Here is a 144,179-nt window from a genome sequence, read left to right on the forward strand (position 1 = left end):
TTGTGCACTAATTGCTCTGAGATCATGTAATAAGCACCATCTGACAGATATTTTCTTAATCACAAAAATGGGTGCCATGGAGACAACTACTCTTGGCACTGAGGGCAGAGTCTCATCAACTGCCCCCCTTTTGTTTTATAAATTAAGACTTGAGTGTATGCTTGGCATACTCCACAATGCCTTGTCCTTGAGGATTATAAGGAAGGCCAGTCAGGTGAGTGACATCCATTTGATGACAAAATTGTTGAAATTTTGCAGAAGTATATGCTGGCCCATTATCCGTTTTTAGGATTGTGGGCTTGCCCCAAGCACTCCAGGCTTCTAGGCAGTGCTGTATAACATGAGAGGCTTTTTCAACCTGTTAAAGGTGTGGCAAACATTACACCAGAGCTGGTGTCAATAGAAACATGTAAATATTGATTTCTCCCAAAGGAGGAAATATGCGTGACATTCATTTTCCAGCTCAAAGAACGGGAGCTAATAGTGGAGCAGGACTGATAGCCTAGCCCTTGTAAAGAGTGTGATGACTGAGTTACTGGCCAGGTTTTTGGCCATCAGTGTGAAGAAATAATACTCTTGTCTGCTCCTGTATCTAAAATTCCCTTAAATTGTTTCCCTTCTATAACTAACTCCAAGGATGGCCTGGAATCTAAAGGCATTATTAAGTAAGCAGAATCATTTCCAGTAGAACCAATCCCTCTGAGAACTCGAGGAATACCAGAGGAGGGAAAACAGCCATGTAGGCTTGGCAAATTTATTAGTTGAGCTATTCTGTCCCCTTGTGATATAGAAAAGACACCTTGAGGGCAGGAACAGAGAACCTGAAATTCCCCTTTATAATCCTGATCTACAACACCAGGGTGGACAATAAGGCCTTGTAGGGTAAGGGTAAGGTGAGGGAAGCCTGGCCCAAAATTAGGGCGACACTTTCAGATGACAGAGGACCCCCATAATCAGTAGGAACTGGCTGTACTCCCAGCTGAGGCATCAGGATGAATCAGGTGGAGGCACGCAGGTCCAATCCAGCCAAGCCTTCTGTTGCCCTGCGGACCGTGGTGTCCACCTGTTGCCCATCAGAGTCCTGTATGTTTTGGGGCCCTGGGACTTGAGGGCCCGAAACTCGTTTTTGAAATGCTTTGTCTCATTTTTTACCATTTGAGGGGGCCCTGGGTGCAAAAGCCTGCCTCGTACATCTCTAATTGAACGGCAGTCCTTAGCCCAATGATATCCTTTCCTACATTTAGTACACAATCCTGGTGCTGTCCTTTTTACAGGGGCTCTGCAGTCCTTTTTTAAATGCCCTGGTTTGCCACAATTAAAGCAAAGTTTGACCTCCACTGAATCCGAGCGCCTCCGCCCCTGCAGAATAGTGGCTGCCAATCCAGCATTAGTAAGTGGCCCTCCAAGCTGACAGCAAACCTTTAACCAGTCCTGTAACCTCTTACTCTTTCTAGGTGTGGTTGCTGATCTGCATTCCTGCGTAGCTTGTTCATAAACCAATTGTTCAATTAAAGGCATAGCTGCTTCTGGGTCTCCAAATATCCTCCCTGCTGCCTCCATCATTCTGGCCACAAAATCTGAGAATGACTCCTGTGCACCCTGGGTGATTTTTGTCAAATGTCCACTTGCCTCCCCCTTCCTAGAGAGTGCCTTCCATGCCTTAACAGCGGCAGCTGAGATCTGAGCGTACGCTCCCCAATGATAAATTGGTTAGCAGCATGCTGTCCCTGACCTGTAAGCAATTCAAACGTCCACGTTCTTTGGTCCCCTTCCATGGTGGCATTGGCCCTTGCCTGCGTCTGGCAGGAGTCCTGCCACAAGGCTTTCCACTCAAGATACTTTCCCATAATGGGGGCTGCAGCTTTTACTACAGTCTGCCAATCACCAGGAGTCATAGCGTGATTTGCAAGCCTTTTGACTTGTGCTATAGTGAAATTAGCGCTGACTCCATAATTGCAGACTGCTTCTGCAAGCTCCTTAATCTGTATATAGTCTACCGGAGCATGAACATGCCCACCCTCATCTCCCTCAAAAACTGGAAATGCCTGTTGCATTTTCCTCTGTTCCTCTTTTGGAATGAACGAGTCTGAATGGTATCTCTGCACATAAGGTTCTGAATGGTACCTCTGCACAAAAGATTCGGAATGCACATAGGGTGGAGGTACACTAGGACCCTGAAGCCGACAGTCCGGAGGCCAAGCAGCAAGCTGGCTTTCACCAGTTGCTTTTTGCCTTTTTCTGGACTAAGTAGCTTGCATTTTTATCTTGCTGGTACCTTTCTCCCTTATAACGAACTGCTTCCTCCTCCAAGTCTGTTTCTTCAGAGGAGCTAAGTCCATCCTCTGATTCTGAGCTACTAAGAGCTAGCTGCTTAAACTCATCTAGTGGCGGGTATAGGCTCCTTCTCCTAGAAACCTCCGCTGATTGATCTTTTTTCTTCTCTTTTTCCTTCTCTTTCCTTCCAAACTCTCCCCAGATATTCTTCCCTGACATGATCTTTTCCTCGGGTTTGAGACCCGAGGAAAGGCCTGTATGCTTAATTGGTGCACCATGTTTCCTTTTTGCTCCTGCTCTCTCTCCCCGCTTTACCTCTGATAGACTGTTTTGAATTTCATCCAGAATTCTCTGCCCTGCCTTAACTACTTGTTGACATGTGAAAAGAAACAGAAAGGCTTCTAACGCTGGAGTAAGTTCAAGGCCAGACATAACTCGTAAAGCTGTAATGTGTCCCACAGTTCTGGTTCCGCCCTGCGAACGAGGGATCTCCCTTGTGTGGGTGTGATGGTAGTTTCCCGGGTCTTCGGCGCCACTTATCTCGAGCTTTTGTCTCCACCAGCAAGAACACACTCAGGACAACCGGAATCTTCTGTGGCAAAAGCTTTATTGCTTACTTCTCAGGAGGAAGACCCCGAACACAGAAAATGGCACTGCTTATATAGCCCGCAGCATGACGTTTCAGCACCTGATGTGGCGTGACAGCTCCTGATTCGTTGCTCACCCATCACCCCATTACTATGCCCCAAGATGGGCAGTGACTAGGCGTGAGTTCACTCTTGCACTTGCGCATAAGGCTTGTTTACTAGTTAGGCGCAGTGGAAGCCAGCACCATCTTATAATGGTGATTGCTCACGGCACTGCTCTCCACAGATCCCATTTATAGTGTGTTCTATACTCTTCTTGTAACTTTATTTCCATCTCTTTTTCATCAGGTTGGGGAAGTTTTCTTCTATGATTTTGTTGAAGGCGTGTTCAGGTCCTTTGAGATGGGAATCTTCATTTTCCTCTACTCTGATTACTCTTAGATTTGGTCTTTATATTGTGTCCTGAATTTCCTGGATGTTTGGGCTAGGAGTTTTTTTTTTTTTTTTTTTTTTTTTTGTTTTGTTTTGTTTTGTTTTGTTTTTACATTTTGAATTTTCTTTGACAGTTGTGTCAATCTCTTCTATTGTATCTTCTATACCTGAAATTCTATCTTCCATCTCTTGTATTTTGTTGGTAATACTTACATCTGTGATTCCTGACCTCTTTCCTAGGTTTTCCATTTCCAGGCTTGCCTGCATTTGTATTTTCTTTATTGGTTCTACTTCCACTTTCAGGTCTTGGATCACTTTATTCAATTCCTTCACCTGTTTATCTCTGTTTTCCTGTATTTCTCTCAGTGTGTTATTGATATGCTCCTTAAAGGACTATGTTATCTTCATGAGATAGGATTTTAGGACAGATTCCTTATATTTAGGTGTGTTGGAGTATTCAGGGCTTGTTGTAGTGGGAGAACTGGGTTCTGATTATTCCCAAGTATTTTGGCTTCTGTTGCTTAAAGTTTTGCACTTGCCCTTCACCATCTGGATATCCCTGTCATTTGTTGATTTGGGTGACTGTATGGAAAATGCTTCTTTTTTCTCTGGGTTGCTTCAGGTCTCCTGGTAGGTTTGTGTCCCTGGCTGTATCAGATCATCTGTGAGGCCTTCCTACTGGGGCCTCCTGACAGGGGCAGAAAAGCTGCCGATCTATTGCCCTGGCTGCAATAGATATCTTGGGAGGCCTTAAGATTGTTGATTCTTCCTTGGAGCAGACAAGCTATTGAACAACTGTGCAGAGTGCATCCAATCCTCAACTTCTCTGAGAGCAGCAGATCCTCGTCTGCTCTGAGTGCAGAGAGTCCTCAACTTCTCAACAGCTCTGAGTGCAGTGGGTCCTCAACTGCTCTGAGTATAGTCAGGCCTCTGGGATGTATCAGGATATCCAGTCTTCAGAGGATGAGACCAACAGGTCTTCCCCAGCAGCAAGGACCAAGCAGAAGGGGTGAGAGGGATGGAAAGGAGGGGAGTGGTATTTTGGAAAACGAGGGGGGAGGGGAGGTGTTGGTAGGTGATGGGTCCTGAGTCCACCAGGCTCCTAGGAACAGCTCTGGGACTCAGAGCAGGGGTGAGGTACTCTTACCAACTGATCTTGAGTGCAGCGGGTCCTCTGAGATGTATCAGGATATGGGGTCTTCAGGGGAGCAGACCAACTAGGGGTCTGCCACAGCAAGAAGGACCAAGAGAAAGGGCTTAAGTTTATTTCTTAAGTCAATTTGCTTGGAGTATCTTTTTCTAACCCTTTACCCTCAGGAAACAACCATTGTTGATGTTGAGTTTTGTTTATTTCATGGAGCAGAATGGTGGATTCTGTTTTACCCATCCATTCTTTAGTCTGTAACTTTTTGTTGGGGAAGTGAATCTGTTAATATTGAGAGATATTAATGACTAATGATTGTTAATTCCTCTATCTTTTGGTGTTAGTGGTGTTGGTGATGTGTGTGCTTCCCTTCTTTGCATTTTGCTACTCTAAGATTACTTAGTTCCTGTGTTTTCATGACTGTGACTAACTTCCTTAGGTTTCAGTTTTTCTTGTAGTTGCACATTCTGCAACAGGATTCATAGATACATATTATTTAAACTTGGCTTTGTCATAGAATTTCTTATTTTGTTTGGGAGATTTAGAAAATAATAGGATATACTTCCACCAGTGAATAAAACCTGGTCAAACCAGATTAGATTATACTAAAGGCAGGTTTATTGGGAAACTGATCCTGGGCTAGTTCACAGGCCTGAAGTATTCAGGCTACTGAAGTGATATTCAGGAGTGGGGCAGAAGAGAAGAGAGAAAGGGCACAGAGTTAGAAAAAGAAGAGATTTTGAGAGTGAAAGACAAAAATTTTCTGATTGTACAGGGAGGATCCTATAAGAAAAGGGCTCTCCAGCCTCTGGGTTGGAAAGGTCAAGGTGGGGCCAGGTTATACCAGATAGAAACAGAGGGACGCTGGGAAAACCTGGAGCCAGATCTGTCTTGTTATGTAAAATATGCACTTCAGTCCCCTCAGTATAGTAGTCTGGGGTAGCCTCTGTTCTGTCATGTAATCTGCAGCATATTGGTCCAAGTTCTCTGGGTTTTAGTGTTTCTATTGAAAAGTCATGTGGAATCAAACTAGGTCTGTTTCTGTTTCTCAATATTTTCAGTTGCAGATTCTAGTATTATTTTTGGTTGTGTACATTTAATATTTTGATTATTATGTGCCAGGCACTTTATTTTTCAGTTTAATCTCTTGAGTCCTCTGGACTATTTTTTATATATATATGGGCATCTCTTTCTTTAGGTTAGGGAAATTTTCTTTTATGGTTTTGTTGAAAGTATTTTCTGGGCCTTTAAGCTAATACTCTTCTCCTTTCTTTACTCATATTATTTATAGGTTTGGTCTATTCACAGGCTCCAAGTTTTCCTGGATTGTGTGTGTGTGTGTGTGTGTGTGTGTGTGTGTGTGTGTGTGTGGTTTGTTTCTTTATTTAATGAGAAATTCCCAGGGAAATGATTCATACATTCTACTGTGCTCATAGATCAATGCCTAATGAAATTGTCATCAGAGAGGCTTCATCCATCAAGTTATGGAAAGAGGTGCAGAGACCCATGGCTAAACCTAAGCTACAATTTGGAAAGTCCTGTGGAAAGGAGGAAGGAATATAAGAGCAAGAACAGTGAAAGACACCACAAGAAAATTTACAGAATCAACCAACCTGTGCCCATAAAAGTTTGTAGAGACTAAACCACCAACAAGAAAGCATGCAGAGATGTGACCTATATGCCCTGTACACATATGTAATTGTTGTACAGAAAATGGTCAGTGGAGATAGAAATTTACCTAAGTAAAGAACCTGTCTTTCCCTTTTTCTATCTTTCCCTTTTTCTATGAACAGAAGCCTTCAGACTGTGGGATTTTCAGAGGAGCAGACATGCTAATGTTCTGCCCAGGCAGAAGGTGCAGGCCAAAAATTAAGAGTACTTTTCAAAAGTTCTCACCTGATTATTTGACATCCAAAAATAAGGCTCATCATGTAGAGCTATTTGAAGAAAAGGGATTCCTGAAATATGTCCAATACCATGCATTTTCGTTTCTGCTCCTCTAAAGACCCAACATTCTGAAGACTTCCCACGAGGTCGGCTACAGCCAGGGACAAGGCTAAGAGACCACTCTGTAAATCAATCTCAGAAATCAATCCACAGAAAATTGGAAATAGATCTACCTAAAGACTCAGCTATACCACTTCTGGAAATATAACCAAAAGATATTCCATGATGCCACAAGAGTATAAGTTCTAGTATGTGCATTGTAGCCTCACTTGTGAAAGCTAGAAACTGGAAACAACCCAGATGTCCCACAATGAAAGAATGTATACAGAACATTTGGGTTGCTTACACAACAGAATACTACTTAGCTATTAAGGATGGGGGCACCATGAGTTTTGCAGGCAAATGGATGGAACTAGAAAATACCATACTGACTGAGGTAACTCAATTGCAAAGGAACACACATGGTATGTACTCACTGCTAAGTGGATATTAGCAAAAAAGCTCAAAAAAACTAGGATACAATTCACAGACTGCATGAAGCTCAATAAGAAGGAAGACCAAAGTGTGGGTGCTTTGGTTCTTCTTAGAAGGAGAAAAAATACTCACGGGGGCAAACATGGGTATAAACTGTTGAGCACAGAATGAAGAAAAAGCCACACAGAGACTTTCCCACCTGAGGATTCATCCCATATACAGTTACCCAATCCAGATACTATATTGCATGCCAAGAAGTGCATGCAGAAAGGAGCCTGATATGGTTGTCTCTTGAGAGGCATTCCCAGAGTGTTACTAATACAGAGGTAGATATTTCCAGCCAACCATTGGGCTGAGCACAGGGTACCCAATAGAGGAGTTAGAGAAAGGACTGAAGGAGTTGAATGGGTTTGCAACCCCATAGAAAGAACAACAATATCAATCAACCAGACCCCCAGACCTACCAGGGACTAAACCATCGACCAAGGAGTATACATAGCTCCAGCTGCATATGTAGCAGAGGATGGCCTTGTCAGGCATCAATGGGAGGAGTCATCCTTGGTCCTATGAAGGCTTAATAGATACCTCAGTATAGGGGAATTGAGGGAAGAAAGGTGGGAGTAAGTGGGTAGAGGAACACCCTCATAGAAATAGGGGGAGGGAGGATGCCATAGGGTGTTTCCAGGAGGGAAGGAAACCAGAAAAAGGCATAACATTTGAAATGTAAATAAAGAAATTATCCAATTAAAGAAATCCTGTTAACTGGTCTGGCCTGAAGTCATGCTGGTGTCACCAGAAATTCCCAGATCACAGAGATCATATTGAGGTGAGTGACCTATGCTTTCTCCCTAATCCCACATCAGTGTCTGTGATTCTGGGAGCCTCTGAGAATCCTGTTTCCATAATCCTATTGTTTCTGGGGATCATGTTTGTGGTGTGCATTCACAAGAAACACTGTGAAAACCCATAATCCGTTCTTTCACTGATGTGAAGGGCAAGAAGGGTACAATTGCTGTTATATTATGACTGCAGAATCATGGTCAGTAGGAAGGGATGTGGAAGATTTCTCTTATAACAACTTTTCATATGTAAACTCACTCCATCTCCCAAGAAAGTAAAATACTAGTCATGGAGGCATTGAAGAGAACTTTTGAATGGGATGGGATGCTGAAGTGTAACACTCCACAGTTGATGGCTAATGGAAGGGGTGCAGCAGGGGAAGTGCTATATTCTATTTATAAGGCAGTCCATGAAAAGTATAACCCCATGCTCCAGCGAGAATATGGATAATACTAAGTCATCTGTTTTATTTTTCTTTTTAATTTTTCCACTATTTGGGGTAAAGGAGGTCACAAAGTTTGGTGGACATGGCAGGACAAGGAAGTGCATGTGATCGGGTGATATCTGAAGAAAAAAAATGAGAGAATCAATATAAATGTTATGTTGTACAAATTGCTGTACATTTTGGATGTATTGAAAATATATAATAATAGATTACTGGACATTTTCACAAAATCTTCCTTGAAAAATTTCTACCTCACATATTCAGACTATCAGTCTCCACATTTAATCCATGAACTTTGATAAATGGAGACAGGAGTGTCCAGACCTTCTCAATCAACAGTTCTTAAATGACATCCAGGAGTGAGAAATACTCAGTGAAATAGTCAGGCAGTGTCCCCTGGTCTAAGGCAGCATCTAAGTCACTGAGCTGTTCAAGGAAGAGCTGGTCTTGCATGGCAGTCTGGTCTCGAACATCTTCTGTGAGTGTAAGTGTGTTGAAAAATGAAGTCTCCCTGGGATTCCCAGAAGCCAAAGCTCTGCTGGAATGTGGAGTTTGGGCTATTGCTGGATCTTGGGCTGCAGTGGGTTCTGCAGATATCACACAAACTGATGACAGACCAAGGATACTCCCTCTTGTTCCTGGGTCTTGGTCAGTCTGTACAAAAAATCAGGGCATCATGTAAAAGATTCGCATTGGTCTGATCAATGGACGAGGTCGACTACTGGTCTGAGAACATATGTTGTGCTGAAATGAGGAGAAGAGATACATGAGATGTTTCCTCCCGTGTGGAAAATATATGTTCTGAATCTGAGGATGTAATTGATGGGCTGCACAGAAGAGAACTGAACACAAACTGTCTCTCACACAAGGTATCCTCACAGGCAGACCTTGGTATAGAGACAGTACCTTTAGGGTTTTGAGGCTTATCACAGAAATACTGGTCTTGCCTCCAAATTTGAACTATGGCCTTCTTCGCTCTGCTTCCTTTACTTCTTAGACTTTGTATTCTTTTGGTAGATTTTACATGCCCAATCAGTGTTGGAGAAGATGGCCTAGGGAATTACTCAAGGGGCTGAATTCAGGAAAGGGGCTCAAAACTGATGGTGTCTGGCACATGGAGAAGGTGGATTCTGTGTTTTGGGTAATATTTGAAGGACTGAGTAGAGGATAAAAGCTTAATTCTGAGGATTTTTCACACATAGAATCAGCACTGGCTGACACATCAGGGTAAGAAGGAACATTGGAAAGATCAAACCTATCACTAGATAGGTGTCCTGGTTACCTGGAAACTTCTCTACACTTCTGCTTCTGATGCTCCCCAATAACATGGCTCTTGATGAAACACATCTCTTCCAAGGACTGATCAATGAGGGATAGATTGGATTCCTGGTGAAGGGAGTTACTCAATACTTTAGACCGAGGAGAACATCCAAATGTCTCTGGCACATGGAATCTGGACTGGCAACACAGTCAGGAACTTCACCACCACTGGGGTAGGTAAGCCTATTGTGAGGTCCGCTTCTAATTCTAGTTGTTGACCCTTCTGATATTCTCTAGCTCGTCTATTCTTGAACCAGGTGTGGAGAAACAAAGGAAAGGACAGCTCATAAATGGTCAGTTGCACCCTCTGGGCCCCTGTTTGGAACTAAAAAATGGGCCCTGGGGAAGAGAGGGGAGGGGCAAGGCCTACGCCTCGCCAGAGTTCTACATATACTCTGGTCATGTGGACATTGGAGTGCTGCCATATACTCTCCACTCAGCCCCAGTTGGGAATTCAAGCCTTTGACTCACTTTTGGGGGGTGAATAAGGGGCAGCCCAACCTGGGAGCCTCGGGGATACTTTCCTAAAGCCCAGGGGTTATGGGAGAGAGGGATGTGGGATGAGAGGTTCCCACACCAGTGAGAGTGAGCACAGCGGATCTTGACTGGAGCACAGGAAGGCCTTCCATCAGGAGATTAGAAAGGGCTCATTAGAAAAAAGCCTATCCCATCCTCCAAGGACAGTGGGCCTTGATGAGCAGAGACATTCTATGTTTATAGTGCTTTATTATAGACGACAGGGAGAAAGAGAGAAGGTAGAAAAGACAGAGAGAGGGGGTGAAAGACTAGAAAGAAAGCGAATAAGGGGGAGAGAGGAATGGAGGGGAGGGGAAAGGAAGGGAGGGGAGAGGAGGGGAGAGGAGAGGAGAGGAGAGGAGAGGAGAGGAGAGGAGAGGAGAGAGCAGTGAGAGAGGAGAGAAGACAAAGGGAGAAGAGAGAGGAGTGAGAAAGGAGAGAAGAAAGAGAGGGGTGAGTGGGTGAGAGTGAGAATTAAGAGAGAGACGAGTAAGAAGTGAGGTGGAGATGAACAGCCATTTTTATGGTCTTTACTTTTGCTAGATAACAGGGGAAGAGTTTAGCCTGAAGGTCAGAAGCTTGGGACATTGTCTACGTGACTTCTATCAATGCTTCTCTTGTGGGGGGGTTGTGGGGGTTGGTAACTTAGGCAGGAGATAGAGTTCGTGTAGCATGAGGAAAAGCCTACCATGTCATGTAGGTGAATTGTCACCCTCTCAGAGTTCAGGCCTCAGCTCAACTGGAGACCAACCTGTCTGTGCACAGCCCAATGCCCCAAAGGCCCCTAATATGAAAATGCTGAGTAAAAAACCTGGGCCTGGGTCTCCATCACAGAACTCTAAGGATACTAGACAGGCAAAATGACCTGGGCACAAAACCCACAGACTAAGAAAGATTCAATTTGGAGTCATACATTTTGAGGATGACCCTGATCACTAAGATTCGCTGACACTGTGGAATACCAGTATCCCTCTCCAGTATAACAGAGTTCTGAATTGATATAAGTACAGCCTTGCATATATATTTATCACCCTTTTACATCAAGGTACTGTGTCAAGGAATCCAAATCTATTGACAGACACCAAAATGCAAAAGTCAGGAAGTGTATAGGTGACTCATGGGGGAGTGGCTATTTGAAACAAAAAAGTGCCATATCTTTATCTGTGTCCCCATCATGCCCCGAGGTGGGTTTCCCATAAGCAGCAAAAAGTTGGGTCCTGTTTAGGTAGACAATCTGTTAGTCTACGTCTTTTTATTGGGAAATTAAGTCCATTGATATTAAGAGATATTAAGGAAAAGTAAATGTTCCTTCCTGTTATTTTTGTTGTTAGTGTTGGGATTCTGTTCTTGCGGCTGTCTTCTTTTAGGGTTGTGGAAGGATTCCTTTTTTGCTTTTTCTAGGGCATAATTTCCATCCTTGTGTTTGTATTTTCCCTTTATTATCCTTTGAAAGGCTGGACTTGTGGAAAGACATTGTGTAAATTTGGTTTTGTCATGGAATACTTTGATTTCTCCATCTATGGTAATTGAGAGTTTTGCTGGGTATAGTAGTCTTGGATGGCATTTGTGTTCTCTTAGGGTCTGTATAACTTCTGTGCAGGATCTTCTGGCTTTCATGATCTCTGGTGAGAAGACTGGTGTAATTCTATTAGGTCTGCCTTTTTATGTTATTTGAACTTTTACCCTTACTGCTTTTAAATTCTATCTTTATTTACTGCATTTGTTGTTCTGATTATTATATGTCAGGAGGAATTCCTTTTCTGGTCCAGTCTATTTGGAGTTCTGTAGGCTTCTTGTATGTTCCTGGGCATCTCTTTCTTTAGTTTAGGGAAGTTTTCTTCTATAATTTCATTGAAGATATTTAGTAGCTTTTAAGTTGAAAATCTTCATTCTCATCTACACCTATTATTACCCTTAGATTTAGTCTTCTCATTGTGTCCTGCCTTTTTCTTTGACCCTGTTGCTACTAGCACAAGACCCTCTGGGTTTTTTGTTTGTTTTTGTTTGTTTGTTTGTTTGTTTGTTTGTTTAGAACAGATGTTGAATTCCACTCACCAGTGATCTCAAGGTCCTGGGTTTGCTATGGTGCCTGCAGTATGTAGAATCCTCTGGGGACCTTGGGAGATAGCGCCCAGGATGTGTTGTAAATTTCTATTTCAATTTATGATTTGATTTGTGTGTGTGTGTGTGTGTGTGTGTGTCTGTGTGTGTGTGAACCCAATGTCTGGGTTTGGTGGCTGTTTATTGGATGGATCCCCAACCAGGTGGGGCTGTCTCTGGATGGCCTTTCCTTCAGTGTCTACTCCACACTTTATCTTCTATTTTCTCCTGTGAGTATTTTTTATAACCACTTTTCTAAGTGCCCCCTTTCTCTCTTATTGACTTCCAATTAGCCTGTTGAAAGTTAGAGCTGCTCTCCTGTGAGACTATGTCGGGGCCTAGCAAACACAGAAGTGGATGATCACAGTCAGCTATTGGATGGGTCACAGGGCCCCCAATGGAGGAGCTAGAGAAATTACCCAAGGAGCTAAAGGGAACTGCAACCCTATAGGTGGAACAACAATATGAACTAACCAGTACCCCGGAGCTCTTGTCTCTAGCTGCATATGTATCAAAAGATGGCCTAGTCGGCCATCACTGTAAAGAGAGGCCCATTGGACTTGCAAACTTTATATGCCCCAGTACAGGGGAACGCCAGGGCCAAAAAGGGGGAGTGGGTGGGTAGGGGATTGGGGGGGTGGGTATGGGGGACCTTTGGGATAGCATTGAAAATGTAAACGAGGAAAATACCTAAAAAATTAATTAATTAATTAATTAATTAATTAATTAATTAATTAAAAAAAGAAAGTTAGAGCTGTGCAGCTCCTGCTGAGATAGTACAAAATACTTACTTTGTACTTAATACTTTGGGTTTAGAGGAGGAAGTGCTAAGTGTCAGAAACTGCAGTTTCTGGCCTCAGGGGATCACAGAAAGCAGGTCAGCTACAGTAGCATAGTAACTTATACTTAGATAAGTAAACTTTTTAATATATAGCAACGTGAAATATCTTGTAAGACAAGTTCTTATCCCTGAATCATTAGACCAAGTGTTACCCTTGCCTGATGCTCTTCCCCATCTGCTGCCTTAAGAAGAACTAAGGAAAAAGTAGACTCCCACGCTGGGGCTGGCCTGCAGCAATATCACAAACTTAATTTCTGCTCCGCTCTGCATTGATGGTCATTAAGCATGGGGTGGGCTTCTAACCTGAGAGTGCAGGTTTGTTGAGGGAATGACCTGAAGATGTTGGCCTTGTTAGGAATTAGCCTAGGGACTAGAGCTATGCTCTGGTTTTTTTTAGGTAGTGGGGGGAAACTTGGAAACTAATGTTAAGTACCAGCCTGTTAGTTTACCTGAGTTCAAACTTAGCTCAGGTTCTCTGAAATGGAGTCTGAACTTAAAAGAATTAGAATATCACCCCTCCCCAAGCTTGCTCATGTGACTAGAAGTCCCAACCTTGGGACTTCATGAAGCTTCATGAAAACAGTTAGTAGCAGGGCTATGACTTTTTGGTGTCTCTTGGGGAGAGGTACCATCAGTGGGAAACAGGAGGGAGTCTTGAGGATTAATTCTTCTGCTGTCTAGCATCTTCTTTAACTATGAACAGATGTTTAGTGGATCTATATTGTAACTGTGTAGCACAGATACCCTTTTAGTAATGCTGTAGTGACCTCTAGCAGTGTCTTTTGATTTGGGCCCAATCTCCCAAGGCTAAAGTTGGTGGAGTCCAGAGGTGGATCTGCTTTATGGAAAGAAAGAAGTTTAAGCCAAACACATTTGTATACCCATTGGACACCCTCAAGATTGTATAATAATTAACAATTATCTGCTTATGGAATAACTTCGATCAATAGGTTAACCAAACATATTCTGTAAATAATGAAGGAAAGAAGCATCACCTTGTTACCATCAGTCTCCAAGGTCAATTTAGTTATGGGTCCTGTTTATGGGTTTTTTAAGGTTCTGTTTATCTTTTCTACCTATCCTGGACTCTGGTGTCTGTAAGAACAATGAAGTTGCTAATCAATCCCTAGAATATTAGTTAATCTCTAACTTACCAGGGCCACAAATGAGGGTCAACTGTTGAACTCTTTAAGTGTAGAAAAACTGTACCTTGGAAATTTTTCTTTCCGTAGTTTATTTATTACTGTCTCTACATCTCAGGCTTAGTTGGGAAAGTCTTAGTCCATCCTGAAAGATATGTATAAATACCAGCAAATATTTGTAGACTCCTGGCTTGGTGCTCTGGTATTGAGTACAGGGGTCCTTCTAATTGGCAAATGCATTAGTCGGTTGACAGGCCTTACAGTTTTTAACAATTTCAGCTATTTTTAAATTGCCATCTCTTACTTTTTTTTGGGGGGGGGAGCAGTTTTTGAAAATTATTTTCTTTTTTTAAATTAGGTGTTTATTTCATTTACATTTCCAATGCTATCCCAAAAGTCCCCCACATACTCCCCGACCCACTCCCCCACCCACCCAATCCCACCTCTTGGCCCTGGTGTTCCCCTGTACTGAGGCATATAAACTTTGAATGACCAATGGGCCTCTCTTTCCACTGATGGCCGACTAGGCTATCTTCTGGTACATATGCAGCTAGAGACACAAGATCCAGGGGGGCTGTACTGGCTAGTTTTGTGTCAACTTGACACAGCTGGAGTTATCACAGAGAAAGGAGCTTCAGTTGAGGAAATGCCTCCATGAGATCCAACTGTAAGGCATTTTCTCAATTAGTGATCAAGGGGGAAAGGCCCCTTGTGGGTGGGACCATCTCTGGGCTGGTAGTCTTGGGTTCTATAAGAGAGCAGGCTGAGCAAGCCAGGTGAAGCAAGCCAGTAAAGAACATCCCTCCATGGCCTCTGCATCAGCTCCTGCTTCCTGACCTGCTTGAGTTCCAGTCCTGACTTCCTTTGGTGATGAACAGCAGTATGGAAGCATAAGCCAAATAAATCTTTTCCTTCCCAACTTGTTTCTTGGTCATAATGTTTGTGTAGGAATAGAAACCCTGACTAACACAGGGGCACTGGTTAGTTCATATTGTTGTTCCACATATAGGGTTGCAGATCCCCCGAGCTCCTTGGGTACTTTCTCTACCTCCTCCATTGGGGTCCCTCTGATCCATCTAATAGCTGACTGTGAGCATTCACTTCTGTGTTTGCTAGGCCCCGGCATAGCCTCACAAGAGACAGCTATATCAGGGTCCTTTTAGCAAAATCTTGCTAGTGTATGCAATGGTGTCAGTGTTTAGAGGCTGATTATGGGATGGATCCCCAGGTATGGCAGTCTCTAGATGGTCCATCCTTTTGTCTCAGCTCCAAACTTTGTCTCTGTAACTCCTTCCATGGGTGTTTTGTTCCCAATTCTAAGAAGGGGCAAACTATCCACACTTTGGTCTTCATTCTTCTTGAGTTTCATGTGTTTTGCAAATTGTATCTTATATCTTGGGTATTCTAAGTTTCTGGGCTAATATCAACTTATCAGTGAGTACATATCATGTGAGTTCTTTTGTGATTGGGTTACCTCACTCAGGATGATGCCCTCCAGGTCCATCCATTTGCCTAGGAATTTCATAAATTCATTCTTTTTAATAGCTGAGTAGTACTCCATTGTGTAAATATACCACATTTTCTGTATCCATTCCTCTGTTGAGGGGCATCTGGGTTCTTTCCAGCTTCTGGCTGTTATAAGTAAAGCTGCTATGAACATAGTAGAACATGTCTCCTTCTTACCAGTTGGAACACCTTCTGGATATATGCCCAGGAGAGGTATTGCTGGATACTCTGGTAGTGGACTGGTAGACTAAGTCTTGCATTCCGCAGCGTCCCATGTGTGACAATACTTTTCAGTATATTTGGACTAATTTTTCCCAGGTACAATTAATTTGTAGTCAGTTGTGCTTTATCTTCACTGATGATACCGAGACATAGACAGGATTTTGGTCCAGATCACATCTTCTGTCTGATCAGAGATTATGGATTCTCCTGGGTCTAGGGCAATCAAGGGCATGATGGGCCCATTTTTAGGGCCATCCACTGTGCTGTCTTGTTGCCCCCTGGGATGGAGTTTAGTTCTTCCTTCTGCCATCAAAAGGCCACTCTCCCTATAAATAACTCCACAGATATAAGCAGTTGCAAAGGTACACCAGCCATGTGTGTCTCTCAGCTTTTCTCAAGTATGATGCCTTGGTCAGAGCTTCTAGTTCAGCTTTCTGGAGTGATATTCCTGCCAGGAGTGGCTCTGTCCATATGATCTCAGTGTCTGAGACCTCCACTGCCCAGCATACCTCTGTCCATCCTGAATGAAGCTGTTGCCACTGATGAACTACATTACCTCTGTATCAATCTGATCAGTCATGTAGAGGCCCATAGATAGAGGTCAAGGTCGGGAGCAAGGGAAGTTGAAAAGCTATCCTGGGGACATTCAAGAAGAGAGGCTGGTATTGAGTCATTCTGGCATCATCTCTAACCAGGAGGTCATTGCTGCATGGATGTGTAAACAGGGCAGGGGCAAGTTCTATCAATTGTTGACACATTGTCAATTGGCTAATGCCAGGGCCACAATTTTGAGTATGTATCCACCTCTAATGAGGTGACCTGTGGTTGACAGAGTAACACCTTCTTGGCAGAAGTTCAATAGTCTGAATGTGTCAGGTTATCTAAGAGGTCCTGGGGTTTTGTTTTGCTTCTGTTGCCACTGGGAAGTCATTTATAAACTGATGAAGGGACTTTATATTTAGGTTTTATCAAGACAGACTATTGAACTTTATTATTTTTTATTATTTCTTAGGTTACCCTAGGCTTGGGGAGGGTACACTTTTGAGCTTTAGGGCCCTCTTATCTCCTTTTGAGGCTATCTGTTTTAGGCTTCTCTCACAGTCTTTTGGTTTGGCCATATCTGAAAACAGGATCTTTGCTAGATCTCAAATCTGTTGCTTCTCTTCTCTCATAATTTAGGGTCTGTGGAGGTGTATTGTTGAAATGTCTCCATGACCTACTCTAAAAAAGCTGTAGGGCTTTCATTTTCTCTCTGCCTAATGTCATATACTCTAGCCAAATTTCTGGACCATCTTATGGACTCCATGACAACTGCCAGCAGAGCCTGATGTTAGACAAAGAGCCTCATCTTACTTTTAATGGTGTTAAGATCTCAGTCTGGGCAAGTTAGGGGGAAACAAGTATCACTTGCTGCTTAATCACTGGTAGGCTCCCATGTAGAGCCAGGAACCAGCTTCCTGGCCACTTCTAGGGTGAAAGGAACCTGAAGAATGTAATAGACATAGCCTGTCTTTTGTTATTAAGTCTGCCAAAGTCAAAGTCACTTGTGAAATTTGTCTCGTTAAAGTCATCTTGTCAAAGTCATCTCATAACAAGAAACAAACACAATGTACTGGCTGGTTTTGTGTGTCAACTTGAAACAGGCTGTAGTTATCACAGAGAAAGGAGATTTAGTTGGTGAAGTGCCTCCATGAGATCCAGCTGTGGGGCATTTCCTCAATTAGTGATCAAGGAAGGGGGCAGGGCCTCTTGTGGGTGGTACCATCTCTGGTCTGGTAGTCTTGGGTTCTATAAGAAAGCAAGCTGAGCAAGCAAGGGGAAGCAAGCCAGTAAGTAACATCCCTCCATGGCCTCTGCATCAGATTCTGCTTCCTGGCCTGCTTAAGTTCTAGTCCTGACTTCCTTTGGTGTTGAACAGCAATGTGGAAGTGTAAGTTGAATAAATATTTTCCTCCCCAACTTGCTTCTTGGTCATGATGTTTTGTGTGGGAATAGAAACTGTGACTAAGACAGTGACCCCCACAACCATCACATTGCATAAACTGTAATATAAAAGTTGAAATAAGTCTGCTTGGACTGGGTGTATTCCTGACTCTAAGAGTCCTACTTGCAAGCAAAGATGAGGCCTGACAGTTCCTCTCCACACATACTAGACATTTACTCTCTCTTGATTTTTTGCTAGGCCTTCCTCACAAAATTTAGTCATTTTAATTTTCCTTCCTACTTTTCCTTCTCTTCTGAAAAACAAAACAAACAAACAAACAAACAAACAAAAAACAGAGATTGAATCAGGGTTCAGTTCATAAAAAGACAGAAGGAAATGTCTCATTGAATTAAATTTCTAGTCTCTACTCCTTTGTGTCTTCAAATGAAAAGTTCTGGTCACATAACCCTGGTTAACCTCAAAGTCATTCTGATACCCAGGCTGTCACTGAACTTGCAGTTCTCTAGCAGATTCCTAAGTAGCTGGGATTACAATTCTGTGCCCCTATTCTGATTTTCTTGTAGTCTATGATAACTTCAAGAGTGTATGACTATTCCTCTCTTTGAAGTCCTCCAGTCTCATTGAGAGTTTCAGCCTGTTTTTACTTGGTGTATTTTTTTTTCCTTTTCCAAGCAGGGACATCTGTAGCCCAGGCAAGTGTGGTGCTACTGTATGGTGAATGCTGGCCTTCAAGTCCTCATCCTTCTTTCTCCACATCAAAGGCAAACTTGGCTTCTTCAAACAACTTGGCATGGAGAGGCATTAATGGGCCTTACTTCTGAAATGTTTCATAGATCTGGTAATGAATTATAAGGCCACCATCTTGTAAAGCTCCAATTTCTCAGGCATTCAGACCCAGGAGGACAGAAACAATGTTCTCTTTTCCATATAAAGTTCACCATTTTCCATACAATCCTGTCACTCAGTAAATGTTCTGTAAAAGATGATTAAACCTTGCATGATCCTGGTTATCCACACCTTTAGTGCTAGCAGTCTAGGAAGGTGAGACAAAGCAATGTCTGTGAGTGTGAGACCAGGCTGGTCTATATAGTACATTTTATAACACTTTGGTCTTCATGAAGAGATCTTGAGTCAAAATCAAACAAATGAACAAACAAACAAGAAAACAATTATAATTCAATCAATAAGACTAGGACTCTCTTGGTTAGGGCAGGAATTTGAGTGGTTCCTGTGTGTATATCTAAAAGATTTATGGGTCTGCAGGGTCAGAGGATCCAAAGAATGGGTGGAACTCTGAGTTTCCTGCCTAGAAAATACATGTAAGTCCTGTTGCAGAGGAAATTTAATCCAGCAACATGACTGCTCTGGTCACATCCAAAGATATTCTAGGTCTGTGATATCTGGCTGGGTCATAGACTTGCCACATATATTAATCCCTCTGACTGGAATCCTTAATGTAGTTCAATTTTTCACTTCTTCCCTTAGAGTATCATGATGCTGCTGTTTACCATGCAGGGAAGGATGGAACACATTTGATTTTTACTGTGTTCTTCTTCTCTTGGGATGTCTGTGAACTAATTCACACCAGGTGGAAAAAGATGAAACAAAGTTCAGAATGATTGGGCCAGCAGGATTTTATTACATTTTTTTTGGGTTGTAAATTGGCTCTTGGGCTCCCTAGATCAGATAGAAAAGATTGAACCTTGACAAGAATAATAATTCTCCATTTGATCCTGAGCTTAGAAAAGCTGTCTGGACAAATTAGACTACAGCCTTACTAAAGTGTGAGGTACAACACTTTAGTATACACCTTTAATTGCAAACAATGGGATCTAATTGAAGAGCAGACAAAGTGATCAATTACAAAAAGATTTGACAGAATGACAGGATGTTCCAAACTCTCAGGAGAACAGCTACTTGAGAGTATAGTAGAGAGGGGCAGGTGAGTGAGTTGAGAATTGAGTTGCTTAGCTGAGTGTCAGTGAAGTGAGTGCAGTGCAGGTCAGTGGAGTTGAGTTTTTCTGTGAATTCATTCAGTGCATGTCAGCACAGGCAATTGAATCCATAGAATAAGAAAGAGGCAGAAGATTACCACTAATTTGCAGAGTTAGCTTGTTACCAAGCAGAGAAATTTAATGAGAAACTGACAGAAATCAGATTCAATAAGCAAATTCATAAGACTTTTATGCCAAAATAATTGAACCAATCATGCAGAGTTCAGACTGTGCTATAAAGTATGAGTTATTCAGCAGTACACCTCCAAGATGACAATTATGTGAAATGAAATAAAAGTTACATTTACATTCTGATCCTAGAAATAGTGCTCAAATACAGTGATGTATGCAAGCAAGGTACAATAACTTACTGAATGGCTGGTGAGTTGGTGTTGTGAATAAATTTTGTGTTTGATGTGTACACTTGTGTGTGGGGTTAGCTTCAACAAACAGAGAAGGACCTAATGGAAGAGATCCTTTGGCAGCGTTCTGGAGATGGTGTGTGTCTTTTGAGTTAGAAGTTACACAAAAGCCCAGCTTGATGGATATAGGTCTTGAGAAAAATTCAGGAGAATTTTGCAAGTTTTCATCATAGATGTCCACACTAATATCCATAGGATTTCAAGAATCAGAAGACATGGGGAAAGTGCTGCTAAGACCTCAGGGTGCTGCTCCAGTTACTATGCTTTTGTGCACTGTTCATCAGTTCAACATGAGGTATTAGTTTCATGTTCTGTAAGAAATCTAGAGGAATTAATGTGGAGTCCTGAGGATAGAAGTTAGAGTCTGTGGGGCTCCTTGGATCTATTTTTCTTCTATTCTCAGGTTCCTTCACCTCTATCACCTTTGCCAGAAGTCATCAATTGTGGAGGGCTATACTTTAGCAACCTATCACATTTTAAGAGTTTTTTAAATGACTTCCTGTGCAATTTGTTATTTTTTAAGGGGTGTATTGGGTTGAAGAAGGTGGATTCTGAATTTTGGCTAATATTTGAAGGTCTAAGTAGAGGAAAAAAACTTAAGCCCAAGGATCTCTCACACATAGAGTCAACACTGGATGATGAATTAAGAGGGGAACAAACATTGGGAAGACAAGACCTATCACTAGAGAGTTTCCCTGCTTTCCTGAGAAGTTCTCTAAATTTTTTGCCTCTGATGTACCCAACTAATATGGTTCTTGCTGAAACAAATATATTTCAAGTGCTGATCAATGAGGGAGAAGATAAATTTCTGATCATGGGAGTTCCTCAGTGCTCTAAACTGAGGAGAACAGCTGACATCCAAATGTCTCTGGCACACAGAATCTGCACTGGTAGCAGAAACAGAAACTTCATCACCTTTGGGGTAGTTAGACCTATAGTGATCTCTACTTTCAATCTTCACAGAGAGGTTTGTGTGCTTAAGCTCTCCTCCTCTACTCAGACCTTCAAATATTAACTAACACCCAGAATCCACTTCTCCATGTGTCAGACACCATCAGTTTTGAGCCCTCCTCCTGAACTCAGTCCCTTTTGTAATTCTCTACAGGAGATGGCCATCTTCTCCAACATTGATCAGGCCTGTAAGATTTACCTAAAGAATACAAGGTCTTGGAAGCAAAGGAAGCAGAGGAGGAAGTGTATTGTATAAGTTACAATCCAAGGCCAGGATTCCTGTACTAAGCCTCCCAGTCTTAAAGGCACTGTCTTTTTTAGCTAGCCTCTGCCTTTGAGGATATCTTGTCCAAGGGACAGTCTATTCTCAGCTTTCATTTTCTATGCAGTTGAAGCCCATCAAGTACATCCTCAGACTCAGAATCCATATTTTCCACATGGTAGGGAACATCACATGTCAGCTTTCCCCCTCCTCTCAGCCCAAGTATGTTCTCAGACCTGGAATCGACCTTCTCTACTGCTCAGAACAATGAGATTTCCTTATGTGGAGCCCTGATGTGTATACAAAATTTACAAGGCCCAGTAGCAGGAGATAGTATCATAGATTAATCACCAGTTTCTTTTAATATTTACACAACCAGCTGCAGCACAAGTTCCAGCCTTAGCCCAAATTCCACAGTCCATCACAGCTTTGGCAGCTGGGAATCCAACAGAGATTTCAATATTCATCACACTTACACTCACAGTAGATGTTGAAGGCCAGACTGCCATATAAGACAAGCTCTTTCTTGAACATCTCAGTGACTTGGATGCTGCCTTAGACATTTTCACTGCCTGACTTCACTGAGCATTTCTCACTCCTGGATGTCATTTATGAAGTATTGATCCTGAGGGTTGGGACAATCCTGTCTCCATTTTCCAAAATGTATGGATTAAATTTGGAGACAGATTGTTTAAATACCTGAAATAGAAAATTTGAAGAAAGATTTTGGGAATATTTTTCATTTAATGCAATATACATATATATATATATATAAATTTATATATATAAATATATATAAATTTATATATATATAATTTTTTTCAACATAACATTTGTACTGATTCTCTCATATTTTTATGCCAGATACCACCTGATCACACACACTTCCTTGTCCTTTCATGTGTATTCATTCTTGTTACCACCCTGTACCCCAAAGAGGAAAAAAAGATTAAAAGAGCAGACCATTTTGCATTACCTATATTTTCAGTGGAGCATGGGGACATTCTCCTCATGGACTGCTCCACAAATAGAATAGACCTCTTCCCCTCCTGCACACCTTCCACTAGCCAGCAACTGTGAAGATGTACATTTCACTATCCCACCCCTTTTAAAATTTTTCTACAGTGCCTCCCTGTCTAGTATGTTAATTTCTTTGGAGGTGGGGTGAGTTGGCATATGAATCGCAGTTATCACAGAAGCCTGCCCTGTCCCTCCCTCTCAACAGTGAGTCTGTAGCCATCATATCACAGCAATAACATTGTTCTTGCTTTTTACATTCATGGAAATCATGGATTATGGATGTTTCCAGTGTTTCCTGTGAAAGCACACCATGAACCTGACCACCAGGATCAGTAAGATCCTGGTCTCAGACAAGGTTCTCAGAGGTCTCCAAAATCATAACACTGACATGGAATAGGGGAAAAGCATGGGCTACTCCCCCTCAATATAGCCTCTGTAGTCCAGCAAGGTCAGGTGACACCAGCATGGCTTCAGGCTGCAATCCAGACCAGTCACCAGAGTTTAAATACAGGAGATCATCATGTCATCTAGTATGTCCTTAACATTCTGGCCTATGTCTTGCTTCTTCTGAGTGTTGAGTTTCTAGGTGAGTTAATATACCAGTCTTTACTATGACCTTCTCTTATCAATTCATGAGTTGTTCCAATCCCCAATGCAAGACTTATATTTTATCTTTAAATTAATAAAGTGATCTAATCAAATTACAAATGCCCTTCTTACTATTTTACAATGCTCCACAACATCAAGAAAATTAAGATCTTGGGTTCATGATAGCTCAGATGAAGTGGGCTCTTGATGAAGCACCCTGTTCAATTCCCAGTTTCCCTGTTATGTGTTTCCTAACATCCTTGACCTCCAATGAAGGGATTAATCTCCTGATCTCTTCTGAACTTCATGGGCATATAGATTTGCAAGTCACAGATGATTTCATATACTCAATGAAAAGTTAGAAAGCTGAGCATACCTTTGGCCAAGCTAAATAGTGAATGAAGCCCGTTATGTTTTCCTACACCTAAATCCAAGCACTTTGGAGAAAAAGGCAAGGAGATATTTCTAAGTTGCAAGACAGTTGGGTCTATAACGGTGAGAGAGTGTTAAGCTTATGTGGAGAGACAATGTTTGGATTAGAAAAAAGGAAAGAATAGCAAAGAAGCTGCATTTTTCTTTATGGAGCACAAAACAACAGTTCTAATACTCTGTTAGTTTTTCCACTCCTCAAAAAATTGTCACTAGGTATCTGTGCTCAATAAAGAAAGATGTACTCTATGTGGCCATGATTCTGTATGGTTTGTGCAGCAGACTCTATGGGGCTACATGGTGTGAAGGTAATCTGGATATGAAGGGATAAAGGGTGGGAAGGCTTGGAAGTATAATTATGGAGAAGAAATTTAACACCAGATTGTTTGGAGTAGATTTTAACCCCCAGGAAAGATATGGGAAACATGGGATAGCCTGCTGATGAACAGGTTGAATTGATGCTACTATGCTTTATTTATTTATTTTTATTTATTTATTTACTTATTTATTTATTTATTTTGTTTTTTTTTTGTTTTTTTTTTGTTTTTGTTTTTTTTTTGACACAGGGTTTCTCTGTGTATAGTCATGGCTGTCTGGAACTCACTCTGTACACCAGGCTGGCCTCGAACTCAGAAATCTGCCTGCCTCTGCCTCCCAAGTGCTGGGATTAAAGACGTGATCCACCACCACCTGGCAAACAGGATGAATTGAACATGAATTTTCTTTTGTCGATCATGTGGGTATGCTGGAAGGTTAGTCGTCTTGTTTTCTTGAAAGTACCATCCTTTCTTACTAAGTCATGGAAGTAACCAGTGGAAGTAGAAAGGACATTGAAATGGTAAATCAAGAGTGAGGTTCTCCTCAAATGCCAGTATGTTGGAAACACCCCACATTAAGCTCAAAATGCCTGGAGCACCTGATGACAAGGAAAAAAAACCTGCCGGGGGGTACCATGTTTTAAGGCACAAGACTATGGCCCCTTGTGGGCCCCAGTATGAGTACTTAGAGGCCCCAAGGCCTGCTTCTTTGGGGCAAGCACCTTGTGATGTCATTTCTGCAATTATTCTTAGCACTTATCATTCTTTCTATCTATTTTCTCTTCCTTCTCTTTCTTCCTTCCTTGATTAAATTGGTATTTGGTAACCTGGCAAGATCTCTTAGGAGTCCAATTGATATCCATCAATTAGATATCACCAATAATATTAAAGTGATTGCTGTTCAATAATTTAAGAGAAATGTATGTTACAGCCACTTGCTCTAGGTGGAAATAAAAGGAACCTAGAGAGCCGCAGGCAAAGATGAGTAATTATGAAGATGTTCCCCTTTCTTAGTTTCAATCTGTATAATAAAAATAGAATATTGGTATCATAAAATTGAGGATGGACAGATATTCCCCCAGAAAGTTAACAATGGATTCCTTGTGTTTAGGGACAATGGCAGCAGCCTGCTAGGAATTCTCCATACAGGTTAAATGAGGATGTTTTTGTAGATAGACAGATGGGGTCCAAAAACTATAAAGACTGCAGAGTCAGTAGTATGACCTTATGTTTGCCTTTTTTTTTAACTGTATTGTTTTTTATATGTCTGGAAGATACTGACTTTGTAACCACAGTACTGCTGCCCCTGACCTCACTGGAGAGTGGTGGTTGGGAGATATAAAAAAATTGTGCTTGCTGTAAAATTTTTATGTCTCTGATTGTATAGTTCCTTTTTCTGTTCTAAATCTGTACTTCTCTGTGTCACAAGAAAATGTTGGCACAGGAAAATAGAGAAGCATTTTCCTATCTCCCCTATGAATTTTGTAAACCAATTTCCTTGTATGATTTCAATAAAAGACTGGGGTTGAGTCAAGTCTAGGAGAGCACCGGGCCTCCTGAGTTCAAGGGCTCACATGTCAAGAAAACAGCCTGTCAGTATTATATCTCAATTGTGTTTTTTCTTATTTGTCGATGAGGTATCCCTAGTCCTTGATGATCCCCGACTCTTGTGTCCAGAGGCTTGGCCCAGACACCAGTGTCCCTGGGCTGATAGTCATGTATTAACACAAGAGCTTTTTGTATATTTACTCTATGGTAGAGTAGTGTTAGTGCTTTGAAAGCCAAACTGGAGATAAAAGATGAAGATGCTTAGTAGTCCCTGCACAATAGGAAGCCTGCAACAACTGCTGGGAAGACTTCATGTGTAAGGCATAGATAGTGGAGGGTTACTGTGGGTCTGTTTCACTCTTACCATGTATTTCTGTTTGAGTATATCCTTACAATCTTCCATGCTTTCCAGTTACTGGTGCTTTGCCAATAGATCTGTCCTACCCCAGAAACTTTGTTTTTAAATGATACAGTGCCCCCATTTCCTTGCACGTTAGAAAATGTTTTCATATGCATATATAAAAACATTGGTCCAAATGCCACAAGATCCTAAAAGAAACCATAGTCTCCACGTGTCTCAAATTCACCCAGACCTCCCAGGAATATCAATGCAATCAAATCTCTAATGACAACTAGACCCTTAAATGACCCCAGATCCCAATGTCCCCCAGGAGGACAAGTGTAACACTTTTCAATTGCCAGGGTGTCTCCTTATATATCCAGGTCTCCAAATCTGAGGAACACACTGAGTGCCCCAAAACATCTAGATATCCTCATATTTCCCAGTGAGTTTTGCTTCTATGGTATCCTGTGCCTTTTAATTCCCACAGATAAATATTGCTTATGGGAAGTTTGTTCCAAGGCTCTCACGGAAAATGGGGTAGTGGGGAACAAGACTCACTATACATACCAAGGAAGAAAAGCTTGTCCTCCAAAAGATTTTGATCAGTGCATATACCCCTGTGTAGAGCAAGGCATAGAACTGGCATGAAGAATTCAGGGGACTGAGTACCAGAACAAGGTCTGAAGTTCTGACCTTCTCTTTTACTTGTTTGCTGCTGTTAAAATAGTGACTTTCCATTCAGGCAACAATTCTCTGATCAGAAATCTGCATCTTGGTGCTTCTCTGCTTAAAATGTCTGGGCACAATTGGGAAGATGGACATATGTGTACCTGAGGCTGGACCTTGATTTCTGCTTTAACTGGGTTACTATTGTGGAGGCACATTATATACCCAGGGATTCTGGGACTTAGACACCAGGGCTTCTAGTTAAACACTGCCACCAACTTGTAGCTTAGTGATTCTCAGTGTTCAGACTGCTTCAGTACCTCACAGTATGTTGACACACAGTCATGATATAGTTTTATTGTTACTCTATGACTCTAATTTTGTAACTGTTATGGGTCATAAATATGAACAGCTGATATTTTCATTCTTAGATGTGAAAGGGACATCAGATTCCAAAAGGGACCACTACTCACACGTTGATAACTGTTGTCCTACATAAACATTCCCTCGAATTTGGGAGTCTATTTTTGCTAATCCTACTTTCCTGTTTCAGTCTTAATATCAAGATATGTAGATATTTCTGTCTTGGTCTTTCTGTATCTTTATCCCTGCTGTGTCTAAGGTTTTTCTTCTTTTTCAGGCCACAAGCTTTTCATCCAGGATCTATAAATTGCTGCTCTGGCAGTGGCAAGCATGTTTTCCTCTGAGACTTACTTAGACTCACATATCCTAATCAAGAACTTCCAAGATATGTTGACATGGAAGATTCCCCAGAATATTCCAGAATGACTCAAATACATACTTGAAAACTCTAAATCTGTTTCTGGTTAAACATGTTCTCCTGGGACTTAGCTGTTGTTGCATCTGCTGTTGTAGAGGCCATGGTTCGCAGCATATCTACTTCATAGCAACTCCCCTTCTGTTGCCATGAAAAAAAACAAAAAACAAAAATACCAGAGCTGACCATCATGAGATAGTCAAAGTCCATGGCCTAAGAAGATTACTAAATTGGACAGAAACACTCATATCACTGCTGGATCCAGCAATGCAAGGGAAATATGGTCTGAAGCAGACAAATGAGTCAAAGTAACTCTTCCTCCCACGCTTAGGATGTAGAGTTGTTTTGGTCCATGTCTGCTTAGTTGGCATGGTCGCATGGGGAGAAGGGTCACTGGGTGTGTGACTGAACTTATTCCACTCAGCCGCGGGGGCAGGTGCTGGGCTGTAGTAAAGTGCTGTGGCACTGTTCAGGGGGTGATAAAGCACAGTCTGAGGTGTGGAAAAGCCGGAGCTGGATCAGGGTTCCCTCACCTGTGATGAGGCTGGGGATGGAGAGATAGCTCAGTGAGTCAGAGCATTTGTTGCTTTATCAGGAAAGCCTGCTTTACTTCCCAGCTTCCACTAGGTGGCTCACAACCATCCCTTTGGAATTCTAGTCCTTTAGCATCTGAGTCTTTTTGGCTCTAGGACCCCAGGTGTGGTTATGGTGTCCATAAACATGGTCATGTAAACTTTCACACACACCACAAAAGAAAAGATGGCTTGTTGATCTTGAATTTGGTTCTTGTCACGTTGGTCTGGAACACCAATATATGCTGTAACTCCAGATCCAGGGCCTTTGAATCACCTTTCTAGGCTTGCCCACCACCCTCAGCTTGAGGCATGTACACTCACATAAAATTGAATAAAATAGAAATGAACTTGTAAACAATGAATTAAGCTGGGTGTAGTAGATGCCAGGGTTTATGTCTGAATCAGACTATTCTTCAGGGTAGCCTCATCTTTATTCCCAAAGCCTGTTTTGGTGTGGTGGATCCTCAGCACATGGGAGGCAGAGGCAAGAGTATCTATGTGAGTTTTAGACTGCTCCAGAATTGCCAGTGATACGAAGAGTGATAATGTAACACAAAGCATATATTTGTTAGGTAGTATTGAATCAGATTTTTAGGTAAACAAAAAGTATAAATTATTTTCTGATAGGATTTTTTCCAATTTACTCTTAGAAGAACTGCTTTGTTTTTATTTCCAATGATTTATTCATATTTATTTATTTATTCATAAAGAGAGGGTCATTGTATATATTACGGACTCTCCTGGGACTGGTTATATAAACCAGATTGCCCTCCACAAATGAAGTTCCTCCCCTTTCTGCCTCCTAACTGATAGGATTAAAGGCCTGTTTTGTTTGTTTGTTTGTTTTTTTACCATGCTCAGCCTTATTTTATTAGTACTGTGAATGCCTCAATCAATGAATGAAGATGCCAGGTGCTTTAGAGGTCAGAGGAGTGTAGGCTTCCACAGGAAGATGTTAGGCAGTTGTGAGCCACTGTTGGTGCATCTGGAACTGAAGTCAGTTCCTCTCCAAAGGCAGAAAGACAGCTTAAGGACTCCCTAAGTGTTATAATAGTCTTATATCATGTGTGGGAATCCTGTACACTCCTCCTAGATGTGCAGTTTCTATATAAATCAAATGTTACATTGTTGTGTTCAGGCCATAGCAGCTGTTTTTAATGAGCTCCATTTTGTGTGTGTGTCCATTAATTGAAACATTTATTTACTCATATAATTTATGAAAATCAAAGAACCTGATGTGTTACTATAGATATTGAGAAGAGGTGGGAAAAGTGAATAAGTTTTTTTTTTACATATTCCTATCTACAAATGCTTGTTTGTTATTATTTTGCAGAAGGGTCTTCTGTAGATGCACCTATTCTAAAAAGTGTTATGCAGACCAATTTAGTCTGGAAATCACAGAGGTTATCTTGCCACTCCCTTCTAAGTCCTTAAATTAAAGTTTAACCTTATGTTAACAAGATAAAACATTAATTTTTTTTTCTAAAATGTCCAATCAATTTTTTTGGATCCTCTACGATGGCTCGTTATGTAGAGGTATTTGAAGAAAAAAAAAAAAAAAACAAACTTCTGAAACATGTCCACTGCCATTGAGTTGTGGCTCCATAACTTGAAAATAACAATTGAAATTTTTGTAAAACGTACTTTTACAAAAATGTAAAGACACCTCCTTGGACTAAGTGTACTGCTGAAGCTTAGGTATGCTGGCATTGGAGGAAGGATGAGACCTGAATGTCCATTTCCACATATACTAGATATTTCCTCTCATTTGTGTATAGGCATGCCTTCCTCTCAAAATTTAATAATTTTCTGTATTCTCTTGTTTTTGTCCTTCTGTTCTCAAGACTGGAGATTGAATCAGGTTTCTGTTCATAGAAAGAAAATAACACACTAGAACGGAGTTAAAACCATCCAGTGGAAAAAAGACAGCATTTTAAACAAATGGTGCTGGCACAACTGGCAGTTACTGTGTAGAAGAATGTGAATAGATCCATTCTTATCTCCTTGTAAAAATCTCAAGTCTAAGTGGATCAAAGAACTCCACATAAAACCAGACACACTGAAATTTATAGAGGAGAAAGTGGGGAAAAGCCTCGAAGATATGGGCACAGGGAAAAATTCCTAAAGAGAACAGCAATGTCTTGTGCTGTAAGATCAAGAATTGACAAATGGGACCTCATAAAATTGCAAAGCTCTGTAAAGCAAAGGACACTGTCAATAAGACAAAAAGTCCACCAACAGATTGGGAAAGGATTTTTACCAATCCTAGTCTGATAGGGGGCTAATATCCAATACATACAAAGAGCTCTAGAAGCTGGACCCCAGAAATTCAAATAACCCCATTAAAAATGGGGTACAGAGCTAAACAAAGAATTCTCTGCTGAGGAATACCAAATGGCTGAAAAGCACCTGAAAAAAATTTCAACATCCTTAATCATCAGGGAAATGCAAATCAAAACAACCCTGAGATTCCACCTCACACCAGTCAGAATAGCTAAGATCAAAAATTCAGGTGACAGCAGATGCTGACAAGGATGTGGAAAGAGGAACACTCCTCCATGCTTGTGCAATTGCAAGCTTGTACAACCACTCTGGAAGTCATTCTGGTGGTTCTTCACAAAATTTGACATAGTACTACCAAAAGATCCAGCAATACCTCTCCTGGGCATACACCCAGAAGATGTTCCAGCTGGTAATAAGAACACATGTTCCACTATGTGAATAGCAGCCTTATTTATGATAGCCAGAAGCTGGAAAGAACCCAGATGTCCCTCAACAGAGGAATGGATACAGAAAATGTGGTACATTTACAAAATGGAGTACTACTCAGCTATTAAAAACAATGAATTGATGAAATTTTTGGGCAAATAGATGTATTTGGAGGATATCATCCATGAGTGAGGTAACCCAATCACAAAAGAACACACATGATATGTACTCACTGATAAGTGGATATTAGCGCAGAACTTAGAATACACAGCATACAATTTGAAAATCACTAGAAAATCAAGAAGAAGGAAGACCAATGTGTGGATACTTAATTTCTCCTCAGAATAGGTAGCAAAACACCTATGGAAGGAGTTGCAGAGACAAAGTTTGGAGCTGAGATGAAATGATGGACCATCCAGAGACTACCCCACCCAGGGATCCTTCCCATAATCAACAACCAAAAGCAGACAGTACTGCATATTCTAGCAAGATTTTGCTGAAAGGACACTGATATAGCTGTCTCGTGTGAGGCTATGTCATTGCCTGGCAAATACAGAAGTGGATGCTCACAGTCATCTATTGGATGGAACACAGGGTCCCCAATGGAGGAGCTAGAGAAAGTACCCAAGGAGCTGAAGGGGTCTGCAACCCTATATGTGGAAGAACAATATGAACTAATCAGTACCCCCAGAGCTTGTGTCTCTAGCTGCATATGTAGCAGAAGATAGCCTAGTTGGCCATCATTGGGAAGAGAGGCCCCTTGGTCCTGCAAACTTTATTTGACCCAGTACAGGGGAACTCCAGGGCCAAGAAGTGGGAGTGGGTGGGTAGCAGAGCAGGGCAGCGGTAGGTACAGGGAATTTTTGGTATAGCATTTGAAATGTAAATAAAGAAAATACCTAATAAAATTTTTAAAAAAAGAAAGAAAAGAAAGAAAGAAAGAATTCTGAGTGGCACTGCATCTGTCTCCTGTGAGCACCACCTTCTGGTTGCTTCTTGTTACTACAGGCTGTAAGTTTTTTTAGGTTTGGATAGCTTTATTTCTGGCTGTGCCTTCTTCGTTTCACTGATTCTAAATGGTGCCACATCTTTTTGGGAACAAGGCCTTAAATTTGTTCCATGGCCGATTTGTGGTTAGGAAATATGTGTCTGGGAGTCTTGGCAATGGTGAGGCCAGGAGTCGTCCTGAGCCTCCGTTTGGGTGGGCATGGCTCAGGGAGCTGAGGATGCCATCTGTTGCTAAACAAGGCCCTGAATTTGTACCCTGGATGTTTGCAGTCAGGCATAGTTGTATCTGAGAACTGTGGCTATGGCAGGACCAGGAGACATCCTGAGTCACAGGTGAGCATTGGCTTAGGGGAACTGAGAAGTGCACACCAATCTGGTTCTTTTCTTTTGTGCATGTGCATCACTTTCTGGTTGTTTCTCATTTCTGCCTTACAGAGAGAAAAGGTTTGACTTATGTTTTGAATGTCACAGAGAGGTCTTTTACATGAGCACTACTGTCTGGTTGTTTCTGCTACAAACAGGGAAGGTTTTATCTGTGTTTTTTTGTATGTTCTGTGTCTTAGTCAGTGTTTCTATTCCTGCACAAACATCATGACCAAGAAGCAAGTTGGGGAGGAAAGGGTTTATTCAGCTTACACTTCCATGTTGCTATTCATCACTAAAGGAACATGGACTAGAACTCAAGCAGATCAGAAGGCAGGAGCTGATGCAGAGGCCATGGAGGGATGTTCCTTACTGGCTTGCTTCCCCTGGCTTGCTCAGCTTGCTTTCTTATTGAACCTAAGACTACCAGCCCAGCAATGGTACCACCTACAAGGGGCCCTCTCCACATGATCACTAATTGAAAAAATACCCCAAAGTTGGATCTCAGGGAGGCACTTCCCCAACTAAAGCTCCTTTATTTGTGATAACTTCAGCCTATGTCAAGCTGACACACAAAACCAGCCAGTACATTGTGTTTATGTTTCTTGTTATGAGATAACTTTGACAAGATGACTTCGATGAGACGAATTTCACAAGTGACTTTGACTTTGGCTGACTTAATAACAAAAGACAGGCTTTGTCTATTATATCCTACAGGTTCCCTTCACCACAGAAGTGGCCAGGAAGCTGGTTCCTGGCCCCACATGAGAGTTCATCACTAATCAAGCAGCTAGTGATACTTGTTTCCTCCTAATGCATGTCCATTAGGAGTAATTATCTGGCTAAACATCCATCACCTCTCACAGCTCTACAAGTTTATAGATGCTTAGCTCGTACAGATAAACCTAGTCAATATTTTATCTTCTGTCCTAGCACCCATAATAAATCATTAGTTCCCTTTTTATGACCTTTGGTTAATTGTTTTACAACCTCTTAGAATGTGCTCTGAGTAAGACAAAGTCTGGACACTATCCAAGAGCAATTAACTGGCGACACTTGGGAGACTGGCAGAGTTCTCATTACAGTTTTGACTATCAGAAAGGGATCTAATAGCAGTCCCACTATAAAAGAGCTTAATAATCACTGATATGATTTTTGGAATTCTTATACGATCATCATTAAGACTTAACTCATCTATTTGTCTGTATAGCATCACTACAAGACTGTACATCTTTGTGGGCCTGCAGAGATCTGTTCCAAAGGGGTGTGGTATTACTTAGTGATTGCTATATATGTTTAATAATAACAGGCAAGGCATATTAATAGCAGTAATATTTTCTAAAATGAATCCCTTACAGCCTTGCTTAATAAGGGTGAACCTGTCGCAGATTATGTATTGCTAATCCAAAGCAGGCCATCTTGGGACAATCACCTGCTTGTTATTAGCTTGTTCCATTATGACTGCCAGCACTAGAGGATTGTGTTAAAGGCCACATATTTACACATGTACTCCCTGCTTATTGCTTACTATAAAGCCTTGCCCTCATAGATATTTGAGGCTCCTCCACCACCAAAACCTTCCTGTATGATGGTGGTGCATTAGGGGGTGGGGAGTGGGCAAGCCAACTAAGATTCAATAAAGACCCTGCTGTGTGAGTTGCTTCAGATAGGCTCTTGTCTGGGTTTTGGGGTATCACTAACATTTCCCTGGCACTACACTTAAACATATGTGTGGAATTTGACATTTTCCATATCCTATGGAGTTTGACTCACACTGTGAAAATATGCAGATAAATTTTCTGCCAAATAATTTAAACATATTCAGGGAAATCTTTGTAACCAAAATACCTTGGACATCTCAGGACTCTTGAAAATTCCCTAGCCTTGCAGTTTTTTTTGGACTATATAAACCCTATCCTTTCCTGTCTTTGATTCTATATTTTCAAATCCCGCTTTAAGGAGATAGCCCTGTCTTTCAGAAAGTAAAGCTTGCTTAATTTAGATGAAGTGTATGGGTGATGGTCATCACTCTTGTTCAATGGGAATAAAAGCACATTTATACAACAGAGTATTACTCAGCTGATAAAAAGTGTCATCATGAAATTTTTATCTCAATGGCTGGAAAAAGAATAATCATTCTGGTGAGGTAATACAGACCCAGAAAGATAACCATGCTATGTATTTTCACTTATATGTGTATTTATTTCTGTCTATCTCTCTACCTTCCTGTATCTTTACCATATGCATATGATATATATATGAGATACACAGGCATACAACACATATATGTAAATATTTGGAATATAGCTGGTATGCAGGGAGGAATGGGAATGGAAAGTTCAGGTGTAAATGGGGAGTAGAAATGGGACTGAAGGAGAGATTGAAAGCTCACCACTGATCAACAGTCCATTCTCCCAGATTTCCTAATACTTTCTTGTTTCTATGGCTTATAACAAGAGCAACTGCAGGACTAATGTCTTTTCAGAGGCCAAAGAAGCTGGATAAAACCTAGGTACTGGTAGGTCAGCACTTTATTTCCAGAATAAGGAGGTAGAAATACTTCTGTCTCTGTGAGTTTGAGGCCAGCTTGATCTATAGAGAAAGTTCTAGCACAGCCAGGATTAAACAGAGGAATTCTTCCTCAAATAATTCCACACTGTGGAAAGGCAAAACTAGTTTATACATGTTCCTTTCTAATATATACATGTGGACCCTGGTAAGATAATGACCAAATTCATACATAAATAAAACATGTCATAACATTTTTTAACTTATTTCCTTTTTTTTTCAATAAATATTGTGTTTTGTTCCCAGGATCTCACACAAATGTAAACCCATAATCTGAAAATGAAACTTACCAGGTTCTATTTTGATGAATTTGATTTTGCTTTTGTGATAAATTTTAACCCTCTGATGATGTGAAGAAAGCTTCCCAAGATTTGGCTCAGTAATCTAAGTTCTTCCCTAACACAGTTTTGGAGAACAGGCAAGAGACCACTTTGAGATTCTGTATTTCTGCAGTTGAGAGTGGTTGGATTCCTTCTTAGTGATTAAAAACTGTTCATTCCCCCACAAAAATACATCAGCATTTTCTTTTTCTTTCTTTAAAATTTATTTGTTTTAACTCATTCACTTTAAATCCTGCCTACTGCATTCCTCTGGATCACTCTCTCCCAAAATCTTATTTCCATTCTCCTCCCCTTCCCTGCTGAACTGGCTGGGTATCCACTCATTCTGGCACTTCAAGTCTCTAGAAAGCTATTCCCTTCTTATCCCATTGAAACCAGAGAAGGCAGCCTGGGTAGAATATCTTATTCCATATACAGGCAACAATTTTGGGGGGATAGCCTCTGGTCCAGTTGTTAGGGATCATAATGAATTGATTAAAACCAGTTTATTCCCTCAAAAAGTTATCAGCATTTTCTTCTTAATACCATTTAGCTTAGGACCAACTTAGGAGCAGAAACTCGGGCACCAACATGCCAAAAACTTGAGCCCTCTTTTCAGGAGCCTTGAGAAATCTGGATAGATAACATCAAGTCTGCAGAGAGTTTGAGAAAATTTAGAAAATTGTGGATGGCCCAGGAAGAGGAGAGTGTTCTAATAAGGGAGCACACAGGTGGTTGAACTGAACAGACTGATTGCTTCTAAGAATGGGTACTTAGTAATATGGAGGAATTGATAGGAACCAAGGAAGCAGACTAAGTAGAAATCCATTTCCTGAGATAATGACTCGCAGGTGCAACCCCATTTTCTTCTGGATGGGAATTTCATGAGGGAAAGGCCAATTTTCCCTTAATTTTCAGTTTTCACAAACAGTAGTCCCTTTCTAAATGCTCTGAAAACAATGATTAAATCTTGAAGATTCTTGGTTACTTACACCTTTAATCCGGTGCTCAGAAGGCTCAGCCAAGGTCATATCTACACAGCATGGCCTAATGGAAAGTTCCTGCCTAAAAAGCAAAACAAAAGACAATAGGACTCTTACGTGCGTTCGCAACCGGCCAGGAAAGACGCAACAAACTGGAATCTTCTGCGGCAAAAGCTTTATTGCTTACATCTTCAGGAGCAAGAGAGAGAATGGTGAAACCCCGTCCCTTTTAAGGAGAATTATCCTCCGCCTAGGATGTGTCGCTCCCTGATTGGCTGCAGCCCATCGGCCCAGTTGTCATCACGAGAAAGGCAGAACACGTGGCGGGAAAACTGCCCCTGCACATGTGCAGATTATTTACTACTTAAAACACAGCTGTCAGCGCCATCTTATAATGGCAAATGTGATGGCGGCTCCCCACATAGAACAATCGTAATTAAATCCAAATGTCTAGGTCTCCACAGGATAAGTTTGAAACCTGAGCAGCACCAAAGTATTGGTGAGCATAATGGACTTGAGGGTCTACAGAGTGGGAGGAGCCAAAGATTGGGAAGCAGAGTTTCAATTTTTAAAAATTATTTATTTATTTAATTCTATGAGTACACTGTCACTATCTTCAGACACACCTGAAGAGGCCAGGAGATCCCATTACAGATTGTTTTGAACCACCATGTGATTGCTGGGAATTGAACTCAGGACCTCTGGAAGAGCAGTCAGTGCTCTTAACCACTGAGCCATCTCTCCAGCCCCCTGAGTTTCAGGGTTTTTGTTGTTGTTGTTGTTGTTGTTGTTGTTGTTGTTGTTGTTGTTGTTGTTGTTGTTGGCGGTGGTGTTAATACTCTATTTAATGTAATCTAAAGAAATCACCTGTAAGAAACACTGGGGAGTATATGGTAGTTGTTTACCTAAGCGGGTGGAGAATAGATTTTTTTCTTTTTTTTATTTTCTTATTAGGTATTTTCTTCATTTACATTTCCAGTGCTATCCCAAAAGTCCCCCATACCCTCCCCCCCCACTCCCCTACCCACCCACTCCCACTTTTTGGCCCTGGCGTTCCCCTGTACTGAGGCATATAAAGTCTGCATGACCAATGGGCCTCTCTTTCCAGTGATAGCCGACTAGGCCATCTTTTGATACATATGCAGCTAGAGACACGAGTTCCAGGGGGCACTGGTTAGTTCATATTGTTGTTCCACCTATAGGGTTGCAGATCCATTTAGCTCCTTGGTTACTTTCTCTAGCTCCTCCATTGGGGGCCCTGTGATCCATCCAATAGCTGACTGTGAGCATCCACTTCTGTATTTGCTAGACCCCAGCATAGTCTCACAAGAGACAGCTATTATCAGGGTCCTTTCAGCAATATCTTGCTAATGTATGCAATGGTGTCAGCATTTGGAGGCTGATTATGGGATGGATCCCTGGATATGGCAGTCTCTAGATGGTCCATCCTTTCATCTCAGCTCCAATCTTTGTCTCTGTAACTCCTTCCATGGGTGTTTTGTTCCCAATTCAAGGGGCAAAGTGTCCACACTTTGGTCGTCATTCATCTTGAGTTTCATGTGTTTTGCAAATTGTATCTTATATTTTGTTATTCTAATTCTAATTATAATATCTGAGTTTCAGTTTTAAAGAGTCATTCAAGTGCAGATCCTTTGAGTAGAGGTTAAACAGACACATGATTGGTCCTGGTGAGTTGTTGGCTGCATGAATTGTTTAAGAAGAGAGGGAACAACTAGTAGGTGACACCAGTAGATAGGAATGAGAAGGGCCCCTGCAGAATAGGCTGAGAAGATTTGGTATGAGAAGACCTTGATATGATCACTGACTAGGAAAAGTCAAATTTGTACTGAACTGGAGTCTCAAAGTACAGGAGACCCCAAGTGATGGGGCAAAGGCCATGATAGTTTCTCAGACTCTAAGTGAATCTTAAGTGAGTATCTCTGCTCAATTAAGAAAGGTGTCCTCAAAATCAGCTGTGGTGGTACATGCCTTTAATCCAAGCACTGGAGAGGCAGAGGAAGTGGCAGATATATTGCTATGAGCTCTTACAGCCTTGTCTACCAATTGAGTTACAGAACAGCTAAGATGTTTATACAGATAAATCTGTGTCAACAAATAAACTCATAAATTGAAAATCAATCCAACAAAGAAACAAAAAGATAAATATCTTCACCATAGCCATATTGAGTGGGGTCACAGAATGGAACAGGGAGGGAGGGTCTACTGGATATGGGGTATAAAAGGTGGATCTGCAGAGATCATTTTATTTGGAGAGTCAATTAAGGCCAGGTCCTTGAAGAAGTGGTTCAATACAAGTGGGTATCTGCTTTAGATTCCCCGCTGCAAATATAGACATTGCATCAGTATAATGAAAGAAAACATGTTTTCTAAACCAAAAGGACCCAAGAAAAACCTGGAGTCTCCATTCTAATATCTAATAATATAGACTTTTAGTCAAAAGTAGTTAAAAGAGGTGTGGGGGACATTTAAGACACTTTAAGGAAAAAATGCACCACAATGACATCTCCATTATGAACATCTATGGCCCAAATGCAAAGGCACTCATATTCATAAAAATTTTTGAAGCTTTTGAAGAAAAGAGCTCCCTGTAATGACAGACCCTTACTCAAAAATAAACTGAAGAAAACTAAACAATTGTAATTCAATCAATAGGACAAGGACTATCTAGATGGGGCTGAAATCTGAGTGTTAGGAATTGTAGGTTCTGCAGTGAGGGAGGAGACAAAGAGTGGGTGGAGCTTTGAGTGTCCTGCTTGGAGAAGATATTTAAGACCTTATCTCTGGAGAACTGGTCAAATGCAGAGAGGAAACCAAGCAAGGCAAAACAAACAGGTGAGTGGATGTCCTGCATATCTTTTGTATATGAGCGGTCTGTTCGGTGTGGTTATCCTTACAGAGGAGATAAAGAGCTAGTGGATGAAAGATGAAAATCTTTGGTATCATTCTGAAGCTGATGATGTATGTGTGTGGAGATAGAGGTCCAGCAAATCCCCAGAGAGTGGGGTCAGTGCTCCTGAGAAAAAGAAGAAGCAGTTGTGGAGTTTCCCCATAGATATGAACACTAGGAACCATAGGTATACAGTGCTCACAGAAGACAGAGTAGGAGGGATGGTAAGACCCCCACATTGATGGCCCAGCCACTATGCCTTTGTGTACCACACAATGCAGATGCATGAGATCTTTGTTTTTCAGTCTAGAGGAATCAATTGGGGGGTGGTGAGTGAAGGAGATAACACTACAGAGTTTTCTGATATCTCTCTCTGTCTCTCTGTCTCTCTCTGTCTCTCTCTGTCTCTCTCTGTCTCTCTCTGTCTCTCTCTCTCTCTCTCTCTCTCTCTCTCTCTCTCTCTCTCTCTCTCTCTCTCTGTTCCAGGTTCTCTTGTTCAACAAGGTTTCACAAAGGGAACAAATTTTCAGGAAATTTAATGATCTCTATTTCTCCAAGGTTTCCAATTACCTTTCAGTCTACAGATCATGGGAGGACACTCTCAAGAACACAGTTGAAGAAACAAAATGTGCTCTCCAAAAAGCAAATGCTAGTCCTGGAAGAGAATTTTGAAAAGTGCAAGTATGTGAACAAGAAACAATGCATGTCACTGACTCGGAGGCTTGGCATGATGGAGAAACAGATAAAGGTGGGGGGCTTTTGTGTTTCAAATACCCACTCCCCCATGAGTCACCTATACACTTCCTGACTTTTGAATTTTGGTGTCTGTATATAGATTTGGGTTCCTTGACACAGTACCATGATGTAGAAGGGTGGTAAATGTATATGCAAGGCTGGAGTTATATCCCCCTTAGCCTCTCAATGCAGAATTCTGTTGTACTGTAGAGGGATAATGGTATGCCATAGTGTCAGTCAATCTTAATGATCAGGGCCATTCTCAAAATGTATGACTCCAAATTGAATCTTTTCCTTAATTTGTGGGTTTTGTGTCCAGGTCATTCTGCCTTTATGCTTTTTGTGTCCAAGTTCCTTAAAGATCTGTGATGGAGGCCAAAGCCCAGGCTTTTTACTCAGAATCTTTATATTAGGGGCCAAGATGGTGCAACTGACCATTTATGAGCTGTCCTTTCCTTCATTTCTCCAGACCTTGTTCAAGAATAGATGAGCTAGAGAATGTCAGAAGGGTCAACAACTACCTGGGTGAACTATTGAGTAACTCCCCTCACCAAGAATCCAATCTATCCTTCATTGATCAGTCCTTGGAAGAGATGTGTTTCAAGAGCCATGTTATTGGGGAACATCAGAAGCAGAAGTGTAAAGAATGTCACAGGAAACCAGGGCACCTATCTAGTGATAGATTTACCTTTCCAATGTTCCTTCTTATCTTGATGTGTCACCCAGGGCTGGTTCTATGTGTCAAAGACCCTCAGGATCAAGCTTTCACATCTACTCAGTCCTTCAAATGTTACCCAAAACACAGAATCCACCTTCTCCATGTGCCAGACAACACTAGTTTTGAGCCCTCTTCCTGAACTCAGCCCCTTGAGTAATTCCCTAGATCAGATGGCCATCTTCTCCAAAGATGATTGGGCATGTGAAATCTACCAAAAGAATACAAGGTCTAAGAAGCATAGGAAGGAGAGTGAGAAGGCCATATAACAAACTTGGAAGCAAGATCAGGATTCCTGTGCTAAACCTCAAAGCACTAAAGTTATTGTCTCTATACCAAGCTCTGAGTGTGAGTATACCTGTGTGAGAGACAGTCTGTTTTCAGGTCTACTCCACGCAGCCCATCAAGTACATCCCCAGACTCACAACCTATATTTTCCACATGGGAAGGGAACATCTCATGCCAGCTCTCCTCCTCATTTCAGCCCACATATGTTCTCAGACCCGGAGTCGATCTTCTATCTTGATCACACCAATGAGAATCTCTTAAGTGATCCCCTGATGTCTGTACAGGATGACCAAGACCCAGCAACAGGAAAGAGTATCCTTGGTCTGTCATCAGTTTGTGTGATATCTGCACAACCCACTGCAGCCCAAGATCCAGCAATAGCCTAAACTCCACATTCCAGCAGAGCTTTGGCTGCTGGGAGTCCCAGGGAGACTTCATGTCTCAACACACTTACACTCAGAAGATGTTCGAGACCAGACTGTCTTGCAAGACCAGCTCTTTCTTGAACAGCTCAGTGACTTAAATGCTGCCTTAGACCAAAGGCTACTGCCTGACTATTTCACTGAGTATTTCACACTTCTGGATGCCATTTAAGAATGGTTGATCCAGAAGTTCAGGACACTCCTGTATCCATTTACCAAAGTGCATGGATTAAATTTGGAGACTGATAGTCTGAACACATGAGGTAGAAATTTTTCAAGGAAGATTTTGTGAAAATGTCTATTAATCTATTATATATTTTCAACATATCCAATATGTACAGCTATTTGTTCAACGTAACATTTGTATTGATTCTCTCATTTTTTCATCAGATACCATCTGACCACATGCACTTCCTTGTCCTGCCATGTCCACCAACCCTGTGACCTCCCCTCCACCAAAGACTTGAAAAAATAACAATAAAAATAAAACAGATGAATTAGTGTTATCTATAGTCTCACTGGAGCATGGGGTTATACTTTTCATGGGCAGCCCTATAAGTAGAATATACCTCTTCCCCAACTCCTCTACCCCTTCTATTAACTACACTTCAGCATCCCATCCCATTTAAGAGTTCTCTTCAGTGCCTCCATGACTAGTATGATACTTTCTTGCCAGCCACAGTGAGTTTACATATGAATAGTTGTCATAAGGAACCTTCCACAAAGAGAGGCCCCTTGGTCTTGCAAACTTCATATGCCTCAGTATGGGGGAAAGCCAGGGCCAAGAAGTAGGAGGGGGGCGGTGTCTGGGGGACTTTTGGGATATCATTTGAAATGTAAATGAAGAAAATACCTAATTGAAAAAATAAAAAAGTAAAGAAAAATGAAAAAAAGAAACCTTCAACATCCCTCCCTACTGGTCATGATTCTGCAGTCATTAATATAACAGCAATAGAACCTTCCTGCTCTTCACATCAGTGAAATAAGGGATTATGGGTTTTCACAATGTTTCCTGTGAAAGCACACCACGAACATGATCCCCACAAACATTAGGATCATGGAACAAGATAGTATTCTCAGTGGCCCCCAGAATCACAGACACTGATGTGGAATAAGGGAGAAAGCATAGGCCACTCACCTCAATATGGTCTCTGTGCTCCAGGAAGTTCAGCTGACACCAGCATGACTTCAGGCCAGACCTGTCAACAGGACTTTTTTATTGGATATTTTATTTACATTTCAAATGTTATGCCATTTCCTGGTTTCCCTTCCTCCTGGAAACACCCTATAACATCCTCCCTTCCCCTGATTCTATGAGGGTGTTCCTCCACCCACCCACCCACTCCCACCACCCTTCCCTTGATTCCCCTACACTGGAGCATCTATTGAGCCTTCATAGGACCTTTCACCCCATTGATGCCTGACAAGGCCATTCTCTGCTACATATGCATCTGGAGCCATGTGTACTATTTGGTTGATGGCTTAGTCCATGGGAGTTCTGTGGGGGGGGGGGGTCTGGTTGATTGATATTGTTGTTTTTCCTATGGGGTTGCAAACCCATTCAACTCCTTCCATCCTTTCTCTAACTCCTCTATTGGGGACCCCATGTTCAGTCCAATGGTTGGCTGTGAACATCTGCCTCTGTATTTGTAAGGCTCTGGAAGAGCCTCTCAAGAGACAGCCAAATCAGGCTCCTTTCAGCATGCACTTCTTGGCATGCAATATAGTATTTGGTTTTGGTAACTGTGTGGGATGAATCCACAGGTGGGACATTTTCTGGGTGGCTTTTCCTTCAGTCTCTGATAAACACTTTATATCCATATTTGCTCCTGTGAGTGTTTTTTTCTCCTTCTAAGAAAGACCAAAGCACCCACACTTTGGTCTTCCTTCTTGTTGAGCTTCATATAGTCTGTGAATTGAATTCTGGTTATTTGGAGCTTTTGGGCTAATATCCACTTATCAGTGAGAGCATACCATGTTTGTTCCTTTGCACTTGGGATACCTCATTCAGGATTATAATTTCTAGCTCTATCCATTTGCCTAATAATATCATGAATTCATCATTTTTAATGGCTGAGTAGTATTCCATTGTGTAAATGTACCACATTTTCTGTATCCATTCCTCTCTTGAGGAACATCTGGGTTCTTTCCAGCTTCTGACTATTATGAATAAGGCTGCTATGAACATAGTGGAGCATGTATCCTTATTACCAGTTGTAAGATCTTCTGGGTGTATGCCCAAGACAGGTATTTTGGTAGTACTATGTCCAATTTTCTGAGGAACCTCCAGACTGATTTCCAGAGTGGATGTACCAGCTTGCAATCCCATCAACAATGGAGGAGTGTTCCTCTTTCTCCACATCCTTGACAGCATCTGCTATCTCCTGAGTTTTTTATTTTAGCCATTCTGACTGGTGTGAGGTGTCATCTCAGGGTTGTTTTGATTTGCATTTCCCTGATGACAAACGATGTTGCACATTTCTCTAGGTGCTTTTTCGTCATCCAATGTTCCTTACTTGACAATTCTTCGTTTAGCTTTTAACCCATTTTTTAATATGGTTATTTGATTCTCAAAAGTCTAATTTCTTGAGTTCTTTTCATATATTGGATATTAGCCCTCTATCAGATGAAGGATTTGTAAAGATCTTTTCCCAATCTGTCGGTTGCTGTTTTGTCTTATTGACAGTGTCCTTTGCCTTACGAAGCTTTGTAATGTTATGAAGTCTAATTTTTCAATTTAATCTTAGAGCATAAGTCATTGGTGTTCTGTTCAGGAAATTTTCCACTGTGCCCTTGAGGCTCTTCTCCACTTTCTCCTCTATAAGTTTCAGTGTATCTGGTTTTATGTGGAGGCACTTGATCCACTTGGACTTGACCCTTTTACAGGGAGATAAGAATCTATCTTATTGATTTTCTCAAAGATCCAGCTCCTGGTTTGGTTGAAAGATCTTTTTGTTTCCACTTGGTTGATTTCAGCCCTGAGTTTGATTATTTCCTGCTGTCTAATCCTCTTAGGTAAATTTGCTTCCTTTTGTACTAGAGCTTTCAGGTCTGCTTTAAGCTGCTAGTGTAGGTTCTCTCCAGTTTTTTTGTTTTTGTTTTTTGTTTTTTTTTTTTGTTTTTTGTTTTTTTTTTTTGTTCTTTTTGTTTTTTGTTTTTTGTTTTTTTTTGTTTTTTGTTTTTTGTTTTTTTTGTTTTTTGTTTTTTTTTTTTTTTTGAGGCACTTAGAGCTAGGTGTCTCTTTCCATTGCTTTCATTGTGTCCCATAAATTTTGGTATTATGCATTTTCAGTTTCATTAAACTTTAAAAAAGTCTTTAATTTCTTTCTTTATTTCTTTTTTGACCAAGTAAAGCATTGTTCAGTTTCCATGTGTATATACATGTTCCATTCTTGTTGTTGGAATTCAAGAGCAGCCTTAGTCAGTAGTGATGTGATAGGACAGATGGGATTATTTCAATATTCTTGTATCTGTTGAGTCCTGTTTTGTGGTCAATTATGTGATCAGTTTTGGATAAGTTATCATGATGTCCTGGGAAGAAAGTATATATATTTTTGCTTTAGGATGACATGTTATATAAATATCTGTTAGATCCATTTGGTTCATAACTTATGTTATTTTCACTGTGTCTCTTTTTAGTTTCTGTTTCCATGATCTGTCCATTGCTGAGAGTGAGGTGTTAAAGTCTCCCACTCTTATTGTGTGGGGTTCAATGTATGCTTTGAGCTTTACTAAAATTTCTTTTATGAATGTGGGTGCCCTTGCATTCGGGGCATTAGATGTTCAGAATTAAGAGTTCATGTTGGCGCATTTTTCATTTGATGAATATGAATGTCTTTCCTTTCCATTTTTTGATAACTTTTGGTGAAAGTCCATTTTATTCAGTTTAGAATGGCTACTCCAGCTTGTTTCTTAGGTCCATTTGCTTGGAAAATTGTATCCCAAACGTTTACTCTGAGAAAGTGTCTGTGACACTGAGGTGCATTTCTTGTATGCAGAAAAATGTTGGGTCCTGTTTACATAGTCAGTCTATTAGTCTCTGTCTTTTTATTGGGGAACTGAGTCTATTCGTGTTAAAGGGTATTAAGGAAAAGTGATTGGTACTTCATGTTATTTTTGTTGTTAGAGGTGGAATTGTTTGTTTGCCTATCTTCTTTTGGGTTTGTTGAAAGCTTACTTTCTTACTTTTTCTAGGGTGTAGGTTCCCTCCTTGTGTTGGTGTTTTCCATTTATTATCCTCTATAGAGCTGGGTTTGTAACAAGATATTGTGTAAATTTGGTTTTGTCATGAAATATCTTGTTTTCTCTGTCTATGGTAATTGAGAATTTTGCTGGGTATACAAGTCTGGGCTGGAATTTATGTTCTCTTAGGGTCTGTATGACATCTGCTAAGGATCTTCTAGATTTCATAATCTCTGGAGAGAAGTCTAGTGTCATTTTGATAGGCCTGCCTTTATATATTACTTTTCCCCTTGCTGTTTTTAAAATTCTTTATTTAATGCATTTGGTGTTTTGATTATTACGTAAAGGAAGGAGTTTCTTCTCTGGTCCAGTCTATTTGGAGTTCTGTAAGATTCTTGTATGTCCACATGGGTATGTCTTTCTTTAGGTTAGGGAAGTTTTCTTCTATAATTTTGTTGAAGATATTTACTAGCCCTTTATATTGGGAATCTTTGCTGTGTTCTATAGCTGTTATCCTTAGGTTTGGTCTTCACAATGTGTCCTGTATTTCCTAAATGTTTTGGGTTAGCACCTTTTTGCATTTTGAATTTTCCTTGTTGTGTCAAGGCTTTATAAGGTATCTTCTGCCCCTGAGGTTTTCTCTTCTATCTATATTATTCTGTTGGTGATGCTTACATCTATGACTTGTGATCTCTTTCCTAGGGTTTCTTGATTCAAGGTTCTCTCACTTTGTGATTTCGTTATGGTTTCTAGTTCCACTTTTAGAACTTGGATGGTTTTGTTCATTTGCTTTGCCTTTTTGATTGTGTTTTCCTGTAATTTACAGAATTTTTGTGTTTACTCTTCAAAAGATTCTAGTAGTTTACCTGTGGTCCCTGTATTTCTTTCTTTCTTTTTTTTTAAGATTTTTTTTTATTCAATATTATTTCTTTACATTTCAAATGCTATCCTGAAAGATCCCTATACAATCCACTTGTACTGCTCCCCTACCCACCCACTCCCACTTCTTGGCCCTGGAGTTCCCCTGTACTGGGGCATATAAAGTTTGCAAGACCTAGGGGCCTATCTTACCAATGATGGCCAACTAGGTCATCTTCTGCTACATATGCAGCTAGAGACACGAGCTCTGGGGGGGGGGGTTACTGGTTAGTTCATATTTTTATTCCACCTATAGGGTTGCAGACCCCTTCAGCTCCTTGAGTACTTTCTCTAGATCCTCCACTTTGGGCCCTGTGTTCCATCCTATAGATAACTGTGAGCATCCACTTCTGTATTTGCCACCACTGGCATAGCCTCACACGACACAGCTATATCAGTGTCCTTTCAGCAAAATCTTGCTGGAATATGCAAGATTGTCTGGGTTTGCTGGCTGATTATGGGGTAGATCCCTGCGTGGAGTAGTCTCTAGATGGTCCATCGTCATGTCTTAGCTTTAAACTTTGTCTCTATAACTACTTCCATGGGTATTTTGTTCCCCATTCTAAGGAGAAATGAAGTATCCACATGTGGGTCTTCCTTCTTTATTTTCTTGTGTTTTGCAAATTTTACCTTGGGTATTCTAAGTTTCTGGGATAAAAATCCACTTATCAGTGAGTGCATATCTACTGACTTCTTTTGTTACTGGGTTACCTTACTAAGAATGATTTCCTCCAGATCCATCCATTGACCCAAGAATTTCATGAATTCATTGTTTTTAATGGCTGAGTAGTACTCCATTGTGTAAATGTACCACATTTTCTGTACACATTCCTCTGTTGAGTGACATCTGGGTTCTATCCACTTTCTGGCTATTATAAATAAGGCTGTTGTGAGCATAGTGGAGCATGTGCATTTATTACCAGTTGGAACATCTTCTGGGTATATGCCCAGGACAGGTATTGCTGGATCTTCCGGTAGTACTACATCCAATTTTCTGAGGAACCGCCGGACTGACTTCCAGAGTGGTTGTACAAGCTTGCAATCCCACCAGCAATGGAAGATTGTTCCTATTTCTCTCCAGTATCTGCTGTCACCTAAATTTTTAATCTTAGCCGCATCAGGTGCCCTAAATCTGCAGTTATAGATATTTGTAAGCTATCAAGAAGGAGCTTATAGATTGGTCATGTAACTTGGTCCTTCTGCATGAACAAAAATTGGTCTTAACTATTAAATTATTTTCCAAGTAATTTATATCAAGGCTATATGAGGTAATAATCTCTTTCTTCCCCAGGGTTCTCTGATCATTACCTAATGTTGCCTCTGTGTCTGTGCCTCTGCACACATCATCAGTTGGTGTAAACTCATCTAATGATGACTTGGCTAGGCACCAATCTACGAATATGGCAGAATATCATTAGGAATGATTTCAATAAGGCTTTGCTAGCAGTGTCTATATCTCTGGACTATCTGCTATCCCTTTCATGGTCACACAGGCAGTGTGAGACATGGGATGCTTCTTGTGTGAGCATCAAATTAGACCAGTCATTGGATGTGATAGCTGTAAGCTGTGAGCCACCATTGCCCCCAGCAAACCTTGAAGCAAGGCAGATTGTAGATGGAAAGTTTTGGGACTGGGTTGGTGATACAGTTCCACTACTGGAAGACTTGCCTGGTTACAAAAGAAGGAGAGAATCCTTCATCACCTGGAGTCCTAACTAGGGACACCCTCACAAATTCAGAAAGTTACCACTGCACTACATTTCCACCCCACACTTCAAATGCCCCCAAATCCTGCCATCTCTTTAACACACTTTCTCTCTCTCTCCATCCCACCCTACCTTGCTTGATAATTTACTCTTCCCTTCCCTACTAATGCCTAGTTCACATCTGAAATCTATTCCATGTCCCTATCTACCCTAAGGTACATTTGTGCATCCCTGGTAAAACCATTCTTGTTTCTTAGCCTGTTTGGGTTTCTGCACTGTAGCATGATTATCTGTTACTAAACAGCTAATAACCACTTATAAGTGAACACATACAGTGCTTATCATTCTGAGTCTTGGTTACCTCCTTCAAGTTAATTTTTTCTAGTATAACCTTTTTCTGAACATTTTAGATATTTTCTTTCTTTGCATTTCAAATTTCATCCCCATTCCAGGTTTCCCCTCTGAAAACCCCTTATCCTCTCCCTCCAGCCGCCCCCCCCCCATCACAAACACAGCCACTTCCACTTCCTGGCCCTGTCATTCCCCTACACTGGGGCACAGAGCCTTAACAGGACTAAGGTTCTCTCCTCCCATGGATGACTGATTACACCATCTTCTGCTTTATATGCAGCTGGAACCATGAGTCCTACCGTGTGTACTCTATGGTTAGTGGTTTAGGCCCTGGGAACTCTAGGAGTACTGGTTGGTTTATATTGTTGTTCCTCATATGGGGCTCCAAACCCCTTCAGCTCCTTTGGTCCTTTCTCTAGATCCTTCACTGGGAATCATGTGTTTTGTCCAATGGATAGAAGTGAGTATCCAGTTCTGTATTTGTCAGGTACTGGCAGAGCCTCTCATGAGACAGCTATATCAGGCTCCTGACAACAAGAACTTGTTGGCATCTGCAATAGTGTCTGGGTTTGGTGATTGTATATGAGATGGATGCCCAGGTGGAGCAATCTGTGGATGGCCTTTCCTTCAGTCTCTACTCCACACTTTGTCTCTGTAACTCCTTCCATGGGTATTTTGTTCCCCCTTCTAAGAAGGATCAAAGAATCCACATTTTGGTCTTCCTTCATCTTGAGTTTCATATGGTGTATGAATTGCATCTTGGGTATTGCAATTTTCTGGGCTAATATCCTCTTATCAGTGAGTGCATTTCATGTGTGTTCTTTTGTGATTGGGTTACCTCACTTAGGATGATATCCTGTAGATCCATCCATTTGCCTAAGAATTTCATAAATTCATTGTCTTTAATATGTGAGTAGTACTCCATGCTTTGTAGCATGATTATATTTTACTTAGCATCTAATAACCACTTATAAGTGAACACATACCATGCTTAACTTTCTGGGTCTGGGTTACCTCCTTCAGGTTGCTTTATTTTTGCTTATAACCTTGTTCTGAAATTTTATTTTTTATTAGATATTTTCTTTATTTACATTTCAAATGTTATCATCATTCCTGGTTTCACCTTTGAAACACCACTTTCCCCTCCCCTTAACCCTCCCCCTGATCACCAACCCACCCACTGGCCCTTGAATTCCCTTACACTGGGAAACAGAGCCTTCACAAGACCAAGGGCCTCTCCCAACATTGATGACTGACAAGGCCATCATCTGCTACATATGCATCTGGAGCCATGAGTCCCACCATGTGTACTCTATGGTTGGTGGTTTAGTCCCTGGGAGCTCTGGGGCTTACTGGTTAGTTCATATGGTTGTCCCTTCTATGGGACTGCAAATCCTTCTGCTCCTTAGGTCCTTTCTCTAGCTCCTTCATTGAGGATCCTGTGCTCTGTCCAATGGATGGCTGTGAGCATACTATATATTTCTAATGCTATCCTGAAAGCTCCCTATACCCTCCCCATGCCCTGCTCCCCTACCTACCCACTCACACTTCTTGGCCCTGGCACTCCCCTTACTGGGACATATAAAGTTTGCAAGATCAAGGGTCCTCTCTTCCCAACGAGTACATACACTTCTGCATTTGTCAGAAACTGAAAGAGCTTCTTTGGAGACTATATAAGGCTCCTGTCAGAAAGCACTTTTGGGCATCCAAAATAGCGTCTGGGTTTGGTGATTGTATATGGGACAGATCCTCAGGTGGATCAATCTCTGAATGGTCATTCCCTCAGTCTCTAGTCCACACTTTGTCTTGTAACTCCTTCCATGGATATTTTGTTCCCCCTTCTAAGAAGTATCAAAGTATCCAGTTTTGTCTTCCTTCATCTTGAGTTTCATGTGGTTTGTGAATTGTATCTTGGGTATTCCAAGCTACTGGGCTAATATTCTATTATCAGTGAGTGCATATCATGTGTGCTCTTTTGTGAATGGGTTACATCACTCAGGATGTTATCATACAGATCCATCAATTTGCCTAAGAATTTCATATAGTCATTGTTTTTAATAGGTGAGTAGTACTCCATTGTGTAAATGTACCACATTTTCTGTATCCAGTCCTCAGTTGAGGTACATCTGGGTTTTTTTCCAGCTTCTGGCTATTATAAAAAAGGCTGATATTAACATAATGGAGCATGTGTCCTTATAAAATGTTGAAGCATCTTCTGGGTATATGCACATATTGCTGTATCCTCAGGTAGTACCATGTCCAATTTTCTGGGGAACTACCAAACTGGTTTCCAGAGTGGTTGTACCAGCTTGCAATCCCACCTACAGAGCAATTGTGATAAAAACTGCATGACATTGTTACACTGACAGGCAGGTAGATCAATGGAATAGATTTGAAGACCCAGAAATGAACCAACACACCTGTGGTCACTTGATCTTTGAAAAAAAAACTAAAACCATCCAGTGGAAAAAAAGACAGCATTTGCAACAAGTGCTGCTGGCTCAACTGGTGGTAAGCATGTAGAAGAATGCAAATTGATCCATTTTTATCTCCGTGTACAAAGCTCAAGTCCAAGTGAATCAAGGATCTCCATATAAAACCAGATTCACTGAAACCAATAGAAAAGAAAGTAGGGAAGAGCCTCAAACACATAGGTATAGGGGAAATTTTCCTAAAGAGAACACCAATAGCCTATGCTCTAAGATCAAGAATTGGCAAATGGGACCTCATAAAATTACAAAGCTTCTCTAAGGCAAAGGACACTGACAATAGGACAAATGGGCAACTAACAGATGTGGAAAATATCTTTACCAATCCTACATCCAATTGAGGGCTAATATCCAGAGAACCAAATAGCCCTATTAAAAATGGGGTACAGCACTAAACAATGAATTCTCAACTGTGGAATACTGAATGAATGAGAAGCACCTAAAGAAATGTTCAACATCTTTAGTTATCAGTAAAATGCAAATCAAAACAACCCTGAGATGACACCTCACACCAGTCAGAATGGCTAAGATCAAAAACTAAGGTGACATCAGATGCTGTCGAGGGTGTGGAGAAAGAGAAACACTCCTCCATTGCTAGTGGGATTGCAAGCTGGTAAAAACACTTTGGAAATCAGATTGGTAGTTGTTCAGAAAAATGAAAATTTCATTATGTCTTCTTGTAACAGCTGAGTAATACTCTATTGTGTATATGTACCATATTGTCTTCATCCATTCTTCAACTGAGGGATATAGGAAAATGTGGTGCATTGGAAAATTCATGGCATTTATGAGGGATATTAGGGATATTGTCTCCAGCTTCTGGTAGTGTGACTAAAGCCACTGAAAGCATACTTGAGCAGGTGATTGGATAGAACTTTCACAAGAGTTGTACAGCTGAGTTTTAGTACATCTTTTCACATTTCTCTTTGGAAATACCCCATTAATTTCCATTATGACTGTACATGCTTGAAATTCTACCAACAATAGACTACTTACCTTCTCCACATTCCTGGCACAATGAACTCTTCTTTAGTTATTGATCTTAACCAGTTTTACAGATGCAAGATAGAATATCATAGTAATTTTGGTTTATATTTTTCTGATGGTTAAAGATGTCAAACATTTCTTAGAGTGTTTCTCAGCCATTTAACATTCCTATATTGAGAATTTTCAGCGTATATTCCCATATGTAATTGGGTTGTTTGCTTTAAAACCTAGTTTTATATTTATTTATGTATTTTGGAAATGATCCCTCTATCAGATGTAGTATTGGTGAAAATTTTCACATTCTCTCACTGCCTACTTATCTATAAAACATCTTAATTACCATTCATCAGAAAAATTTTCTTAAGCTGTTCAAAGAAAGTCATCAGTTTGAATGAGAAATAATACACTGTAATATATTTTTTCTTGATCAGCATAACAGGATTTAGGATGAATGAAACTAGACCAAAGAAGAGGTAAAAAGATACTTTTTTGCTTTGGTATTGCATATTGGTCTATGTGAAGTATAAATGCACTTTTCTACAATAAAATTCAGATTAGAAATATGACAATTGTGTGCTAATACATCTGCATTGTTATACTCACACAGAGGAGATAAAATGTATAGAAACAAGTCAAATAATAACAAACATGGTTTTGTTTAGACAGCTCAGAAGGTACTGACCAGAGTTTATTAGGAGAGTAGAACCCATTCAGCATATTTGCTTCATATATCAAAGTAAGAAATTGACTTTATAAGATAATTGTGAATATTCTTTGGCTGGTGTAAGAGGAGAGGTCAGGGTCAAGGGCTCTGTGTCACAGGTTGGACTTAAACTCCCTCTTTACTCAGTGCTATTATTGATTACATAGCAATTGTACTACCCCAGCTTACATAGTGCTGGACTTATAGCAGTGAGACACCATACCTGGTTCATAAAGACATGTTAAACATATATTTATTCAGTAGAAATTTTCAACAGTGTTAATAAGCTGTCTTAAGTGCTTGGTATTTTAAATGACTGGCTTTCTATAGTTGAATATCAGAGAACAAGGATAACTAGGATCCCTAAAGATCAACAGCAAGGGAGAAATAGTGGGGAAGCTTGAAGTTAAAACTTCACCTACATGCCTCAGCCACAGACGAGAGTCTACAAAAACAATGTGAAGAATAAAACAAATACAGTGTAGAAGATAAAAGCTTACAAATGTGACCACAAGCATAGCAATGCTATGGGCTGCTCTGATCTCAGCATAGCCCCTGGTGCCTTGATGGGGAGGGAAAATGTACTGCAGTCTCTGGTAGTGTCTATACAAGAGAAGTACCATGGAGACACTGGTCCAGATCATGATGCTGATAAATATGGCATCATGGGCAAACCACAAGAACATAATGCCTACACTGAAGCCAGATGTAACACAGAACCACTTACTTTTAATGTCAGTTTTATTATGTGTGTTCTGTGGACCACTGACTTTCATTGGAATGTAGACATTATATAAGACACCAAACAACCAACAACTACAACAGGAATAGCTTATGACCTTGGACCTTCTTCCTCTGACCATCATCTCACCAAAATTGCCAGGAAGAAGAGTGACAAACTGATAGGTGCTCAAGACACAGGTGGAACACAAGTTTATGCTTCTTGCTACCATGCGTAGGAAGTATTCAAGTTTACATTGAAGGTCATTCATTAGATTCCTTTGAACAACAAACACATTGTTTGGGAACACAGTCATGAATAGAATTAAGATGCTGGACACAGCCATGTTAGTACAAATCACTTGTTTGGGTCTCAGTTGACATCCAGTCAAAAGTGGAGAGAAATTATGGATAAACAGAAGGATGTTAGCCATAGTCCCTATTCCAAACTGACAAAGCAACACGATCTGAAGTGCCACTTCCTCAGTGGTTTTCATGGCTTCATTCTGAGAAGACATTGAAAGACTTCTGTGCCAATAGGAGGGGTGACCATGAAGGACAGTACTGTCCTCAGGACTCTGGTCTACTGTCCACACTTATTAGTTGATCTGGGATTATTTATTCTAGTCAGGAGGGAGACACTATTACATTCCATTAGAGAATCTTTGCTTGAAAATACTGCATGATTTTGTGCCACTGAATTCCTCTTATTTTGAGAAGAAATGTATACATATGTTGTAACTATTTCTCTATTGATCAACAAAATAATGACATTTTGACACAATGCATACTTTGAAGGTGAATTCGTGAAAAGTAAAAAATTAAAGTACACTGTTCAATCATTAGACTCCAATCATTCCTCATAATATGATTATATATGAAAAAATATTTATATGCTACCAATAAAAAGTTGCATAAATGAATAAAATAGCAAGAAAACAAAGTATCAAATTTTCAGAAAATCAAACTGGGAAAATATAAAATATTTCACAAGAGTCACTAGTATTCTTACCCCATACATAAGTCTCAATTTATACATAGAGTCTGTATATTGAAAACATTGCTGAGGACTAAATAATGTTATTTATTCATAACTTCATGCATCTTGCCTCTTTTACTATGGAATCAGATGCTGGAGATGTGTGTGAATCATTCTCAGCTTCCCTCAGCTACTCTGAAATACATTAACACTGTCACACTTTAACCCATGTACACACAGATTATTTTGAAACTCAGATTTGAAAGGTTGTGTTTGTTTTCCATAGGAGGAATCAGTTTCAATCCATCCACTGAAGTCTACAAACACAATTATAGCCATCACATTGAATGCTGTTTCACCTGAGCATTAAGACATGAAACACATTTTGGAAGAAAACAAAGGGCTGACCTATTCGAATTGAACTGTGGAGTTCCAAAAGAAAAAAAGGATTAGTGTTGGCTTTAGATGACAGTGAACAATGTGGAACAGAAAAGAGACTTTTAAACAGAAGTCATTGGTTCCCACTTGCCCAGTCACATCAACAGTGTGGATACTCAAAGAAAGAAGTCCAGCCCCTGATCTCAGTTAGGTAGAAGCATACATTAAATACCTATCTATATATCTCTTTGTCTGATGAAATAATGCAAGGAAATGCTTACCTGTCCCTTAGTTTCTTCTTAATGCTATGAAGGTTAATGCAGGTGAGCCCAAGTTGCCAGACCTTATAAAATGACAATACAGATGAATTTAACAGCCTACAGAGAGACAATTACTTTGCCATTTGTGGTGTCACTAGAATTGTTTGCATAGAGACTTTGGGATACCTAAGATGAAGGGATAAACATTTATCCCCAAGACAATTCATCACTTTCACCTTCTAATGGTTAATGATGATATTTTCCAGTTGGCTAGATACTAATAAGTAGCTGAGCAGAAGATAGGAAAAGTTTTCCAAGTTTCCTAGGGGAGAACTTTTGTAAGTTCTGTACTCTGTTGCAGTCAGAAATTGAAGAATGTACTCCAGGGTACAATCAATGTATTTGTTTATTGCATTTTCATCAGGTACATTCTACAGCACTGTGGCACTCTTCTAAAATCCCCCTGACAACAAGTAATTTCATAACGACTATCAACACCTCATCTAGAGTGTGGTGTTTGCTATGGAGTTATTTCACTCCACCTATTCCCTCATGTTGCACAAGAATGTTTAATATGTCAAATTACCCCCTGACACCAAGGTTTCCCTCATGAATCCTAGGGTTATGGCAGTATGCTTTTGTCTGGAGGTAGATTGTGGCTTGTTTTCTGATAAACCAAACTATAGAGCCTTGGGTACATGCAAAGCCTACTAGCTGCTGCTGATTTCTAGAAAATCTGCTGTCTAAGAAGCAATTCTGATCACAGAGGACAGGTGATGGATAGAACAAGTCATTAAGAGGTAAGTATAACCATCAATACTTATTGCAACTCTAGTTAGAATAGACAAGAAGTAAAAATATCCCAGGTGCTTATCAACTGATGAACTATCAATGAAATGTGGGACACTTACAAATCAGAATAGCATTCAGCTGTAAAGAATAATGTACAAAATCAGGAGGTAAATAGTAGGGCAAGAAATAACCAGTGTGTGAAATTTTCCAGAAACAGAAAGATAATTATCTTTTCCAGAGAAGGGATAAGGACATCAACACACCCACAAAATTTTGACAAAAATTTACCCTCTCTACAAGAAATGCACAGACAATGTTGGAACAGTGGCTGAGGTAAAGGCCAACCAACAACTGGCCCAACTTGAGATCTATCCCATGGGCAAGCACCAACCCCTGACACTATCAATGATACTGTTATGCTTGTAGAAAGCAGTCTTGCATAACTGTATTCTGAAAGACTCCACCCTGCAGGTGATTGAAACAGAATCAGGAAACTGGAGTGAAACATTGGATGAGGCTTGGGGAGCTTATGGAGGAGTTGACAAGAGATTGAGGGACCCAGAATGAATCGGAAGTCCACAGGAAGACCAACTGTATCAATTAACCTGGACACTTAGGGGCTCTCAGATGCTGAGCCACCAAAAAGAAAAAGAGTATTTCTTCATGGGATGACCTAGTATCACCGCATATATGTAGCATATATGCAGCTTGGTCTTCACTTGGGTCCTGAACAAGTGGAGCAGAGGCTATCTGTAAAGCTGCTGCCTGTCTATGGAATACATTTTTCTAGATGGGATGCATTATTAGGAGGGGTAGGGAGGGACTGAAGAGAGGTAACTGGGAGGCAGGACAATGATCAGGATGTAAAGTAAATACATAAATGAAAATAAAATAATTTAAGAAAATAGACACCAAAAAAAAAAAAAAACAAAAAAGAGATTTCTCAACAGAGGAATCTCTAATGGCCAAAACGCACTTAAGGGGTTCAACATCCTTAGTCATCAAGGAAATACAAGTCAAAATAACTCTGAGATTTTATACTCTGCTTGTCAGAATGGCTTACATTAAGAAGCTCAAGGAACAGCTTGTGCTGTGAGGTTCAGGAGCAAAGAGAACGAACACTCATTTCCTGCTAAAGGGTGTGAAAACTTGGGTAACTGTGAATATCATTAGCAAAGTTCCTTAGAAAAATTGAAAGCAATCTACCTAAAATCCCACTTCCACCTGGTTGTATTCACAAAGGACCCTCAGTCCTACCAGAATGATGCTTAATCAGCTATGTTCAGTGCACCCTATTCATAAAAGCCAGAATCTTAAACTAAGCAGGTGTCCCGAACAGAAGAATGGATAAATAAAATGTGGTACATTCATACTCAGAACACTATTCACCCATTAAATCCATGGATTTTTCTGGCAAATGGATGGAAATAGAAAGTATCCTGTTTGATGTAACCCAAGCACCAAAAGACACACATAGTATGTTTTTCTCATAAGTACATAGAAGCCATAAAGTAGAGAATGTCCATGCTACAATCCACAGACCGAAAGAGGCTGAGTAACAAGGAAGACCTAAGGGAAGATGTTTGAATCTCATTGAGGAGGAAAAGTAAAATAGATATTGGAAGTTAATGGCGAGGGGAACTGTGTGGGAGAGAGTGTGGGAGGGGAGCATACGTAACCAAGTTTGGGGAGGAGAGAAGCAGAGAGAATTGGGACTGGTGAGGAGGGGCATCTCTGGATTAAACCAGGACAAAGGAAACACCTAAGAACTTATAAGGGTGACCACAGATAAGGCTCTCATCAATAGGAAATGTGAAACCTGAAACAGACACCTGCAGTAACCAGGACAGGTTGTCATTGTTGGATACAAACTTACCCACAAAAATCCTCTACCCACTCTTTGTTCAGTCTCCAGCTGTCCAGACCAAGACTCCTATACTGTAGTTTTCCATGGTGGTGTTGGGGTAGGGACAGCCCACCTTAGTTTGTAATATTAACTGTGTGGTTGGACTCAAATGCCTTGATAGAGGTGCTAGCACACCTCCCAAGCTGATATCCCACCCTCTTTGTCCAACTTGTTTCTACTTTTCTATTTCCCACCCTGCAGTAACAATTATCCAAATGTGACTCCATTACTTCCTTGCCTGCAGGCCTGGCCCTCCAATCCTGATTGGGTTTCAGGTGCCATTTGTGTTGTGCTTCTCCTCGCACCCCTAACTTTGACCCTCTATATCTTTGGTCGGTAGGCCTTCATGAGAGCCTGCTAGCCTTAGGCATTGGTCTGTAGGTCCAGAGAAAGGCTGGCAGAGACAACACCCACTCGGAAGGAGAACAAGTATTAGGGAAATGGGTTATGAACACAGAAATACTTGAAATGCCTTGAATGGTTGGTGTTCCATGGGATAAGGTGTTCTAGGTATGCATTGGTACAACCCAGCAGTCCCCAGGTTGGAGGAACTCTGAAAGGATGAGCTGCCTGGGCCCCTCACTAAGCTGGAATCCATTGGCAGCCTGTGCATGGATGTTCCCTGTGGGTTTGCCACCTCTGACTTGCCTCCTCCTTCCCTCTTGCTTTGCAGTGGACATCCTCATCATGGATGACGACAATGTTCCCAACTGCCCCCCCCCCCCCATCAAGCTGTCCCCAACCCAGTCTGCACCTCCTCCTTGGCCCCTGCCCCAATCATAGCCACCAGCACCCTACATCTGCACTGACTGTGGGAAAAGGCTCAGATTCAAAGGTTATAGCACCAATGCATGCACACAGACAAGTGGCCCAACTCCTATACCAACTGCATCAAGACCTTCTTGCAGAGTTCGCACCTGGTGCAGCACGTGAGCATCCACACAGGCAAGAAGTCAAACGCCTGTTCAGAGTGCTGCAAGCGTTTTAGCTGGAGCTCCAAACTCGCACAGCACCAGTACATCCATGAGGGCAAGAAGCCTTATACTTAACCCAACTGAGGTCTCAGCTTCACACAGAGCAACAGCCTGGCCAAGCGCCATCACTTACATGGTGGTCTAAAGCTCTTCATGTGCCTGAGTTGCAGCTATGACTTTAGCCAGCCCAAGAGCCTGGCACTGTGGGAACAAAATAAAGGGGGGGCTAGGGAGAAGTGGGGGAGGAAAAGGGGCCCACGTCCGGCCAGAGTTCCTGTGCTCTGGGCAGGCAGACGCAGGCAGAGATGCCTGCACTTTCCCCTAGACCCCAGGTGAGCATCTAAGGTTGACCACACTCGGCAGGGGGTGGAAAAGGGGCAGCCCCTGACCAGGACCCAGAGCTACCTTGCTAAAGCCCTGGGGTTGTAGGAGAGAGGGATGAGGGAAGGAGTTCCCAACACTGACCAGAGTGGCACAGCAGATCTTGATGGAGCAGAGACTCACTATGATTTAAGAACTTTATTGTAGAAATGCAGGGGAAAGAGAGAAGGTGAGGGGGCGAGAAGAAGGAGAGAGAGAGAGAGAGAGAGAGAGAAGGAAGGAGGAGGAGGAGGAGGAGGAGGAGGAGGAGAGGAGACAAAGAGAAAGGGAAGAAGAGAAAGAAGTGAGAGGTAAAGGGACAAAAGACACAAGAAGATTCATGCAGTTGGGTTTCCTTCAGTTTGCAGCAACTGCAGACAGAGGACCAGGTGGCTGATGTGCTGTGTGCAGAGAGTCAGGGTGGGGAGACCTGTTAGGGATGGAGATATCCAGGGAGGAGGATGGACAGGGCTCCTCGGGTTTGCTGGAGACTACCAGTGAGCAAGACCACAAGTGAGGCCCAGAAAGAACCAGACCGAAAGGAGCAGTGGTCTTGTCACTCTTTCTGTCATTCATGCTGTTCTGGTTGTAAGGGGACCCAAAGCTATCAGGTTCTCAGGACTGCCTTACTGCCAGGGGGACCTGCCTTTTGTAGGTTCCTAGTCTGAGAGCCAGAGACTGAGAGAACTGCAAGATCAATTGGCACTAGATGCTTAAGGGAAAGTCTACCCCTACGACAGGTGTCAGGCTGCTGTGTCCTAAGGAATGTAGGGAATCCTGGCTTTATGCATCAAGAGGGTCTTCTTTCCCTTCTAGAATTTTCTTTTAATCATACTGTTTTGTCCCCTCTCATTTAATATATCTTTTCTGCCCCATGGGTCCTTATTGATTTTCTAGCCCAAGTCTTTGCTCTTTCTCCTGGATTTGCAGTAGCAGAGATGTGAAGTAGCCTCCTCTTCCTAGCATGGTCTTATTGGGAGGATGGGGTCCTTTTTTCCCTGTCCTGTCAGTGGAAGAAGGGATGTTTGGCAATAAATAACATTATTCAGCTGTCCCAACACTGCCTGTTTCTTGAGTTTGGGATGGAGAAAAAAAGAATGGTTAAATGAGCCGTCTTCACTTTGGTGCACACAAGTGACAAATGCCAGATGAGGGGTGAACATGTTGGGCCCAGGATATCCCAAACCAGTTCCAGAAAGAGACATGTTTACCAAGGAGTCCCTTGCTGACCTGGTAAAAGGTCACTGTTGAGAAGGTTGTCTGTTCCTGCTGGAAAAGGGATGGCTTATAGAGGACATAGAAATAGCACACCTTGCCATCTAGTAGCACCCACCATCTGTTACCTGGCATCCACATATGAACTGTATGTCTCCATTAATGAGGATCCAACCCAGGACCTGAGGTAAGCACACTACCTCTGAGCCACATCCTTAGTCTCCATTTTCCTTCTATTTACCATCATCTAAGTTTCCACAAACTGCATTTATATGTTATTATCTAGAGAGTACACATCTCTTAATCTCTCTTCCTCTCTCCTTCCCCCCTCTCCTTTTCCTTTCCCCACTCCAGCCCTCAAACTTGCTACATAGCAGTGGGTAACCTTGAACTTCTGATCATCCTGCCTCCCGCTGCTGAGTGCTGGGATCACAAAATGTGCCACTATGCTGGGTTTTAAGTGATGTTAGGGATAATATCCACAGCTTTCCACTTGCTAGGCATGTACTCTACCAACTAAGCTACAAGCTCTGCTCTCATCAGTTCCTTTTAATAGCACCCAAACATCTGTGTGGATTTAAGAAGTTCAGTTCTTATTTGTTTCTGACTCTCTGCTGCTTATCAATGCCACTGCAGGAACCCATCCCCATGAAAGGAACATGTGCATGCATGTTCTGCTCCCAGAAACAAGCTTTTCATTCTCACTAGGAGACTTGTTGGGGAGTCAGGCCAGTCTTTAAGGCCTTCTTCTTTTCAAAACAGGGTCTCATTATGCAGGCTCTCCTGTTTTGGAACCCACTTTATGTGCCACCAAGTTGTACTGCCACCCAAGTGCTTGGAATAAAGATGTGTTCCTCTACACCTGGAAACTTTTGTGCTTCCACAAGTAACAAGCCTAGAACATTCTCTGGCTTCAGAAATGTAATTTGCATTATGAGGCTCAAAAAAAAAAAAAAAAGCAGTCTGAGTCCCATGGGAACAGCTGAATCTTTTCCTGGTGCTCCAGGCATAACAATGGTATCCAGAGTAGATTTCCTGGTTTTTAATGGTGATGGCTCTTCTATCTACTCTATGGGAATTCTCTGGTACCCCATGCCTCAAAATCCTTGTAAAATGGGCAGAAGCTACCCACATCTTAGGTGTCATGAAGGTCTATACATGCATGCATCTCAGGAGCAGAGCAAGGAGATGGTCCAGAGGGGTGAAGAGTTCATTTTTCATGTGTAGTGTCTATGTGTGTATATGCATATTTTTGGAGACGTGTATACATGTGTGTGGGGCTCCATGCTTCTGTGTGAATGTGCACATGTAATCATTTCTCCCTTCAGTTGATTCTATGAGAATATTTTCTTTCTCAATCGCCCAGCACTGGGATTACAAGCATATACCTACTCCTGGCTTTTTATATGGGTTGTGTGTATCAAGTTCAGATGCTCATGCTTCCATGATAAGTCCTTTACCAACTGAGTCACTGCACCCCATCTCATCTCTGCCCTTACACCACACCTACACGGATTGATATGACCCCGATGCTTTTCTAAATGCTGTGTTTATTTCATTCTTGCTACATCCTCCAAGGTGAGACAAACATTTCACAGATATTGCAGTCCTAGGACGTGAAGGAGAGGGAACTCATGTCTTCAGTTTTTCCACCAGTTTCGGTCATCTTCATCAATAGCATACCAATCACCATCAATCACCACATGGGGCTTGACAAACTGAACTTCCTCCAGCTGTCTTCTCACTCAGGCATAGTACTCCTGCTTCCACAGGCTGGGAAGAAAGGGATTTCATGCTAGGACATAATGCCCTGGAAGCCATATCAAGACTACAACCCTTTTTGAGAACTCTCAATGAGCATAGTACATCACTCCACCCCCGTAGATTAAAAAAGTCTAGGGAAAGGACTTCCAAGGCCCCAGCCCTAATGGGAGAGGGAGAATCACTTTAATTTCTTTGAAGATCTGGTAGGTTTCTAATGCTCCAGTGAATGACACCACACCCCTGTGCCTATGAACTTCAATAGTTGAAGGCAGGGGGTTACTAAACTAATTAAAAAAAATAAAGTTGGGAGAGAGACATATTGGAGTACCATAAGAAGATCTTGAGGAAGTAGTGGCAGGTGTATATCATCAAAAGATGTTATATGGATGTATAAAAGTTTCAAAGAGTAAGCACATTATTTAACAAAATATAAGGACTGGGGAGATAAGCTCAGTTTATGAAGTACTTTCCATGAAAGCATGAGAAACTGCATTTAAACCACATTGAAAAGCCAGGCTTCCATGCTGGAGAGACAGCACAGTCAGAGGTCAAGAGGCTGCCCTACTTGGGGAACTGGGTTCTATTCCCAGCACCTACACAGCAGTTCATAACTACCTGCAATTCTAAGCCCAGAAGATTTGCTGGCCTCCATGGGCTTTGCATACAAGTTGTATATAAACATTCATTCAGGCAACCATTCACACTCATAAATTTAAAATATCTAAAATATAAAAACAAAACATAGGGGAGGACTCTGCCAGAGCAGGGGGAGGAGCAATCTTGGGTTCCAGATCCCTCAGAGACTAGTCTGAACAGGCGAGAGTGTGGACTATAGAAGTGACACAGCTTCTGGGACAGGCAGAAGCTACACAGCTTCTGGGACAGAGCCCGCTTCAGGCTCCAGACCTCCAGGCAACTTTCCTGCCAGAGGAGAGCTGTCCACCCAGGAGGGCTCTGCCGGAGCAGGTCAGGGAGCCATCTTGGGTCCCAGATTCCTCAGACTAGTCTGTGCAGGTGAGAGTGCGGACTACAGAAGCTACACAGCTTCTGGGACAGGCAGAAGTGACACAGCTTCTGGGACAGACCCCGTTTTGGGCCCCAGAAATCTGGGTACCTTCCCCACCAAAGGAGAGGTGCCCCCCAACCCCCAACCCTGAGAGGGCTCTGCCAGAGCAGGTGGGGGAGCCATCTTGGGACCCGGATCCCTTAGAGACTAGTCTGCACAGGTGAGAGTGCAGACTACAGAAGCTACACAGCTTCTGGGACAGGCCCTTTTTTGGGCCTTCATCTTCAGCCAGGAGGCAGGTCCAAATGCCAGATATCTGTGCACCTTGCCTGCAAGAGGAGAGCTTGCCTGCATGAGTACTCTGACCACTGAGAATCAGGAGAAATCTAGACTCCCAGGTCTGCTGACAGAGGCTAAAAGAATCACAGGAGGAACAAACTCCAACTGGAGACAACTATAAAAACTAACTCCAGAGATTACAAGATGGCGAAAGGCAAACTTAAGAATCTTACTAACAGAAACCAAGACCATTCACCATCATCAGAACCCAGCACTCCCACCTGAGTCAGTCCTGGATCCCCCAACACACCTGAAAAGCAAGACTCGGATTTAAAATCATGTCCCATGATGCTGATAGAAGACAACAAGAAGGACTTTAAGAACTCACTTAAAGAAATACAGAAGAACACTGCTAAAGAGTTTTTACCCTTACTGCTTTTAATATTCTATCTTCATCTAGTGCATTTGTTGTTCTGATTATTTTGTGTCAGGAAGAATTTCTTTTCTGGTCCCATCTATTTTGAGTTCTGTAGGCTTCTTGTATGTTCACGGGCATCTCTTTCTTTAGATTTGGGAAGTTTTCTTCTATAATTTTGTTGAAAGAAATACAGGAATTTCCGGTATTTTTTCAATTAACATAGATGGAGAAACCAAAGTATTCCATGACAAAACCAAATTCACAAAATATCTTTCCACGAATCCAGCCCTTCAAAGGATAATAAAGGGAAAACACCAACACAAGGACAGAAACTACACCCTAGAAAAAACAAGAAAGTAATCCTTCAACAAACCTAAAAGAAGACAGCCTCAAGAACAGAATCCCAACTTTAACAACAAAAGTAACAGCAAGCAACAATTACTTTTCTTTAATTTCTCTTATCATCAATGGACTCAATTCCCCAATAAAAAGACATAGACTAATAGACTGGCTACACAAACAGGACCCAACATTTTGTTGCTTACAGGAAACCCACCTCAGGGAAAATGACAGACACTACCTCAGAGTAAAAGGCTGGAAAACAATTTTCCAAGCAAACGGTCCAAAGAAACAAGCTGGAGTAGTGATTCTAATAATGAATAAAATTGACTTCCAACCCAAAGTTATCAAAAAAGAGGAGGGGCACTTCATACTGAAAGTTAAAATCTACCAAGATGAACTCTCAATTCTGAATATATATGCTGCAAATACAAGGGCAACAACATTCATTAAAGAAACTTTAGAGGAGACATAACAGAACCTGAGAAAATCCTAAACACCATCAGATCCTACTACAAAAGACTATACTCAACAAAACTAGAAAACCTGGATGAAATGGACAACTTCCTAGACAGATGTCAGGTACCAAATTTAAGTCAGGATCAGATTAAGGATCTAAACAGTCCCATTTCCCCTAAAGAAATAGAAGCTGTCATAAATAGTCTACCAACCCCCCCCCCCCCCAAATGCTCAGGACCAGATGGGTTTAGTGCAGAGTTCTATCAGACCTTCAAAGAAGACCTAATTACAACTCTCCCCAAACTATTCGACAAAATAGAAACAGAAGGTACTCTACCCAATTCATTCTATGAAGCAACTGGAAGCAATCCCACTAAAATCAGGGACTAGACAAGGCTGCCCACTTTCTCCCTACCGATTCAAGCCAGAACAATTATATAACAAAAGGACATCAAGGAGATACAAATTGGAAAGGAAGAAATCAAACCATCACTATTTGCAGATGATATGATAGTATATATAAGTGACCCCAAAAATTTCACCAGAGAACTCCTAAACCTGATAAATAGCATTGTGAAATATTTGGATATAAAATTAACTCAAATAAATCAATGGCCTTTCTCTACACAAATAATAAACGGACTTAGAAAGAAATTAGGGAAAGAATACAATAGTCACAAATAATATAAAATACCTTGGCGTGACTCTAACTAAGGAAGTGAAAGATCTGTATGATAACAACTTCAAGTCTCTGAAGAAAGAAATTGAAGATCTCAGAAGATAAAAAGATCTCCCATGCTCATGCACTGGCAGGATTAATATAGTCAAAATGGCTATCCTGCCGAAAGCAATCTACAGATTTCATCGCAATCCCCATCAAGATTCCAACTCAGTTCTTCACTGAGATAGGAAGGGCAATTTGCAAATTCATCTGGAAAAATAAAAAACCTATGATAGCAAAAACTATTCTCAACAATAGAACCACCTCTGGTGGAATCACTATGCCTGACATTAAGCTGTACTACAGAGCAATTGTGATAAAAACTGCATGGTACTGATACAGAGACAGACAGGTAGATCAATGGAATAGAATTGAAGACCCAAAAATGAATCCACACACCTATGGTCACTTGGTCTTTGACAAGGGAGCAAAAGCCATCCAGTGGAAAAAAGACAGCATTTTCAACAAATGGTGCTGGCACAACTGGCAGTTATCTTGTAGAAGAATTCAAATTGAACCATTCTTATCGCCTTGTACAAAGCTCAAGTCTAAGTGGATCAAGGACCTCCACATAAGACCTGAGACACTGAAATTAATACAGGAGAAAGAGGGGAAAAGCCTCGAAGATATGGGCACAGGGGAAAATTCCTAAACAGAATAACAATGGCATATACTGTAAGATCAAGAATTGACAAATGGGACCTCATAAGATTGCAAAGCTTCTGTAAGTCAAAACACACTGCCAATCAGACAAAAAGGCCACCAACAGATTGTGAAAAGATTTTTACCAATCCTAAATCTAATAGGGGACTAATATTCAATATATACAAAGAGCTCAAGAAGCTGGACTCCAGAAATTCAAATAAGCCCATTAAAAATGGGGTTCAGAACTAAACAAAGACTTCTCAACTGAAGAATATGGAATGGCCAAGAAGCACCTGAAAAAATGTTCAACATCCTTAATCATCAGGGAAATGCAAATCAAACAACCCTGAGATTCCACCTCATACCAGTCAGAATGGCTATGATCAAAAATTCAGGTGACAGCAGATGCTGGCCAGAATGTGGAGAAAGAGAAACACTCCTCCATTTTTGGTGGGATTGTAAGCTTGTACAACTACTCTGCAAATCAGTCTGGAGGTTCCTCAGAAAACTGGCCATAATACTACTGGAAGATCCAGCAATACCTCTCCTGGACATATACCCAGAAATTGTTCCAACCGGTAATAAGAACACATGCTCCACCATGTTCATAGCAACCTTATTTATAACAGAAGCTGGAAAGAACCCAGATGTCCCTCAACAGAAGAATGAATACAGAAACTGTGGTACATTTACATAATGGTGTGCTACTCAGCTATTAAAAAGAATGAATTTATGAAATTCTTGGTCAAATGGATGTATCTGGAGGATGTCATTCTTAGTGAGGTAACCCAATCACAAAAGAAGTCATTAGATATGTACTCACTGATAAGTGGATATTAACCTAGAAACATAGAACACCCAAGATACAATTTGCAAAACAAAAGAAAATCAAGAAGAGGGAAGACCAATGGGTGGATACTTCGTTCCTCCTTAGAATAGGGAACCTAATACTCATGAAAGAAGTTACAGAGACAAAATTTGGAGCTAAGACAAAAGGGTGGAGTATTCAGAGACTACCCCACCTGGGGATCTATTCCATAATCAGCCACCAAACCCAGACACTATTGCATATGCCAGCAAGGTTTTGCTGAAGGGACCCTGTTATAGCTGTCTCGTATGAGGCTATGCCAGTGACTGGCAAATACAGAAGTGGATGCTCACAGTCTTCTATCAGATGGAACACAGGGCCCCCAATGGAGAAGCTAGAGAAAGCAGCCAAGTAGCTGAAGGTGTCTGCAACCCTATAGGTGGAACAACAATATGAATTAACCAGTACCCCAGAGCTTGTGTCTCTAGCTGCATATGTAGCAGAAGATGGCCTAGTCGGCCATCACTGGGAAGAGAGGCCCCTTGGTATTTGCAAACTTTTTATGCTCCAGTACATGAAATGCCAGGGCCAAGAAGAGGGAGTGGGTGAGTAGGGGAGCAGGGCAGAGGGGGAGGTATAGGGAACTTTCAGGATAGCATTTGAAATGTATATAAAGAAAATAATAAAAATAAATAAATTAATGTAAAAAAAGAGGAGTGAGGGACTGTGTGGGAAGGAAAACAATGGTGGGGTTTTATATGAGCTAAGAATATGAGATAACAATGAATTCTTCATAAAACAGCCATTGTTTTGCATGATAACATTCTAATTAAAAATAAAACAAACAAACAAAAAAACATAACCTAAGATGGGCCAGGTGTTGTTGCACCCAGGTTTAATCCCTCAGGAAGATCTCTGCGAGTCTGAGGCTAGCCTGATGCCAGGGAAGACAGGACTATACAGTGAGATCCTGTCTTAGACAAAACATAAAACAAACCCACCTTGCAAAGTCCAAGATGGATAGCTACTCTGAGACCTCTGAGGTTAACCCTTCGGCCTTCATATATACAGGCACACATATTCATGTGAGCCACAGAATCCACACATATAATAGTAAGTCCTAAATGCACAGGGATCTACTCTGTGTTGGGCCTTGGCCCCAGATTTGAGGCACAGTGATGGGTAACGGCAAGGACAAGGGTAAGGCAAAGCCCCACCCATTCTAGTCAAGGAAAAGGGTATGCAAGAATTTAAATTGCTGCAAAGTAACCCATTTTGCCTGTAACAGATAAGTTGGTAAAAATCCAGGTCTCAGTGTGTGTGTGTGTGTGTGTGTGTGTGTGTGTGTGTGTGTGTGTGTGTGTGTGTGTATGTGTTCCAGGTGAAAGGTGTGTGTGTGGGGGGGGTTCAGGGGCACAGAGAGGAGGAAGGGGGAAGGAGGAGAGAAGGTGACACATGTGTGGGGTTAAGGAGTGGAAGGGGGAAGAAGGGAGGGAAAGGGAGAGGAAAGGGAGAGAAGGAGAGAAAGAAGGAGAGGGAGAGAGAAAGAGAGAGAAGGGGGGAGAGGAAAACGGGGAGAGGGAGAACAAGCACAAGCAAGCAGGCAGAGAACAGAGGCCAGCATTGGGTGCCTTTTCCCCATCGCTCTTCACTTTGACACAAACTCACCAAATCCAAGGCTTGCAGATAGGCTAGGCAGGCTGGTTAACCTACAAACTCCAGCATCTTCTGGTCTCCGCCTCCCTAGTGCTAGGACTGCAGGTATGTGCACCACCATAGCTGGCTTTTATATGGGTTCTAGAGACCAGCACTCAGGTCCTTGAGCCTGTGTGGGAAGCACTTTACAGGAGGAGCAATCCCCCCAAGACTGTACCAATTGCTAAGCCCATTCTCACCACTGTGCCTTGTAGCTCATTGTTACAGCTGGCTCTTTTAAACAACATTCTGCCTTTTGGTCTTGTTTGTGCATGTACCTTGTAATGTACTTATGTAAAGATTGCCAACCTCACTCAGACAGAATTCCCAACCCTCCATTCCCTCCTGCCTGTCTTCAATGACACCCCATCCTTAAAAGTCACTCCTGGGCCTTTTGCACTTATATCCATGTGCTGAAAATTCCACTTTGGATAAATCATGGCTATTATCTGGAGAACTTACTCACCAGAGTCATTTAACCTCAGCCTCACCTGGGCTGCTCACCCAATCTTCTCCAACCAAATTCTTTGTTTTTATTTTTTTGAAACTGACTCTTGTTACACAGGAATACCTGGCCCAGAATGTACTAGGTATGCCTGACCTTAAATTTGAAGCAATTTTCCTGCCTCTGCTTCCTTAGAGGTGGGACTAAAGACATGCACCACCTTGCTCAGCACTTCACCCAAGTTAATTTCTTGGATTATAAGTATACTTGGAAATGTGAAACGGTTGCCAAGCCTTACAACCTGAGTTTTATCCCCAGAATCAACATAATGGAAAGAGAAAACTGACTTTTGCAAGTTGCTCTGACTCCACAAACGCACATAAATAAATGTTAGTATTTTTAAATGTATGTGTATGTGTCTGTATGTGCCTATTTCTACTATGCACTTGCAGTGCCCAGAGGCCTGGAGAGGGTATTAAAATACGAAAACTCTGATATAGGCTGTTATGAGCCACCAAGTGTGCTCTGGGAACTGAACTCAGTTCCCCTGCAAGATCAGCAAATCTTTAAAGTTATCTAGCCATTTTTCCAACCCCATTTTAACCCACTCCATTTAATAATGAGTGGGAGGCACTATTTATCAGGACACAGGGACTCATCAGTGGCTACTTTCAATATTTAACATACATGACAAACTTGTCTATTTTTTGATTGAGGTGGGGTCTGAGACTTATGCTGTCATAGAACTCACTATATGTAGTCAAAGATGACCCCTTATTTGTGGCCATCCTCTTGCTTAAGAGCCTGACAACAACTACAGTTGTAGGTGTGAGTCACAACACTTGGCAAAATTAACCATCTTAACCATTTGGATGTATTAGTGGCATTACACACATGTAGTGCAACCACTGCTACCACCTTCTTTATAACTCTCCCATCATCCCAAACTGAAAAGCCTGTAGATGATGTCTACTCTAAATTTTCCTTTCCCTTTTAAATTTTTTTGGCAGTGCTACAGATGGAACCCAGTACTTTACATATGCAAAAAAGGGGGGGGTCTCTTCTCTGGAGTTTTAAGCCTCTTTCTTTGTTGTATCTTTTAGCTACTTCCAGTCTTTCTATCATGATGAGTCTACCACCACCTAGGAATTTCATATGAATAGTGTCACACAATATTTGCCTTTTGTGACTACTGACTTCACTTAAAGTCATTGTGTCTTATTCATGTAGAAGCATGCATCAAACTCCCTTTCTTGAAAACTGCTACTAAGAACATGGATGTACACATGTCTCTTTTTTTGAGATAGAGTCTCACTGTGTAACCTTGGCTGTCCTGGAACTTTCTCTGACAGTGGTTATCAACCTGTGGATCCAGAGCCTCCCACCTTCGGGGCTCACATATCATAATAGTAGCAAAATAACAATGATGAAGTAGCAACAAAATAATTTTATGGTTGGGGGTCATCACAACACAAGGAGGTGTATTAAAGGGTCACAGCATTAGGAAGGTTGAAAGCCACTGCTCTGGATAAAGATAGTTGCCAAGCCATGGTCTCAACTACTTTCAATTGCTTCTGTTTCTCAAATTAACTTGTCAGAGTGTCTGGGTTTATATCTCAGGAGACAATTTGGAACTTACCCAATTATCCCCAGGTTAGAGACAGGGCATTGGAACGCAGAGCACAGCTTCAACTTCCCCGATGTACTGAAGTCATTCTTCATCAGGTTTAGGCTGTTCAGGTGAGGGTTGCAAGAGATGGCCAATGACAATGACTCACAGCAATTGGAAGTCAACTCACATGCCCCCAACCTACCAGAAGACCAAGAAGAACCCATTAATAACGGACCCTCCACTTGCCTGACCTGTAAGAGTTCAACCCAATGCTTATAGGTGAGAGGGACTCCATGCAGAGCCTGACTTAATTGCCCTTGGAGAGAGCCCAAACATTCTCATTTCTAAGTTCTGGGTCTGGCTCTGATTGCTGCTGGGTACCTCAAAGTGCCTTTGTGAAACAATCCAGCTACACTGAAATCGGGAATATGACAAGAAATACAGAAATACTTGCTGATTAATAAGTGATACTGTGCCAAATACTCAGTAGGGTGGGGAGCTGCATGAAGGAGGCAGGAAGTCTGGACATGCTCATGGTACAAAGTTGCATGGGTAATGCTCTTGTTGAGGGTGCTTTTAAGAGATTATCATGCCTAGGAGGTCAGAGCTTAGTTAGAGACCATGAAATAGGAGATAAAGCTGAAGACTTTAAAGGTTTAGGGTTTTAGGAAAATGGATGAAACTGGAGGTTAGCATAGTAAGTGAAGTCAGTCAGATCTGGAAAGTCAAATATTGCATTGTTTTCTCTTATTTATGGAACCCAAATTGTAAGTAGATACATAAAGTCATATGTAGATGTGATGTATGTATATAGATAAATATACGCCACTAAAGAAGATGTGAAGCTGATTCTAGGGGAATGAAAGCAAACTAATAGGGTGGGAGGGGAGGGGAAGGTCAGAGGGGTGAGAGAGAGGGGGGAAGGGAGGGAGGGAGGGAGGGAGGGAGGGAGGGAGGGAGGAAAGAAGGAAGGAAGGAAGAAACAAAAATAACTTGATCAATGTACATTTTATACTTGTGTGAAAGTGTACCTGTGAAACTCAATACTATGTAGGATGAATGTATGTAGTAAAAATTTAGGACTTTATCCTAAGAACAGCATGCCAGAGAGAATATCATTAACAAGGGGCACCAGAACAATTAATCAGGGACTAAAAGCATCTGCTGCTCTTGCACAGGACTTGGTTTGGCTCTCAGCCCCACACCAGATGGCTTACAGTCACCCATAACTCTGGCTCCAGGAGACCTGATGCCTTCTCCTGACCTCTCCTGTGGGTACAAGCATGCATGTGATGCAACTAGAGATGCAGGCATGCACGCACACACACACATATACAATAAACTTTAAATGAAAAGATCAAGTGACCATGGAGCTGGGCACGGCAGCACACTCCCATAATCCTTACACTGAAGAGGCTGGGACACAAGGATCGTAAGCTTGGCCTGCATAGAGAGACCCCCACCTCAAAGGGGCAAGGGCAAATCAGTTGCTAATGGTATTTTCAGATACTTTAAAAGTTATGATTATTTGTTCTGTGTATATATGCATGTGTGTGTGTGGGGGGGGTCAGATGAGAACTTATTATAGCTTGTTCTCTCCTTCATCCATTTGAATCCTAGTGATAGAATTCACATTGTTGGATGCCTGCTGAGCCATCTCACTGGCCCATAGTGTAGTAATTAGATAAGTTAGTTTTATTTCTATTTATGTGTGTTGTGTGTATGTGTGGGAGTGTATGAGTGCATATGTGATTGTGCATGCATGCACACTCACAAATTAGATCTCACAGAACTCAATGTAGCCCAGGCATCAGACCCAAGATGATCCTCCTTCATCCTCTTGTGTGCTGGAATGACAGGTGTGAGCCACCATACCTGGGTAGGACTCTGGTCTAACAGACTCCCAGGTGGATGACATGATGACTAAAGTCTTAAGAAACACCACTGTTCCTAGTTGTTCTGTATTCATTCTTCCTGCTCAATTAAATGTGCTGGACCACCAAAGTATTAGTTTCTGTATTTCCAGCACCAAGGGGGAAGTTCAATGAGCATCTATCTGAAGGTTCTCCACTTGAAGATCCGGGACACCCAGACCCATGACTCCGAGGTAAATACTGTATGACTTTATGGAGTCATTAACATGACAGCAGCACCCTGGTTTCATGTTCAGGTCCTCTCACCTCCACTGAACTCAGCCCCTCAAAGAGGTTACCCCAGGAAGTTACCCAAGTCTCCTCAGGGAGCTGCTACTTTGCTTCAGTCCCTCGCACAGGGTTATGACTCCTTTGTCACCCAGGGCGTTGTTACCAAGATCCAAACTTTTTAAGTGCTTGGTTGTTGTGATCATACAGGCCAGGTCCTCACAGCAGTTCTGCATAAGTTGGCAGTCCACTAGTCTGCAAGAGACACAGAAGACCCACATACTATATCAGGAGTAACAACTATAGCAGGAGTAAGATTTACAAACACTCAGAACATATGCCTTTATTTCCTTTTAATGGAATGTCTTGGGGTCAGTGAGATGGCTCAGTGGATAGAGGTACTTGCCACCAATACTGCTGACTCTAGTTTGATACCCTGGTTCCACATATGGTCGAAGGGGAGAACTGTTTCCTGCAAACTGTCCTCTGACCCTGTTGCAATAAAAGTTCTCACCCAATATTAAACAAATATAATTTAAATAGAGATGGTCTTTATTCCCTCTGTGGTGTACACATGGGTGCATATGTGTATGGGAGTGTAGGGGTAATCACATCTGTGCACATGTGTTTGGAGGCCTGAGATTGGCATCAATACAATCAACAGAAACACTTCATTTTCTAGCACCTTAAGCTTGCCATTTTAAAGAGACTTGCTGGCCAGTGAGCCACTGGGATCATTTTGACCATCCTTTCCTAATACTGGGTTTACAGGCACATGTTGGAGGCTTTTACAGGGATTCTGTGACTCTAAATGCAGGTCTTCATGCTTATTCAGCAAGTTCTGTATCCATGAAGCTAACTCTGCAGCCCCAAGCGGCAGCCTTTCTAACCTATTCTCACGAATGGTACAGAGTAGATGTTATGTTATCCTGGGAGAGGGATAGCAGTGGGGAAAAAAATGCAGTGGTTGAACGGAGGCATCTTTGGAAAAATAACTTGTATACCAATTGAGTCTCAGCTACAGAAGGGGCCAAAGTTGTCCACAGGCTGAGAGACAGGCAAGGACTGAAGAAATTGCTAACAGAATGCCAGGACAGAGAGGAAAGGACACAGAAGCTCATTTTATTATACCAACAGAAGCTGGGATTTCCCAAAGGAGTAGAACCTTGTGCTTCTGTTGCAGAGTGGGGTGAATGGGGAGTGACCCCACAAGAACAGCTGGATGGTTTGGGGGGGATGGGTCGGAGTCTATTTTATATAGCCCTGCCTGTCCTGGAACTTACCATGTAGAAATCATGCTGGCCTCTTAACTCACAGAGGTCCTCCTGCCTCTGCCTCCTGAGTGCTAGGATTAAAGGCATGTGCTAACATGCCTGGCTACTTACTTGAGTTTGATAATTCAAAGATTCTCAAAAATTTTGTACATCTGAAACCCAGACACCCATGAATATGAAATTTAGTATCACAATAATGCCCACAAGGGAAAAGTCTCACATCTAACTTCATGTGACAGTTCATGGCTATAACACATTTGCACCTAAAGCTCTGTGTGAAACCACTTTTACACTCTATGTTTAAGGAATGCATGAAATATAAATCCACTTTACATTTAGGTTTTGGGGCTAACCCTAGGGTTGGGGTGTGACTCAGTAATAGAGCCCCTGCCTAGAATCCCTCAGTGAGGGCCTGGGGAGTGTGGCTCAGTGGTAGAGCCCCTGCCTAGAATCCCCCAGTGAGGGGCTGGGGGCGTGGCTCAGTGGTAGAGCTCCTGCCTAGAATCCCCCAGTGAGGGGCTGGGGGTGTGGCTCAGTGGTAGTATATATGCATTGATCTTGGTTCCACTCTTGGAGTACCTCAAACAGCACCCCACTCAAAAAAAGAAAAATCTCTGAAGACATGAACAGATTTTAGGGATCAAGGATGACAACTCATAATTTTGCCTTGGGGTTCCTGTTCATAGTAATTCCTTCTTTTCTTCAACCTTGTGAACTCAGCTCCTCACTTTATCTATCTACTGTGATTGCCAGGAAGATGAGTACTTGACCCTAGGGTTGGTTTTCAATTCTCACATCTCTTTATCCATCTCTTGCTCTCCAAACACCTGGCAGCAGAGATGGCCCTTAACCCCCACTGTTCACTCACTTCAGTTCTTTAAGGTAACAAGTAGGTTCCTTTAAAGCTTCACACAGTAGCTTCATTGCACCATCCCCTACGGGGTTCATGGTCAGGCTCAGGTGGGTCAGCTTTGTGTTGTTTGCAAGTCTCAATGCCAGGAAGCCATAAGCATCATCTACAATGTTGCAATGATTCAGTCTGTGGAGACAAATGGAAGAGAAAGGTGACCACTGTTCTTTCCCATGGCCTTGGATAAGAGACTCCTCTTGGCCTCAGTTTACCCTTCTGTAGGATGGGACTTCTATTTATATTGCCCATTGCTGTCAGCCTCAAGTGGAGGATGATTAAAGAAGTTGGTAGTTACTGGGATAGTTACTAGCCTTAGGCCATACTGGAAGAGTCTCAAACTGACCAGGCTGGCAAGATGGCTTAGCAGGTAAGAATGCTTGCTGTCAAGCCTGAGAATGTCAGCCTGAGTTTGTTCTCTGGGAACTACATGGTGGAAGAAAATAACTGACTCCTACCATCTTTGCCACCCATATGCATGCTGTGCAGGCACACACACAGGCACATGCACATGCATGTACACACCCTCTGACCCTCTAGTCCTCCTGTATTTTTAATAGGATGAAAATATTATTATTTTATTGTGTATATGTGGGATGTCAGAGGATAATTGGTTCGAGTTGGTTCTCTCCGTCCACTGTGCAGTCACAGGGATCACATTCAGACTGTCAACCTTGGCAGCAATTGCCTTTACCTACTGACCCATCTTGCCAGCTCATATATATATTAAGACAGGATCTTCGGTAGGCTAGGCTGCCTGGGAACTCATTTTGTTGATGAGGATAACCTAGAATTCCTACCTCCACGTCCTGAATATTGTCATTACAAGTAAACATGACCCCATGCAGCTAAGCTTATATCCTTTAACAGACTTCCTGGATTACTTGGACACCTATCTGTATTTTCAAATGAAGGTATGTGCATCAGCAAGGATGTACCACAGGACCACTTGTGAGACCCAGCTCTCCTTCCATCATATGGGTCCTGGGGATTGAACTCAGGTCATCAAGCTTGGCTGTAACTTCCTTCACCAGCTGCCTCATAGCATATTTTTTATTCACAAGAAGTTATTAGTGGGCTAATTGTTCAAAGGGAATGAACAAGAAGAAGCACCCCATGCCCCCAACCAGAATAAGCAGCTTGCGTTAATCAGAGTTAACAAGAATTTCGTTCTTTATCAGACTGAAGATTTATGGTTGAAGATAACTTAGTTTTTTAAAACATTTACATGGGACAATTGTTACACAGCAGCTGAGGAGAATGTCTTCCCACTGTGGCCAGCATGAGTGGTGCTTCTAGGAGCCTCCAACACCATGTCTCTGTGGTCTTAGCCCTGAGTCAACTGCTGCCTCCTAAAAAAATCTTTTCCTAGGTTCATGTGTGCATGTGTGTGTAGGCCCTTGACAGTTGTTCCTCGAATGAGATCACAAGTATCATGAGACTACGTAAGATCCTGCTCTCAGAAATCTCAGGCTGGAAGGATGGCTCAGTGGGTAGACTGCCTTAGACAGTTGTCTAACCTGTGTCTGGATCCCTAGAGTCCAGCACACATCTGCATCCCTGTACCACTAATGGCAGATGGGAGTGCCTTAAAGTTAGAAGGTTGGCTGCTGGTGTCTTCCTTGATGGATCTCCACCACCTGATTACACTGAGGAAGAGTATCTTCCTTGAACATAGCTACAGCTTGCCAATCTAGTCTGGCATATGCAGTGGCTAACAACAGAGATCCCCAACTCAAGAAGGTGGAAGGCAAGACTCAGTGGCTGAGGCTGTCCTCAGTGTGGCATGCACATGTCTGTGCTCACATGGATGGGTGTCCCACATGTGAATGTTCACCCCCTCCTTGATACACCAATACCCCAACTAGAAAGTGACTGCAGTATTGCTAAGCACCAGGAGGATAGGACATCCCTTGTGATGTTCTAGATAACACTTGTCAGGCACAAGCCACTGTAGCTGGATCCACAGTAGATATGAAGGAAAGCATTGTTCCATGGAAAATACAAAGTCAGAGTTGAGTGGCTGATGAAAAAAACAAAGATCCCAGGAAGAAAAGCCTGTGTCACCAGGAATAACAGCTTCGGACTGGGCAGTCAAGGATACTTAGGGAATACAGCTCCACTGTATTTGAAGGAAACCTTTTCTGCTACAAGAAAACAAAGATAGATAGAATTTACAAGGATAGAGCAAAGCAAAGAAACAGAGAGGGACAGGACTCAGTCCAGATGGCTACCCACAGGCACAGGCTATACGCCCATGCATTCAACAATATCTGTGTCAAACATTACAAAAAATGTTGTGCCTGAAATGAACATATAAAGCAGTTTTTGGGTCCATATTCAGTAATATGACTACATACCATATATTCTTCACTATGTCATTAGAAGACATAGTGTGTGCAGAGAAATGTGTACAGGATATTGCAAATATACCATCTTATATTTTTGAAAAACACCATAGAACTTGAGATCACTGGGTAAAGTTGTTTGCAGGAGGACCTGAGTTCACATCCTAGGAATCCATAGACATGCAGGTCAGACTTAATGACGTCCTATAATCTCAGTGGTTCTGAGGCAGTGATAGGTCCACTGAGCTAGCTAGCTGGTGTAGATGATTAACAAGCTGGGTTCAAGCTAGACTCTAGACAGAAAGTGAATGAAAACAACAGCAAACATTCAGCCTCCACATGCACACACATACACATCCTCTTAACCACCTCTCCCCATAAACATACACAAGCAAATTATAAAACAAAGGTTGTGTTTGGAAAGAATCTTGAGGGCTAGTAAAATGACATAGTGGGTAAAGAGGCTTGCAGCCAAGCCCAATGATTTGAGTTTGACCCCAGAGACCTACATGGTAGGAAGAAGAGAACCAACTCCTGCAAGTTGTCCTCCCAACCTACATGTGAGTGCTGTGGCATTTGTACTCATCCCCATATATAATCATGTAATAAAAGCCCAGAATCATCTTCAAAACATATACACAAGTAGCAATATCAAAAAGGTTTCATACTAATGAGGGTCAAAGAACCAGAGCCCTAAACATACTGGGAGTGCTGAGAGGAATATGAGCCTACAAACCGCCCCCAACACTCACATACTTGAACAATTGGTTCCCTGTTGGTAGTGCCCCCTAGAGAGACTGTGGAACCATTAAGAGGTGGAGCCTTACTGGAGGAAGCACACAGCTGGAGGTGGGCTCTGAGGGTTAGAGCCTCATCTCACTTCCTGTTCTGCTTCCTACATGTGTTTAAAAAAACGGCTCAGCAGGTTTCTGCTCCTGCCATTTTGTTTTTCCTGACTGTCGCCAAGCCATCCCCATGGAGCTGGAATCACTCTCTCTGGAACCAGGACCTAAAACAAACCACAACCCCCTTTCTTCTTTAACTTACTTTTTGTCAGGGTGTTGCATCACAGCAATAGAAAAGTATCCGATACACTGGGGGAAGCTGCTCCCACTGCACAGCATACCTCACTCTAACTCCCACACACCAACCTCCCATGCACAGCTTTCCCTTATGGAACACACACACCTATTAGTCTGAAAGCTGTGATGGCCTCCCAAAGAAACTAAGCAGACTCACATCAGCCGCTGGAGAGCACATTCTGGATTCCTCAGGAACTGACACAGCTGTTGCACTCCTTCAGTCCCCAGGCTGTTGTTTGACAGGCACAGGTGTGTCAAGTTCTGGTTGCTGAAAAGGGCTGAGACCAGAAGGTGGCAGCTGGCAGGTGTGAGGCCACAGCTGTCCAGTCTGCAAAGAGAACCCCATACCCCCAACAGAGAAAACAATGAGGTCCATTCTTAAATGTCCCTCCTCCAAACTTGCATTCCAACATTTATTATGGTACTATTCACAACAGTTAAACTATGGAGCCAACCGAAGTGTCCAGCAACAGAAGAATTGATATGGAAAATGTATATACAGTTAATGGAATATTAATGGAATATTTTTCCAGCCATCACAAGTATGATCGTTGCCATTTGTAGAGAAATGGAGGCAACAAGAGACAAGCATATTAAGGGAATCAAGCCAATTTCATTTGTGGTTCCTAGACTTAATTTTTTATTATTTAAAAATGTTTACATGTATTTGTGCATGTCTGTATGTATCTATGTGCATGTTATGTGGGTAGCCAAAGGGGGCGCTAAATTCTCTGGAGGTGGAGTTACAGGTGATTGGGAGATGACCGATGTGAGTATTCAGAACTCTGGAAGAGCATGAAGTGTTCATAACTGCTGAGCCATCTCTCCAGCCTCACACTTTTTAAAAGTGAATTTATTATATGCCTGCATGGGGCACACTGTGAGTGTGAGTGCAGGAGTACATAAGCATGTACACGCACATGTGCATGTAGAGAACTGAAATGAGTCACTTTTCACTATGTGGGTTCAAGTACTAGGCTAAGATTGCCAAGGCCTGGTACTGGTCCTGCCAGCCAGCCCATGGTTTTATGTGCACATACAATTGTATACATATAAACATCAGGAAAATAGAAAAGAATGTGTCCAGAGAATAAAAGGAGATAGTGGGTGGGTATATGGGTGAGAGAAAGGAGAATATCTGTGCATGAGTGTTATGTTAACATACAGGATGTGCATGTATAGGGGCTGGATGGATAGCTCAATGGTTGAGAGAGCTTGCTGTTCTTCCAAAAGGCTTGAGAGTTAAGTCTCCATAACCTATACTGAGTGGCTCACAACTACCTGTAACTCCAGCTCATAAGGATCTTATGTCCTCTTCTGTCCTCCCCAAGTACTGCACTAACACGCAGACACCCACAAAATAGAGTAGATCTTAGTAAGAACACACAAAAATGCCCTCAGCAGCAGGCATCTTTACCTGCTGAGCCATCTCACTGGCCTAGGATTTCTTTGTTCCTGTCCATCTCACTAAACACCACTATGAATCTATGGGAGGAAACTCCTCTATGTGTGACAATAGATTATGTAAACTGTTTGATTACATATTTGAAGTAATTGACATATTTGCTAATGTGAAATCTATTTGATTACCTCATACTTAGCCATTCAAAGGAAAGCTGCCAGACTAGAAAACAAAGCTTTATAGACCCCTTCTCATAGGGCTGTGGCCAAACTAACCACTCAAACAAACCTAAATTCTTAAGATGGCCTGTTGCATGTACCTGATATTCAGTATCACTAATGATAGTGATTAAAGAAATCAGCTACATTCGTCCAATGTCCAGAAACCACGTTGACACTGTCATTTCTTCTGTTTCTGGCCTGTAAGATTTTTATTTATGTGTGTATGTGTATGCAGGTTCAGTGCCTGCAGAGGCCAGAGGAGGCCACTGGAGCCCCTTGAAGCTGGAGTAACAGGTAGTTGTGAGCCATCTAATATGGGTGCTTGGAATCCAATCCAGTGGCAAGTGCCCTTAAGTCAGAGCCATCTTTCCAGCCTTGCCTCTGACCTCTAAAGGGTGACTAGTACTGTGTGTTTTCAGTGGCTATAATTAGAGCTATGACAGGTGCCAGCACACAGCTCTGAATGGTGACTGTGGATCAGAGTTTCTGTTTTGCCCATTGATAGTTCATCCATGAATGAGTGACTTAGCCTAAACCTGCCTCCTTGCTTACCTTTGAGACTGAAGATAGTGGCCACTCCATAGCTGTTTGGAGAAGGAAGGCAGGCAGGCACTGATGAGAGCTGGTAAATCTCATTTCAATTTAAATAGTGGTTTCTACAATTATTACCTCTTCACTCTCCTCTCTGCACACAGGACAAATGGACAGTAACAACTGCCCCAAGTTTCCATGTAGAAGCATGTCTATAAAACAACATTCTTAGACTTGTCTCTTCTCTGTTGGCTCCTTTGTCTCCCCAGGTCAGAATTATCTGGCATTCAAGATGATCCCTCTGTTAGGACCCCTCCTCCTCTTTTGGGCATGTGTAGTGTGTGCATGTATGTATATTTGTGTGTCTGTGATTGCACATGTATGCAAATGTGCAAATGTCTCTGCACGCATGCTTGAAGCCCAAGGTTGACATTGGGTATCTTCCTTGCTCAATCTCCATCATTTTTTTCTAGGCAGGTCTCTCTGACTGAACCCAAGGCTCATCAGTTTGTCTAGTCTGATAAGCCAGATTGCGCTGAAGATCCCCTCTTCCTCATCAGTGCTGTATGTAACCCACCAAGCCCATCGAGCATTTACAGGGGTTCTGGTGATCTGAACTCTGGGCCTCATGCTTGTATAGGTGTTCTTCAACAGTCACCTCTCCAACACTTCTTTCTGGTTTGTGTTATGTGTAATAGAGAGGGAGGGGAAGAGTGAGGGAGAGTGTGAGAGAGCGTGAGAGTGAGAGAGATCTTATTGTGTAGCCCAGGCTGACCTCAGACATGCTATGATCCTTATTTTTTAGACTCTTGGGTTCTAGTCATATACAACTATACCATGTTGGGTATTCTAACTATATAACTGTGCCAACCATGTACATGCTCTGCATTGGGCTTGAGCAACCAAGAAGAAAGTCATTGGTCACTGAACAAGTGGGTAACTATAACTGTGGAGTCAAGTGTGAACTAACCCACTTGACTCACATAGGTGGCACACTCTAAAAGCTTTGTTAAGACATAGGTCTTTGACTGACACCCACTAGGCTCCCTTTCAACAGAAGGGCTGCTATGATTGAGTGAATGGGGTTTCTTGTATGTCCCAACACCAGGGCATTCCCATGAGGCCATAGCTGCCATCCTCATTCTGGAGAACACTCCCCAGTCCCATCCACCTCTGGGGCATCTCAGATGCAATAGAGTCATGGGATGAGAGGAAGGGAGACTCACATCAACTTTTGCAGTAGACACATTGAGCTACTCAAGGCATTCCCAAAGGATATCATGCTTTTTACTCCCACTCTATTTTTGGCCAGGCTGAGACACTTTAGGTTGGTGGTTGAAATAAGAAGCGTGGAGATCATCTCATAACCAATGAGGGTTAACTCATAGGAATCCAACTTGTAGAGAGAGGCAGAACAAAATTATTTTCTTGTTCCTCTTTGGTAACCCTCTCTCTACTTGTTCTCCTTAGGAACTGGAAGAGACTGCTCACACAAATAGTTTTACTTCTTTCTCTCTTCCTTATAGCAGCCCGTCATCACTGTCAACCAGCATACCACTTCCCCATAGATGCAATACGCCATCTATATTTGCCAAATGGAAAAGAAAAGCACGAGTTCTCAGTGGATAAAGGGGTCTCATCACACATACTGAAAACCTGAGTATGAACCAGGACCCATACGGTACAAGGAGAGAACACATTGCTCAGAGTTGTTCTCTAACCACACATGCTACATGCATACGCGTGCACACACACACACACACATCTAATTTAAAAAATAAGCAAACCAAAGTGTCAGCTCCTTAATGTGTCTTGATAGGGAACACTTCACAAGATGGCCTGTGTCAGCTCTCATTGAGAAAGTTCACCGTAATTACATAACCATTCAAAAAAATGGCTACGGTTACCTGTGACCTTCTTTTTGAGACAAGGCCTTGTGTTAGCCCAGGTTAGCCTCCATATTGCTAAAAAGCTGAGGCTGACCCACTCCTTCTGCCCTAACCTCTGGAGCACTGGGATTACAGGTTTAAGAACTATGCTTGGGTTTGTACACCTATGGGGACCGAACCCTGTGCTTCTTGTATGCTCTATGAGCCTGTTACCAACTGAGCCTTTCTACCCCTACCACTTTACCACCCTCCACCACTTTTTCTAAAAACAGGCTATCTAGCTAGACAAAGTAGATTGGCCTCAAACTTGCCATCCCCATGACTCAGCAACAACAGTGTTAGGTTACAGGTATATACCCTGTTTTTTTGTTTGTTTTTTGTTTTGTTGTTTTTGTTTTTGTTTTGTTTTGTTTTTTGTTTTTTGTTTTTTGTTTGTTTTTCGAGACACAGTTTCTCTGTGGAGCCCTGGCTGTCCTGGAACTCACTTTGTAGACCAGGCTGGCCTTCAACTCAGAAATCTGCCTGCCTCTTCCTCTGCCTCCCTAGTGCTGGGATTAAAGGTGTGTGCCACCACACCCAGCTTTATATTTTTTAATGTGTATGTGTGCACACACATGTGCCATAAAGGGCATGCAGTCAAAGGAAAACTTTTAGGAGTTCGTGTTTTCTCTTTCCTCCCTCCCTCCCCCCTCTCTCCCTCCATCGTGGGGGGTCTGGGATGACACAGGTCATCAGGCTTGGTGGCAAAATCCTTTACCCCCTGGTCCTGTTTTAAATGCTCGCAAAACACCGGATTTTTATAAACATGGATACAATATTTATACCTTAAAATGTGTTTGAAATGTTCAATTTGCTTGCATGTAGCCCATTCTTTTGTCCTGTCTCCCAACCCTAACTATAGCATTGCCAAATCACTATTGCCCCTGCCTCCAGAACATCTCCATTTCTAACTCCCTAGAGCAGTGGTTTTCAACCTTCCTAATGCTGTGACTCTGTAATAAAGTTCATGCTGTGATGATCCCCAACCATAGTTATTTTGTCACTACTTCATAACTGTAAATTTTCTACTGTTATGAACCATAATGTAAGTATCTGATACACATGGTATCTGATAAATGAGCCCCAAAGGGTTCACTGTGGGACCATGAAAGGCAGTCTGGTTTCTGGTTGAGATAGGTTTGAAAGATAGGTTCCCACAGGTGACCCCTCAGGGGATAACCCTGGAGGGAACAGTAGGCATTTTGGCACGCTCCTGACATGAGGCTGCAGCTCTCTGTAATAATTCTGTGGCCATCAGTTACATAAGGTCAACACCCCAAGCCAATCCACAGGTAGAGGACATGACCACAGACCACCTAGGCTCCAGACAGATCTCCATTTTGATGAGGCACCTAAAGGTCTGAGGGCTTAGACAATAAACTCCCTTCCCAGACACTCCTCCCTGCAAAAGCTATTTAACCTCAAGCCTGCCCCAAGAAAGTGGGGTACAGTTTTTACTCATTACCACTCTCCACCATGACAATAAATGTCTTTAAAATATGGACTGTCTCTTTTCATTGGAATCCACTGTGAGAAGCAATGGTGCAGGTCTTCGTCTAAAGTGCCAGCCACCTAGTCTCTTGCACAAAGCCTCTCGTACTTCCAGCCATGACTTCTACCAAGCAAAGCCCCCATTGAGCAAGCCAAGGACACTCCTCCCCACAGGACTCAGCCAGAGCTCTTCTTTCGTTTCCTCTTTGGCCCTGGGCTAGATCCAGCCCATGAGTCCCCAACTCCATTTTCAGCTCTTCTGCAGCTCCCAGCGGTGTCTGGGTGCCCAAGAGTCCGAGAACCTGTTGTCTCCAGCCTCTGTGCAGGCCTTGGGACCCCCTAACCACCTCCAGCAGTCCCCAAGGCTTCAGACTGCACTCCCCCACCTTTGGAGCAGTGTCCAGCGTCTTCACATAGCCAACACCAGCCCAGCACCAGCAAGGGGTAAGCGTAGCTAAGACTCTTGCCTCCCACTTCCAATAGTAGCCAGAGCCCTGGGGCAGAGTGGATGCAGGCCACCTTTTAACCCACAGTTCACCACCCACAAATTGCTGTATTTTTCAACTTCCTGGAAGTCATTCCAAATTTCAAAGTAAAAAGTCACACCCTCACCTCAGAGCCTCCAGGGCGCACTTTGGATGTTCCAGCGCTTCGCAGGCTAACTTCATGTCATCATCCTTCATGGGGGTGTTCCCTAGATTGAGGTACTTTAAGTTTTGATTGCTAAAAAGGAGCTTCCAGAGATGTTTCAGGCCAGACACTACCTCTGCACTCTTAAACCTACAGAAGTGGAAGGGGGGTGAGAGAGAATAGTCATATTTAATTGTTCATTTAGTTATTAATCACATTTAATCAATAACACTCTTCTGTTAATAACACCCATCTTGCCAGCTCTCAAAGTTGTAGCTCTTTGCATACAGTTTGTTTCTGAGAAAGAGTCTCTGAGACATAGCCTACACTGTGTGAAACTCTGTTACTCAAGTGCTGGGACTGCGTTCCTGTGTGAACACTCCTGTCAGTTAAGGAGTTCTACATTTCTGAGGTGGGCTCTAATTTATCCTAAGCTGGTCTCGTACTCACTATGTAGCGGTGGACGATGCTGAACAGCTTTTTAACTATCTTAAAGGTTTTTTTGCGCATGTGCATCCGGTGCCCATGGAGGCCAGCAGAGGGCGCTAGCTCACCAGAGCTGGATTTACAGGATAGGAACCCAACTCTGGTCTTCTGCAAGATGCTACTGACCTTGGACTTCAGGTCCACCTGCCAGCACTGTCCAAGTGCTATGATTATAGGCTTGTGCCCTCATGTATACTTTACGTGTTTCTGGTGGTTGAAGTCTGCCTTATTGCATGCCAGACAAGAATTCTACTTACTAAGTCACTCCCCTCAGCTCTATTTGCTTTTCATTGTACAGCACTCCACAAAGTGCCAGAGGTCCCAGGAACAGAACATTAAGCAATCCTGTTTTTGGAGAACTCTCTCCAGAATGGTGGTTTTCACCGTTCCTAGTGCTGTGACCCTTTTATAATTCCTCATGTTGTAGTGACCCCCAACCATAATATTATTTTCATTGTTACTCATTGCTGCAATGTTACTATTGTTATGAACCGTAATTTAACTATCTGATATGCAGGGTACCTGATATGTGACCCCTATGAATGGGCCATTTGATCCCCAAAGGATCACAACCCACAGGTTGAGAACAATTTGTCTACAGGGATACCATATAGCATCAAACACAAGACTTTGCTTCATTACTGAGCATGGCCACACCTACCTGCTGTATCCATTTTTGTTTTTGTTTGTTTGTTTGTTTGTTTGTTTGTGTTTTGTCAACATGATAAAGCTAGACTATGGGGAGGATGGCCCTCAATTGAGAAAATGCCTTAATCAAACTGTCCTCTAGGCACACCTGAAGGGCATTTTTGGGTAATTAATGATTGATGTAGGAGGGACCAGAGCACTGTGGGCAGTGCCACCCCTGGACATGTAGTCCTGTGTGCATAAGAACACAGGCTGAGCAAGCCAGTTAAGTAGCATTCCTCCATGACTTCTGTACTTTGTGCTCTGACTTACCTCAAAGACACAATATGACCTGAGAGTTATGGAAGAAAACTTTCTCCCCATGTAGCTTTTAGTCATTATCTCAGATGGGGTTTCTATTGCTGTGATCAAACTCCATCCCTGCAGCTTGTAGTCTATCATCAGGGCAGGAACCCAGTGCGCATTAGCAACTGAGAACTTGACCAGCCCCAAGCTGGATGCCATGTGGATTTTCCCTGGCTTTGGAGGACTTATTGTCTAAAAGAGAGCTGGGGATTTATCCTCCTTTTACAAGATACCTGGTATCTGTAGCAGGCTCAGATTTGTTTTAGTGTTACAGTGTGAGGCTGACTCTCAAGGGTAGTGTTTCTTACAACAGGTTAGATCCCATAGCCTGAGGCAAACAGGCCATGCAACTTCCTGTAGCTCTCACTGGGACAGAGGTAAGTGGTCTATGCTGTGACTTGACAGCTCTCAATTGGGTCCTTCATACTCCTTGTCACATATGCTAACTGAACTAAATCACGTGATGGGAAACTTCTTACTACTCCTAAAAGCCAAACTTTTCCTTTGTTTGGGGGGATTTGGTCCAGAGGGACTCCTCTGTGCGATTTGCTGAGATGTGTTAATGAAGGGATGCCTATGGAGAGGCTCCTTTGACTCAAGCCCAACATCCTTCGTGTGATGACTTGAGCATACTCTCTCATTAATGTGTATGTGTGTGCATGACTGTACATGCATCACATATGTGCCAGGGCCCATGGAGGTGGCAAGAGGAAACTGGATTGCCTGGAGTTGGAGTTAGAGAGGCTGTGAGCTACCATGTGGGTGCTGGGAAGAGTGTGTGAGTCCTCTGCAAAAGCAGCTGATGCACTAACCACCTAGCTATCACCTCCCACCCCTCTACCTTCTCCTCTCTCTTAATAAAGCTGCTCTCCAGTGTTTAAAGGAAAAGCTATCCATTTTAAAGGCCTCTGCAACATGCTCTGGTCGAGTCAGCTTAAGCTGAGAAGCTTAAAAGTAACTCATGAGGCAAAGAGCTTCAAGGAAGCTCTCCTCCTAGAGTCTAGCATTTTCTCTAACCCATACATTAATTTTCGATTTTTGCATTAATCTAGTGTATGGATCCATGTGCTCTCTTTCAGTATTTTTCTATTATAAGTGCCTTTTAAGATTGAATTCTGACATAGCTAAAGCCTTTCACCAGTGTTCCAACAGTCCTAGAAAGTCCTTGAGCAAGACCATGGACTTGAAATTCAGTAAGAATGTTGCTAATCAGAATAGCCTCTGGTACTACACTATCACTTTGAATAAAAGCTAGGTCACTCCCTTACACAGGAATTTACCATCACTAAGGAAGAAGGAAGTTTCAGACCAAAGGAGAAACCAGAATAGATACTTAGAACTATAGCAAAGTTATACCCATACACACATATTTACAATGGCCTAAGGGGAAGGTGACTATGCAATAGACTAAAATAGGAACTATGGCAAGGGCTCGAAGCCCTTGACCCTGGCTTCTAAGATTTGTGAATCTTAGGTGGAGCCCTTGTTGATCCTAGTTGTTATCAATGAATTCTATCCCAGGTGGTTTCCGGTAGACCTTTTGTGTTTACATTCCTCTGTTTTATGTAAGATTCCGGTTACCTCATTTGTACCTTGAGAATATGTCACCCAACTTCCTTATTGTCTTCTGCATAAAAAGTCTGATGCTTGATTTGAAAAATACATTCAGATTCCACACGGCCTCTCCTGTGTGCATCTGTCTGTCAATTCATCCTATGCTTTGTCCACCCGCAACTAGAGACCCGTTCCATGCAGACAAAGGGGCCCAGAGAGTCTGCGGCAGTTGGCGCCTGAACAGGGACACCAGAGCAGGTTAGTCTTTCTTTCTTTCTTTTTTCTTTCTCTTCTTTATTTTCTCAGGCAAAGACAGTATCTCGTCGTGACCGTGCTACAGACGGGCTAATTCGTAGATCAGTTAAGAGACGAGTAAGTTTTATCATGGGGCAGTCAGAATCGAAAGGGAAGAAGTTGTTTCTGTCGGTCTTCAAGCACATGTTGTCTGGAAGAGGCCTAAAGGTCTCGGATAGATCTTTACAAGAATTTTATGATTTCGTGCAAAAAATCAGTCCCTGGTTTCCAGAGGAGGGAAGCTTAACATTAGAAGATTGGAAGTGAGTAGGTAAAGATATGAGAAAGTTCCATGAGGAAAATTCATCTAGGGACATCTCCACCAATGCCCTTATTCTGTGGCAACAAATGAGGGATCTTTTGACTGAGAAAATAGATTTAGAATTCCTTACAGAGGAAGCTCCTTCAGAGCCCTCTGATAATCAGAAAACGAAACCATATGCTAGTAATAAGAAATTGTACCATACAGGCAAAAAGGGAAAAGGCTAGAGAAAAGAGAATCAGAGACTACTGACAATGAAGGTGATGATGAATGGGATATTACTGAGGGAATGAAAAAAGCATAAATTTAAGGGAAGAAGAGATCATTTTCACAGCTACCAAGACAGCAGTGAGGAGGAGTCTTTAACTATGGCACCAGCCACCCGTAGACTGGCACCAAAGCCTCGTCGGCTCTTGCCTCTGATTGGTTTTGATGCTGCCGTGGCAAAAACAAAAAGACTAGGAGATTTCACACTCACTTACCTGGTAATTTGCAAAGAAGGAAGTGAGCCACGATGGGAACCTTTGCCGTTAAAAACTCTTAGGGAATTACAGTCAACAGTAAAAACGCTGGGCCCTACTGCACCCAGATTCTGGATGTGGTAGCAAGCCAGTGGCTTGCCCCTTATGATTGGCACCAAACGGCAAAGGCTACTCTCGCTCCTGGCCACTTTGTTGGTGTTTGGTGTAGTGGATGTGTGGTTTACCTATGTGCTTGGTGCATACAATAGCTTCATTGGCATCTGGATTGGCTGTAGGGGGCATAATTTTGCCAACATGGGACAATTCACTGGTCAATGAATTTATGGACTGGGGTTTCCTTCCATTGGGTGGTAAAGGTGATATTGGGGAGGACCACTGACACTCTCCCAAGAGTCTTTCTGGATGTGTACGTTAGGGCTCACAGTGGGGGCATCATTGATGATGGGTAATTCAACAAGTAACAGTAGAGTTATTTTATAATTTCTAGGTAGTGATTGTGGTAATGTGAGTGGAGATGATTTTTTCCTTTTTGTTTTTGTTTTTGTGGGGAAGGGTGTAGCTGAAGGAAGAACCCTGAAACTTACACACACAGGCCAGAGTTTCTCTATCACTAGGCTACACCCCCAGAAGAACGTCATTGGTGGACTCTAGGCAGGCGCTCTATCTCTGAACCATTTCCTGCCCCTCTTTGTGGGCTCGAAGCCCTTGACCCTGGCTTCTAAGATTTGTGAATCTTAGGTGGAGCCCTTGTTGATCCTAGTTGTTATCAATGAATTCTATCCCAGGTGGTTTCCGGTAGACCTTTTGTGTTTACATTCCTCTGTTTTATGTACGATTCCAGTTAACTCATTTGTACCTTGAGAATATGTCACCCAACTTCCTTATTGTCTTCTGCATAAAAAGTCTGATGCTTGATTTGAAAAATACATTCAGATTCCACACAACCTCTCCTGTGTGCATCTGTCTGTCAATTCATCCTATGCTTTGTCCACCCGCAACTAGAGACCCGTTCCACGCAGACAAAGGGGCCCAGAGGGTCTGTGGCAGGCCTCATCATGTTTGGATCTCTCTCCATTGTATTGTTCCTGTAAACTCTGCTCTTACTTCCATCAAACTGCCTCTTCTGAAGAGAATTATGTCAGCTTCTTCCCAGACTGACTGCTGTTACCCTTGTTGTATTTAACCGTTAGCTGGTCACACATTTGTACAGTTTTAGAGTTATTAAAGAGTGATCAAAGAACAATATAAATCATATACCTTGACCAATTACCTCATGTTATATTATTGGCGCCAAAGTCCTTCTCTCCTGTTCTTCCTTACTAACCAATTTCTACTTATATTTCAAAATCCACAATAATTAAACTCGCCTCAAACCCATGTACCTCTTTTTATAAGGTCTTTTGCCCAGCTCCCATTTCATGCTTCTGGAGACTTGGTTCATGCAAGAGATCCTTTATAGCATTTATCCTCTCAGAATAAATCTCAGGGTTTATAGAAAAACCTTGTCTTGGCAGGATAAGCTCCGGCAAAGACTGCTTACCCCAGGCTGGGTGGCAATTACGTCATCCTCTGTATTCTGCAGGACTGATTCCCCAGCTCAAGGCACAGTATCCTCATGGCCCATTGACTCAGGATGCTGCCACCCAAGTCCAGCTCCTTCAAGGTCCGGTGGCTGCCAAGCACAGAGCAGAAGTTTCCCCACCACTCCATGAGTGTCCTGTGTCAGTGAGGGGAAGAAGTGAGAGAAAATATGATTGAACAGGTAGATTTGAACATGAGTGACTGCCACAGCAAGGCCAGCCACAGGAGGGAGACTAGACTGTAAGGGAGCACGGGACAGTTGAGGAAATAAAGCCAGCTCAGTGCATACTACCTGGTATGTGCTCTATAGGATCAGCCCTACTACAGTCAGCCTCCTTTGATACTTCAATATTCCCTGGGGATATGCTAGACCAATTAGAGGAGCCTCCAGTCCTCCCAGTCACCTGTTGACTTAAATTCTAGCTCACTAATGGTAAAATGGTATGACTGTGTTATATGGCACTAAAAAAAATGATTGTATTTTTACAATTGTGTAACCATGTGCATCTGTGCATGAGTCTGTGCATGTATGTGTCTATATGTATATGTGTCTGTATGTGTGTGTGTCTGTGTGTTGTCTTCATGTCTCTGTATCTCTATATATGTGTTCATGGAGGCCAGAGAAAGGCATCAAATCTCCCTGGAGCTGGAGTTATTTGCTACTATGAGCCACCCAAAGTGATGCTAGGAACCAAATCCACATCCTCTGGAAGAACAGTAAGTGCTCTTAACTACTGAGCCACCTCTTTAGCTTGGATTTTATTTTTACTCTGGAGATATGATCATTCCATTTCCATCTTGGAGTAGAGATTACCACTTCCTGTTAGTTATGGCAACTACCTGGACAAAAAACAGTACAGGAAAAGCCAAGTATATTGTAAGGGAAGTGTGTCTAATAGGATACAGGACCCTTGACATGAGACTCCAACTCTGACTCCTTGCCCTCCCTCAGCTGCAAGTGATCTTGGAGGAATTAATATGGCTTAAAACATCTCAAAACAGATGGGAGGAAATCTGAATGGATTTATCATAAAGAGATGGTGGTAGTTTAAGGTGATTAATATGCTAATTGCTTTTAATTGACCACTACTATATTTATAATGAATCAAAATATGTTGTACTGAATACATACAAATATGAGTTGACACACACTCTCCTTGGTTTTAAGTCAGATAGCTATATACAATGTTCTTGCTACTTCATTACCTATTTTGAAAGAAGAGGCTCATAACTCAAGTTGGCCTCAACTTTGCTACGTAGACAACAATGGCTTTGAACTTCTGATCCTCCTGTTTATGTCCCAACTCCAAGGATTAAGGGTGAGACCACCATGATTAGTTATATATTACACTGAGGACTGAACCCCATGGCTTTATGCATGTTAACTCCACCAACTTAGTTATATCCATAATTCAGTCTAGGTTCTTCTGATCCAGTTTTTTTTATGAGATCCGTGTAGACTGGGCTCTCTTTGGCTAGTGAGCTGTAGCGATTTGCCTTTCTCTCCATCTCATCTGTGACTATAAGTACACTGCCATCATACCCAAATTTTTATGTTACTCTGGGGTCCTAAACTCAGTACCTCATGCATGCAAGTTCTTAATCTCTATTTGCTGAATTAGACCAATGAATTATCTTTATATTGAACATTAGCCATGCTAACAGATTTAGGTTTGCATGGAGTGTCAGAAGGCAGCCTGCAGTTGAACCTAAGATTACCTGGCTTTGCCCCCACTCCACCTACATACTTAACTATTACACCAGACTGCCAAATAAATCCTTTCCTCCCCAACTTATTTTTAGTTATGGTGTTTTGTTGTAGCAATAACAGCCCTGATGATGACAGATATAAATTTCTTTAACAAGGTAGTTATTGAACAAGTGATATGACAATGATACTATGTGCACCACAGTGCCTGGCCCATAGTGAATGACTCAAAATGTCATCAATATTTATATTTAGTAGTATGGATTCCAGTCAGGTAGAGGTGGTGCACAACTGTAATCCTAGCACTCAGGAGGTAGAGATAGGTGGATCTTTGCAAGTTTGAGGACAGCTTGGTCTACAGAGCTGGTTCCAGTACAGAAACACTGTCTTGAAGCCTTACTCGAACAAAATAGCATGGATTCAAAATATTAGTTCCTCAACATGGCTGAATACAGGCCCCACCTGCAGGCTAGACCAGTGGTTCTCGACCTTTCCAAAGCTGTGATTCTTTAATCATGTTGTAGTAGCCCTCAACCAGTTATTGCTACCTCATAACTATACTTTTGCTACTCTTGTAAGGCACAATATAAACATCTGATATCTGATGTGTGACCCTTGTGAAAGGGTTGTCTGACCCCCAAAGGGGTCGTGACTTACAGGCCTAGAGTCATGGCTCCCATCATTGCCTCCCATCACGCTCTTGAAGCAAAGTGGGATGCAGCTTAGACTCTTGTCCAAGGTGGTCAGATCCTCAGTTCTACTAAGCAAGCATACAATGTAAATATCTCATCCAAGTCCCATCACTGCTTTTAATCACTGCCTCAGTGGACATCATATGCTTAGGGCTAGATTAACCACTAATGAGAAGAAAGAGCAAAGAAAAAAAATCCCACCAGTGAGGGAATAGAGAAAGAGCAGCTTGCTCATGCAATGCATTAGGGTTTCTTGGTATTGCAAAGATCATATGCCTCAGTAGAGGGGAATGCGAGGGCCAGGAACCACGGGTGGGTAGGTTGGGGAGCAGGGAGGGGGGAGGGTAGAGGGGGCTTTGGGATAGCATTTGAAATGTAAATGAAGAAAATATCTAATAGAAAATAAATTGAGAAAAATGTTAGGGGTAGGGAGCATTTTCCATGTATGTATGTATGTATGTATGTATGTATGTATGTATGTTTGTATGTATGTATGTATGTATGTACAGGATATGCATGCCTGGTGTCTGAAAAGGTCAGAGGTAGACTCAAATTTCTAAGAACTGGAGCTATAGATAGTTGCAAGCTTCCCAATGAGTGCTATTAATTGCACCCCAGACCTCTACAAGAGCAGCAAGTACTCTAACCATTGTACTATCTCTCCAGCTCTACAATGGAATGTATATACTTATTTTTTGTTATGTAGACTTGGATGGCCTGGAACTTACATAGATCCACTTTCCTTTGCCTCTTGAGAGCTGTGATTAACAATAGAATATTGCAAGGCAACACAAGGAATGAAAAGATAATGATATTTATAATGGATTTTTTTTTCTGAGACAGGGTTTCTCCATGTAGCTCTGGCTGTCCTGGAAGTTGCTCTGTAGACCAGGCTGGCTTCAAACTCACAGAGTTCAAACCTGTCTCTGCCTCCTGAGTGCCAATATTGAAGGAGTGAGCCACTGCTATCTGGCTATACTAATGGAATTCTATTTATTCAGTAAAATGGATGGAACTGGCAATTGCCATTAGACAAAATGTGCCAAATTCAGAAAGACAAATAATGCTTATTTTCTCCTCAATTTTGTTTACCAACACACACAAAAATACACACCATATAAAAGTTGAAAGAGACCTTGGAGAAGGGGAGAAGAGATCTTAAGGAGTGGAGAAGAAAGGGGAAAAGAGGGTATCAATGCATGTGACATGAGAGCAGAAGGTGAGCTATGGGGTGGAGGGCAGAGGCTGGAAGTGGAAGATGATGACAAATTAGAAGAAACTACATGAGTGATGACACAGTGGGTCTGGGGAGGTGGCTCAGTGGATAGAGTCACTTGCCTTGTTGTTAAACTCTTACCACAATATAAACTGGATGTGTTCACACACACACACACACACACACACACACACTCACACACACCCTGTAATTCTAGAACTCAGGAGGATTAATTGTTCAAGATCATCCTAAACTACATAAAGAGTTTGAGACCAGCCTGGAATACATGAGGTCCTGCCACTGCCTGAGTATCTATTTACTGGTTGCTGGGAAATGAGACTTTCTTCTGAGGTGTATCCACTGGTAAGGTGCCTATGCCTCTGTAATTAACCTTTCTCCCAGACTCGGGTAAGCAACCCAATCAACACATTGGGTGACCACAAATCAAAGTGGAGGTAGGGATGGCTGTACAAAAATATCAAATGGGAACTCATTATATATAATCTATGATAATAAAACCACTAAGAAAAAGAACCAAATTCACATTGAATGCTAATTTTAAACCTAATAAAATCCCTTTAGCTCCTTGGGTACTTTCTCTAGCTCCTCCATTGGGGGCCCTGTGATCCATCCAATAGCTGACTGTGAGCATCCACTTCTGTGTTTGTACCCCCAGAGCTCCTGACTCTAGCTGCATATGTATCAAAAGATGACCTAGTCGGCCATCACTGGAAAGAGAGGCCCATTGGACTTGCAAACTTTATATGCCCCAGTACAGGGGAATGCCAGGGCCAAAAAGTGGGAGTGGGTGGGTAGGGGAGTGGGGGGAGGGTATGGGGGACTTTTGGGATAGCAGTGGAAACATAAATGAGGAAAATACCTAATAAAAATATTTTAAAAAATAATAAAATCTCTAAATTTTATCAGTGTGGTTAACTACTCTTAGCTGTGTTAAGAACTAGTCAACCTTGGGCTTGTGTTGTCAGTTTGCTGGATTTATGGGTTATTTGAAATTTCCATAAGCTGCAACCCAACAGAATTTGCAGTGAGCCACATGGCTCTGTCTGTGATGTTCATCCCCATGACTCACAGGTAAGGTTCAGGCAGAGACACTAGTGAAACCAGGACCCTAATCTCCTATCTAAATTCCACATGTTGTTTTCACCCAGCCCCTCTATAGACTGACCACGAATAAGAATATTAGTCACCTTCTTTACCTGCCTCTGTCACTTCATCTTCTTCCTTAGATTGTAAGGTTTCTAAAAAAGGGAAGAAAAAACCCAACCAACATGATTTTGCTTCATGTACAAAACAGAGATACAATATTATGAACTACCTCCATTCTTAGGGAACAGGGGATGGGGAGGAAAGCAATGAATTGCTGTCTGCTGCACATGATACAGCTGTTGGCCAGATGAAAGCATGCAGCTGAAGCTATCTGTGCAATATCAAGACACTTAAATGTTGCATCAGAGAGGAAGGGTCAACATCTGGAGTCACTTCTCTGTAGAAGCATGTCCTCTACTTGGCTGTCAAGGCTCTGTGTGTACATGGGAGTAGACCAGTCCATGTGCATATTTCTGTGTACAAGTATGGGCTAGAGTTTGACATTTCATGTCGTTCTCAGTCACTCTCAAATCTTAATGTTTAAAGATGTGATGAATAACCATGCATGATCTCAAGCTGTACTAGAGAGAAATTGTGATTAAAAAAAAAAAAGAACTGAATGGTACTGGTACAGAGACAGACAGGTAGATCAATGGAATAGAATTGAAGACCCAGAAATGAACCCACAAACCTATGGTCACTTGATCTTTGACAAGGGAGCTAAAACCATCCAGTGGAAAAAAGAGCATTTTCAAAAAATGGTGCTGGCACAACTGGTGGTTATCATGTAGAAGAATGCAAATTGATCCATCCTTATCTCCTTATACAAAGCTCAAGTCTAAGTGGATCAAAGACCTTCACATAAAACCAGAGACAGTGAAATTTATAGAGGAGAAAGTAGGGGAAAGCCTCGAAGATATGGGTACAGGAGGAAAATTCCTGAACAGAACAGCAATGGCTTCTGCTGTAAGATCAAGAATCAGCAAATGGTACCTCATAAAATTGCAAAGCTTCTGTAAGGCAAAAGATAGTGTAAAGAAGAAAAAAAGGCCACCAATAAATTGGGAAAGGATTTTTACAAATCCTAAATCTGATTGGGGACTAATATCCAATAAATACAAAGAGCTCAAGAAGCTGGACTCCAGAAATTCAAGTAACCCCATTAAAAATGGGGTACAAAGCTTATCAAAGAATTCTCTAAACAAAGAATTCTCAACTGAGGAATATGGAAGGGCTGAGAAGCAATTGAAAAAATGTTCAACATCCTTAATTATCAGATAAATGCAAATCAAAAAAACCCTGAGATTCCACCTCACACCCGTCAAAATGGCAAAGATCAAAAATTTGGATGACAGCAGATGCTAGCGACGATGTGAAGAAAGAAGAAGACTCCTCCATTGTTGGTGGGCTTGCAAGCTTGTACAACAACTCTGGAAATCAGTCTGGTGGTTCCTCAGTAAATTGGACATAGTACTACTGGAAGATCCAGCAATATCTCTCCTGGGCATATACCCAGAAGAAGTTCCAACTGGTAATAAGGACACATGTTCCACTATGTTCATAGCAGCCTTATTTATAATAGCCAAAAGCTGGAAAGAACCCAGATGTCCCTCAACTGAGGAATGGATAAAGAAAATGTGTTACATTTACACAATGGAGTACTACTCAGCAATTAAAAACAATGAATTTAGGAAATTCTTAGATAAATGGATGCATCTGGAGGATATCATCCTGAGTGAGGTAACCCAATCACAAAAGAAGTTACTTAATATGCAATCACTGATAAGCGGATATTAGCCCAGAAACTTTGAATACACAAGATCCAATTTGCAAAACACATTAAACTCAAGAAGGAAGACCAAAGTGTGGCTACTTCGTCCCTCCTTAGAATGAGGAACAAAATACCGATGGAATGAATTACAGAGAAAAATTTTGGAGCCAAGATGAAAGGATGGACCATCCAGAGACTACCCCTCCCGGGGATATATCCATAATCAGCCACCAAACCCAGACACTATTGCATATGCCAGCAAGATTTTGCTGAAAGAACCCTGAAATAGAAGTCTCTTGTGAGGCTATGCCAGTGTCTGGCCAATACAGAAGTTAACGCTTGCAGTCCTCTATTGGATGGAACACAGGATCCCCAATGGAGGAGCTAGAGAATGTACCCAAGGAGCTGAAGGGTTGTGCAACCCTATACGTGGAACAAAAATATGAACTAACCAGTATCCCCAGAGCTTGTGTCTCTAGCTGCATATGTAGCAGAAGATGGCCTAGCTGGCCATCATTAGGAAGAGAGCCCCCTTGGTCTTACAAACTTTATATGACCCAGTACAGGAGGATACCAGGGCCAAGAAGTGGGAGTGGGTGGGTAGGGAAGCAGCGTGGGAGTAGGGTATAGGAGAGGTTTGGGATAGCATTTGAAATGTAAATGAAGAAAATATCCAATAAAAAATTGAAAAAAATGCTTTGACTGTATGTATATCCTTGTATCCTGTGTAGGCTGGGCCTGCTGAGACCATAAGAGGACAGCATACTCTGGAACTAGACTTACAGATATCAGTTGTCATGTGGAAGCTGAAAACTGAACCTGGATTCTCCAGAAAAGTTACCAAGTGATCTTACCCTCTGAGCTACCTCTCTGGTCTCCAATCTTAGTTATGGAGAGTCTCACTAAACCTGGATCTCACCATGGTTTAATGGGCTGGCCAGACATCACCAGGGATAATCCTGTTTCTACCTCCTAGGTAGTGGTATTATAGGCACATGCTCCTCTCACCAGAATATTTTGAGGGTTGAACTTTGGATCTAGTGCAGGAAACATTTCTTTGACTATTTTATTGTCTTTTCAATATTCAACCTTATTTATAACAGCAATGTACCCAAACACAGTTGCAATTTAATGCAGTCAATATCAAGAGCCTTGCTGATAATTCCTCAAAAAGAAATTGTCAAGGTGCTATTAAATTCATGATAGAATCAATGAAACCAAGAAATCCCTCACCCCCAATCTTGTAGACCAATATAAAGAGTCATATACCCTGAAAGAAACAACATTAAAGCCAGTGGGGATAGTGGTAAGAGGATAGACACAGATAACATTCAACTGGGGCTGAAGCACTTAAAATTACTATCTAGTAAATTTGAAAGGATTGTTTGTGCATATACTGTATGAGATACGTCATAGGTGTCAAGCATATGTGTGCATATTGATATGGATATGAGAGATAAACCTTTGGTTTCCCTCCTCAAAAAAAATCACTATTAATGACTTATTTTTAACTTGTAATTACATGTCTATGTGTGGGAATTAATGAGAGCCTTGTGCCAGCAGAGGACAGAGGTGTTGGATTTTTTTGGATCCAGAGTTACACATAGTTCTGAGAACTTGATGGGGATGCTGGTAACCAAACTCCAAACTTGCATGCACATACATAAGAATTCAAAGGTCTAATTCTTAAGATCAAAACCTATAGAGCATGTGGCTTTAAATGTGCCCATCTTTACACCCCACCCTGTTGGCAAACCTGATGTCTGCTCCTGCCCTGATCCTTTGTCTTTCAGGATGATTTAGTGTCATATTCTGAAGGAGACATTGTGCTTTCTGCAACAAGGAGAGTGAATAAGTCAGTCTAATTGTCACAGCTTGGTATGAGAATACTTCATGTCCAAACTACATAAAGAGTTAAGGCAAGTAAGTCCCTGCTCAGATTGTGTTCCATGTAGTCTGTGATGTCAGGTCCTTTGTATCACAAGTTCATTAAAACAGCCGACATAGGCAGGCAAAGATGCTCCCATTTGCAACCTATAACATGTGCATTCTACACTAGTTATTCTGAGTGCCTTAGGATAGGTGTGAATATGAGGTGCTGGGTTATAGGCATTAAGAGTTATTCTTACTCATCCTCAATGCCTTCAAATTTCAGACCTGTGCTAGCATCTTGCTATTATAATGTAATGAGCTTGTAAATAAAACTTATAACTGCAGGTGTCTTCGGTTTTGTGTGTGCCAACAGAGGACAGATGTGTGGGATTTCTTGGAGCCTGAATTATATGTAGCTCTGAAAACCCTATGTGGATAACCAAACTCCAATCCTGCATGCACACATATTAGAATTATTGGGTCTAATTTCTCAAATCAAAACCAATAAAATGTATATTTAAGTATACCCATATGTACAACCCTACCCAGCCTGCAAACCTAAAGTCTGTTCCACTTCTTCTGATCCATGGTCTTTCAGGATTGCTCTACTGTCATTTTCTGAAGGATACATTGTGCTTTCTGCAACAGAGAGGAAGAGTTAATAAGGCAGTCAGTCTAATTACTCAATTTGTCTAATCTACAGAGGGGTTTAAAGCAAGCCTCTACTTAGTTTATGCCCCTAGTTGTCTGTGATGTCAAGCCCTTGCCTCAGAAGTACAAATAAGCAGCAGACATAGGCAAAGATAAACACCATTTGGAACATAACATGTACATTCTGCACTAGTTTTCTGTGTTGCATAGCTTAGGTGACACAATGGGGTATTGGTCACAGGATTTAAGGGTTAGTTCATCTTCATTAGTCTACCTCAATGCCATCAAATTTCAGAACTGTGTACATACCTATCTACTTAATTCTTGTAATTAGAGCTGTCTTCAACTTTCTGTGTGTTCATGTGCATGCACATGGTCTCTTTCCTCTGTAGGCACCTACTTGTTTTTGTTTTGTTTTGTTTTGTTTTGTTTTGTTGAAAAAAATTTGTACATGTCTATGTATGTATGCATGTGCCCTTTCAGGCCAGAAGAGGACAGCAAACTATGTGGAACCATTTTTAAGGGAAGTTCTGAGCCACGTGAATATGGGTTCCTTGAAGGAACATGACTTTGCTTTTTGTTCAAAGCTGAGATACCATTTTATCAACTCCCCTACCCTTAGGGAACAGAGGATGGGAAGAAAAGCTGTGAACTGCTGTTCCCTGGACATAATACCGCTGTTGGGCACATGAAGATACTCAGCTATGGCTACCTGTGCAATATCAAGACACTAAAAAATTGAATCAGAAATTGGGTAGTGGCTCCTAAGGAAGTGTTAGCATTTGGAGTCACTTTTCTGTTGGAGCTTTTCCTCTGCTTGGTTATCAGAGCTCTCTCTGTGTAGACAAGCAAGTCCATGTGCACAATTGTGTGCACACATATGGACCAGAGTTTGACTTTCCATGTCTTTCTTGCTCACAAACAATCTTAATTTTTAAAGATGTCTATATCTTTAAAATGCCTTGCCTGTATGCATGTCCCTATAACCTGTGTAGGCTGTGCCCTCTGAGACCACAAGAGAGCAGATTCCCTGAAACTAGATTTAAAGATATAATCTGGCAAATAGTAGCTTAAACCTGAACCTGGGTTCTTCAGAAAAGTGGCCAAGTGATCTTCTTCCCGTCTCTGTTTTCTTGGTGGTGGTATTATTGTCACAACTCCTTTAGCAGGCATAGTTAGATAGCCTGGCAATTGAACTCTTGTTGGTTCTAGAATACAGGAAACCTTTCTATGACTGAACAAGACAAGCCTCAGGATACAACCTTATTAATAACAGCTTAATACCCAAACACAGATGCAACTTTATGCAGTCAATATAAAGAGCATAGATGATCATTTACCTCCAAGAAATTTATAAGGCTATTTTAAAATTCATTTTGGAATCATTTGAAGAACTTCCACCTGCCAAAACTTGCTGACAAATACAGTAATGTACCCTGAAAGAAAACATTTAGGCAAGTAGGGATAGCTGTATAAGAACAGGCACAAAGAACAGTCCACTAGGGCTCAGAAACCCAAATAACTCTTCCAGACCTCTATCTCGACAATGTAGAAGTATTCATGTACATATTTGTGTAGTATGCAATCAGTCTTAAATGTGTGTGTACATGTAAAGTGAGTGCCAGAGGTCAATTTAGGTTTCTTTCCTCATGAAATATCCACTATTAAAACAAAGACTTATTTTTAACTTGTAATTACATGTCTATGTGTGGGTATTTATGAGCCATGTGCCTGCAGAAGGCAGAGATGTTGGAATTTTTGGGTCCACACTTACATGTAGCTCTGAGAACTTGATGTGGGTGCTGGTAACCAAACTCCAAAACTGCATGCACATACATAAGAATTCAAAGTTCTAATTCTTCAGATAAAAAACTATAGAGCATGTGGCTTCATGTGTACCCATCTTTCCACCCGACCCTGCCAGCAAACCTGATATCTGCTCCTGCTCTGGTCCTTGGTCTTTCCAGATTGATTTACTGTTGTTTTCTGCAGGAGTCATTTTTCTTTCTGCAAGAGGGAGGAAGAGTTAATAAGTCAGTCTCATTGTCCTCGGCTTAGTATGAGAATACTTCATGTCCAAACTACATAAAGGATTAAGGCAAGTAAGTCCCTGCTCAAATTATGTTCCATGTAGTCTGTGATATCAAGTCCTTTGCCTCACAAGTTCAGTAAAACAACCGAAATAGGTGGGCAAAGGTACTCCCATTTGCAATCTAACATGTGCACTCTATACTAGTTCTTCTGAGTGTCTTAGGATGGGTGTGTCTATGAGGTGCTGGGTTATAGGCATTAAGGGTCCTCCTTGGTTAGTCATCTCAATGCCTTCAAATTTCAGACCTGTTCTAGCAGCTTACTATTAGAATGTAATGAGCTTGTAAGTAAAACTTGTAATTACAGGTGTCTTCAGTTTTGTGTGTGCCAGCAGAGGACAGATGTAAGGGATTTCTTGGTGGCTGAATTACATGTAGCTCTGACACACTGATGTGGGTAACCAAACTCAAATCATGCATGGACACCCATTAGGATTCAGGGTTATAATTCCTCAAATCAAAGCCTATAAAACATGTGGTTTTAAGTGTACACATCTTGGCTAGAGCACCTGGGGGAGACATCTTGGTTCCCAGATGCCTCCAAGACTAGTCTACGAAGGTGGAGAGTGTGGACTACAGAAGCTAACAGCTTCTGGGACTGGCAGATGCCACACAACTACTGAGGAAGACCCCATTTTGGGCTCCAGACATCCGGGCACCTTCCCTGTCAGAGAAGACGTGTCTGCCCCGCCAAGGAGGGCTTTGTTGGAGCACCTGGGGGAGCCATCTTGGTTCTCAGATCACTCTAAGACTAGTCAGCACAGGTGGGAGTGTGGACTACAGAAGCTAACAGCTTCTGGGACAGGCCAAAGTGACACAACTTCTGGAACAGGCCCTGTTTCGGGCCTTCATCTTCTGCCAGGAGGCAGGTCCGAATGCCAGATATCTGTGCACTTTCCCTGCAAGATGAGAGCTTGCCTGCAGAAAGTGCTCTGCCCACTGAAACTCAGGAGAGTGCTAAGCTCCCAGGTCTGCTGATAGAGGCTAACAGAATCAAGAGAGGAATAAGCACTAAAACAACTATAACAACTAACTCCAGAGATTACCAGATGGTGAAAGGCAAACGTAAGAATCTTACTAAAAGAAACAAAGACCACTCACCATCACCAGAATGCAGCACTCCCACCTAGGCAAGTCCTGGTCACCCAACACACCCAAAAAGCTAGACCCAGATTTAAAAACATAACTCATGATGATGGTATAGGACATCAAGAAGGACTTTAGTAACTCACGTAAAGAAATACAGGAGAATACTGCTAAATAGTTATAAGTCCTTAAAGAAAAACAGGAAAACACAACCAAACAGGTAGAAGTCCTTAGAGAAAAACAGGAAAACACATCCAAACAGGTGATGAAAATGAACAAAACCGGGCTGGTGAGATGACTCAGTGGTTAAGAGCGCGGAATACTCTTCCAAAGGTCCTGAGTTCAAATCCCAGCAACCACTTGGTGGCTCACAACCATCCTTAACAAGATCTAACGCTCTCCTCCGGAGTGTTTGAAGATAGCTACAGTGTACTCACATATAATAAATAAATAAATCTTTAAAAAGAAAGAAAATGAGCAAAACCATACTAGACCTAAAAAGGGAAGTAGACACAATAAAGAAAACCCAAAGTGAGGCAACTCTTGAGATAGGAAACCTAGGAAAGAAATCTGGAACTGTAGATTCGAGCATCAACAAAAGAATACAATAGATGGAAGAGAGAATCTCGGGTACAGAAGATTCCATAGAGAATATCAGCACAACAATCAAAGAAAATACAAAATCAAAAAGATCCTAACTCAAAACATCAAGGAAATCCAGGACACAATGAGAAGATCAACCCTATGGATAAAAGGAGTAGATGAGAATGAAGATTTTCAACTTAAAGGGCCAGCAAATATCTTTAACTAAATTATAGACGAAAACTTCCCAAACCTAAAGAAAGAGATGCCCATGAACATATAAGATGCCTACAGAACTCCAAATAGACAGAAAAAGAAAAGAAATTCCCACCGACACATAATGCACTAAATAAAGATAGAATATTTAAAGCAATAAGGGAAAAAGTGTAAGTAACATATAAAGGCAGGTCTATCAGAATTACACCAGACTTTTCACCAAAGACTATGAAAGCCAGAAGATCCTGGACAGATGTTATACAGACACTAAGAGGACACAAATGCCAGCCCAGCCTAGTATACCCAGCAAAACTCACAATTACCATAGATGGAGAAACCAAAATATTCCACGACAAAGCCAGATCCACACATTATTTTTCCAGGAATCCAGCCCTTCAAAGGATAATAACAGAAAAAAATAAAATAAAACAATGGACTCAATTCCCCAATAAAATGACATAGACTAACAGACTGGCTACAAGAACAGGACCCAACATTTTGCTACTTACAAGAAACACATCTCAGGGAAAAAGACAGACTCTAATTCAGAATGAAAGACTGGAAAACAATTTTCCAAGCAAATGGTCTGAAGAAAAAAGCTGGAGTAGCCATTCTAATATCAAATAAAATCGACTTCCAACCCAAAGTTATCAAAAAAGACAAGGAGGGGCACTTTATACTCAAAGGTAAAATCTCCCGAGAGGAACTCTCAATTCTGAATATCTATGCTCCAAATGCAAGGGCAGCCACATTCATTAAAGACACTTTAGTAAATCTCAGAGCAGACATTGCACCTCACACAATAATAGTGGGAGATTTCAATACACCACTTTCATCAATGGACAGATCCTGCAAACAGAAACTAAACTGGGACACAGTGAAACTAACAGAAGTTATGAAACAAATGGATCTGACAGATACCTACAGAACCTTTTATCCTAAAACAAAAGGATATACCTTCTTCTCAGTACTTTGTGGTACCTTCTCCAAAACTGACCACATAACTGGTCACAAAACAAGCCTCAACATATACAAAAATATTGAAATTGTCCCATGCATCCTATCAGATCACCATGGACTAAGGCTGATCTTCAGTAACAACATAAATAATAGAAAGCCAACATTCATGTGGAAACTGAACAACACTCTTCTCAATGATACCTTGGTCAAGGAAGAAATGAAGAAAGAAATTAAAGACTTTTTACAGTTTAATGAAAATGAAGCCACAACATACCCAAACCTATTGGACACAATGAAAGCATTTTTAAGAGGGAAACTCATAGCTCTGAGTGCCTCCAAAAAGAAACCTGAGAGAGTACACACTAGCAGATTTGCAACACACCTAAAAGCTCTGGAACAAAAGGGAAGCAAATTCACCCAAGAGGATTAGACAACAGGAAATTATCAAACTCGGGGGGTGGGGTGGGGATCAACCAAGTGGAAACAAAAATAACTATTCAAAGACTCAACCAAATGAGGAGCTGGTTCTTTGAGAAAATTAACAAGATAGATAAACCCTTAGCCAGACACATTAGAGGGCATAGGGACAGCATCCTAATTAACAAAATCAGAAATGAAAAGGGAGACATAACAACAGATCCTGAAGAAATCTAAAACACCATAAGATCCTTCTACAAAAGGCTATACTCAACAAAACTGAAAAACCTGGATGAAATGGACAAATTTCTAGACAGATACCAGGTACCAAAGTTAAATCAGGATCAGGTTAATGATCTAAACAGTCCTACATCCCCTAAAGAACTAGAAGCAGCCATTAATAGTCTCCCAACCAAAAAAAAAAAGCCCAGGACCAGATGGGTTTAGTGCAGAGTTCTATCAGACCTTCAAAGAAAATCTAATTCCATTTCTTTATAAACTATTCCACAAAATAGAAGCAGAAGGTACTCTACCAAATTCATTCTGTGAAGCCACAATTACTCTGAAACCTAAACCACAGGAAGACCCAACAAAGATTGAGAACTTCAGACCAATTTCCCTTATGACTATCGATGCAAAAATACTCAATAAAATTTTCACTAATCCAATCCAGTCCGAATCCAAGAACACATGAAAACAATCATCCATCCTGATCAAGTCGGATTCATTCCAGGGATGAAGGGATGGTTTAATATATGGAAATCCATCAATGTAATCCACTATATAAACAAACTCAAAGACAAAAACCACATGGTAATCTCTGTAGATGCAGAGAAAGCAGTTGACAAAATCCAACACCCATTTGTGATAAAAGTCTTGGAAAGATCAGGAATTCGAGTTCCATACCTAAACATGATGAAAGCAATCTACAGCAAACCAGTAGCCAAAATCAAAGTAAATGGTGAGAAACTGTAAGCAATCCCACTAAAATCACGGACTTGACAAGGCTGCCCACTTTCTCCCTAACTATTCAACATAGTACTTAAAGTCCTAGCCAGAGCAATTCGAGAACTAAAGGAGATCAAGGGGATACAAATTGGAAAGGAAGTATCAAAATATCACTTTTTGCAGATGATATGATAGTATATATAAGTGACCCTAAAATTCCACCAGAGAACTCCTAAACCTGATAAAGAGCTTCAGTGAAGTAGCTGGATATAAAATTAACTCGAACATGTCAATGGTCTTTCTGTACACAAAGGATAAAAAGGCTGAGAAAGAAATTAGGGAAACAACACCCTTCACAATAGTCACAAAAAATATAAAATACCTTGGTGTGACTCTAATTAAGGAAGTGAAAGATCTGTATGATAACAACTTCAAGTATTATTTTTTTATTTTTTAAAATATTTTTAATTAGGTATTTTCCTCAATTACATTTCCAATGTTATCCCAAAAGTCCCCCATACCCTCCCCCCCCACTTCCCTACCCACCCATTCCCACTGTTTGAACCTGGTGTTCCCCTGTACTGGGGCATATAAAGTTTGCATGTCCAATGGGCCTCTTTTTCAGTGATGACCGTCTAGGCCATCTTTTGATACATATGCAGCTAGAGTCAAGAGTCCCGGGTTACTGGTTAGTTCATAATGTTGTTGCACCTACAGGGTTGCAGATCTCTTTAGCTCCTTTGATACTTTCTCTAGCTCCTCCATTGGGGACCCAAATTCAAGGCAATTTGCAAATTCATCTGGAATAACAAAAAAACCTAGGATAACAAAAACTATTCTCAACAATTAAAGAACCTCTGGTGGAATCACTATGCCTGACCCCAAGCTGTCCTACAGAGCAACTATGGTAAAAACTGCATGGTACTGGTAGAAAGACACACAGGTAGATCAGTGGAATAGAACTGAAAACCCAGAAATGAACCCACACACCTATGGTCACTTGATCTTTGACAAAGGAGCTAAAACCATCAAATGGAAAAAGACAGTATTTTCAATGAATGGTGCTGGAGTAACTGACTATTATCATGTAACACAATGTGAATTTAGCCATTCTTATTGCCTTGCAAAAAGCTCAAGTCTAAGTGGATCAAGGAAATCCACCTAAAACCAGAGACCGCAAAACTTATAGAGGACAAATCAGGAGGAAAGCCTTGAAGATATGGGCACAGAGGAAAAAATTCCTGAAAAGAAGAACAGCTGTGGCTGGTGCAGTAAGATGGAAAATTGGCAAATGGGATCTCATAAAATTGCAAACCTTCTATAAGGGAAAAGGCAGTGTGAATAAGACAAAAAGGCCACCAACAGATTAGGAAAGGATTTTTACCAATCCTAAATCTGATAGGATTATCCAATATCCAATATATACAAAGAACTCAAGAAGCTGAACTCCAGAAAAATCAAATAACTCCATTTAAAAATGGGGCAGAGAGCTAAACAGAGAATTCTCAACTGAGGAATACCGATTGCCTGAGAAGCACCTGAAAAAATGTTCAACATCCTTAATCATCAGGGAAATGCAAATCAAGACAACCCTGAGATTCTACCTCCCACCAGTCAGAATGGCTAAGATCAAAAATTCAGGTGAAAGCAGATGCAGGCAAGAATGTGGAGAAAGAGGAACACTCCTCCATTGCTGGTGGGATTGTAAGCTTGTACAAACAATCTTGAAATCAATCTGGCGGTTCCTCAGAAAATTGGATATAGTACTACTGGAAGATCCAGCAATACCTTCCTGGGCATGTACCCAGAAGATTTTTCCAACTGGTAATAAGGACACATGCTCCACTATGTTCCTAGCAGCCTTATTTATAATAGCCAGAAGCTGGAAACAATCCAGATGTCCCTCGACAGAGGAATGGATACAGAAAATGTGGTACCTTTACACAGTGGAGTACTACTCAGCTATTAAAAACAATGAATTTAGGAAATTCTTTAGCAAATGGATGGGTCTGCAGGATATCATCCTGAGTGAGGTAACCCAATAACAAAAGAACTCACATAATATGCACTCACTGTTAAATGGATATTAGCCCATAAAATTAGACCACCCAAGATACAATTTGCAAAACACATGAAACTCAAGAAGAAGGAAGAAGAAGTTTTGGATACTTCATTCCTTCTTAGAATGGGGAACAAAATATAAATGGAAGGAGTTAGAGAGACAACGTTCAGAGCTGAAATGAAAGGAAGGACCATGCAGAGGCTGCCCTGACCCGGGAATCAATCTGATAAATAACCACAAATCCTAGACACTATTGCATATGCCAGAAAGATTTTGCTGACAGGACCCTGATATAGCTGTCTCTTGTGATGCTATTTCACTGCCTGGAAAATACAGAAGTGGATGCTCACACACATCTATTGGTTAGAACAGAGGGCCCCCAATGAAGGAGCTAGAGAAAGTACCCAAGGAGTAAAGGGTCTGCAATGCTATAGGTCGAACATCAATATGAACTCACCAGGAGCCCCCAGAGCTTGTGTCTCTAGTTGGGTATGTAGCAGAGGATGGCCTAATTGACCATCAATGGGAGAAGAGGGCCTTGGTATTGAGAAGATTATATGCCCCAGGAAAGCGGGATGCCAGGACCAGGAAGTGGTAGTGAATAAGTTGAGGAGCAGGGTGGGGGGAGGGTATAGAGGACTTTAGGGATGGCATTTGAAATGTAAATTAAGAAAATATCTAATAAAAGATGCCCCTGTCTCTTCAGAGACAAGCAGGTCTCCAAAGAGTGGATTTGAAGGCTTATTCACCAAAAAGGATGGAGAGTGGAAGTGTGCTGTTTATTCTGTACAATATGAGAGCTCTTTCCGAAATGTGTAGCTTGTGAAGCCTCCAAGCCAACTCATAAGCCACATGAAGCTCCTTCAGCTTTTACAGAGGGCTCAAAGACACAGTCAAGTGAATCTGCAGGAAGTCAAGTGTTAAAAGAATTAAAAAGTAACTTTCCAGAAAAGAATGTTAAAATTGGCATTTCAGAGAAGAAATTTAAATTTGGTCATTGTGGATCCAGAAAAAAAAAAAAAAAAAAAAAAAACACCTTCCTTTGCCTTTCAGGGTGGCTCTAATACAGAATTTAAGTCAATCAAGGATGGATTTATTGGAGAGATCAGGAATTTAATTCCCATTCCTAAACATCCTAGAAGCAAATTACTGCAAACAAACATCTAATATCAAATTAAATGTAGAGATACTTGAAGCACTCCCACTTAAATCAGGGACAAGACAAGGATACACACTCTCCCCATAAATATTCAATATAGTACTCAAAGTTCTAACTAGAGCATTAAGACAATAAAAAGGGATCAAGGGGATGGCAAAGAGGAATTAAAGGTATCACTGATTGCAGATGACATAAGACTGTCCATGAGTGACCCCCAAAATACTACCAGAGAACTTCTACATCTGATAAACAGCAAAGTGACTGAATGTGAAATTAATTCAAATAAATCATTAACTTTCTTTATACCAATGATAAAAAGGCTGAGAAAGAGATTAGGAAACAACACCCTTCACACTAGCCACAAGTAATATAAAATCTTAGGGTAACTCTAACCAAACAAATGAAAGATCTATATGACAATGACATCAAGTCTCTCAAGAAAGAAATCAAAAAAAATCTCAGAAAATGGAGAAATCTCCCATGCTCACACATTGGCAGAATTAATATAGTAAAACTGGCCATCCTACTAAAAGCAATCTACAGATTCAATGCAATCCCCCAAAAATCCTGACACAATTCTTCAAAACCTCTAAAGAGAAATTCTCTAATTCATCTGGAAAGACAAAAACCAAGAATAGAAAAATAATTCTTTGTTTGTTTGTTTGTTTGTTTGTTTTTCTAGACAGGGTTTCTCTGTGTAGCCCTGGCTGTCCTGGAACTCACTCTGTAGACCAGGCTGCCCTCAAAATTAGAAATCTGCCTGCCTCTGCCTCCCAATTGCTTATATTAAAAGCGTGTGTCACCAAGCCTGTCTACAAAAATAATTGTTAGAAATTAAAGAAAGCCGGGCATGGTGGCACACGCCTTTAATCCCAGCAATCTGGAGGCAGAGGCAGGCTAATTTCTGAGTTCGAGGTCAGCCTGGTTTACAAAGTGAACTCCAGGATAGCCAGGGACTTGTAGAGAAACCCAGTCTCAGGGAAAAAAAAAAAAGAACAACCCAGAAATTAAAGAACTTCTGGGCAAATCTAGATCCTTGACCTCAAGCTAGACTACACAGAAATAGTGGTAAAAACACCTGTATGGTGTTGGGACAGAGATAGGCATGCTGAAAAATGAAATACAATTGAAGATGCAGAAATAAAACCACACACTTATGGACACTTCATTTTTGAGAAAGGAACCAAAAATATACAATGGAAAAAGAAAGCACCTTCTAAAAATCTTCCTGGTGTAACTGGCAGTCTGTACACTTAAAAATGTATATGGAGACAATTTATACACAGTATACAAAGCTGAAGTCCAAGTGGATATAGGACCTAAACATAAAACCAGACACACGAAATCTAATAGAAAAGAAAGTGGGAAAGAGCCTTGAACTCATTGACACAGGAGGAAATTGACACAGGCCTGCAGGGTCAGAGGATCCAATGACTGGGTAGACATTTGAGATTCTTTCGTGGACAATATATGTAAGCCCGGGTGTCAAGGAATTTTAATCCAACAATATGGCGGCTCTGAGCAGATTCAAAGACCTTCTATGTCCGTGTGATTTGTCTGGAACACAGATTGCCACACATGTTAGTCATTCTGGCTGGAACTCTTGAGTTTTGTTCAGGTTTTCACTTCTTTCTTTGGAGTATCCTGGTTCGGCAGCATACCACGCAGGGAGGATGAAACACAGGTGATTTTCACATCATGCTTCTTTCCTTGGGATATGTGGAAGCTGATGCACAGCAGGTGGGAAAGTATACAAAGTTCAGAACGGGTGGGTCAGCATGGCTATGTGGCATTTCTAAGGTTAAAGATTGGCTGTTGGGCTCCTGAGATCAGATGGAGAAGATGAAGCATTGAAAAGAAGAAAGACTCCTCTGTTTCGTGCTGAGGTTAGTAAAGCTGTCTGGACGTAGTAGACCACAACTTTCCTAAGGTGGGAAGTACAACACTTTAGCACAGACATTTAATTGCAAACAATGACATTAATTTGAGGGGCAGAGAAAGTGATGAATTAGAGAAAAATTTGACAGAATGAGTCAGAGATAGGATGCATCAAACACTCAGGAGTACAGCTACTTGAGAATATAGCAGAGAGAGGCAGTTGAGTGAGTTGAGTTAATTGAGAATCAGTGCCCTGAGTGCAGGTCAGGTCGATGGAGTTGAGTTTTCCTGTCTGAGTTCATTCAGTGCATATCAGCACAGGCACTTGAAGCCAGAGAATAAGAAAGAGGCAGAAGACTAGCACTAATTAACAGTTTTCAGACAAGCAGAGAAATTCAATGAGAAGCTGACAGAAGGTAGATTAAATAAGTCAAATTGCAAAGAAGATTGAATCAAACAGTTGAATTGAACCAGCTAGCTAAACTTCAGAAAGAGCTTTAAAATGTGAGTTATTCAGCAGAAAGACTCTAAGATGACAGTTACATCAAAGGAAATAAAAGATACATTTATATCCTGGTCATTGTTGTAGTGTTCAAACACAGAGAGGGATGATTCAAGTAAGGCATATTAACTTCCTGGTTATCTGGTGAGTTTGTCTTGTGAATAAAGTTTGTGTATGATGTGTAGGATTGGAGGGGTTACATTCATGAAAGAGAGAAGGCCCTTGTGGAAGAGATCCTTTGGTAGCATTCAGGAGATGGTTTGTGTGTGTTTGGAGGTGGAGATTTGTCAAAGGCCCAGCTTGATGGGTGTAGGGCCTTGAGAAAAGACAGGAGATGTTTGCAAGTTTTCAACATACAGAGATCCATAGGAGTTCAAGAATCATAGAAGATATAGGTAAAGTGCTTCTCAGACATCAGGGTTCTGGTACAGTTACTACCATTCTTTGTGGACTGTTCATCAGTTCAACATGAGTCATTAGCCTCATATTGTATAAGAAGTCTAGAGGAATTGATGTGGAGGCCTGAGTATAACAGTTACAGACTGTGGGGTCTTCTCTTATCTATTTTTATTTTATTTCCATGTTCTCCTGTGCATAGAGGTCTCCCAATGGGTATTAATTTCCATGCAATGCTAAATCTGAAGTTCTCTCAGGCTTCCCTTTGCCACCTGATCCACAAATAATCAGAGGATACTCTGTAACTCCAAGTAACAAATCCTTTAGGTTTCCAGTGAACCCAGGCTATGAAGCTTCTCAGGTTGCTTCAGGTCTACCAAAGTCAACAACTCCTCCTGACATCCCAAGTGTCTCTAGTGTCACAAGTTTTTTCCAAAGATTCAAGGAGGCAGAGGATAGACCTCACTGTATTCATTAAGAAAAAAAGGTAGTCCTGGAAGAATATTTTAATATGCTCAAGTATCCATGCAAGGTACAACCAATGGCACTGGCTCAAAAGATTGGATTGATTGAACACAAGATCAATTTATGTCCTTCCTTATCTCTCCCCCCTCTAGTGAGGTAGACATTCCCCATAACCAAAGCACACACTTCCCTAACTGTCCATGTCCTTGGCCCAGTTCTAGGTTGTAGAAGGGCTTTTAATATGTTTTCCGGGCTGGATTTCCATTGCCTGTAGTCTTGCAATGCAGAAATCTGGTACAGTTGGGAGGCATAGACACTGGTTCCACAAAGTGTCTGGGAGGCATAGACCTCAGGGCACTCCTCCAAATTTCTGACTTTTAAAAGACACATCCTTACACTGTGGCTTTCATGTCCAGATCGTTCTGCTTCCTTGTTTCTTGGGTCCAGGAACCTTCGTGTTATGCGATGTGTTTTGTAAGGTTAAGTACAGATACCAAAGGCTGAACTACCTGTTTCCTCTGCCAGTGCATTTCTGCACACCCGATGCATTTGGATGTCATCTGTCCCCCGATAATCTGTCCACTGATTTCCTCTTCAGAGTAGGAATCAAACTTCTCCCCATTGATCAAATCTTGAAAAATAACTGCTTCAGGAAGAGCCATATAAGGGGGCAGCCATATAGGCAGAAGGGTAGGGAACTGTCTGCAATGCAAGACCATCTATCTAGTGGCAGTTCTGGATTTCCCAAATTATGTGTCCCCCTTACTGTGTCAGCCAGTTCAGTTTTTATGTTTGAGAGACCATTGGGGTATCAGCACTCCTCCTCGGCTCAGTTATTCAGCTCTTGCCCCAAACGCAGAATCCACCATCTCCATGTGTCAGAAACCAGCAGTTGTGAGCCCTCTTTTTGAACTCAGCACTTATAGTAATTCCTCACACCAGGAATGCATCTTCTCCAACAAGTCTGTATGGAACTCTATCCAAAGAATACAAGATGTAGGCTGCAGAGGCAACAGGAAAATGAATTTGGTCAGTTTTTTTCACCTACATACCTAGTGAAGCATGGTCATGCTCTTCATGAATTGCCCCTTAAATATAACAGGGCGGTGTCCCTCCACCACGCTGGCCGGAAATTGTCAGCTGTAAAGAGATATACTTCAGTATCCCACCACATTTTATGAGTTTTTTTTTCTGTTGACTTCCTGCCTGGTTTGTTAGTTTTTAGGGATGGATTGGGTTGGAATGTAGTTATTGGTTGTCAGAGAATATTTCCCTGTCATTCTCTCTCAACTGTAAGGATGGAGATACCGATATCACAGCAAAAATATACTAGCTGCTCTTCATAGTCAATGGGAGCATATATCATCGGCATCCACATGGTTCCTTGAGAAAACACAGAGCAGGAACATGGGCCCCAGCAGGAGGAGAATTATGGACCCAGACAGGTCCCATAGAGGCAGGCAGGACCATTGACATGGACTTAGGTGAAAGTACAGGCCACTCACATCAATATGGTCTTCCAGTAACAGCAGGCCTGCTGACCACAGCATGACTTAAGAATACCACATAGACTACATATATTTATTAGATACAGCATTTATTCTTGGAGACCAGCATGGCCTTAACATTCTGTCTTTCTTCTTTCTTCTACTGAGTGTGGCAATTCCTAGTGTGTACTAACACACTAGTTTTACTATCACCTGTAGTCAATTAATAAGTTGAAATAATTTTCTATTGTGTTCTTTATACTTTATCCTTAAATCAATAATGTGATTTCTTTTGTTTTTTGTTTGTTTGTTTGTTTGTTTTGTTTCTTTGGAGACAGAGTTTCTCTGTGTAGCTCTGGCTGTTCTTGAACTCACTTTGAAGACCAGTGTGGCCTGGAACTCAGAAATCTCCCTGTGTCTGCCTCCAGAGCGCTGGTATTAAAGGCGTGTGCCACCACACCTGGATTTTTTTTAACACAATAATACACGTCTCTCATACTTTACACTGTGTCACAACATCAAGAAAATTAAAATCTTTGTACCAGTTCAGAGAAACCAGTTCAGTTCCCAATATTTCTGTTCTTTGTCTCCCCACTTTCAGGACATCCAGTGCAGCCTCTTCCACATGCCTCTAGACTTATGTGTTCATACATTCACAAATGCACATACTGCTTTCATACACTTAGTTGAGAAGACAGAATGCAAAAGCAGATGTTTGTACAGTACCAAGAGTGGAGAATGTATTCGGCTGCTGCGGCGCGGGCGGCGCGGGCAGTCGCGGTTGCGGCTGCGGAGGCCAAGAAGAGGCCTCCCCGCCAGCGTTATTTTTCGTGGGGCCGCCGCCGCCGGTGACCAACCCGCCTCCTCGGAACGCCAGCGTCCTGCGGTTCATCTCACTGAACGACATGGCGCGCTCCGCGGTCACCGCCGCCGCCGCCGCCCGGTGCCTCGGCTCGCGCCCGGGCTCCGGCCGCGTCCCGCGCGCTCCCCGCGGCTCCCCCAAAGCTTCGCCCCCGCCCCCGCCCCCGGCGCTGCGCTGCGCCGCTCTGCACTGCGCTCCCGCCGGCCCGGCCTCACCCTCCCGCCGGCTCCCGCTCGCTCCCGGGCCGCCGCAAGCGTCTACTGCCGCCGCCGTCCCAGCCGCGTCCTCTCCACCCGCGCCGCGCCGCGCTCCGGGCAGCGTCCCGCGCGGAGCGGTGGGCGGGCAGCGGAGCGGCGAGCCGGGCGCGTGCGGCCTTCGAAGTTGAGGAGGAGTGAGGTTGCCCCTCCGCTGCCCCGCTTCAGCGCTGCGCGCACACACCGGCCCGCCAACAGATCTCCGTCCTCAGGGGGAGTCGTGTCGCCGCCGCCGGCTGCCGAGGCGCGGATGCGAGAAGCGCGCTAAGCCGCCAGGCTCCGCCACATAGCGAGCCGACAATAAAGCCGGCGGAGCGTTTCCGTCCGACCAGGCCCTGGCGGAGGTCGAATGGCAAATGAACAACGGACCGTGCGCCCACAATGCACCGGGGTAGCAGTAACCGCTGGAGGGGGAGAGGGTGGGGGCCGGTCGGGGGAGGGGGCGGGCTGGGCCGGGCTGGGCTGCGCCTGGGGCGCCCGGGGACCGGGAAAGGGGCCGGCCGCTCGGGCCCGCGGGCGGGGGTGCGGCCACGGGAAGGAAGCGGGCGGGGCACGGGACGGGGTCTCGGGGCGGGGCCGGCTCGGCCAGGACAAACAGCTGGTGGGTGTCAGGGACCAGCTCGCCGCGGCGCGCCCGTGCGCATGGTCCCCGGCTCTCGCCACGACTTCACCTGGGACTCCAGGAGTAAGTGCGGTGGGAGCGCGCCCGGCCCTGTCATCTGCCGGGGGAGGGGTGGGTGGCCGTGCCCGAGGAAGTGAACTTATTTTGTTCCTGCACAAAAGACTGGACCAGGCGGTGCCTCCCTCGCGAGGACACCTCCTTGGGCACCTTGTGTACGCCGGGCAGCACCTCTGGCCCCGGGCGACGATCTTTTCGCAGAAAATGCACCGCCCCGAGTGTCTTATTGCTGTGATGAAATGGAAATTTAAATAAAAGGTCGAACACGTGCAAAAAAAAAAAAAAAAAAAGAGTGGAGAATGTTGGTTGTGTTTTACCACACCTTTAATCTCAGCATTCAGGAGACAAAGGCAGGATCTGGGTGTGAGAGGATAAGGTGAGGGCAAAGGTGAATCTTGATCTGGTGTAGGCAGTGTTTTGGGGGAGAGAGGAGAAAAGCCCTGAGGGCCAGCAGAATGAATGGAAATATGCAACTTCTGAGGGTGGGAGGTGGGAGACCTTGTAGAAAGTACAAAAGGCCTTGGAGGTGAGAGACTCTCAGGACTCAAAAGAAGGGATCTTAGATAAAATCTTCACCAGTGGAGACAGGGAAGTCATAGAGTCCACCTCCAGTAGAAAGACAGGCCATCCAATGGAGGGATGGTATTGCTATCCCACAGTCAAAACTCTGACACAGAATTGCTTCTTTCTAAAACAAACACACACACACACACACACACACACACACACACACACACACACACACACAAACAAACAAAATCCAAAAAACTACAGGGACAAAAATGGAGAAGGTACTGCGTAAGTGGAGTTCCAGTGACTGGCCCATTTTGGGATCCATGTCAAGAGGAGACTCCAAGGCTTGACACTATTATTGATGCTATGGAGTGCTTACAGACAGCAGCCTTGCGTGGCTGTCTTCTGAGTGGCCCATCAAGCAGTTGATTGTCCCTGATGTAGGTACTTACACCCAGGCATTGGACAGATGCCATGAAACACTGTGGTCATACTAGGGATATGTTCAATAATCAGAGGAGCAGGCCAACCCCATAGGATGAGAAGCAGTCTCACCTAACCCAGACCCGTGAGTTCTCTCAGACACTGAACCACCAATCAGGGAACATACATGAGCAGGTCCTATGCCTCTGACACTCATACAGCAGAGGTCCTCCTAGTCTAGCCTCAATGGGAGAAGAGAAACCTAACCCAGGAAGGACCCAGGGTGTGAGAAGGCCTGGTTTGGAGGGCATCCTCTGGGAGATGGGGGGTGAGGAATGAGGTGAAGAATTGTGGGAGGGGGGCCTGGGAAGAAAGCAGTGTTTGGACTGTGAAATAATGAACATAATGAAATATAAACTAAAATAAAGAAAGGATTACAAAGGGAAAAAAAAAAAAGGCATGGGCTTTACCACCAGAGGAGCATCAAAGGGTGTGTGAGAATTAAGGATTTGAATATTGCAAGTGGGTGGAGCCAACATGTGGGAGGAGCATTGAATTCCAAGTTTGGAGAGATATATAAGGGCAGGTCTTCTGAGTAGAATTAAAACAGACAGAGGATTTAGCAAGTTACAGCAACCGTCTGGATTCCTGGTGAGTTGGTAGGCTGAATGAAATATTTAAGGTTGCTGTGTGAAGGGGATATCATGATAGAGCCTTGGTAACTTTTTGTAGTTTGTATGGGTTTTTGTTTGTTGAAGTCTGAAATTTGCCCTGTGCATAGGCAGTAGATATTTAAAATAAGTAGATTTTTAGAGTCTATCCCATACATATGAACACTAAGGAACAGCAAAATGCCTGGTTTGGGCAGTCTATGAGTGAACTTTTAAGAGACCTCTAGGTGCTCTATTCTTCATTTTAGGCACTGGTCTAAGTCCTGGGTTGTATAGAAAGGCCGACATCAATTGATGGAGAGGCCTGCGTCTAGGACGAAGGGACTGTAGGCATTCTCCAATTCATTTTCCTTTAAACATATGTGCAGGAGTAGAAAGAACTCACAATAGGATATTTGGAGACCTTGAGATCAATGGAGGCTCCAGATTGGCTCAGTCAGGTGTAGTGGTGGTATGCTGGCTCAAAAGTTTAACAGTCAGGATGGTTTTTGGCTGAGCAGGCCCTTCTTTATCTAGAACATGTAACCATATTGGTTTGTGGACCACGCCTTTAATCCCAGGATTTAGGAACCAATGGCATGTGGGGTTTTGTGATCATGAGGCCTCACTTGTCTGTATAGTGAGATCCAGGAAGTCAGGGACATGTACACGGACCTTGCTCCAGTCTAAAAAGGGAAAGAGTGGAGAAATTAAGAGGTGACTGCAGTTAGCAGGAATGTGCATGTCCTCTGAGCAGCAGCATGAGAAGAGACCCATTTCTTGAGATGGTGACTAGAGAGTAAGGACATTTTTTTTTCTGGATGGAGCCTCAAGAGGAGAGTAAATCCCAAAGGATGGGATAGTTGTGTGTTACAAACCTTCAATACTAGCCCTGTGTGGGAAGGAATAGGCATGTGTGTCCCTATGAGTCCTAGCTCAGACTTGTCTTCAGTTTGACTTACACACAGCACAGTTCATACAGAGAAACTCTGTCTCAGAAAAAAAGAAGAGAAGAGAAAAAAAGAAAGAAAAGCAAACAAGAAATTGTCTTTCACCTGGCCAGGTTCCATTAGGTGTTAAGGTGTGGCTACAGACTGGGTGTGGCCACAAGTACCGAATGTCTGTTGGATGTGAGAGGATGCAAGGTGGAGCTTGTGGGAGGGTCTTGAATGGGGAGATTCATTTAAGGTTATTTGACTTTATTGAAGTTCAATAACAGGGGTCATCAGGGTTAGGTGTAAGAGTCTTCTGATGTCCAGGGTAAATAATCATCAATGCTCTTGGACAGATGGGGGTGGAATGGGATCTATTGGATCTTGCCTGTTCTATGGCCCTTTATTAGTTGTTTTGAGACAGATTGTCCAGTAGAAAGGAGGAGAATCTAAGACTCTCTCTCTCCCCTTTTTTTTACATTCATGATAATATTACTTTTTTAGAAAAATAAATTTTATTTAATCTTTTTTACCTAGATTTTAGGCTATATTTTATCCCCCTTCTGTTCCACCCACTGACTGTTCTGTATCCCATACCTCTTCTTTCCTTCTCCAAAAGGATGTCCCCTATCCCCACCTCCTACCTTACAAGACCTTCTCACTCCCTGGGTCCTCCTGTCTCTTAAGGGTTAGGCATGTCTTTGCTGACTGTGTTCAGAACCGCAGTCTCCTGCTGAATATGTGTTGTTGGCCTCATATCATCTGCTGTGTGCTACCTTCTTGGTGGCCCAGTTTTTGAGAGATCTTTGGGGTTCAGGTTAGTTGAGACTGCTGGTCTTCCTATAGGGTTGTCCTCCTCCTCAGCTTCTTCTAGCTTTTCCATAATTCAACCTCAGGGGTCAGCAGCTTTTGTCAATTTGTTGGGTATAAATATCTTCATCTGACTCTTTCATCTGCTTGCTGGGTCTTTTTGGGGGGCAGTCATGATAGGCCTCCTTTTTTAACACACCATATTCTCAGTAATAGTGTCAGTCCTTGTGCCTCTCCTTCAGCTGGATCCCAATTAGGGCCCTGTAACTGGATCCCCTTTTCCTCAGGCTCTTCTCCATTTTTGTTTCTGCAGTTTTCTCAGACAAGTACAAGTCTGTGTCAGCTGTGGAATGGCAACACCTTCGCCCTGTCTTTCTGCTGGAGGTGGGCTCTACAAGTTCCCCACTGTAGGGTATTTAATCTAAAGTCCCTCCATTTGAGTCCTAAGAGTTTCTCACCTCCCAGGTCTCTGCTATTCTGGAGTGTCCCCTTACCTCCTACCTCCCAAGGTTGCCTCTTTCTATTCTTTTGCTGGTCCTCAGGGTTTCAGTCCTGTTCCTCCAACCCAATACCTGATCATGTTCCCCTCTTCCCCTCTCTGTCTGCTCTCCCACCAAGGTCCACCCTTCCCCCCTCCTGTGATTGTTTCTTCTCCCTCCCAAGTGGAATTGAGTCATCCTCACTTTGGCCCTTTGGCTTGTTAAACTTTTTGAGTTTTGTGGATTGTATTCTGGGTATTCTCTACTTTTTTTTGGCTAATATCCACTTATTAGTGATTACATACTGTGCATACCATTTGGATCTGACTTATGGCATTCTGGATGATAATTTTTAGTTCCTTCCTTTTTGTGTTTAACTGCAAAACTCAGGATGTCCTTGTTCTTAATAGTTGAGTAGTATTTTATTGTGTAACATTTTCTGTATCCTTTTTTCTTTTGTGGTGCATCTGGGTTGTTTATAACATCTGACTATCACAAATAAGGCTTTCATGAACATAGTGGAGCATGTGTCCCTGTTCCATGGTGTGGCATCTTTTGGGTATATGTACAAGATTGGTATAGATTGATCTTCATGTAGATCTATTTCCAATTTTCTGAGGAATCTCCAGATTGATTTACAGAATGGTTGTACCAGTTTGCAATCCCAGCAGCAAATGAAGAGTGTTCTTCTCCACATCCTATCCAACATGTGCTGTCACCTGAGTTTTTGACCTTAACCACTCTGATTGTGTAAGGTGGAATCTCAGGGTCATTTTGATTTGTGATTACCTGATCACTAAGAATTTGAACACTTCTTTAAGTGTTTTCAGTCATTCAAGATTCCTCTGTTGTGAATTCTCGGTTTAGTTCTATACTTCATTTTTGATTGGGTTGTTCAGTTTTTCTGGTGGTCAGCTTCTTGAGTTCTTTTATATTTTGGATATTAGCCATCTATTGGAAGTGTTAGTGAAGTTTTTTCCCCCCAATTTGTAGGTTGCCGATTTGTCCTATTGACTATGTCCTTTGACTTACAGAATATTTCCAGTTTCAAGAGGTCCCATTTACCAATTCTTGATATTAGAGCCCAAGCCATTGGAGTTCTGTGAAGGAAATTTTCTCCTGTGCCAATAAGTTCAAGGATTTCTCACTTTCTTTTCTATTAGATACAGTGTGTTTGGTTTTATGTGGAGGTGCTTGATCCACTTGGACTTGAGGTTTGTGCATGGTTACAAATATGCAACTGTTTTCCTTTTTCCACATACAGACATCCAGTTACTCCAGGATCATTTATTGTAGTTGCTTTCATTTTTTTCCTTGTATATTTTTGAGTTCTTTGTTAAAGATTTAGTGTCCATAAGAGTGTGGTGTTATTTCTGGGTCTTCAGTTTTATTCCATTGATCAACATGTATGGCTCTAATATCCAAAATATAAAAGAACTCAAGAAGCTAACCACCAGAAAAACTGAATAACCCAATCAAAAATGAGGTATAGAACTAAACTGAGAATTCATAACCAATACCATGCAGTTTTTATCACTATTGCTCTGTAGTATAGCTTGAGGTCAGGGATGATGATTCCCCTAGAAGTTCTTTTATTTTTAAGAATTGTTTTCACTATTCTTAGGTTTTATTTTCTTTTCCAAATGAATTTGAGAATTTTCCTGTCCATGTATTTGTAGATTTTGTTGGGATTTTGATGGGGATTGAATTGAATTTACAGAATGCTTTTGGTAGGATGGCCATTTTTACTATGTTAATTCTTCCAATCCATGAGCATGGGAGATGTCTCCATTTTCTGAGATCTTCTTCAATTTCTTTCTTGAGAGACTTGAAGCTATTGTCATACAGATCTTTCACTTGTTTAGTTACTTACTCCAAGATATTTTATATTATTTGTGGCTAGTGTGAAGGGTGTTGATTCCCTAATTTCTTTCTCAGCCTGTTTATCATTGGCATAATGGAAGGCTAAAGATTTATTTCAGGTAATTTCTTATCCAGTCACTTTAATTAAGTTTATCAGCCATACAGGTTCTCTGGTATTATTATAAGGGTCACTCATGTATACTGCCGCACCTTCTGCAAAGAGTGGTACTTTTAATTCCTCTTTGCCAATTTTGTACCCTCTTGATCCATTTTGGTTGTCTTATTGTTCTAGCTAGAACTTTGAGTACTATATTGAATACATACATATTCAGAGTGTGTGCATCCTTGTCTTTTTCCTGATTTTAGTGGAATTGCTTTCAAGTATCTCTCCATTTAATTTTATATTGGTTGTTGATTTGCAGTAAATTGCTTCTATTATGTTTAGGAATGGGCCTTGAATTCCTGATCTGTCCATTAATTTTAACATGAAGGTGTGTTGTATTTTGTCAAATGCTTTTTGGGTATCTAAAGAGCTTATCATGTGATTTTTTTCTTTGAGTTTGATTAAATAGTAGTTTACATTAATGGATTTTCCATATTGAACCAATCTTGCATCCCAGGGCTGAAGCCTACTTGATTATGGTGAATGATGGTTTTGATGTGTTCTTGGATTGAGTTTACTAGAATTTTATTGAGTAATTTTGCACAGATATTCAGAAGCAAACTTTGTCTGAAGTTTTTTTTTTTTTTGTATGTGTGTGTGTGTCTTTGTGTGGTGTATGTATCAGAGTAATTAGCTTCCTAGAATGAATTATGTAGCGTTCCTTCTATTTCACTTTATGGAATAGTTTGAGGAATATTGTTATTAGTTCTTCTTTGAATGTCTGGTAGACTTCTGGGATAAAGCCATCTGACCCTTGGCTTTTATTGGTTGGGAGATTTTAATGACTTCTTCTTTCTTCTTAGGGTATGTGGGTCTGTTTAGTGGTTTACTTGCTCTGAATTTAACTTTGAAATGTGGTATCTGTCTAGAAAACTATCCATTTCATCTAGATTTTCCAGTTTTGTTGATTATGATCATTTGTAGTAGGACCTGATGACTTTTTGAATTTCCTCAGTTTCTGTTGTTATGTCTCCCTTTTCATTTCTGATTTTGTTAGTTTGGATACTGTCTCTGTGCCCTTTGTTAGTCTTTCTAGGGGTTTACCTACATTGTCTATTCTCTCAAACAACCAGCTTTTTTTTTTTAAAGATTCTTTGAATCTTTCTCTTTGTTTCTATGTATTTGATTTCCACCCTGTTTGGGACTATTTCCTAGAGCTCTCAGCTGTGCTGTTAGGTTGCTGGTGTAGGATCTCTCCAGTTTCCTTACCAGGGCACTTAGTGTTGTGAATATTCCTCTTAGTACTGTTTCCATTGTATTTCATTATTTGGGTATTTGGGTTTGGTATGTCATCATTTTCTTTCTCTTTCTTTCTTTTTTCTTTCTTTCTTTCTTTCTTTCTTTCTTTCTTTCTTTCTTTCTTTCTCTCTCTCTCTCTCTCTCTCTCTCTCTCTCTCTCTCTCTCTCTCTTTCTTTCCTTCTTTCTTTCTTTTTTTATTTTATTTTTTTTTTTTTAGACAGGGTTTCTCTGTATAGCTCTGGCTGTCCTGGATCTCACTTTGTAGACCAGGCTGGCCTTGAACTCAGAAATCTGCCTGCCTCTGCCTCCCAAGTGCTGGGATTAAAGGCGTGGGCCACCACCCCTGGCTCCATCATTTTCATTGAATTCTTTGAAGTCTATAACTTCTTCCTTCCTGCCTGCCTACCTCCCTTCTCTTTCCTTCCTTCCTTCCTTCCTTCCTTCCTTCCTTCCTTCCTGCCTGCCTGCCTGCCTGCCTGCCTGCCTGCCTTCCTTCCTTCCTTCCTTCCTTCCTTCCTTCCTTCCTTCCTTCCTTCCTCTCTCTCTCTCTCTCCCCCCTCCCCCCTCTCTCTCCCTCTCTCTCTTCCTTTCTTTTTTTCTTTCTCTCCTGACTTTATTATCACTGAGTAGAAACTTGTTCAGTTTCCATGTATATGTGGGATTTCTGCTGTTTTGGTTGTTATTGAAGAACAGTCATTTGCATGATGATCTGTTAGGATGCATAGGATTATTTCAATCTTTTTGTATTGGTTGAAACTTGTTTTGTGACCAAGTATGTGGTCAGTTTTGGAGAAGGTACCATCAGGTGCTGAGAAGAATGTGTATTCTTTTGTTTTAGGATGAAATGTGCTATAGAAGTCTGTCAAATCCATTTGGTTCATAACCTCTCTTAGTTTCACTGTTTCTGTTTAGTTTCTCTTTCAATGACTTATCCATTGGTGAGAGCAGGGTGTTGAAATCTCCCATTATTATTGTGTGGGGTTCAATGTGTGTTTTGAACTTTTGTAAAGTTTCTTTCTATCAATGAGGATGTGATTTCCTATGGGGCATAGATGTTCATATTGAGACTTTCACTTCGTGGTTTTTTCCTTTGATGAATAGAAGTGTCCTTTCTCATCTTTCTTGATAATTTTGGTCGAAAGTCTACTTTATTGGCTATTAGAATGACAAGGCCAGCTTGTTTCTTGGGACCATTTGCTTGGAAGAACTTTTTCCAGCCTTTTCATTTGAGGTAGTGACTGTATTTGTTATTAATGTAGGTTTCTTGAATGCAAGGAAATGTTGGATCCTGTTGGCATGTCCAGTCTGTTAGCTTTGTGTTTTTTTTATAGGTGAGTTTAGTTCATTAATAATGAGAGATATTAAAGACAGATGATTGGTAGTTCCTGTTATGTTTGTTTTTGTAGCTGGCATTATGTACATGTGATTCTCTCCTTTTGGCTTTTTAAAAAGATGATTTTTATCTTGTTTTTCCCCTTTGGTGTATGTACCCTCCTTGTGCTGGAGTTTTCCTTCTAGAATCCTCTGTAGGGCAGGAGTTGTAAATATATATTGTCTGATTTTGGTTTTGTCTTGGAGTAGTTTGGATTCTTCACGTATGCTGATTGAGCGTTTTGCTGGATATGGTCGCCTGGGCTGGCATTTCTGTTTTCTTAGAGTGTACATGACCTCTGTCCAGGCTCTTCTGGCTTTTAGTGTTTCTCTTGAGAATTCTGGTGTAATTCTGATAGGTCTGCCTTTATATGTTACTTGTTTTTTTCTTGTGACTAGAGGAATTTCATTTGTGTTCCCATCTGTTTTGGGGTTTTTTTTTTCCACCATTCCTGTATGCTTATGGGCATCTCTTTCTTTAGTTTAGGAAAGTTTTCTTCTCTAAGTTTGTTGAGGATGTTTGCTGGCCATTTGACTTGGGATTCTTCATTCTCTTCTCTACCTATTATTCCTAGATGTGGTCTTTTCATTGTGTCCTGAATTTCCTGGATGTTTTGGGTTAGGAGATTTTTATGTTTTGAATTTTCATTGACAGTGTGTCAATCTCTTCTATGGTATCTTTTAGACCTGAATTTCTCTCTTCTATCTCTTGTATTCTGTTGCTTATGCTTACATCTGCAATTCTTGACCTGTTTCCCAGGTTTTTCATTTCCAGGGTTGCCTCAATTTGTATTTTCATTATTGTCTGTACTTCCATTTTTAGGTCTTGGACTATTTTAATCAATTCTTTCACCTGTTGGCTTGTGTTTTCCTGTATATCTCATGCAATTTATTGTTTCTCTTTAAAGTGCTTCTACCTGTTTACCTGTATTTATTTCAGTGAGTAATTTATATCCTCCTTGATGGACTCTATTATCTTCATAAGATAGGATTTTAGGACAGAGTCCTGATTTTCAGATGTATTAGCATATCCAGGGTTTGCTTTTATGGGAGAACTGGGTTCTTTCTGATGATGCCGATGTACACTGGATTCTGTTTCATATGATCTTGCACTTGACTCTTGACATATGGTTATTCCTAGTGTTTGCTGGCCTGGTTGCCTCTGTCTGGATGGAGCCTGCCTCTTTTGTCCCTGGCCTGCTTCAGGTCACCTGGTAGGCCAGTGGCCTTGAGTGCAACACGCATCCTGTGGTGCCTTCTGACTGTGGAGTCTTTAGAGGGACATGCACACTGGTGACTTGTTGCCCTGGCTGCAGTGCCTTTTTGGTTGCCTTTGAATTGTTTGATTTTCAGAGGGACAGTGAAGCTTCTGATATGTTGCCCTGGCTGCAGCAGATCTATTGGGAGGCCTTCAGACTGTTGGTTCTTCAGAGGATTAGTCAAGGTGTTGCCCTGCCTGTAGCTGTTCTTTCTCCAGGGAGGCCTAAAGACTGTGAGTTCTGTTTCCCTGTGTGCAGCAGAACTTTAGGGAGGTTTTCAGAAGGTTGGTACAGTTACTAAAGATCCCCTGGGAAGTCTTCAGACTTTGGTGTCAGTTGTCTGGCTGCATTGTTTGTAGAAGAAATCCTGGGATGTGATTAGTCATTGGTGACAGTGGCTACGTTTTGCGCACAATGCCTGGGATTACTTCTGGCATGTTTTTTCAGGGTTGGGTTGCAGACTAGCTCATTATCAGTTGTTTTGTGTGCAGTTGTACTTCTGAGATGTCTTTATGCTGTGGGGTCTTCAGTAGAGCAGACAAGATGGTGAGCAATTACCCTGCATGCACAGGAACTCTTGGGATGCCTTCAGGCTGTGTTTTTTCTTGGAAGGCGCAGACTACCTGGTGGTCTGCCTTAGCAGAAGGGCAGGAGCTAGGACATTTATATATTGGGGGAGACATCCAATTGACAGCCCATCAAGACTGAGAATCTCTTATTAACACTGGCGCTAAATGTATATTTATTGTAATACTGAAAATATTTGTAAGATTGGGAAACAGAGGCAGTTGTTCAGAAAGAATGAGTGTCCTGACTGATTCCTGCTCCAAAATATCAACAACAAATGCTGGGCAGGTGTGATGGGTAAATGGGTGCTCTCTGGCGCTTTTCTATTGTGTTTCCTTTTACCAGGTTCTCCAGTACAGGAACATACTTTAACAAGTTCAGAACACACATATCGCTGAAGGTCCCTCCTTGCATCCAAAACTCCATGGCTTTGAATATACCCATAGAACTCAGTTCCCAAATACTTCAAGAGCCTGCAAGGAACTTAGCTTTTGAAATGTTTCAGAGTCCCCTAGTGACCCCAGGAAGTACAATGCAATCTAGTTTTTCAGTCCCTGAAAGGAACATACTTCAGCAAGAGTCTCAAGGACCATCAAGACAATCAGGTATCCAAATGCAACCAGGTGCTATAATGGGCCCAGTTTTACCAACTCTGAGAAGACTCTCAGGGAATCCAAGTCATTAGATACCTCATGACCCTCAGTAAATTCTTGTTTCTATGTTCCCGTAGGTTGTGTGCCACTGTCAGATAAATATGTTAACAAAAAAACTGGCCCTATGCCTTCAAGAAAGATTCGAAAATAACGCACTGTGTACACCAAAGAACATCCGCGCCTGCTGCAAAAACATTTTGATGAGTGCCAGTACCCAAATGAGAAGAAAATTGCGGAGCTGGCTGTATCGGTTGGTGTTACAAAGATGGAGATTAAGGTTAGCTTCTCTCTTTTTCCTCAATCCAACAGCAACAATGTCCCCTTTCTCATTAAGCACTTATATTCTGTGCTTCTGGAAAGGCTTAGGGGAGGGTGAATAGATATAGGTGGTGGATATTGATGCATTCATTGGTGGGCCTCACATTCTCCAGTAATCGGATACAAGTATCAAAGAACATTATTCCCCTGTAGGGTCTCATTGACCTAGATATCAGATATCCTACTAAAACACAGGGCATACTAGCTCAATCTCCCCAGGTTGTTGTTTTTTTTTTTTTTTGGGTGGGGGGGATGTCAGGTCATACACAATCTACTGTACTATACAATCTCCTGGGGTTCTTGAGTCTCATGCTTTCTGTTGCTGACATGTGAAGTATTGTTATAGAAACTCTGATTCAAAAGGTTCAGCTTGTGGTTGAGTTAGAAGCAAAGAGGTATTCTTTTGATGTTTGCTTTGTTTTTCAGATCTGGTTCAAGAACAGCAACAGAATACAAGAGATAGAAGAGAGAATCTCAGGTACAGAAGATTCCATAGAGAACATTGGTACAACAATCAAAGAAAATACAAAATGCAGAAGGATCCTAACTCAAAATATCCAGGAAATAGAGGACACAATGAGAAGACCAAACCTACAGATAATAGGAGTTGATGAGAATAAAGATTTTCAACTTAAATGGCCAGCAAATACCTTCAACAAAATTATAGAAGAAAACTTCCCATCCTAAAGAAAGAAAAGTCCATGAACATACAGGAAGCCTACAGAACTCCAAATAGACTAGACCAGACAAGAAATTCCTCCCGACACATAATAATCAGGACAACAAATGCACTAAATAAAGATATAATATTAAAAGCAGTAAGGGAGAAAGGTCAAGTAACATATAAAGGCAGGCCTATCAGAATTACACCAGACATTTCACCAGAGACTATGAAAGCCAGAAGAGCCTGGACAGATGTTATACAGACACTAAGAGAACACAAATGCCAGCCCAGGCTATTATACCCGGCCAAACTCTCAATTACCATAGATGGAGAAACCAAAGTATTCCACGACAAAACCAAATTCACACATTATCTTTCCAAGAATCCAGCCCTTCAAAGAATAATAAGAGAAGAAAAGAAAACAATACAAAGACAGAAATCACGCCCTAGAAAAAGCAATAAAGTAATCCCTCAACAAACCAAAAAGAAGACAGCTACAAGAACAGAATGCCAACTCTAATAACAAAAATAAAAGGAAGGAACAATTACTTTTCCTTAATATCAATGGACTCAATTACCCAATAAAAAGATATAGACTAACAGACTGGCTACACAAACAGGACCCAACATTCTGCTGCTTACAGAAAACCCATCTCAAGGAAAAAGACAGACACTACCTGTCTTAGTCAGGGTTTCTATTCCTGCACAAACATCATGACCAAGAAGCAAGTTGGGGAGGAAAGGATTTATTTGGCTTACACTTCCATACTGCTGTTCATCACCAAAGGAAGTCAGGACTGGAACTCAAGCAGGCCAGGAAGCAGGAGCTGATGCAGAGGCCTTGGAGGGATGTTCTTTACTGGCTTGCCTCCCCTGGCTTGCTCAGCCTGCTCTCTTATAGAACCCAAGACTACCAGCCCAGAGATGGTCCCACCCACAAGGGGCCTTTCCCCCTTGATCACTAATTGAGAAAATGCCTTAGAGTTGGATCTCATGGAGGCATTTCCTCAACTGAAGCTCCTTTCTCTGTGATAACCCCAGCTGTGTCAAGTTGACACAAAACTAGCCAGTACAATTGACCCCTTGTCAACTTGACACACAAACACGTCACTAGTAAGCCTCAACCCTTACATTCTTATCCATCCCCAAGATCTAAATAACTTTAAAAGTCCCACAGTCTTTACATATTCTTAAAATTTCAATCTCTTTAAGATATCCATCTCTTTTAAAATCCAAAGTCTTTTTACAATTAAAAGTCTCTTAACTGTGGGCTCCACTAAAACAGTTTCTTCCTTCAAGAGGGAAAATATCAGGGCACAGTCACAATCAAAAGCAAAAGTCAATCTCCAACCGTCCAATGTCTGGGATCCAACTTACGATCTTCTGGGCTCCTCCAAGGACTTGGGTCACTTCTCCAGCCATGCACTTTGTAGCACACGCTTCATCCTCTAGGCTCCAGATGCCTGTACTCCACTGCTGCTGCTGCTCTTGGTGGTCATCTCATGGTACTGGCATCTCCAAAACACTGCATGACCCCTTCAGTCCTGGGCCATCAATTGCAACTGAGGCTGCACTTTAACCAATGGCCTTCCATGGCCTATCACAGTGCCAAGCCTCAGCTGCTCTGCTCAACTCCTTCATGCCTTCAAAACCAGTACCACCTGAGTGACCCTTACACATTACCAAGTCCAGCCACAGCACAAGGTACAACTTTGGCTATATCTGGAACGCAGCCACTGTGCTCTCAGAAAACACTTCCCAGAAGATGTCACCTCAATGATGCTGGTCTCTTCTTAATCACCGCTAATTTCTTAGCTCCAGCTAACCAGCATCAATAGTCCCAGTAATGCAAAGTTTTTGCTTTGGTAGTTCTGGTATCTTGTTAATCACAGCTGATTCTTCAGCCCCAGCTAACCAGAACTACAGAATCTTCACAATCAAAACAGCAATGGCCCTGAAAAGAGTCTTTAATTTTCCCTCTGAAATTTCACAAGCCAGGCCTCCATCTTCTGCACTGTTCTCAACATTATCTTCCAAGCTCTTACAAAACATCTGACAGAGCTCTTAACAACGAATGGATCTTCAAGCCCAAAGTTCCAAAGTCCTTGCACAGACCTCCCCAAAACATGGTCAGGTTGTCACAGGAATACCCCACTCCTGGTACCAATTTGTCTTAGTCAGGGTTTCTATTCCTGCACAAACATCATGACCAAGAAGCAAGTTGGGGAGGAAAGGATTTATTTGGCTTACACTTCCATACTGCTGTTCATCACCAAAGGAAGTCAGGACTGGAACTCAAGCAGGCCAGGAAGCAGGAGCTGATGCAGAGGCCTTGGAGGGATGTTCTTTACTGGCTTGCCTCCCCTGGCTTGCTCAGCCTGCTCTCTTATAGAACCCAAGACTACCAGCCCAGAGATGGTCCCACCCACAAGGGGCCTTTCCCCCTTGATCACTAATTGAGAAAATGCCTTAGAGTTGGATCTCATGGAGGCATTTCCTCAACTGAAGCTCCTTTCTCTGTGATAACCCCAGCTGTGTCAAGTTGACACAAAACTAGCCAGTACACTACCTCAGAGTGAAAGGCTGGAAAACAATTTTCCAAGCAAACAGTCTGAAGAAACAAGCTGGGGTAGCCATTCTAATATCGAATAAAATCGACTTCCAACCCAAAGTTATCAAAAAAGACAAGGAGAGACACTTCATACTCATCAAAGGTAAAATCCTCCAAGAGGAACTCTCAATTCTGAATATCTATGCTCCAAATGCAAGGGCAGCCACATTCATTAAAGACACAATAGTAAAGCACAAAGCACACATTGTACCTCACACAATAATAGTGTGAGACTTCAACACACCACTTTCATTAATGGGCAGATCGTGGAAACAGAAACTAAACAGGGAAGCAGTGAAACTAACAGAAGTTATGGAACAAATGGATCTGACAGATATCTACAGAAAATTTTATCCTAAAACAAAAGGATATACCTTCTTCTCTCCACCTCACGGGACCTCCTCCAAAATTGACCATGTAATTGGTCACAAAACAAGCCTCAACATATAAAAAATATTGAAATTGTCCCATGCATCTTATCAGACCACCATGGACTAAGGCTGATCTTCAATAACAACATAAATAATGGAAAGGCTACATTCACGTGGAGACTGATCAACACTCTTCTCAATGATACCTTGGTCAAGGAAGGAATAAAGAAAGAAATTACACACATTTTAGAGTTTAATGAAAATGAAGGCACAACATACCCAAACCTATGGGACACAATGAAAGCATTTCTAAGAGGGAAACTCATAGCACTGTGTGCCTCCAAAAAGAAACTGGAAAGACCACACACTAGCAGCTTGATAACAGATCTAAAAGCTCTAGAAAAAAAGGAAGAAAATTCACCCAAGAGGAATAGCAGCAGGAAATAATCAAACTCAGGGGTGAAATCAACCAAGTGGAAACAAGAACTATTCAAATAATTAACCAAACGAGGAGTTGGTTCTTTGAGAAAATCAACAAGATAGATAAAACCTTAGCTAGACTCACTAGAGAGCACAGGGACAACATCCTAATTAACAAAATCAGAAATGAAAAGGGAGACATAACAACAGATCCTGAAGAAATCGAAAATACCATCAGATCCTTCTACAAAAGGCTATACTCAATAAAACTGGAAAACCTGGACGAAATGGACAAATTTCTAGACAGATACCAGGTACCAAAGTTAAATCAGGATCAAGTTAATTATCTAAACAGTCCCATATCCCCTAAAGAAACAGAAGTAGTCATTAATAGTCTCCCAGCCAAAAAAAAGCCCAGGACCAGATGGGTTTAGTGCAGAGTTCTACCAGACCTTCAAAGAAGATCTAATTCCAGTTCTGCACAAACTATTCCACAAAATAGAAGTAGAGGTAACTCTAGACAACTCATTCTATGAAGCCACAATTACTCTGATATGTAAACCACAGAAAGATCCAACAAAGATAGCGGAATTCAGACATTTCCCTTATGAATAAAGATGCAAAAATCGTCAATAAAATTCTCACTAACTGAATCCAAGAACACATTAAAGCAATCATCCATCCTGTGCAAGTAGGTTTTATTCCAGGGATGCAGGGATGGTTTAATATATGGAAATCCATCAATGTAATCCATTATATAAACAAACTCAAAGACAAAAACCACATGATCATCTCCTTAGATACAGAATAAGCATTCGACAAGATCCAACACCCATTCATGATAAAAGTCTTGGAAAGATCAGGAATTCAAGGCCCCCCTAAACATGATAAAAGCAATCTACAGGGAAACAGTAGCCAACACCGAAGTAAACGGTGAGAAGCTTGAAACAATCCCACTAAAATCAGGGACTAGATAACGCTGTCCACTCTCCATGCCTATTCAACATTGTACTTGAAGCCCTAGCCAGAGCAATTCAACAACAAATGGAGATCAAGGGGACACAAATTGGAAAGGAAGAAGTCAAAATATAACTTTTTGCAGATAATATGATAGTATATATAACTGACCCTAAAAATTCCACTAGAGAACTCCTAAAACTGATAAACAGCTTTGGTGAAGTAGCAGGATATAAATTTAACTCAAACAAGTCAATGACCTTTCTCTACACAAAGAATAAACAGGCTGAGAAAGAAATTAGGGAAACAACACCCTTCTCAATAGTCACAAATAATATGAAATATCTTGGCGGGACTCTAACTAAAGAAGTGAAAGATCTGTATGATAAGAACTTCAAGTCTCTGAAGAAAGAAATTAAAGAAGATCTCAGAAGATGGAAAGATCTCCCATGCTCATGGATTGGCAGGATCAACATTGTAAAAATGGCTATCTTGCCAAAAGCAATCTATAGATTCAATGCAATCCCCATCTAAATTCCAACTCAATTCTTCAACAAATTAGAAAGAGCAATTTGCAAATTCATCTGGAATAACAAAAAACCTAGGATAGCAAAATCTATTCTTAAGGATAAAAGAACCTCTGGTGGAATCACCATCCCTGACCTAAATATTTACTACAGAGCAATTGTGATTAAAAACTGCATGGTACTGATATAGTGACAGACTAGTAGACCAATGGAATAGAATTGAAGACACAGAAATGAACCCACACACCTATGGTCATTTGATCTTCGACAAGGGAGCTAAAGCCATACAGTGGAAAAAAGACAGCATTATCAACAAATGGTGCTGGCACAACTGGTTGTTATCATGTAGAAGAATGCGAATAGATCCATTCCTCTCTCCTTGTACTAAGGTCAAATCTAAGTGGATCAAGGAACTTCACATAAAACCAGAGACACTGAAACTTATGGAGGAGAAAGTGGGGAAAAGCCTCAAAGATATGGGCATAGGGGGAAAATTCCTGAATAGAACAGCAATGGCTTGTGCTGTAAGATCAAGAATTGACAAATGGGACCTCTTGAACCTGCAAAGCTTCTGCAACGTAAAAGATACTACTCAAGACAAAAAGACCACCAACAGATTGGGAAAGGATCTTTACCTATCCTAAATCAGATAGGGGACTAATATCCAATATATATAAAGAACTCAAGAAGGTGGACTCATGAAAATCAAATAACTGCATTAAAAAATGGGGCTCAGAACTGAACAAAGAATTCTCACCTGCGGAATACCGAATGGAAGAGAAGCACGTGAAAAAATGTTCAACATCCTTAATCATCAGGGAAATGCAAATCAAAACAACACTGAGATTCCACCTCACACCAGTCAGAATGGCTAAGATCAAAAATTCAGGTGACAGCAGATGCTGGCGAGGATGTGGAGAAAGAGGAACACTCCTCCACTGTTGGTGGGATTGCAAGCTTGTACAACCCCTCTGGAAATCAGTCTGGCGGTTCCTTAGAAAACTGGACATAGTAGTATCAGAGGATCCAGCAATACCTCTCCTGGGCATATATCAAGAAAATGTCCCAACTGGTATGAAGGACACATGCTCCACTATGTTCATAGCAGCCTTATTTATAATAGCCAGAATCTGGAAAGAACCCAGATGCCCCTCAACAGAGGAATGGATACAGAAAATGTGGTACATTTATACAATGGAGTACTACTCAGCTATTAAAAACAATGAATTTAGGAAATTCCTAAGCAAATAGATGGACCTGGAGGGCATCATGCTGAGTGAGGTAACTCAATCACAAAGGAAATCACACAACACGTACTCACTGATAAGTGGATATTAGCCCAAAACTTAGGATACCCAAGATATAAGATACAATTTGCTAAACGCATGAAACTCTAGAAGAATGAAGACCAAACTGTGGACACTGTGCCCCTTCTTAGAATTGGGAACAAAACACCCATGGAAGGAGTTACAGAGACAAAGTTTGGAGCTGTGACAAAAGGATGGACCTTCTAGAGACTGCCATATCCAGGTATCCAAACCATAATCAGCTTCCAAACCCTGACACCATTGCATACAGTATCAAGATTTTGCTGAAAGTACCCAGATATAGCTGTCTCTTGTGAGACTATGCCGGGGCCTAGCAAACACAAAAGTGGATGCTCACAGTCAGCTAATGGATGGATCACAGGGCTCCCAATGGAGGAACTAGAGAAAGTACCAAAGGAGCTAATGGGATCTGCAACCTTATAGGTGGAACAACATTATGAACTAACCAGTACACCGGAGCTCTTGACTCTAGCTACATATGTATCAAAAGATGGCCTAGTCAGCCATCACTGTAAAGAGAGGCCCATTGGACACACAAACTTTATATGCCCCAGTACAGGGGAACACCAGGGCCAAAAAAAATGGGAATAGGTGGCTAGGGAATTGGGGGTGATGGTATGGGGGACTTTTAGGATAGCATTGGAAGTGTAATTGAGGAAGATATGTAATAAATAAATAAATAAATAAATAAATAAATAAATAAATAAATAAGAAAATGATACTTTGTTTAGAATATATTTGGGGTGGCTGTGGAATAATGCAACATAGGGACCCACTATCAAGTCTAAATCCAGTTATATGAGTTCCTATGCCCTCTTCTTGCTTCAGAGGTTACAGCATGCAACAGAAACCCTCATATACATGCAGAATATGCAATCATATAATAGAAAAGTAATAAATCTGATAAATAAATACTGTGAGCCACCTCTCCACTCAACTATATCTCATTTCTTATGTACAAAATAGTTTTGTTTATTTTCAGCACTAATAGCTATTATATGTGAATAGAAGTCAGAGGAAAATTGGCAGGGGTTATTTTTCTCTTTCAACCTTGTTAGTCTCAAGGCTGGAACACAAGTTCAGGGATTGTAGGAACACACTTGACCACAAGAGCCACCTACAGGGCCCTCATGCACTGCTGCTTTTTACGTTGATACTGGGTCTCACTGACCTGCCAAGCTTGCCCCAATTTGCCTTCTGGCTTCCTCAGCCTGGAGTGGCTGGCCTTCCAGATCTGAACCCCAACCTGATTTTTCTGATTTTGAGGAATAACCCCATTATTTCTTTTTAAAAGTTTTTCTTCTTTTTTCCTTTATTTTTATATTTATTTACACTCCAGATTTTGTTTCCCAACCAATCCCCATCCACCTTCTGACTGTTCAACATCCCATAGCCCCCCTCCCCTCAGTCTCCACAATGGTGTCCACATCACTCATCCTGGATCCATCCAGACCTCTGAAATCCCTGGGACCTCCATTCTCTTGAGGATTATGTTCATCTTCTCTGACTGAACCCAGACTCAGCATTCCTCTGCTGCATATATGTTGGGGGCTTCATATCAGCTGGTGTACAATGGCTGATTGGTGGTCGAGTGCTTGAGAGATCTTGGAGGTCCAGGTTAATTGAGATTGCTGGTCCTCCTACAGGTTCTCACTTCTCAGCTTCTTCCAGCTTTTCCCTAATTCAACCACTGGGGTCAGCAGCTTCTGTCCATTAGTTGGGTGCAAATATCTGTATCTGACTCTTTCAGTTGCTTGTTGGGTCTTTTGGAGGGCAGTAATGATAGGTCCTTTTGTGTGAGTGCTCCATAGACTCATTAATAGTGTCAGGTCTTAGGGCCTCCCCTTGAGCGGTAGCCTACTTTGGGCCTGTTGCTGAACCTTCTTTTCCTCAGTCTCCTCTTCATTTCCATCTGTGAAATTGTGCTTAGAGGGAGATCAGCCTGTCTCCCACTCTCTCTTACTGCGGCATAGTTTGCAGTGCTCCCAGGAGATCTGCTACACCCCAGGCACACAGGAGGCAGGGTCCAAACAGAGACATCTAGACCAGCCAAACTTATGGGGCACAATGAAAGCAGTGCTGAGGGGCATATCCGTAGCACAAAGTTCCCTTGTAAGGAAACTGAAGAGATCCTACCAACCCCATTATTTCTTTAGTACCTGTGCTAGGTTTCACCCCACCAGCAATGCACAAATATTCCTCCTTGCTGACAGCTTCTTCATCATTAATTTTTATTGGGTTTATCGATCTTTGCCATTCTGACAAGGTAAAATAACTTGTCGATTAGTTATAATTTGCTTTGTTCTGATTGCTATATATGGTGTAGTTTGCTTGTTTGTTATTTTGATACAATTCCTCTCTATTAAAAGTCCTGGAGGGCATCATGCTGAGTGAGGTAACTCAATCACAAAGGAAATCACACAATATGTACTCACTGATAAGTGGATACTAGCCCAAAACCTAGGATACCCACGATATAAGATACAATTTCCTAAACACATGAAACTCAAGAAAAATGAAGACTGAAGTGTGGACACTATGCCCCTCCTTAGAAGTGGGAACAAAACACCCATGGAAGGAGTTACAGAAACAAAGTTTGGAGCTGAGATGAAAGGATGGACCATGTAGAGACTGCCATATCCAGGGATCCACCCCATAATCAGCATCCAAACGCTGACACCATTGCATATACTAGCAAGATTTTATCGAAAGGACCCAGATGTAGCTGTCTCTTGTGAGACTATGCCGGGGCCTAGCAAACACAGAAGTGGATGCTCACAGTCAGCTAATGGATGGATCACAGGGCTCCCAATGGAGGAGCTAGAGAAAGTACCCAAGGAGCTAAAGGGATCTTCAACCCTATAGGTGGAACAACATTATGAACTAACCAGTACCCCTGAGCTCTTGACTCTAGCTGCATATGTATCAAAAGATGGCCTAGTCGGCCATCACTGGAAAGAGAGGCCCATTGGACACGCAGACTTTGTGTGCCCCGGTACAGGGGAACGCCAGGGCCAAAGGGGGGGAGTGGGTGGGTAGGGGAGTGGGGGTGGGTGGGTAAGGGGGACTTTTGGTATAGCATTGGAAATGTAAATGAGCTAAATACCTAATAAAAAATGGAAAAAAAAAATAAAAATAAAAGTCCTGGAGGTACTGGACCTCTTTTGGAAAGTCAGTTTGCAATGAACTTCACGATGATCCTCCTGTCCATATCTCCTAAGACCTAGGATAAATGCTATGTTTTAACAATCCCGGCATGTTTAACATTTATTAAAGGGTTTCTTAGGGATTTTTGTTTTTCTTTTAATAATTTCACTATAGTTCTATACATTTTAAAATCTGATTACTGGTTTTCTTGGTTTTTCTTTATTTTTTGTTGTTTTGTTATTTGTTTTGGGACAGGGTTTTTCCTGTATGAGCCATAGCTCTCCTGGCCTTTCCCTTTTTAGATCAGCCTGAGCTTGTCTTCTGAATGCTGGGATTAAAGGCACGCACCATCAGGCATGGGTTGCTTAGTTTTGAAACTTAGTCTGTCTTTGTACTCCTGGCTTTTCTAGGCATTTTAATTAGATAAGGATGGCTTGGAACTCACGGAGATCTACTTGCCTCTGCCTCCACACACTCTATGATGGTTACTTGTTCTTAGTCCACATTTTAAAAGAAGTTTTGTATATTCTAATCATTACCCCTCTGCTATTGTTGTGCTCAAATTGTAAAAACCCTGAAGAGACCACCAGGAATCACAACCTGCTGTAATTGCATGAGGGTCTTTATTCAAGCTCAAGCTTGGGCCACCAACCTTCCTGAGTGAACCCCCAGGTCTAAGTGAACACATTTTATAAAGGAAAATAACTGCAAGCTGGGTTTTCAAGCCTTGACATTAATGAGAGGGTAAAGGAATGACATGCTTCAAATCTGATAAATTTAGTCAGACATTGAGGCAGAACTGTGCAGCTGGAAAGAAACCTTTCTGACCTGGGAAAAGGAACTTGTGCTATCAGAAGCTGGTGTATTTTTACAACAGACCACAGCTGTCAGGAAACACTTCCTTGCCCTTCTATCATGGCTAATAAGTGGGGCATTTATGGGTTTGTTTTGACAGTTACTGTGGTGTTTAATCAAATAATAAATTGTTTTTTTATGAGGTATTTTCTTTATTTACATTTTTTCTTTTTTCATATTTTTATTGGATATTTATTTCATTTACATTTCCAATGCTATCCCAAAAGTCCCCCACTCGCTCCCCCACCCACTCCCCTACCCACCCACTCCCACTTCTTGGCCCAAGCATTCCCCGGTACTGAGGCATATAAAGTTTGCAAGACCAAGGGGTCTATCTTCTTAATGATGGCCAACTAGGCTATCTTCTACTACATATGCAGCTAGAGACATGAGCTCTGGGGGGTACTGGGTAGTTCATATTGTTGTTACACCTAGGGGGTTGCAAATCCCTTTAGCTCCTTGGTTACTTTCTCTAGCTCCTCCATTGGAGGTCCTGTGTTCCATCCAATAGCTGACTGTGATTATCCACTTCTGTGTTTGCTAGGCCCCAGCATAGTCTCACAAGAGACAGCTATATCTGGATCCTTACATCAAAATTTTGCTAGTGTATGCAATGGTGTCAGCATTCGAAGGCTGATTATGGGATGGATCCCCGGATATGGCAGTTTCTAGATGGTCCATCCCTTCGTCTCAGCTCCAGTCTGTGTCTCTGTAACTCCTCCCATTGGTGTTTTGTTCCCAATTCTAAAAAGAGGCAAAGAGTCCACACTTTGGTCTTCGTTCTTCTTGAGTTTCATGCATTTAGCAAATTGTATCCTATATATTGGGTATTCTAAATTCTGGGCTAATATCCACCTATCAGTGAGTACATATTTTGTGAGTTCTTTTGTGAGTGGGTTACCTCACTCAGGATGATGCCCTCCAGACCCATCCATTTTCCGAAGAATTTCCTAAATTCATTGTTTTTAATAGCTATTCAGTATTCCACTGTATAAATGTAGCACATTTTCTGTATCCATTCCTCTGTTGAGCGATCTCTTGGTTATTTCCAGCTTCTGGATATTATAAATAAGGCTGCTAGGAACATAGTGGAGCATGTGTCCTTAATACCAGTTAGAACATCTTCTGGTACATGCCCAGGAGAGGTATTGCTGAATCTTCAGGTGTAATATATCCAATTTTCCCAGGAACCGCCAGACTGATTTCAAGATTGGTGGTATAACTTACAATCTCACCAGCAATGGCGAGGTGTTCCTCTTTCTCCACATTCTCGCCAGCATCTGCTGTCACCTGAAATTTTTATCTTAGCCATTCTGACTGGTATGAGGTAGAATCTCAGGGTTGTCTTAATTTGCATTCAGTGATGATTAAAGATGTTGAACATTTTTTCAGGTGCTTCTCAGGCAATCGGTATTCCTCAGTTGAGAATTCTCTGTTTAGCTCTCTGCCCCGTTTTTAAATGGGGTTATTTGATTTTTCTGGAGTTCAGTTTCTCCAGTTCTTTGTATATATTGGATAGTGGATAATCCTATTGAATTTGTGATTGGTGAAAATCCTTTCCCAAGCTATTGGTGGCCTTTTTGTCTTATTGGCAGTGTCTTAACCCTTACAGAAGCTTTGCAATTTTATGAGATCCCATTTGTTAATTTTCCATCTTACTGCACCAGCCACAGCTGTTCTTCTGTTCAGGAATTCATCCCCTGTGCCAATATCTTCAAGGTTTTCCTCCCACTTTGTCCTCTATAAGTTTCTCTGTCTCTGGTTTTGGGTGGAGTTCCTTGATCCACTTAGACTTGAGCTTTGTGCAAGGAGGTAAGAATGGCTCAATTCACATTCTGCAACATGATAACAGTCAGTTAAGTCAGCACCATTCATTGAAAATACTGTCTTTTTCCATTGGATGGTTTTAGCTCCTTTGTCAAAGATCAGGTGACCATAGGTGTGTGGGTTCATTTCTGGGTTTTCAGTTCTACTCCACTGATCTACCTGTCTGTCGCTCTAGCAATACCATGCAGTTTTTATCATAGTTGCTCTGTAGGACAGCTTGGGGTCAGGCATGATGATTCCTCCAGAGGTTCTTTTATTGTTGAGAATAGTTTTTGCTATCCTAGGTTTCTGGTTATTCCAGATAAATTTGCAAATTGCCTTTTCTAACTCTGTGAAGAATTGAGTTGGAATTTTGATGGTGATTGCATTGAATCTGTAGATTGCTTTTGGCAAGATAGCCATTTTTACTATATTGATCACTCCAATCCATGAGAATGGGAGATCTTTCCATCTTCTGAGATCTTCTTTAATGTCTTTCTTCAGAGACTTGAAGTTCTTATCATACCGATATTTCACTTCCTTATTTAGAGTCACACCAAGGTATTTCATACTTTTGTGACTATTGTGAAGGGTGTTGTTTCCCTAATTTCTTTCTCAGCCTGATTACTCTTTGTGTAGAGAAAGGCCACTGATTTGTTTGAGTAATTTTATATCTAGCAACTTCACTGAAGCTGTTTATCAGGTTAAGGTGTTCTCTGGTGGAATTTTTAGGTTCACTTATATATACTATCATATCGTCTGCAATAGTGATATTTTGACGTCTTCTTTTCCAATTAGTATCACTTTGATACCCTTCTGTTGTCTAATTGCTCTGACTAGGACTTTCAGTACTACATTGAATAGATAGGGAGAAAGTAGGCAGCCTAATCTACTCCCTGATTTTATTGGGATTGTTTCAACTTTCTTTCCATTTAGTTTTATGGTGACTACTGGTTTGCTGTGTATTGCTTTTATTATTGTTAGGTATGGGCCTTGAATTCCTGAACATTCCAAGACTTTTATCATGGATGGGTGTTGGATTATGTCAAATGCTTTCTCAGCATCTAACAAGATGTTCATGTGGTTTTTGTCTTTGAGTTTGTTTAGCTAGTGTATTATATTTATGAATTTCCTTATAGTAAAGCATCCCTGCATCCCTTGGATGAAGCCTACTTGATCATGAGGGATCATCACTTTGATGTGTTCTTGGATTCAGTTTGTGAGGAATTTATTGAGAATATTTTATTTTTTTTAATATATGAGATATTTTCTTTATTTATATACATTTCAAATGCTATCCTGAAAGTTGCCTATACCCTCCCCCTGCCCTGCTCCCCTACCCACCCACTTCCACTTCTTGGTCCGGCATTCCCCTGTATTGGGGCATATAAAGTTTGCAAGACCAAGGGGCCTGTCTTTCCAATGATGGCCGACTAGGACAACTTCTGCTACATATGCCGCTAGAGACACAATCTCTGGGGGTACTAGTTAGTTCATATTGTTGTTCCACCTATAGGATTACTTAGAGATTGTTCAACACTGAATATAAGAAACATTCTGTTGTGTAAGCACCATGGTCAGGTCATTAATTGTTGGTTTAATGGACACAATTTCAATTTCTCTGCCTCTGTCTCTGCCTGCCCGCCTGCCTGCCTGCCTGTCTGTCTATCTGTCTGTCTGTCTGTCTGTTTTACCCTCTCTCTATTCCTGTGTGTGTTTGTCTTTGTATGTTTTGGGATATGGTTTATTTAATTCTCTATTTACCTATATTTATGAAAAAAGCAAACACACCTAATTGCAGTAAAGGGAAGACAATGACCAACCTCAGAGCTGGAATCAACCAATAAGAAAGTAAGGGAACAATACAAAGAATCAACATAACTGGGCGATGGTTCTGAGGGAAAATTCACAAATAAGTACACATTTTGACAAAACTGACTAAAGAGCACAGAGACTGTATCCACGTTAAGAAAATCATAAAGGGGAGACATTACAGAAACTGAGGAAATTCAAAGAATCATGAGATCTTGCTACTAAATCTTATATGCAGCAAAACTGGAAAATCTAGAAGAAATGGGATCATTTTCTAGACTGACACAACCTACCAGTGTTAATCAACATCATGTAAACTATCTAAAGTGTTCCACAACACCTGAAGAAACAGAAGTAGAAATTCAAAGCCTGTCAGCTAAAGAAATCCCAGGACCAGATGGTTTTATTGCAGAATTCTACCAGACCTTCAAAAAAGAACTAATACCAATACTCCTCAAACTCTTCCACAAAACAGAAACAGAAAGACCACTACCTAATTCATTGCATTAAGCCACAGTTACTCTGATACCTAAATAATATAAAGACCCAACAAACAAAGAAAACTTCAGACCAAATTTGCTTAGGGAATAGCAATGCGAAACTACTCAATAAAATTCTCTCAGAACAAATTTAAGAACTCATTAAAAACATCATTCACTGTGATCAAGTAGGCCTCATCCCAGGAAGGAGGGGATGGTTCAGTATACAAAAATCAATCAACACAATCCACTATATAAATAAAGTCCAAAAATTTATATGCTCATAATTTTAGATGCCTTAAAAGCCATTGAAATTATGCAACAACTTTTCTTGTTATAAGTCATACAGAGATTAGGAATTCATTTCACAAACCTAAACATACAGCAATCATGAAGAAACCAATAGCCTACATAATATTAAATAGACACATGAAGCAATCCCACTAATATCAGCGACAATCAAGGCTACCCAAACTCTTCCTATTTATTCAATATAGCATCCACAGTTCTTGCTATAGAAGTTAGAGAACAGTAAGAGGTAAAGGGGACACATACTGGAAAGGAATAAGGCAAAATATCATTTGCAGATGATATGATATGATAGGATGCAAAAGCAACCCCCAAAGTTCAACCAAAGAAAACCTACAGGTGAAAAATAATTTCAGGAAAGTGGCTCATTATAAAATTAACTCAAATAACTCAGTAGTGTTCCTTTATACAAATAATAAAGGTGCTGAGAAAGAACTTAGGGAATCTACATCCCTTCAGAATAGCCACAAGTAATATAAAGCATCTTGGTATAACTCTAACCATGCAAGTGAAAGATCTATATGACAAGAACTACACATCCCTGAAAAAAGAAACTGAAGATCTCAGAAGATTGAATGATCTACAGTGGTAAGGTATAGGGAGCATTAACATGGTGAACACAGCCAACAGCAATCTACAAATTCAAAGTAATCCATATCAAAATTCCAACATAATTCTTAACAAACATTAAAAGAACAATTTTCAACTTAATATGGCAAATCAAAAATCCTAAGGTATCCAAAAGTTATCTCAACTATAAAAGAATTTATAGGGAAAACATAGTCCCCGAACTCAGGCTATACTACAGAGAAGTAGTGATAAAACCTCATGGTATTGGTATAGACACAGACCTGTTGATAAATCAATTACAATTGAAGGTCTTGAAATATACCTATACTGCTATGCATACTTGATCTTTGACAAAGAACCCAAAGAAGTACAGTGGGAAAATAGGAAGCATCTTCAACAAATGATGCTGGCCTAATTGGAGTTCTGCCTGTACCTGAATGCAAACTGATCCATATTTGTACATCTTATCTTATTTATCATCTTATACAAACCACGAGTCCAAATGGATCAGGGACTTCAACATAAAACCAGATACACTGAATCCAATAGAAGAGAAAATGGAAAATAGCCTTGAACTCAGTGGCACAGGGGAAATTTTCCTGAAAAGAACACCAATGGCTCAGACTCTGATATCAAAAATGACAGATGGAAGCTCATGAATTTTAAAAGCTTCTGTAAGGTAAAGGACACTGCCAATAGGACATCTTCATTAACCCTACATCTGTTAGAGGGCCAATATTATATATATATATAATATATATATATATATATATATATATATATATATATATATATATATATATATTTCTAGAAGTTAGATTTTAAAAGCTAAATAATGCATTCATCTTTGCTGAGGCCTCAAATCTCTCAAGGATCAGAATAATTTTCATCCAGTGAGGCCAGTCCAGGCAGTCCTCTACTACTTATGTGCTGGTGGTCAAACCAGCCCATGTCTGCTACATGACTGGTGGCTCAGTATCTGGGAACTCTAAGGCGTCCAGGTTATTTGAGACTGCTGTCCTTCCTATGTGGTTGCCCTCCCCTTCAGCTTTTTCCATCCTTCTCTTAATTTAATTAGGGGTTCCAGACTTCAGTCAAATGGTTGGGATAAGTACTTGCATCTGCCTCTGTCAGCTACTTGTAGGGCCTTTCAGAGGACAGGCATGCTAGGCTCCTGTAAGCACATCATAGCATCAGTATGAGTGTCAGGCATCCCAATTTGGGCCGAACACTGGACCTCCTTTTCTTCAGTTACTTTCCTATTTTTGTCCCTACAGTTCTTTTAGACAGGATCAATTTGGGGTCAGAAATTTTGACTGTGGAGTTGGTAACACTATCTTTCCACTTGAGGTCCTTACTATATACTGGAGGTGGACTCTTGGAGTTCCCTCTCCCCACTGTTGGGCATTTTGGATAAGGTAACTCCAATTGGGTCCCGAGAGTCTCTCATCTCCTCTCTGGTAATTTCCAGAGGGTCCCCGTACATTCTAAACCCAGAGGCTGCATACTTCCATTGAATCTTCTGGCCTTCCTGTCTTCTCCCAATGGCTGTAATATTAATAAGTAAAATTATTTTAAAATTGGGTACAAAGGTAAACAGAATTCTCAACAGAGTAATATCAAATGGCAGAGAGCACTCAAAGAAATTTTTAACATCTTTAGTCATCAGGGAAATGAAAATTAAAATAACCATAAGATTCCATATTACAGCAACCAGCATGTCTAAGATCAAAGACTCAAGTGCCAGCACATGCTGTCTAGGATGTGATGAAAAAGGAACCTGAATACTTAGGAATATCACCCCTGGTCATATACCTAAATGGTGCTCTACTATACTGAAAAGACAGGTATTCCACTATTTTTATAATAGCCTTATTTGTAATAGCCAAAAGCTGGAAATAACCCAGATGTCCCTCAATTTAAGAATGGATACAGAAAATGTGGTTCATTTACAAAATGGAGTACTATTCAGCCATGAAAAAACAAGGATATCATGAATATTGCAAGCAAATGGATGGAACTAAAAAACTATCTACCCGACTGAGGGAGCACAGGCCTAAAAGAATATTATGGTATGTACTCATGTATAGGTGGATATTAGCCATAAACTACAAAATAACTTGGATACAGACCCTAAGAAGTTTTTAAAAAGGAAGTCCCTGGCAAGTATACTATAATCCCTCTTAGAAGGAGGAACAAAATAATAACAGGAGATGGAAGGAAGGAGGAAAATTGTTGGGAGGGTGAAGGGCAGAAATGGGGGAAGAATCCAGTATGGAAGAAGACAGGAGAGAAGCCCAGTGGGTGAGAAGAATGAATGGAAATATGCAGCTGCATGAGTTGGGTGGAACCTCTAGAAAGTACCAGAGACCTGGAATGTGAGAGGCTCCCAGGACTCAATAAGGATGACCTTCGTAGAAATGCTCAATAGTAGTGAGATGGGACCAGAAGAGACCACCTCCAGCCAGGGCCCTCAGTAGAGATATGGAGCCACCAGCCTACTTTCAAAACTTTTGACACAGAATTTTTCCTGTCTAAAAAATAAAGAGGTAAAAGTAGAACAGAGACTTAAGGAATGTCCATCAAGTGACTAGCCCAACTTGGCATCTATCCCATGGGCAGGCACCAAACCTTAATACTATTACTGATGTCTGGTT

At 41.6% G+C, this 144,179-nt stretch overlaps 1 protein-coding gene, 1 long non-coding RNA gene and 5 pseudogenes across 4 annotated transcripts; 3 read left to right on the forward strand and 4 right to left on the reverse strand.

The window, feature by feature from the left end:
• Positions 9,021-9,720, reverse strand: Obox4-ps1 (oocyte specific homeobox 4, pseudogene 1; annotated as a pseudogene).
• Positions 20,675-21,116, reverse strand: Obox4-ps2 (oocyte specific homeobox 4, pseudogene 2; annotated as a pseudogene).
• Nlrp5-ps (NLR family, pyrin domain containing 5, pseudogene) lies at positions 21,704-114,116 on the reverse strand (annotated as a pseudogene). 2 transcript variants are annotated; one of them, NR_045120.1, is made up of 13 exons: positions 113,357-113,528; positions 100,312-100,389; positions 98,290-98,370; positions 97,616-97,692; positions 94,190-94,240; positions 89,325-89,501; positions 83,696-83,863; positions 77,668-77,838; positions 74,042-74,212; positions 71,984-72,154; positions 69,786-69,956; positions 54,342-54,403; positions 21,704-22,063 (listed from the first exon to the last, which is right to left on the reverse strand). The product of NR_045120.1 is annotated as an NLR family, pyrin domain containing 5, pseudogene, transcript variant 2 (transcript). The 2 variants fall into 2 exon arrangements; NR_045119.1 differs by lacking the exons at positions 21,704-22,063; positions 97,616-97,692; positions 113,357-113,528 and adding exons at positions 112,196-112,283; positions 113,708-114,116 and having other exon boundaries at positions 52,221-54,403.
• Positions 23,968-27,091, forward strand: Gm38596. Its single transcript, XR_881827.1, has 2 exons — positions 23,968-24,153; positions 26,916-27,091. It is a non-coding gene; the product is annotated as a predicted gene, 38596 (long non-coding RNA).
• Obox4-ps3 (oocyte specific homeobox 4, pseudogene 3) lies at positions 39,764-40,283 on the forward strand (annotated as a pseudogene).
• Positions 52,292-53,221, reverse strand: Vmn1r90 (vomeronasal 1 receptor 90). Its single transcript, NM_001244031.1, has one exon. The coding sequence runs from the start codon at positions 53,219-53,221 to the stop codon at positions 52,292-52,294; it is 930 nt and encodes a 309-aa protein (NP_001230960.1).
• Positions 125,089-125,634, forward strand: Obox3-ps7 (oocyte specific homeobox 3, pseudogene 7; annotated as a pseudogene).

This window comes from Mus musculus, chromosome 7 (assembly GCF_000001635.26).
Source record: "Mus musculus strain C57BL/6J chromosome 7, GRCm38.p6 C57BL/6J".
Lineage (NCBI taxonomy): Eukaryota > Metazoa > Chordata > Mammalia > Rodentia > Muridae > Mus > Mus musculus.

What these genes read in the sequence shown, in the direction of transcription:
- Vmn1r90 (NM_001244031.1), bottom strand. Translation starts at nt 53,221, where the DNA reads ATGTCTTCTCAGAATGAAGCCATGAAAACCACTGAGGAAGTGGCACTT.